General features: G+C 41.3%; 2 pseudogenes; one reads left to right on the top strand and one right to left on the bottom strand.

The window, feature by feature from the left end:
* The first annotated feature begins 233 nt into the window (after window positions 1-233).
* Window positions 234-73,985, top strand: LOC124076240 (E3 ubiquitin-protein ligase RNF213-like; annotated as a pseudogene).
* Window positions 73,986-89,051: 15,066 nt separating this feature from the next.
* LOC124076213 (mediator of RNA polymerase II transcription subunit 13-like) lies at window positions 89,052-114,148 on the bottom strand (annotated as a pseudogene).
* Between the last annotated feature and the right edge of the window lie 30,031 nt (window positions 114,149-144,179).

Below are 144,179 nucleotides of genomic sequence, written 5' to 3' on the forward strand. Positions count from 1 at the left end.
AAATGACTCTAGTGGGTGTCTGTTGGCATTTGTGGTATCCTGGTGCACTGGGTTGGGGGCCAGGAACTTGTCCCCCTTGCCACCTTGTGCCTCCTGGTCTGGGACTCAGTCCAGGTGTGTATTATGCTCCTTCTGCTGGGTGCAAGTGGCTGTCCCTTCCCTCCTGGGACATCAGACCAAAGTGCAGTTTGGACACAGCAATCCACAGCTCACAGTAGGCGATTCCCTTCCAGATGGCAAGTGTACTTGTCAAACTGTGCCAAAGATGCATTGCTGCAAGGGTCTTCGACAGGCTTGGCATTCTCCTGTCCTGAACTACTATATGCAGCTGGCCCCTCCAAGAAAGGATTCTGTGAGCCATTCTGAGGACATCTGAGCTGCCCTCAAGGGAACCTCCTTCTCTCAGTTTCAAGAAGAATTGCTAAATGAGTAAGTTGTAAAGCTGCATTAATATAAGTGCATATTGGAATGATATGTCAGCACTTTGCCACGGAGCTACATCCCCAGTTCTTTATATTTTTAATTTTTGAAGCTGGGCATGGTTTCACATGCCTGTAATCCCAGGTATTCAGAAGTTGAGGCCAGAGTTCAAAGCCAGCCTCGCAAAAATAAGGCACTAGGAAACTCAGTGAGACCTTGTCTATAATATAATAAAAAAAGGGCTGGGGATGTGGCTCAGTAGATGAGTGCCCCTGAGTTCAATCCCCAGAATCACTCCCCACCAAGAAAAAATATTTAATTTTTGAGATGGGTCTTGCTAAGTTGCCTGGCCTGGGCTGAACTCATGATCTTCCAGTCTCTGAAACAACTGGGATCACTGGCATGGCAAATGTGCTATGCAGTCTTCCTCTTATGACTCTACTAATGTGTGTTTACTCATTTGTGTGACAGACACTTAGCAACTCTGTATATCCCAGGACTCAGCCCTGAGTATCACAAATCTCAGTTTCTGATCTCTGAACCTTGCCTTTTAGCTGAAGTGGTGGGTGATGAGTGCATTTGGTAGGGCTGGAGCAAGCTTCTCCTTCTGCTAGCCATAAAGCTCAGGCCATAGAACTGGCCAGGAAAAGCAGAGGACTTCCACATTCTCTGCTTTCTGATTGTGAAGGCATTACAGTGTCCCATGGGTGGGAAGCTCAGGCCTCCTGGAATGGATGTCTTTGATGGGCAAGGGTACAGAGATAATGTCTTGCCCCCACCCCAGGGCTTAAAGGCACAAGTGTATCCAGGTATTGCCAGGGCCCCTGGGTGGGATGGGGGTGGGCTTGAACACCACTGCTCCCACTGAGAACTGTGCTTCAGCAGGAGAAATGGGACTCCCAGTTGCAAAACTCCAAACTAAATACTAAGCAATATGCATTCCACCAATTTAAAAAGCCAGAATAAGGCCAGGGCTGGGGCTGGGGCTTAGTGATAGAGCACTTATCTAGCTTGGCTGAGGCAATGGGTTCCATCCCCAGCACCACCAAAAAGAAAACAAAAAGTCAAAGCAAGAGTCACAGAGGACTAGAGAACAAAGGGACCAAGTAGGACTAAACTCCAGGGTGGAGAATCCAATCCAATCCTACACAAGAGCCTGAGAGGAGGAGCCAGCAGATCCAGATCTATAGCTCTGTGGAGCTGTGTGCCTCCTCTTCAGTGACTGGTAAAACAATTGGCAGGAGAATGAATATGGTACAGATGTTGGGGAGAAAGCTGGAGGCCCAGATGGCACCCAGGGGCTCTGGCACCCTGCATGGCAGGACACATACCCTTCTCAGGTGTGCCCGTGAGCACATGCAACAAGACAGGCTGCATTCTGAGCTGAACCACTCTCAGTACCCTGAAGGTGCTGCTGTCCAAGAGTGCAGGTTCCTAACCACAGCTGAGTAGAAGGCTCTCTGAAAAATCCTTACATGCCTGGATGTGTTAACAGCATGCTTCTAAATAAGGTCATCTTGGAGTGAGAAAAGATTATTCAGAGAAGACTTGGAAAGCACAACTACATAAGAAAAATTGAAGGGAGCTGGGCTGTGCTCAGTGACAGAGGTCTGCCTGGCATGGGCGAGGCCCTGGGTTGTCTCCCCAACACCATAAAAAAGTTTTTAAATCCAATTTAAGTACAAAACTTAAAATAAACCTGAATTAAACATGAAAAAATCACTGTATTCACACACAGATAACTTCCATGTGTGGAATAACCTGTCCCATTGCCCACCCCATCCACTGGGAGTCAGTGCCATCAATTGTGAACTCAATTGTTCCCATCTCTCATCTAGTTTTGGAACCTTTTGAAATGAAAGCCAAATGGAAATTTTTTTTTAAATTTATGTTTTTTAGTGTCAGGCATTGAAACCAGGGGTGCTCAAACATGGAGCCATATCCTTAGTCCATTTTTAATTTTCTTTTTTTTTTTTTAAGACAGGGCCTCACTAAATTGCTGAGGGTGGCCTCAAACTTTTGATCCCCCCTGTCTCAGCCTTCTGAGTTGCTGGGATCACAGGTGTGACATGCATTTGGCTATTTTGTTCAGTTTTCATTTGATTCACTCTGTATGTCTGGTTCCAGGATGCATTGATATTTACTTTAAAATCTGAGCATTCTGGACCTTCCCAGCCTTGCTTTTCCTTGTCTTGAGTCTGTTCAGTGCTCTCAATGCTGCCCTGGTCTCTGTCCCAATTTCTTCCTTCAGGAACCAGTTTCTTTACTTCATGGAGAGCAGGAAGCAGTTGCTGTGTGTGGATGATTATCTCTTTCGATCCTGGTTCAGTTTGCTGCCTCTGGGAAGCCTCTTTCCCTATATGGAAAACTCCACAGAATATTTGAGTCTCATGCCTGCTCGGGTCCTGGACTGTTTTCTAGGGGCTCACAACAGGCTGCAACGGCTTAAGAAGATCTCTAAGATCTCAGAAGATGTCTTGGAGGTTTGTGGTTGGAAGTAGATTGTCAGGTCCTTGCTTAGTAAAAGCAGGTCACACACTGAACATTGAATGCTTGTGGGTCTTCTGTCCTGAAGGGCAGGTTGGGGGAAGTGCTCAGAATTGCTGAAATAAGAAGTCATTATTTCTTAGGGTTAAAGTTTGACTTCCCAGAGTTGATTCTTTTTTAGTATATAGAGCACAAAGGAACATTGGGCTTATGAATTATGACTGTTAGAAGGCTCTGTGAGCATCACATGTGTCATAGTTGCTGTCTTTCCCTTTATGCTTTTGGGGGTAAAGAAAATGGTATAAGGGCTGGGATGCAGCTCAGTGGCAAAGCCCTGGGATTGATCCCCAGCTCCAAAAAAACAAAAGACAATAAAAAGAATGCCAACCAAAAAAAAAAAAATGAAAATGGTACAAATTTACAGCCTGCATCTTACCAGTGGAAAATGAAGATTGGCCCTTGAGCCCTTGAAGTCTCATGTGCAGGGAGAACAAGACAAGTCCCCGTGCCCTTCTCTCTTCTCAGCATGAACACCTGTTTCCTGGTTGATACTTTCATATTTCCTTTTCTCTTCCCTGCCTTAGCATGTCGGGAATGTTTTCAAAATGCTCATGTACCTCGTGAACATCTATAAGGACATGTAAATAGAGCAGCCAATTGCTACAAGGCTCCTATGTTGTGTGAGACACCTCCTGTCAAAGGGGGAAGGTGGAACACCAGCAAGTGCCCCCGTGTACTCTGCAGTTGTGAATCCAGCCATCCAGGTTTTAATTTCTTCTTTTTCTTAAAGGAAATGAATCGGGCTTTGGATGTAGCTCAGGGGTTGAGCACTTGCCTAGCATGTGCAAGGCCTGGGTGCAGTCTCCAGGACTAAAAACAAACACAAAAGCTCTTGGGTGCTGAGATTTTGCTTAATTCCCACCCAACCTTTTGGCCTTTGTGTTTTCGTTTATTTTTAAATGATAATTTTCAGAGTGAAAATGTATGTGTCCTGCAAATGTTTGCTTCTATGGTTTTTGTAAGTTGGGTGAGTTTAAAACAAAAATCAAAGGTTGCCTTGCAGAATCATTTACTCCTGCACCTGTGCATGACCTTTGCCACCTGGAGGAACAGCACAGGAAACACAGAACAGGAATGTGCACCAGGGGCCCAGGTGTTCATGGAGCCTCTCAGCACTGTTGGTCTCCCTCCTCTGAGCCACTGGGATGTCTGGACGTGGGGCACAGCACAGGGTCTCCCTGCATGACAAGTCTTTGTGACTTTGCAGGGTTCTTTCTTGTATCACCAGGCTGTCAGTTAGTAAATGTAATACCTGTTCACACCAGGTGGAAGGAATTCCATACACAGTGCTCACTCTTCTTCTAGCACCCTCCCTCCTTCCCTCCTATATCTCTCTGATTTTTTTTCTTAAGTTATGTTTAAATTATTAGAAAGAGTCACTCTTTGCTATTGTTTTGAATAAGGGAATGTATTTGAAAATATTTTAACTTGGTTTTTATAGAGTTCCAACTGCTGAGCTAAGTCAAAAGGACTGTGTTCCCTTCTTATCACAGTTACAGCTTTAAGGCTTATTGTAATGATAGCCTGGAGGAGATAAAATAAATGCCTTACTTGTGCTCATTTATTTTATTTTAAATAATTAATTTATTTGCAGTACTGGGGATTGAACCCAGAGGCTCTCTATCACTGAGCCACACTCCAGCCCTTTTTGTTTCTTATTTTGAGATAAGGTCTTGCTAATTTGCTGAGGCTAACCTTGAATTGGGCCATTCTCCTGCCTCAGCATCCTCAGCATGTGAGTACAGGTATATTTGTACATCTTACAAAGGAGAAGGGACTGGTAATTGGTAATTGGTGTTGTTTTCTCATTTCCCAATGACTTCAATGATCTCTTTGGACTCCTGATGGCAGTAAGATTCTTGAGAAGACCTCATGAGAATCCTCTTGACTGTGGGCTTGAAGCTCCATGAAGCTGTCTGCAGGATCACCAAACACCTGAGACTTTATGAGATCCCTGCCTCATCTGCTGAGGTCATTTGCAGAATCATTGGACTTAGACCTCCAGTGGTGAATGGGATTTATGGACCAAATGTTATACTCAGGAGAGGTCTGAGATTCCAAGCAGCCTGATTTGGAAGGGATCTTTGGGTATTTGGGGAAGCCTGGATGAGACAGAGTGGTCAAGTCAGCTGTCATATATTTATTTGGCACCTCCTAGATGCTGGGTTCTGTTTTGTGCCGACTACACACTTAGCTCTTAGCCTCATGAAAAATACGACCCATTCCTTGCCCTTAATTCTATTGTTCACAGAAAACTAGGGCCTGTTTCCCCCTAAAAAAGCACATATCTATGCCTCATCTTCCCAACAGAACCTTTCTCTTCATGTTGCAACACAACATGGCAGCAAAGCCCGCGTCCTGCCGCCCTGCTCAGGCCCCTGTGCTCCTCAGCCTGCAGTCATCCTCGCTCTCGTGCCCCAGAGGGAACCTGACTTGATTTCTGCCTCTGAAGATGCATTGCCCTTGGCCTTCACACTCATTTCTCTCAGCTGTGTCTAGGGCAGCTTTCCTGCTGCTGAGTGGGGAGCTCCATGTTGCTCTGCAGCTTCTCCACTGTGGGTAATGAGTTTCTGCTGTGGGTGATGCAGAGTAGCATCTTGGGGCAACTCTTTTTTTAAACTTTTTCCACTTCAGAACTGTGACATCAGGAATAGAGATGGTTAAGTCTATGTTTTCACCTTATTCCTTTCAGCCTTTATTCTTTAAAATACCACCCATAAACTCTATTTTTTATGCCAGGGTTGAACCCTGGGGTGCTTAATGACTGGCCACATTCCCAGCTTTTTTTTTTTTGTATTTGATTTAGAGACAAGGTCTTACTGAGTTGCTTAGAGCTGTACTAAGTTTCTGAGGCTGGCTTTGAACTTAGGATCCTCCTGCCTTGGCTTTCTGAGCCACTGGGATTATAGGCACTAAGAATGATTGTTGATAAGGCGTCTGCTTTCTCCAGGTGGTACTATTTTATCCATCCCAGGTTGGTGCCAGTTTCCAATAGATGGTGCTTTGGAAGTTTGTCAATTATTTAAGATTTACTTTTCTGCAGAAAGAAATGTCCTCATTCATTGTTTGGCGTCCCAGATCTGTGGTCTCAAATGCTCTCCTTGGGCTATAAAAACAAAATTTGCAGTACTAAAATTGACCAAAACAGAAACATGCTGGGGCAAGTGGGAGCCTCTTGTTGGGTGGTTATCTGGGCGGCTGCCATGAGGATCAGAGCACAGTTCAGGGCCCTGCTGCTTGTTCAGCCTCAGGGTTGTTCCTGCAGTTCGTTTATTGACCACCTCTGTACAGCCCTGGATGACACCAGGATGGGTCAGTATGGGACTGGGGCCACTTTGGGAGTTGGTGGAATGCCTGAGGCCTAGCACAAGGGGAATGCATGCCCCACGGAGGCATCCAGATTGTCCTGGAAGGTGCTGTGCTGTTCAAGGACATTGTGCAAGGGCCCTTGTTTCAGTTTCCCTTGAGACCCCTCAGTGCTCTCCTGCCCTGCTCTCACCTGTGCCCTGTGCTCTGGTTTCCCTGCCTGGAGCCTTGTTTTTGGTATGTCTCCCCAGCTCCTTGTGTTTCTCCATCTTGGCACTTACTGTGGCTGAGGACCATGCTCTTCCTGCTGTTTGAATGGGTCATCTCCTCCACTCTGGTTGGTTCCTTACTGCAGGAATGGCATCTGCTTGGTCACCTCATCACTTTGTCCAGAGGGATGCCCCAGGGTGGTTCTGTGAGCCTTGAGGGGGGCAGGAATTGGCAGACCCAGGTTTTGTGGGTTCTGTAAAAGCACAAGTTGTGCAGCCCTCAGACGCTCAGGAGAGGCCTCTCTAAAGAGGGGCCTGAACTGGAGTTACATGTGCTCCCTGGCAGATACCTCTGGAGTGCAAAGAGGGGCTGAGAGATGGTCAGGTCACCAGAGGCCTTGAGCCCCCAAAGGGGGTGGTTCGTTGGTGTGGTGGTGGAGGGGAGGAGGAGAGAAAGTGGCTGTCTGCACAGAGTTGCCAAGGGAAGAGGACTGGATGGCCTTCAGGCCACATCCCTAAGGAGAGGGTGCCAGGAGTTTGCATGGCACCCTGGCTCAGGGTTCTCTGGAAGGTCTCTGCTCATGGGTCCATTCTTCTCAACTGTGCTTGACTGTTGATCTGTTTTCCATCTCCAGGACTGGGCACTGGCAGATCTTTGTCAGCTGGAGATCTAGTCTTAGAGCTCTAGGGAGTTCTCATGAATTGGATTATTGTGGTTTCCTTCTTGCTGGATTCACATCAGCAGCTGCTGGGCCTCCTGGAATGTTTGTCTGATTCTCATGACATCTCTCCTGTTTAGGCTCTGCTTTCTGAGCCTTCTCTTCAAACTTCTTGTGCAGCCTGGGCATTGAACTCTTCATTTCAGCTCTCACATATATTTAATTTGAAGTCACTCCTTTTTTATTTTTTTCCTTCTCCTTCTCCTTCTTTTTTGTAACAGGTATTGATACCAAAACCCTCTGAACTCTGAACTCAAGTGCAGTTAAACACCGAGCCACATCCCCAGCCCTATTTTATATTTTATTTATTTAGAAATAAAGAAATAAAAAATAAAAGAAATAAAATATTTCTTTTTTATTGGTTCTTTTTAGTTATACATAGAAATAGAATATGCTGGCATAATTATAAAAGCATGGAATATAATTTGTTCTAATTCAGTCCCCAGTATTTTTCTTTTTTTTTTTTTCAAATTTCTTGACATATCATATTCCACACTTTGATTCAAGTGGGTTATGAACTCCCACCTTCACCCCATACACAGATTGCAGAATCACATCAGTTACACATCCATTGATTTACATATTGCCATACTAGTGTCTGTTGTGCTCCGCTGCCTTTCCCATCCTCCACCCTCCCCCCTCCCCACCGCTCCCCTCCCCTCCCCTCCTCTCTCTCTACCCCCTCCACTGTATAACCCTGAGGGTCTCCTTCCCAGTATTTTTCTTTACCTTAATTTCCTCCCACTCCCTGTTTCTTTCCCTCTACTCTACTGATCATTTTGGTATTTACTTAAGAGTTTTTAAAAATTAGTATCTTGTGGATATACAGAATGGTGAGAGTCAGTGTGGTACATTCATGGTATATTCACACAGGTATATAGGAAAGTTAAGTTGCATTCATTACACTGACTTTTCCTATCCCTTCCCTCCCCCGCTTATATTCATTCACTTTCATCTACTCTTCTGATCTTACTTTAATTATTTTTAATGCCCCCCTTATTTTGAATTAGTTTCCACATGTCAGACATAATATTCAACCTTTAACTTTTGGGCTGTGGCTTATTTAACTTATGATAGTCTCCATTTCCATCCATTAACCAAAAAAACATAAAATAATTTTTCATTATAACTGAGTAATTGTAACAGTGACTTGTGTACATTTACACATTTTCTTTATTCCTTTGTCCAAGGGCACTGAGGTTGGCTCCATTGCTTATCTATTGTGAATTGAGCTGCTATAAACAATGATGTGGTTGAATCACTAGGATGCTGAATTTTTTGAGATTGCATTTTGTTGGTTCTTTTTAGTTACAAATGATGGTAGAATTCACTTTGATGTAATTGTATAAGCATGGATTATATCTTTTTTTGGTGGACTGAGTAATTTCTTTTTATTATTATATTTATTTTTTATTTGTTCTTAGTAGTACATGATAGCAGAATGCATTTCAAATTATGATACACAACTGGAGCACAACATTTCAATTCTCTGGTTGTACATTGTGTATAGATGCATCATTTGTGCAATCATATATGTACCAGGGTAATGATGTCCATCTCATTCCACCATCTTTTCCACCCTCATAACCCCTACCCAACCTCCCCTTTGCCCAATCCAAAGATCCTTCATTCTTCCCATCCTCCCCCCATCATAGATCAGAATCCATTAAAGGGAGAAAACATTCCACCTTTAGTTTTTTGGGATTGGCTTACTTTGCTTAGCATTATATTCTTAAACTCTATCCATTTACCTACAAATGTTACAATTTTATTCTCTTTTAATGCTGAGTAATATTCCATTGTGTGTGTGTGTGTGTTTGTGTGTGTGTGTTTGTGTATACATGTATACCACAGCTTCTTTATTCACTCATCTTTGATGGACCTCTAGGTTGGTTCCACAGTTTAGCTATTGTGACTTCAGCTGCTATAAACATTTGTGTGGCTATGTCACTATACTATGCTTATTCTAAGTCCTTTGGGTATAGACTGAGGAATAGAATAGCTGGGTCAAATGGTGGTTACATTCCAAATTTTCAAAGAAATCTCCTTACTGCTTTCCAAGTGGACACACCAATTTGCAGTCCCACCAGCAATGTATGAGTGTACCTTTTTCCCCACATCCTCGCCAATACTCATTATTGCTTGTATTCTTGATAACTGTCATTCTGATTGGGGTAAGATGAAATCTTAGAGTAGTTTCAATTTGCATTTTTCTAATTACTAAAGATGTTGAACATATATATATATATATATATATATATATATATATATATATATATATATATTGTATATCTTCTTCTGAGAAGTGTCTGTTCAGTTCCTTATCCCATTTGTTGACTGGGTTGTTTAGGTGTTTTTTTCTTTTTTTGGTATTGGGTTTTTTTTTAAATTCTTTCAATATCCTGGAAATTAGCACTCTATCTGACGTGTGATGGTAAAATTTTGCTCCCATACCTCACTGATTGTTTCTTTTGCTGAGAACAAGCTTTTGAGTTTGAATCCATTTCATTCATTGATTCTTGATTTTATTTCTCATACCTTAAGGGTCTTGTTAAGAAAGTCCGGGCCTAATCTGACATGATGAAGATTTGGACCTACGTTTTTATTCTGTTAGGTACAGTGTCTCTGGTATAATTTCTAGGTCCTTTATCCACTATGAGTTGAGTTTTGTGCATGGTAAGAAATAGAAGTTTAATTTCATTTTGCTACAGAGGATTTCCAGCTTTCCCAACACCATTTGTTGAAGAGGCTATCCTTTCTCCAGTGTATGTTTTTGGCAACTTTGTCTAGTATGAAAAACCTGTATTTATGTGGGTTGGTCTCTGTATCTTCTATTCTATACCATTGGTCTACATGTCTATTTTGGTGCCAATACTAAACTGTTTTTGTTATTATTGTTCTGCAGTATAGTTTAAGGTCTGGTATAGTGATGCCCCCTGCTTTACTTTTCTTGCTAAGGATTACTTTGGCTATTCTGGGTCTCTTGTTTTTTTCAAATGAATTTTATGATTTTTTTTTAGTTCTATGAAGAATTTTATTGGGATTTTAATAGAAAGTGCATTAAAACTGTGTAACAATTTGAGTAGCATGCCATTTTGATAATATTAACTCTGCCTATCCAAGAGCATGGGAGATCTATTCATCTTCTAAGGTCTTTTCCAATTTCCTTCTTTAGTGTTCTGTAGTTTTCAGGTCTTTCACCTCTTTTGTTAGGTCAATTCCCAAGTATTTTATATTTTTGAGGCTATTTTGAATGGGGTAGTTTTTCAAATTTATCTTTAAGTGGATTAATCACTTATGTATAGAAATGCATTTGATTTATGGGTATTGATTTTATATCCTGATATTTTGCTGAATTAATTTATTAGCTCTAGAAGTTTTCTGGTGGAATTTTTTGGATATTCTATATATAGAATCATGTTGTCAGCAAATAGTGATAGTTTACATTCTTCTTTTGTTGTGCATATCCCTTTAATTTCCTCTGTTTTTATGATTGTTCTGGCTAGAATTTCCAGGACTATGTTGAATAGAAGTGGTAAAAGTGGGCATCCCTGTCCTGTTCCAGTTTTTAGAGGTAATGATTTGATTTTTTTTCATTTAAAATGATACTGGCCTTGGAATTAACATACATAGCTTTTACAATGTTGAGGTCTGATCCTAATATTCCCAGTTTTTTCTAGTGTTTTGAACATGAAGGTATGCTGTATTTTGTCAAATGCTTTTTCTGCATCTATTGAGATGATCATATGATTCTTGTCTTTAAGTCTATTGATGTGATGTATTACATTTACTGATTCCATAATGTTGAACCAACCTTACATCCCTGGGGTGAACCCCATTTGATTGTGGTGTACTCTTTTTAATATATTTTTGTATGTGATTGGCCAGGATTTTATTGAGAATTTTTGTGTCTGTTCATTAGGGATATTGGTCTGAAGTTTTCTTTCCTTGATGTGTCTTTGTCTGGTTTTGGTATTAGGGTGATGTTAGCCTCATATAATGAGTTTGGAAGGGTTTCCTCCCTTTCTGTTTCATGGAATAATTTGAGGAGTACTAATATTAGTTCTTCTTAGACAGTATTGTAGAACTCGACTGAAAATTCATCTGGTCCTGGGCTTTTCTTTGTTGGTAGGCTTTTGATGGTGTCTTCTATTTCCTTGATTGAAATTGATTTAAATTGTGTAAGTCCTCCTGATTCAGAGAGAATAGATCATATGTTTCTAGAAATTTGTTGATGTCATCGAGATCTTCTATTTTATTGGAGTATACATTTCAAAACACTTTCTAATAATCTTCTGTATTTTAGTAATGTCCATCATGATATTTCCTTTTTCATCATGAATTTTAGTAATTTGAATTTTCTCTCTCCTTCTCTCTGTTAGCCTGGCTAAGGGTTTATTAATTTTATTTATATTTTCAAAAAAATAACATTTTATTTCGTCAACTATCTGAATTGTCTCTTTTGTTTTAATTTTATTGTTTTCAGCTCTGATTTTAATTATGTCATGTATTCTACTACTTTTGGTGCTAATTTGTTCTTCTTTTTTAATGGCTTGAGATGTAATGTGAGGTCATTTATTTGTTGACTTTTTATTCTTTAAATGAATGAGCTTACTGCAATCAACTTTCCTCTTAGCACTGCCTTCATAGTGTCCCAGAGATTTTTATATGATGTGTTGATATTCTCATTTACCTCTAAGAATTCTTTTAAATGCTCCTTGATGTCTTCTGCTGCCCATTTCTCTTCTAATATCATATTATTTAGTCTCCAGCTATTGGAGAAGCTTTTTTTAAATTTTATCATCGATTTCTACTTTCATTTCATTATGCTATGATAGAATACAGGGTAGTATCTCTATGTTTTTGTATTTGCTGAGAGTTGCTTTGTGGCCTAATATATGGTATATTTTAGAGAAGGATCCATGTGTTCCTGAGAAGAAGATGTATTTACTCAATGATCGATGAAATACTCTATATATGTCTGTTAAGTATAAATCATTAATTATATTATTGAGTTCTGTAGTTTGTTTGTTTAGTTTTTGTTGGTGAGACAGGTGTGCTAAAGTCATGCAGTATGATTGTGCTGTGATCAATTTATTCTTTAAATTGAGAAGTTTTTTTTGATATACATAGGACCTCCATTGTTTGGGGCATAGATATTTATGATTGTTGTGTTTTGTTGATGTATGGTTCCCTTAAGCTGTATCAAATGTCCTTCTTTACCTCTTCTTAGTAACTTTGGTTTGATGTCCATTTTATCCATTAGTAGATGGAAACTCCTGCTTGTTTACCTGGCCTATGTGATTTTTCCCCCATCCTTTCACTTTCACCTTCAGTATGTGAATGTCTTTTCCCATGAGATGAGTCTCTTGAGAGCAGCCTGTTTTTGGATTTTTTTAAAATCCAATCTGTAAATCTATATGTTTTGAATGATGAGTTTAGACCATTCACACTCAGGATAATTATTGAGACATTGTTTGTATTCCCGGTCATTTTCGTTTATTTTTGGTTTTTAACTTGACTTGGTTTCTCCTTTGAGTGGATTTTCCTTTAGTGTAGTTCCTCCTTTTACTGATTTTCATTGTTATTTTTTATTTCCTCCTCATGGAACATTTTGTCAAGAACATTCTGTAGTGCAGGCTTTTTCATTGTAAATTCTTTTAATTTTTATCATGGAAGATTTTTATTCTGTCATCAAATCTGAGGCTTAATTTTGCTGGGTACAAGATTCTTGGTTGGCATCCATTTTCTTTCAGAGCTTGATATATGTTGTTCCAGGATCTCCTAGCTTTGAAGGTCTCAGCTGAGAAATCTTCTAAGATCTGAATTGGTCTCTCCCTATATGTAATCTGAAAATTTAATCTTGCAGTTTTAAAAATTCTATCCTTTTTCTATATGCTAGGCTTTTTCATTATAATGTGCCTTGTTGTGGATTTGTTGTAATTTTGTATATTTGCTTTCCTAAAAGCCTTTTGTTTTTAATTTTCCAATTCATTCTTCATACTTGGGAGATTTCCTATTATTACTTCATTGAAGAGATTGTGCATTCATTTGGTTTGTATCTCAGTGCTTTCCCCTATCCCAGTAATTCTTATATTTGGTCTTTTCATGTTTTCCCATAATACTTGAAAGTTCTGTTTACAGTTTCTCACCATCTTCACTTTGTGGTCAACTTTATTTTCAAGTCTACTGTTGGTGCTTTCTATTATTATTTTTTTTTAATTTGGTTTATTGTTTCCTTCATTTCAAGGATTTCTGTTTGTTTGTTTTTTTTTTCCCACAGTCTCTATGTTTTTCTTGAAGCAACCTTTTGTTACCTGTATTTCCTCTCATATCTCTTTGGTGGAACAGTCAATTGTTGTCTGTATTTGCTCTTTTAATTCATTCTTTGCTCTGCAGATCATTTTAATTAGGTACGTTTGAAATGGAATGTCAATGGAATCTATTATTGTATCAGCTTGGTGTGTCTCAAGCACTTTCCTCCCTTGTTCCTTCATGTCATCCATGTGTCTTCCTCTCTGGCAGTGTGGATTTGAGGTATTATAATTTCTAACTTATAATCATGTAGTGACCCTACATATTACCAATGCCTTGCCTGTAGGAACCTGGAAGATGGTCTTGTTGGTCCTTCCTGTTGTCACTAAATGGAAGCCAGGGGAAAGCCACCCCATGCATTGGTAGATGGGGCCATAGCATGGTCACTCTCCTCCTACCGTGGAGTGGGCTGGGATCGCTGTTGTCTGCTCCACCTCCTTCTGTGTGGCAGGAAGGCTGAAGTCACTGTCATCTTTTCCTTGTATTTTATTTAGAGACAGTCTCACTGAGTTGCTTAGCATCTCGCTTTTGTTGAAGCTGAGTTTGAACTTGTGATCCTCCTGCCTCAGCCTCTCAAGCTACTGGAATTACAGGCATATGCCACCACACCAGCACCTTTTTTTTCTATTTTTTTTAGTTGTAAATGAACACAATACCTTTATTTATTTATCTTTATGTATTTCTGAGCTTCAAATCAAGTGCCTCACATGCTAGGTGAGCTTTCCACCACTGAGCCACAACTGCAACCCCTCCCTTTTTTCTTTAAAAATCCATTTATATACTATGTTGTTGTCATGGATCATGGTTGAAGTATCTTATATTTTGGAGATTATTGTTTTTTTTTTTAAAGATTTTTCTTTTCCTTGCATAGTTTTCCACTTCATCCAATTTGCTTCTCTCCATTGGCTTTTCCTCCTTTCTTTTCTTTATTGCATGCTGAGGATGAAATCTAGGCTTTTCCTTTTTTTATGAGGCACTGAGCATCAAACCCCATGACTTACACATGGTAGGCAAACATTCTACCACTGAGCTACATAAGCCCTATTTGGGGTTTTTGTATGTTCCCCATGCAAAAGATTTTTCTATTCTGGTTGGAGATTTTTGTTTGTGTCTATAAAGACAGTCACCACAAGTGGATTGATAGGCTAAGGGCTTCTGGGCCATGGGCCCTGAAGCTCTGTGGCTGCCTTTGAATTGACCTGGTCCTTGAGGGCTTCTCTTTCGGGCTGGTCACTTTTGCAGCCCCCTGCCTGCTGCCAGGTTTCTGGATCTAAGAGGGAGAGTAGGAGGGTGAGCTCCTCTACTCCAGTTTCCTGCCCTGGTGGCTGTGTGGTCCTCTTCATCCTTAAATTGAATACACCCTGTCCTTTGTAACTACTCAAGACAGGTATATGTCTAGAAGTGGCCTCCAGGCCTGAGAGCCCTTCATGTGGTCCTTCCTGTCCCTTGCCAGGCAGAGGGCAGCCTCCATGGTGGGGTGAACTCTCAACAACTGCTTCTTTAACAGACTTTGAACACACTTCCTGTTCCCTCTCTGCCTCCCCCAGTCTAGGGTGACCTTAGAAACTAGTGTCCTTTATTACCAGGCACTTGTGCTTGGCGTGGCTGAGCTTATGTGTACTGTGGCCTCAGGGTCTGTGTTTTCAGGCCCCTGGAGTATCATTTGCCACTGGCGTGGTCATCTTTCTACTTCCCAGTGTGTGTTGCTATTGGGCTCCTTTTCTAGTCTCCTCATTCCTGCTAGTTATGATCTTTGAAAAAGCAATTTCTAATATGTCACTGGAGTTGGGTTTGGGAGGAAAGGAGATGGATATGTGTTTCCAACTGTCCTTTTCACACAAGAGATTACAGTCTGTTATTTATAATGAAAGCTGATGAATGGGCCCACAGTAGGGTGGAGGGGAGAAGGGATGAATTCTTCCTGTGATAAAAATCCCAGCAATGGTGTTCACTTAGTTTTCTTAAGGCAGTGATTAGAAGTATTGGGAAAGTAAAATAAGAAGCTATCATGACTAGCAGTTTAAATTCCATGCTTCCTTGTGGTTTCCAAAGTGGATTTTGGAGAGATTTAAGCAAGACACCTGGAAGACCTGAATTGCAAAAGACTGAGTGAAACCATGAGTGTGAGCCAGCTGGAGTCCTTGGCCTGTAAACAAATGACACACTACAACCTAGGCCCTGAGGTCCAGGAAATGGCTGAAAGGATAGACTCATTGACAGCCACATCTTCCAGATCTTCCAGGAAGAAGCTGCAGAGTCATTGAATGACCCCATAGGGGAATATGAAAGGTGACCTCTTGCACTTACAGAGGCCTATGAGTACTTATACTCACCTTGTTATATCAAAGGTTCATGAAACTATATCAGTATCTGAAGTTAAGAGATGTCACCTTGGCAGAAATTGATGTCATCTTCAAAGACTTTGTAGATGAATACAATGACCTGACTTCGGATCTCCAGATCATGTGTGAAGTACACCCTCAGGCCCCGAGGGGCTGGATATCAGAGCATGTTGAGCAGATCAAGGAGTACCATAGCCTTCACCAGGCAATCAGCTCGGCCAAGGTTATCTGCAAGGTCAAAAAGGATTTTGGTTTGACTGGTGACTTCAGTGTTCTTTACACTTTAATAAACTTTATTAGTTATTTGCTGAGGACTCCTCTGAGGTGGGGGACTACCTCAGATTCCTTGGAAGCCCCAGGGATTCTGGGATCGGCAGTGTGGCAACCCCTTTAAAGGCTCTGTTTGGGCTGCACTGAGGCTGGAACATTCCATGGCCTGCATTTTTACCTTTGCTTGAGATAGTGTGACTGTTCCTTAACTAGTGAGTTTTCTTGGGTCGATATGAGAACCAAAAATTCAGGAGAGAGAAACCATCCTCTTTCCAGAGGAATCTTATTTCATTAGGTTATAAAAGCACAAAAGGAAATATTTTGTCAATTGTCCAGGTACCTTTCCTAGTTCCAACAGGAAGTACCAAATGGTACATTGCTCCCTTCGTAGGTCAGGCCTGAGTTTCTCCCTCCTGTTTCTTAGCCTCACATTTTTAAGGTGTGTGTGGCCTATGTTTAATAGACACAGGCATGATAGTGCTTAAAATTTAGCAGAGTGTGGGATTGGCCATACCTAATCTTGAAGCTTTCAGCAAGTCTGTAACTCTCACAAACAGAGAAGCCCAGATCTGGCAGAGCTGCTGTGCAGAACAGGTTTCAAAGTCCTTGAAGGCTTTGTCATGGCACCTAGGTACTGTGGACAGTAGCTTCTGCAGCATAGCAAAGAGGGCCATAGAGGTCATACTATTTTTGGTGCAAGAGTGTGTCACACTCTTGCTGTAGCATCTTCTTGTCCAGGCATGTGGGAAGGCAGGCATGGGTGGTCTCTGGTATAGCCCTCAGCAGAGCTTCATCTTGCAAGCTGATGACTTTGAGGCCACCTGCCATGAGAGACTGGATCAGATCAGCTTGCCACTCATCCAGGCCAAGAAGCTGCTACAAGACATCGGTGAGCCCCACTGCCAGTGTCTGGAGAAGCTGGCCCTGCAGAAGGAGCTGGTCAGCTGGCTGCACGAGGTTCTGGGAGGCACGGGGTAGCTCAGCTTCAGGTGTTTGCCAAGTTTTGTTCCTGAACTTGAGTACATCCCACCTCAATCACGTGTGTGTGTTAGGTGGAGGGCAGTGTCTGCTTCCAGTAGTTTGCATCAGGACAGCTTTTCAGAGTTCTGGTTAAAACTCTTTTTTTGCTGCTCTCTCCATCTTTGGATGCTGGCATCATTTTCTTCAGTATCTTGACTCCTTTTGTGCCTTCCAACTCATTCTTCTAGAGGACTAGGCAAGCTCTTGCATACAGGGGAATGTTGCTGCAGCAAGCTTGCAGAAGCTATGCATTTCTCTCCCAGTCTTGGGCTGGGCAGCCTATGTGGTTGTGTAGATTACATAGAGGGTGGGGGAGGGGAGGTAAGAAAGGCCAAACAGATGGAGCAGGAGCAGCACTGATGCACCACAGAGGCCTGGCAGGACACCTCCTGCTAGAACTGGGGATGAGCTGGCTCTAGCTGTTATCCAGATCTGTACTGCTTGTACTCCTGAGTCTGCTTTGATATATAATCTTTGTTTGGTAATTAACTCCGAAGAGTTATCTCAACTTTTAAAAAAAATAATTAATTATACACATATTATTTACTAACTGAACCTGTTTTTGTTTAAGTGATGATGTTTGTGAATTAAAGGAAATAAGGTGCACACAAGCCTAGTACAGTGCCTGGAAATTATTTGGTAAAGGTTAGATGTTGGTCAGTGGTGTCATCATATCCTGCAAAAAAAGGTATCCTGGAGTCCTAAGTGAAGGCAGGAAGTGGGAGTAGGCCCTAGATGTTTACTTAGTGTCTATTGATGGCCTCAGTAAGGATCATGCCCCAAGTATGAGTTGTGCAACATCGTGGAGTGGTCCTCTGCAAATCCCCTTTCTGTCCCAGGCATCATTGAGCTCCAGGTGTTTGTGGACCTTGCCTTCATCTTGACTGAAGAAAATGACATTGATGTGGACCGGGTGGCCTGCTTCCATGATGCTGTGCAGGGCTATGCGTCCCTGCTGTATAAGCTGGACAAGAAGGCAAGCTTCAGCGAGTTCATGGAACTACTGAAAGAACTCTGGAAGGCTTTGCAAAATGACCCTCACCTTCCCAGTAAGCTGGTGAGCCTTGTTCCTTGTTCCAAGAAATGGTGATCGTGCAACCCTGGGGAATTTCTGTGCTTTGAGGCCACCCAGGCAGCCATTTAAACTGATGTTGAAAACCAGCTTTTCTTCATGAATGGAAATGCTTTCTTTGTCTTGGTTTGGAAGAGACCTATGGAACTGCATATCAAGAGCAGTCTCCACCCTACAAGACAAGTGTGAAAAGAGCACAATAGGAAGTTTAAAAGAGGGTGTACAGTAGTTTTCTCTGAATGGTAGTAATTGTCTTTTATTTTATTAATTTGGGTATTTTTAACAATTGATATTGATTAATTTTTTATGAGAAAAAATAATCATTTAAGTAAATTGTCTGTACCAGAGTCTGAGTTAACCTTCATTACATAACTCACCCAATGAGCAGAGATGTCCAGAGGCCTTGGGACAGCTGGTCCTGCATTTGGTTGAAGGGTAGGGAGATGGACAGAGAGAACAGTTTGCAGTTTGTCTGCTAGAAGCTCACATTCTCTTAAAATTTTTCTAAGTTTTTCTGGTCATACTCAGGGTCCATGGCAGGACATTAAGAACTTAGGGCTCCTGTTCAGTCAGGCATCTCTCTTCAGAGGGCCTTTTTTCTGGGAACCCACCAGAGGGCACAGCCTGTAGTTATCTAACCAATCATCCATAAGTGCAGGCCATGTGCACTCTAAGTGTCAGCTAGGAACCTGGAACCATTGCAGCCACAATGAGTGGTCAGTGTCCGGGGTACCAGGAAGGGGTACCTGTGGCAACCTCAGGAAATGGGCAATAAGTTATGCCTGGAGCCCTGGAGGAGGGTGGCTGGAGTTTGCCCAGCAAGAGCAGAGGCATAAGGAGGACAGGAAGGAAGGAAGATAGTCATTCAAACTTTGGTCCATGTTCTCTGCTTTTGTCCCAACAGTGAGATTCTGCCAGAAACTTGGATTGGCTGAAGACAGTGAAGGAAAGCCATGGGTCCATCAAGCTCTCTTCCCTGTCCCTGGCCACAGCAATCAACAGCAGAGGCATCTATGAGATCAGGGCATCCACAGGCAACCATAAGGTGAGCCCTTCCAGATTCTAGGTATGGTGTTGGTGGCACGCACTGGCCTGCTGCAGAGTCATGGTTTCAGCCACCAGAAAATTGCTTCTAAACATGTTCTGCATCCTAGATCTCCCCAGATGCCATCCTGCACCTGATCCTCCCTGGGGGTCACAGTGGCCTGGTGCCAGATTGCTCCTATACATTGGAAGAGCTGAAGGATTTTTTAAACAAGCTGATGCTGATGTCTGTCAAGAAAGACCACAAAAGTATGGAAGTGAAGAGGTTTTCTGAGGTGAGCAGGTGCCCCTGTTGCATCAGGCTTGGCATGCTCACTGCTCTGCTGCCTGCAAAAGGAAACAGGCAGGGGTTGGCCTCTGGTGAACAGAGTGGCTCCAGAGAGTGGAGCTGGTGGGTCTGCAGGATGTACCTTGCGTGGAGCCACATCTGAGGTGGGACAGCCCCTGGAGGCATCAGCTCCTCCTTAACAGCATCAGAAAGATCTGTCACTACTGTTGGTCAATCCACTGCATTTAACAGGAGGTGATCAGGTAGATAGTCCTTAAGAAGAAGTATGAATGGCTTCATTTACTCTGTAAATTGGTAAAATAAAACATCTCAATATTCTAATGGGCACTCTTCATCAAAACTAAAGTAACCAAGCCAGGTGTGGTGGCACATGCCTGTAAGTCCAGCAACTCAGGAGGTTGACACAGGAGGATTGCAAGTTAAAGGCCAGCCTCAGCAACTTAGTGAGATCTTGTCTCAAAATAAAAAGGGCTGGAGACATAGCTCAGTGGTAGACTACCCTGGATTCAATCCCCAGTACTGAAAAAAAAAACTGAAGTTATTGTTGACACAGGTTATTGATTTATATAATAGTCTCTCTCTCATGTAAAGGTTCTTTTCTTACAGTTTATTTGCACTTTACAATTGATATTTTTCCCCTGTGCTAGATAGAAAGCCAGGGCCTAGCACATACTAAGTAAGTGCTCTAGCACTGAGCACAGCCCAGCCCACAGTCTACATTCTTATCTGCCACCTGATCTCTTCCTGAAGGTGGCTGCCCTCTCCCTAGGCTGATCATGTTTCCCAGTGACCCTATGGGAGGAGTGAACCCCAGCCACTTGAATTAGAACTCATGTGTGTCTAGATTGGTATGTCCCCCTGCAGTAGCTCACTGTGACATCTGCCTCATGCCCCTGTTTCACCCAGTTATTCTGCCATGTGCAGTGGCTTGTGCAAGCCTTCCTGAACCTATATTCTGTGAGAAACATGCTGTTCCAAACCTGGACTGCCAAGGTCTACTGCTGCCCAAGGAATGGCGTCTCCATCTGCATGAACTTCCACTTGGAGTTGGTAAGCCAGCTGACAGAGAGTGGGGATGTCACCCAGCTGCTGGAAGCCCTCTGTAGGCAGATGGAGCACTTCCTAGATGACTGGAAGGATCTGGTGAGCAGGAATTACAGGGAGCAATTCTACCTCAACTTCTACATGGCTGAGCAGCTGATCCACCTAAGCACTGAGCTCAGGAAGCAGAGTCCCAGCAAAGCTGCCCTCATGATGCTGTCCTTCATCAAATACAACTGCACCCAGCTGACATCATAAGGGCCATTGAGGGATTCAAAGAGGCCACCAGACACTGTGTGAGGACAGTGATGGAAGAATTACCACCATTGCAATCCTCTAAGATCAGCCTGGTGACCAAGCTGAGGTCTATCATGGAACAGTCCCTGGAAAGCATGAGTGTCTTTCTGCATGGCTACATGGACCTGGAGGCCCTGGGCCATTGCTTGGCTCACCTGGCCAGGATGGGTGGGCCTCCTGTGGAGTGGTCTCTCCCCCTGGGCCTGCAGGCTGGCCAGCACAACCTGGTCATGTGTGGCCACTCTGAGGTGCTGTTGGCTGCCCTGGCTATCTACATGCAGGCCCCAGGCCATCCCCTGCCCACCTTAAATGAGGTGCTACTCTGTACCCCAGGGACCATGTTTGAGGAGGTGGCCTTGCTCTTGCACCATGGCCTGGCCCCAGTTTCCCAGTGGCAAAAGGTCTACAGCCTGCTGTTCACAGACTAGTTGAGCTAATAGGTGGCCCGCCAGGCAAAGGCCCTCTTCCATAACCTGTGCACACAGTGTCCCTGGGAGGACTACCAGCTGATGATGGTATGTGGCATCACAGGAGTGCTGTTCCCTGCCCTCAGCTTTCAGCCAGCACAAAGTCCACATCATCCCCCAAGCATCCCTCCATGCCATCCAGGCCTACTTGGCACATCACTACCAGGTCCCAGTAAAGACCTTGTCAGCAGCAGCTGTGTTCAGAGGCCAGATGTGTGTGGCAATCATGGCCTTGGAGAGAGCAGGAGTTGGTAATGAGAGCCCTGGGGTGGGCAGGCAGTTTCTCAGGGCTTCCCAGTGACCCCTGCTTCTGTAGCAGTGGGCACCTCAGATGACACCCCTCTTCAGGTGGGAAAGTGAGTCTCAGGAGGGTCTGACTCCCTGCAATCAGTGCATCCCTAGATTTTTTTTTCCACCCAGGTAGCAATTCCTGGGAGACCTGCTCCTCTCCTTGTGTGGACTTCTCTACATTTTTTCCTGCATAACCTCCTTTGACCTCTTCCAGGTTGTGTTGAAAAACCAGCCTCTATCTCAGAGCAAAGCCTGTCCAAGGAAGGGACATGACCTTTGTCCTTGGAAAGACCCACAGAGCGCTCCTAGGCACATTCCCACACTGCTAAGTGGTTTATTTACAAATAACAGGAGAGATCTGCTGTGCCAGGTGTCCCTGACTCAGTCAGGCTAGGTGGAGACCCATAGTAACCTCCTAGCAGCCACCAATCAGCATGAGACAGGGAAATACCTGGGGTGCCAGATGACCCTCCCAGTAGTTTATGGTGTTGGGAAACCATGTAATTCAGCATGAACACCCCTTTTGGCTTAAACCAATCAGTTCAAATGAATCCCCCTTTTGTAGTAACCAATCACCCCTACCCAAATTGTTCCTGCCAGTGAATGTGCTAATTATGTTTTAGAGTTGTTATTTGTTTTTCCTGCAGTGTGTGATGATTTGCTAAGAGATGCTATGATGTATGTGGGGGTCCCTGCCTTCTCCAAAGAATGTATAAAACTGCTGCAAACCCTGGGCTCAGGGCCTCTCAGTGTCACCAGTTGCTGTGTGCGTGCGGAGGACCGAGCTAGCTCGCAATAAACACCTCTTTGCTGTTTACATCGATTTTGGTCTCTGGTGGTCTTTTGGGGGTCCTGAATTCAAGCACAACAGTGTTGGTGTGAGCAGAAGAGGCACAGCTTCTCTAGTCCAGGAGAAGAGTATCTTTGTACCTTCCCTTTAGTCATTGTTATGTTTCTTTGGAAAGAGGTGGTGACTTCCATTCTGTTGACTTCAACCTGTGAGCATCACTGTGCCCTTTCCAGACACAACCTGCTCTCTCCTCCCCCAAGGAACATGCCTCTGCTTTTACTTTATTACACTTCCATTGCTGTCATCATGTAGAATGTGAGGATGCTGGGTGGGTGACAGCTCGGAACTCTGGCTTCATGGTGGAGTTGTTCTCTAATATGATGTTCTGTTGCATCAGTTTTGAATTTTATACAGAGAAGTAAATTTTTAATTTTTTTAACTGGGAATTTACCCCAGGGGTGCCCTACCCCAGCCTTTTTCATTTTATATTTTGAGATATGGTCTCACTAAGTTGTTTGGGGCCTTACTAGGTTACTGAGGCTGGCCTTGAACTTATAATCATCCTATCTTGGCTTCCCAAGCTCCTGGGATTATAGGCATATGCCACTGCTCTTGACAGAGAAGTAACTTCTAATCTATCTGAATCTGTTCTTCTTGGGTCCAGAGGCTTAGGATCTAATTCCTTGTTTTAACATTATAGGGAAATCTCTCTATGTGAAGAGACTGCATGAAAAACTGAAAAAAGAAAAGATGCCTTTAAAGATTGTTCAGTTGACTGACTCTCAGGTGGATGAGGGCCAGGTCCTGGGCTCCCTCCTGTTTTTCTGGGATGCTCAGTTTTGGAAAATGCCCATGATATTCCACTTTGATGTGACTGCTTCAGTAAGTGCCCACATGGCAACTGAATGGCTACATCAGAAGTCTCACATTCCAAGGGCCCCATCTCCTTCTCCTTTTATGAAGAGTCCCTTCCTTATTCACTTGCCTGTTGTCAGTATCCTTCTCTCAAGGAGGAAGACAGGAGGGTGCTGGGGTTTGGGAGGAATGGTTGGAAATTGTGTATTTTCAAACCCATGCTTCTGTGTCTTTAGGAACAGACTGGAACTTGGGTCTTTCTTTTCAAAATCCTCATTTTGCAATACCTAATGGATATAAGTGGGAAAATTTGGATTCAGAACCCATGACATTTATATATCATTGAAATTCCAGAAGGAAACTCAGTACTGCCAAAAATGTCTACAAAGCTGGTATTTACACAGGGCATTTGCAGGTAGTCATGGCACACCTTTGATTCTGTGGCCTGTAGCCTGTGTTGACACACCTTGATTGTTTTCCACTTTCACCTTAGGGGATCTATGAGTACATGTAAGGGAAAATGCATGCTTGGACTTAAATCTTAATGATATATATAATGATGATACTCTCCTGTAGATTGGTAGCATCTTGGATTTGTCTGGATATGTCAGATTGGTCCTATGTCTGGGTTGAATCCCAGGCGTTCTGAATGTGGGAAATTCCTCGGTTGATGGCCACTGTCTCCCTTACTGCTAGTGAAGATGGCATTGAGACTTCATTCATAGAAACCTGTTAGCTGAGACTGCATGAAAACCTGAAAAAAAAATGTTTAACAGTGAAAAGGTGCCTTTTGTTGCACATGTGTTCATGCATGGTGGAGAGATCAAGCCACAGGATTGGAAATAGCTTTCTGGTTCATAATGCGGCTGCCATAGTTGAGCTTCTGTAATGCTCTAACATGCAGATGCCAGTCTCTGTGAACAAGAGGCTTCAGAAAGCCACATGTATTCAAGTGACAGTTTTCATACAGGCCTATGCACAGGAGACCACATGGAGGGTTAACACATATGGGCGTCTTTCAGGAAAACAAATTCTAACTTCTATTTATGTCTCTTCTTTGCAGAATCACATGTCCCTCAGTTCAGTTTTTTTGACATCAGAGTCACCTGCAAACCTCCCAAAGAAGTGACAGCTATGGAGCTGATCCCTGAGGGGAGCTTCATAGAACCTGGAATAGATGAGAGAGAGTTCTGCAGTGCTACTTTCCAAAGACCTTTCCAATATTTAAAAAGATTCCATCAAAACAAAACCTAGACACATTTCAATATCAAGAAGACTCAGGAGAGTGCATCCAGCACCTTCTAATATATTGTGGAGTCATAAACCCCTCCTGGTCTGAGCTCCAGAACTTTGTTTGGTTCCTCAACTCTCAGCTCAAGGACTGTGAGGCCTCTGTGTTCTGCAATGCAGACTTTACTGGAGATATACTACAGGGCTTCAAGAACTTTTTGCTTACCTTTATGATTTTCATGGCAAGAGACTTTGCTACACCAACACTTCATACTTCTGACCAAAGCCAAGGGAAGCACGCAGTCACCATGGATGGGGTTGATGAAGAAGAACTTGCCCCATTCACTCTCTGGAGGAGGTGGGAGTCAGAGCCTCACCCATATGTGTTCTTCAATGGTGACCGTGAGACCATGACATTCATAGGTACCATCTTGGGCCCAATGAGAATGGCAGCATTGATGCCATCAACCATCTCAATGGGGAGATAATCAGGAAAGATGTCATGACAGAAGAACTGTACAGGGGGTTGTTGCTTCAGGGGGTTTCCTTCAATGTTGACTTTGATAACCTGCTCAGACATGAGAAACTCTTGAGACTCCTGCCAGCTACTAGGAATTCCTCAGGCCCTTGTCCCTGATGAAGCATATGATCTTACAATGGACAAGATGCTCAAGATTCTGGCCATTTAAATGCAGTTCTGGTGTGGGACCCCAGTTATCATCATGGGAGAAACAGGCTGTGGGAAAACCAGGTTCATTCAACTCCGTAATGATCTGCAGCACACTGATGCCTGGGATAAGACCATAAAACAGGTCAAGGTCCATGGAGGAACAACTGCAGCCATGATCCACTCCAAAGTCTTGGAGGCTGAGAAAACTGCCTTCTCCAATAAGGACCAACACCAGTTAGACACCATCTTGTTTTTTGACAAAGCCAACACAACAGAAGCCATAAGCTGTATTAATGAAGTCTTATGTGACCGGACTGTGGATGGCCAGTCCCTGGAGGAGGACTCAGGCTTGCACATACATCATAACTGCCTGAAATTCTTACAGGAAGCACTCTCAGTAGACCATCTGCAATTTGGAGTCAGGTGGTTTGGGGTACAGGGTCAGTGCAGAGGAGACAGCAGACAGGCGGGGCTCTATTCCCCTCAGACATGGTGTACCATGTCCACGCCCTGCCCCTGAGGCTGATTCCTCTAGTGTGGAATTTCAGGCAGCTGAATAACACTGCTGAAAAGCTCTACATCCAGCAGATGGTGCAGAGACTACTGGGCTACATCAGGATCAGTGAGGATGAGACTCATGTGATCACAGAAGTGTTCTCTGCCTCTCAGAGGTTCATCAGCAACACTGAAAGTAAGTGCAGTTTTGTCAGCCTCTGGGATGTGGAGTGTTGTGTGAAGGTGTTCACTTGGTTTAATGGCCACAGCAAAGTACTATTGGTGAAGCTGAACACCTTTCTCTGTGAGATCAGTGTCAGCAAAAATAACTTCAGGAGAGACCCCATCTTCTGGTCTCTGGTGCTGAATGTGGGGGTCTGTTACCATGAATCCCTAAAGGAGCCATTTGCAGGTATTTTCCAGAACCATATGATGACAGCAGGGTCATCCTGGATGATATCACACATGCACAGGAACTGTTCCTAAGTGAGATGCCTCTGAGAGAAACCATAGTCAGGAACATGGCTCTGAAGGAGAACTTCTTCAGGATGATCAACTGCAGTGAGCTAAAGATAACCCTCTTCCTGGTGGGAAAGCCTGACAGCTCCAAATCTCTTGCCAAGACCATCATGGCAGATGCCATACAGGGCCAGGCCTCACATTCCACTCTATTCCACAGCCTGAAGCAGGTCCACCTGGGGTTATTCCAGTGTAGCCCCCACTGCACCCCACATGGCATCATGAACACCTTCAAGCAGTGCGCTCGCTTCCAGCAGGGGAAGGACCTGCAGCAGTACGTGTCTGTGGTGGTGTTGGATGAGGTTGGCTTGGCAGAAGATTCCCCAAAAATGTCCCTGAAGGCTCTGCACCCACTGCTGGAATATGGGTGCATTGAAGGTGATCCTGCCCCCCACCAAAAAGTTGGCTTCATAGGTATTTCCAACTGGGCCCTCGACCCTGCCAAGATGAACCAGGGTAGTTTGTGTCCCATGGCAGCCCCAGTGAGAAGGAGCTCATAGAGAGTGCCAGAGGGATCTGTTCTTCAGACAGCCTGGTGCAGGACAGGGTCCGAGGGTACTTCGCTCCTTTTGCCAAGGCCTATGAAACAGTGTGCAGCAGGCAGAACAAGGAATTCTTCGGGCTTCACAACTACTATAGCCTCATCAAGATGGTCTTTGCCACCGCCAGAGCATCTAACAAGAAGCCTTCTCCACAGGATATTGCACAGGCAGTCCTTCAGAACTTCGGAGGTAAAGATGACATCCCTGCTTTGGACATCTTCATGGCCAGTTTACCTGAGGCCGGGTGTGTGGGAGAGGTCAGACAGCACCCTGGAACTCATCAAGCAGAGTTGGGGAACTGAAAGAAGCTGAATCCCGCTACTTGCTCATACTGACCAAAAACTACATGGCCCTGCAGATCCTGCAGTAGTCACTCTTCAGTGAGGACCAGTAGCCTGAGATCATCTTTGGTTCCAGTTTTCCCTGGGACCAGGAGTACACCCAGATCTGAAGAAACATTAACCAGGTGAAGATCTGCAGGAAGACAGGAAAGATGGTGGTGCTGCTGAACCTGCAGCACCTCTATGACAGCCTGTATGATGCGCTCAACTAGTACTACATCTACCTTGGGGATCAGATGTATGTGGACCTCGGGCTTGGCACCCATCATGTCAAGTGTCGGGTCCACCTTGACTTCTACCTACTTGTCATCGAGGAGAAAAATGTGGTGTACGATCAGTTCCCCATGCCCCTCATTAACCGGCTAGAGAAGCACTACCTGGACCTCAGCTCAGTGCTGCAGGGGTGGCAGAAGAACGTCATGTAGGAGCTCATGCAGTAGGCAGAGCAATTTGCTGATGTGAAGGCCCATCAATTCCTTGCTGGGCACAAGTACAGAACTGCTGATGTCTTTATCAGCTTCCACTCCGATGCCTGTGCCTCCGTGGTGCTGCAGGCTGTGAAGAGGCAGGGCCCTGGGGACCTGATGGAGGAGATGTACCACAGGGTGTCTGAGGAGGCCAAGCTGATCCTACTGTACTGTGCCACACCAGATGCTGTGGTGCAGCTGAGCACCTCCATTCTGGGCTCATTTGTGGCACAGGTGCTGTCACACAAATACTGGAACAAGCAGCAGCACCACTCCTTTGCAGATTTCCTCCAGGCCCATCTTTACAATGTGGACCTGGAGCGCCATGCCATCTTCACAGAGGTGACTGCCCCCACAGCCTTTCCTTTTTCTCTTTCATCCATGAGCCCTCTATCTCCAGTGCCAGAAGGTCTCAACTCTGTTTAAGGCACTGTTCAGTCTGGGAAACCCGTATGTCCCTCCATGTTAGGCACAATGAGGATAAGTCCATTTTGGCCTCTCTCACATGTTTGTGAGCAGAGCTCTATTCTGAGAGCAGCACTGAGCACAATGTTCAGTTCCCAGAATACTGGGAACACCTGGGATATAAGTGATTGGCCTGTTTCTCATTTTTGGACAGACTAAGAGTAATGGACGAGGATGCCTCCCAATCAGATGCCCTTAGTGTCATAGGTGAAAGTTGTGCAGCCAGGTGGGGGAATGAATCATAGTTGCTTCTCCTTAAAAGACATCTCCTGGGCTGGTCATGAGGGCTGGCTGGGTAGATGTCAGAGGCAGAGGCCTCCTTGAGGCACAGGTGTTGAGTCTGAATCTGCATCTGTGCAGGAGTCTAGGAAGGGACCGCTGACAGAGCTTGAAATTCAGGCTGTGAGTGCCGGGTTGTGGAGATGGGATACGTGGAGAGACATGTGGAGGGGCTTGTGGACAGCCTTGGGCTTGGTCTTGACTGCACAGAGAGGAGCTATGAAGGAAAGTGTATGTAGACATGCCCTAATGGCTGGGTGATGGAAAGGCAGTGGAGTAAGAGAGTGACATTGAGAGGAGGGATCTGTCAGGAAGCTTCTGGCATGGTGCAAACTGCAAATGGTTAGCAGGCAGTGTGGCTGGGCTAATCATCAATTCCATGGAGGGGTGGCAGGAGGTGGAGGACAGCCTTCCTGAGCTCATTGCAGCTTTGTTCAATCATCATGGAGACCCCAAGAAGGATCAATGGGTTTGGGAGCCAGTGGTAACATCTGTTTTGGATAGGTTTGGATGTCTGCTGTGTGGTTGGATGTAGGAATATGAAGCTTGTCAGTAAGGACAGGTCTAGAGAAGGGGTCTGGAGCCAGGTGGAGTGGCACATACCTGTAATCCCAGTGGCTTGGGAGGTTGATGCAAGAGGATTGAGAGTTCAAATCCATCCTCAGAACTTATGGAGGCCCTAAGTAACTTAGCAAGACCCTGTCTCAAAATAAAAATTAAAAGGAAGGGCTGGGTTATTGCTCAGTGGTTAAACCCCTGTATTGTTTCCTGGTACCAAAAAAATGGGGTCTGGATAGCTGAGGTCCTATATGCCTGGGAATGTCTGGGTTTTCACCACGGGATATGGTCCATGGCAAAGAATGGAAAACTACTGAGGGGAAGGAGAGTTGCCAGTGGCTAACTCCATTTGATAGCATGAAGTCAGATTACAAAATGTAATGGCATTGTGCTGAGCCCTAAAGGGTCAGAAGGCTCTCAGGTAGGATCCAAAGCTGGAAGAGAGACATTGGAATCTCAGAAGGAGATAAAGGCTTCTTTTAGTCAGGGCAAGTCTTCTTTCTGCCATCTGTTGACCCTGGAGGTCCTGCTTGCCTCAGCCACTCCTTGTATATAAAAACTGCTCTGGGTTGGGCTTCTTTCTGTCTGAGAGCCCACTGGCCCTTGGTTCTGACCCGGTGCTCTGTGCCCTTGCTTGAATTCCAGCTGATGACTTGTGTGCCCGTGTTGCATGCCCGTGTCCAGATGCCCTTAGTGTCATAGGTGAAAGCTGCGCAGCCAGGTTGGGGCATGGATCATAGTTGGTTCTCCTTAAAAGACACATCCTGGGCTGGCCTTCTCCAGACTGCTGATGAGCCATGACTGTGAGGTCCTATGGGTAGAAGTGAAGGGCTTGTCCCTGAAACTTGTGATCTTGTCCCTGCAGCATTTTGACACTGAGTACTCATTCCTCAAGGAAGTTTGGTGAGGTGTCATACTTGCCCATTACCCTTGGCCCCTACCCTGGGAATGTGGTGTTGCATGCCAGAGTGTGGTAACCACCAGTAAGGAACTCTGAGTACTATGAGAGGGCCATTGCTCAGCCTCCTGGTATGCCCCTCTGGCCCCAGTTGTAAGACAGTCATGTCCATCTGTCTCCTGAGCATTGTGTGGCCCTTTCCTTCTCCAGTGAATTGCATCCTCACCTTGTGGAGGGAGACCCCACCTGAATGCTGGGTTCTGCATGGCCTGTGATTCCCTTCATTTTGTAGAGTGTTGTGATCCATGTTTTTGTTTTGTTTGTTTTGTTTTGTTTCACTTGTGCTGGGGATTGAACCCAGGGCTGCCCTACCACTGAGCCACATCCCCAGCCCTAATTTTTATTATTATTAATTTTGAGATAGGGTCTTTCTGAGTTGCCGATGCTGGCCTGGAACTTGTGACCCTCCTACTTTAGCTTCCTGAGCTGTGGCTGCCCATGTTTTAGGACAGAGGACTCACTTGGGTGATTCCCTTTTTCTTTCAGAAGCAGCTTAATGAAGACAGTCAGATGTAAAATCCTCATTGTCCAGATGGATTTTGATAATGGCACTTATAGTGCTCAGCTCATTGTGTCAGCTAGTAGTTTTCTTGGAAAAACATAGGAAGCCAAAATGTCCCCAGGACATCCTGAAGAATTTTTTCCATGAAAACCGTGTGGAAATATGAATGACTCTCCCTCCCAGCTCTTGACATGGGCTAGAAAACCTAGAGAGAAAAGGATGAAGAAAAAGTCCATTAATAGCACAGAATTTGTGGAATGGAAGATGCATCAATAATGAAATATTTGTAGTGTGTAGGAGAATGTGTTAAAGCTGCGTTTTCAGTCATTTGCAGTCTTTTTTTGGATCATTTTTATTTTGAATCATATAATTCAAATTAAAGTTCAGTCTGAGATGTAGCTTGTTGGTACAGCACTTGTCTTATATGTCTGAGGCCCTAGATTTGATCCCCAGCACTGCATAAAAAGAAAGAAAAGAACTTATCATAAGTTTAAGGGCAGTAAGACTATATAAATAAATTAATATTTATTGGATATTTTTATGATATCCATAAATCTGTTGCTTTCATAATTGCTGTGTTCTGTTACCTCACATGATGTAAGAGTGATTTCTGCCCCTTTAAATCATGGTGAACCTGTTATAAGTTATGGCCCAGCCAGATACTTTAGGGAGGTGGTCTGTGCCTCTGGGTGTTCTATCTCAAAACGTACTATCTCAAAATGGGAAGACCAGTAAACCCCATCCTCTGGCATATGGGTGCCCTGAGACATTCAGGGTGAATGGGGGTTCTGATCAGCAGTGAGAAGAAGTAATCCTATGAATTGGAAGACACCCACCTCTCATGAGAGATGTGGTGGCCCCTGGCATTGTGTGGAATGTGGTAAAGTCCCAACAGCTCCTGGGACACCCATCAGCCATCAACACCTTAGATTTTGCTCCATTGCTTGCTTTGTTTTGATTTTTGTTTTCTCAATAGGTATTCTATTATTAATGAAATCAACAAAATACAAGGAACTCAGGGCTGTGTCTTTGTCTATTTCATCACAAAATGTTGAGAGCCACAGCTGGTCAGAATGACACCTGGTATTTGCCAGAGGGAATGTTTGAAAGGTGATGCCAGTGAACCATTGAGATGATGATTTGAGTTAAGCTATATATAATTGCTGTGATGCTGGATTGATTGTATTGTATATTTGACCTTTACTGTTGGGCAATGGGGCAGCTCTTGCTGCCTCTGATGCCTGCTACTTTGGAGTTCTCATGCTACTTTGGAGTTCTTGCAGGGATTCCCAGAGAGTTTCCATTGGTTGGGGAAGTGCCAGAGGAGGGATTTCTAGAAGCACCTCTTGGGTGGCATTGGCGGAAAAGCGCACATGCAGTGCCTGGGAGTGTTGAAATAAAGTAATTGCTGTTTGATCCTACAAGGCTTTGTGGCAGCTCAGTTATACGTGCCCAGCAAGACTGAGGCATTTGGTGGTCTGTGTGGGGAACACCTGAAGCTCGGAGGTAAATGAAATTTCTCGCCCCTAAGGGATGGTGAGAGAATGGGTGACCATGTCAAAAAACAATGTGTTCTTGTTTTGATTTGTTTTGTTTTTGTTTCAAGCTGCCTATCCCTAGAAATTTCTCAGGCAAACTGGGAAAAATGGTTGGCTCAAGGTTTGAAGTTGTTCGGCCCTGAGGAAGAGAAAGAGATAGACCACGAATATACATTTCAAAAAAAAATTGGAAAATTGATACAACAATTTTTTGTTCAGTTTTTGTTTTGTTTTGCTTCGGATTTGTTCTGAGCTATCTGTTTAAGTTGTGTTATCCTTGTAGCAGAAATATGGGGTTAGAAATTAGCAAAAAACAAACTGAAATAATGGTAAGTAAATTTTTAGAGGAAGGAGGCACCCCAGTAAAACCAAAAACAGTCAGGGCATATGTTGATACAATACAAAAATGTAGCCCATGGCTTTTTAAGGAGGAGCTGTTGAATATATCACAATGGGACCATCATGTTGAAGATTTAAGGTACAGGGAAAAGAAAAACCCAGGAACTCTGCCAGTTGCCACATTGCCATTGTGGATAATGATACGATTTTGCTTTCCTAGTCCAAAGATTTCAGTTCAGATTATGGTAGAAGACATGTTAGATCAGGAAAAAGAGGAGGCTTCTCGAGATAGTCTGAAAGGGAAAGAAAGTTTAGAGCAGAAAAAGCTATCAGGGGAAAAGTTACAACAGGAGGCTGCTACTAGCACCTTTCTTTCACCAGAGGGCGTAAGTGTCCAACCAATAGCTCCGCCTATGGAGACAACATATGTTAAGAGGCCCTCAACCCCCATAGTTGATAGATGGGATCCTGAGACAGGACCTCAAAGATTAGCATGCCCTGTATTTGAGGCGGCAGGAGGACAGCGAAATCACCATGTTTCAAATTTCAAAACAGTGAAGCAGCTAAAAGAGGCTGTAACAACCTATGGTACTCAAGCACCCTTCACTATTAGCTTGGTCGAATCCATTACCAACTCGAAGATGACACCAGCAGATTGGACTAGTATGTGTAAAGCTGTGCTAAATGGAGGACAATACCTGTTATGGAAGGTTGCCAATGAGGAATTTTGCATGGTGACGGCTAGGTGAAATGAAGCACCTGGTTATCCTCAGAGAAATCTAGATATGTTGTTAGGAAAAGGACCTTATGTGGGTCAGCTGCAACAAATTGCATATGATCCTGCTATATACTCACAAATTGCTACAGATACAGTTATGGCATGGAAGACTTTACAAGGACATGGAAATTTACAAGGTGAATTATCTAAGATAATACAAGGAGCTAATGAACCTTATGCTGAATTTGTAGATAGGCTTATTTATTTATTTATTTATTTTTAATTTTTTTTATTTTTTTATTGTTGGTTGTTCAAAACATTACATAGTTCTTGATATATCATCTTTCACACTTTGCTTCAAGTGGGTTATGAACTCCCATTTTTAGCCCATATACAGATTGCAGAATCACATCAATTACACATCCATTGATTTACATATTGCCATACTAGTGACTGTCGTGTTCTGCTACCTTTCCTATCCTCTACTATCTCCCCTCCCCTCCCCTCCCCTTCCCTCTTCTCTCTCTACCCCCTCTACTGTCCTTCATTTCTCCCCCTTGTATTATTTTTCCCTTTCCCCTCATTTCCTCTTGTATGTTCTTTTGTATAACCCTGAGGGTCTCCTTCCATTTCCATGCAATTTCACTTCTCTCTCCCTTTCCCTCCCACCTCTCATCTCTGTTTAATGTTAATCTTCTTCTCATGCTCTTCGTCCCTACTCTGTTCTTAGTTACTCTCCTTATATCAAAGAAGACATTTGGCATTTGTTTTTTAGGGATTGGCTAGCTTCACTTAGCATAATCTGCTCTAGTGCCATCCATTTCCCTGCAAATTCTATGATTTTGTCATTTTTTAATGCAGAGTAATACTCCATTGTGTATAAATGCCACATTTTTTTAATCCATTCGTCTATTGAAGGGCATCTGGGTTGGTTCCACAGTCTTGCTATTGTGAATTGAGCTGCTATGAACATCGATGTAGCAGTGTCCCTGTAGCATGCTCTTTTTAGGTCTTTAGGGAATAGACCAAGAAGGGGAATAGCTGGGTCAAATGGTGGCTCCATTCCCAGCTTTCCAAGAAATCTCCATACTGCTTTCCAAATTGGCTGCACCAATTTGCAGTCCCACCAGCAATGTACAAGTGTACCCTTTTCCCCACATCCTCACCAGCACTTGTTGTTGTTTGACTTCATAATGGCTGCCAATCTTACTGGAGTGAGATGGTATCTTAGGATGGTTTTGATTTGCATTTCTCTGACTGCTAGAGATGGTGAGCATTTTTTCATGTACTTGTTGATTGATTGTATGTCCTCCTCTGAGAAGTGTCTGTTCAGGTCTTTGGCCCATTTGTTGATTGGGTTATTTGTTTTCTTATTGTTTAATTTTTTGAGTTCTTTGTATACTCTGGATATTAGGGCTCTATCTGAAGTGTGAGGAGTAAAAATTTGTTCCCATAATGTAGGCTCCCTGTTTACCTCTCTTATTGTTTCTCTTGCTGAGAAAAAACTTTTTAGTTTGAGTAAGTCCCATTTGTTGATTCTTGTTATTAACTCTTGTGCTATGGGTGTCCTATTAAGGAATTTGGAGCCCGACCCCACAATATGTAGATCGGAGCCAACCTTTTCTTCTATCAGAAGCATAGTCTCTGATTTGATATCAAGGTCCTTGATCCATTTTGAGTTGACTTTTGTGCATGGCGAGAGGAGGGGATTCAGTTTCATTTTGTTGCATATGGATTTCCAGTTTTCCCAGCACCATTTGTTGAAGATGCTATCCTTCCTCCATTGCATGCTTTTAGCCCCTTTATCAAATATAAGATAGTTGTAGTTTTGTGGATTGGTTTCTGTGTCCTCTATTCTGTACCATTGGTCCACCCGCCTGTTTTGGTACCAGTACCATGCTGTTTTTGTTACTATTGCTCTGTAGTATAGTTTGAAGTCTGGTATCACTATACCGCCTGATTCACACTTCCTGCTTAGCATTGTTTTTGCTATTCTGGGTCTTTTATTTTTCCATATGAATTTCATGATTGCTTTCTCTTTTTCTACAAGAAATGCCATTGGGATTTTGATTGGCATTGCATTAAACCTATAGAGAACTTTTGGTAATATCGCCATTTTGATGATATTAGTTCTGCTTATCCATGAACAGGGTATATTTTTCCATCTTCTAAGATCCTTTTTTCAGGATAATGTAAATTGTTTAGAAAATTGCTTTATTTTAGTGCCTGCTGGAATGTTACATAATTTATTTTTAGCCATCATTGTCAGATCCCAGTGCCGGTGAAGGCAAACATAAAACCAAAATACAGCTTCTGCAATAGCTATCACAACAAACTCTATATACTGATGCATCAATGAATAATAACTCAACAAGTAATGCTCAATCAAGGAGTTCAATTTACTTTGGGAGGAAATGTACATATTGATGGATTCCTCTGCTTTGAACTGCTTGCAGAACTTGACTGGACTATGTATCACTTGTATGCATTGTGAACTATCTGTTGGTGCAGCAAATTGTGGTAGTGCTGGGGCATCTTTGCTGATGGTGTCATCGGTGGTACAATTTTTCCAAAAACAGAGGTGAGGCAAAGAACCTCAACCCCCACTGGTACAAAGGCCAAATTTGGGGGCCAACAGAGGTGAGGCAAAGAACCTCACCCCCCCACTGGTGCAAAGGCCTATCCACAACTATGGCTGTATGCTGGACCGGTAGTCAGTGACAGATAAGATCCAATTGCAGTGGTACCAACCTAAGACAGGAGACTGAGGCCTTGAAGTCAGCTCATCCAATTACAGGTAAGGACCATATATAGTATTGGACAACCTAACAGGCATGGTCCCTAAGCCACATTGTTTGTTGTTTAATTAAAGAGAAGGGGGTAGAAGTTGAGAGCCACAGCCAGTCAGAATGACACCTGGCATTTGCCAGAGGGAATGTTTGAAAGGTGACACCAAGCAAACCATAGAGAAGATGATTTGAGTTAAGCTATATATCATTGCTGTGATGCTGGATTGATTGTATTGTATATTTGACCTTTACTGTTGGGCAATGGGGTGCTTTTGCTGCCTTGGGTGCCTGCTATTTGGAGTTCACGTGTGCTACTTTGGAGTTCTCATGAGGATTCCCAGAGAGTTTCCATTGTTTGGGGAAGTGCCAGAGGAGGAATTTCAGGTGTGGGGTTTTTCTGGAAATGCTGCATTGGGTGGCATTGTCGGAAAAGCACGCGTGCAGTGCCGGTGAGAATTGAAATAAAGTAGTTTCTCTTTGAACCTACAAGGCTTTGTGGCAGCTCGGTTATTCGTGCCCAGCCAGACTGCGGCAACAAAACTTTCCTGGATGAGGAGCAGAGCATCCAATGTGGGATTCCATGGAGGTAGGGCCAAAAGATGAGTGACTGTCTTTAAGTAGCTGCACACGCAACATGAAACAAGAAGAGAACAAGCTCTGCAGTCTGAAGGTTTGGGTGGGGAGAGAAGCTGCAAACCAGGATGTGCTCCAGGAGGCTGGCACCTTCAGGTACTATGAGCAGTGGGCAGTGCAGGGACCTCCTATACCGTCTCAGGGGAAGGAGCACACCAGGTGTATTTTTCTCCACCTGAGGAGGGCAGAGCTATGTTTTTGCTCCAAGATCCCAAAACAGACCTGGATGGTGGTCATGTGTGGTTGTTGGCCATGCAGGTTGTGGTCCTGGGGTGTTTATTGACCACCTGGAGTTGGTCATGGAAGATTGTTGGCCACCTGAATGGTGGTCATGGGGATCGTTGGCTTCCTTTCTCTGCTTTTGTGTGCTTTACTTTGTTTCATTATAGAGAACTTAAAAAAATATTGTTCTCATAGGATGTTGGCCAGCATGTCATAAATAGCAGCCAGGGTTGCCATTCATGGTTATTAAAATTGAGATGGTGATGTGCAGATAAGTAACAGAAATTATCTTCTCAGGCCTACTGCTTGAAGTAACAGAAAGTACAAAAATAGGACCCAGGAGTGTCATTTATTATCCGTGATCCTTTTTCTACAAAACCGTAACCTTTTTCTTCAGACTTGAGACAACCTTTAAAGAGCCTTGCTATGGGGACAGGAGGTTTGCTCAAGGTCTCAGATGGAGAGTCTAAGGGTCTGAAACTACCTGTTGGCAGGGTGATATTAGGCCAATGAGGTCCTCCAAGGTCCCTCCAGTTCAGCTCTTCTGACCCCATGGCTCCAGGTCTGCTGCCTCACGTGGTTCACAGGGGGAATGTGGGTGATGGCAGAGTCCTGGGTGGCCAGGGCCCATGGGTGCTTGCTTCCTCAACACAGGAGCTTTACCATTTTGAGTTCTCTCTGCAGTGCTCCTTGACTTCTTTCTTAGTTACACCTTCTGAAGGAAGTTTGTGAGCCCAGAAACTGAATATGTTTTTGTCTTCCTGGATGGTCTCCCTTTCCTAGCACATGTCCAAGCCATGTTCCCATTGCCCCTTTGCCACTGTTGCTCTGGCCTTACTGGGTTTGCCAGCCTCCCTTTTCACTGCCCCATGGTCCACAGCACCTAGGACCAGTTTCTTCTCCGTGGTCACCAGCAACACCCAAGAACAACTGGACCTGTTTGCACTGTACCCTCAATGCCCATATCTGGGGCTGGCAGGCCCTTGGGAAACTGCTGCTCTGTCACAGGATGTTGTGACACTTCACCGGCACTGTGTGTCTCAGACTTAATGTCACATACCCTTGGGGCTAGATAGCTGGCCTCCTTGGAATCCTTTCTGACAGAAGTCTTCTGGTTTTTAGTTCATCATGTTATATAGCCTGTTGCCTTCATTTGTTTTTTTTAATTCTCAAATTGTTTCAAATTTGGTCTCCTGGAGACCCTCTGTGGTGACTGCATTACTCTGGAGCACTTTTTATGGCTCTCAGCCGCTCCAACCCAGGGCCTTTTCACTGCCTCCCCTACATCTTCTGTGCATGTTCTAGCCTGGGGTCTTAAGACAAGGGATGTCCTTGACTAATGGGATGTTCATTTTCTCAGTAGATATTTTTAAATTCACTGTAGAATCATTTGTATTGTATACTCAGAAAAAAATTTCCCTACAAAGGGCTTCACTTTCTTTTTCAACATAAATATTTATTAATTCTATCCTTTACCACAAGAAATTGTGGCATTTTTCATTATGTAAAAATATATCATTTTAGCATGAACGTGAGATGTAGTTAATTCAATCAATTAAGGACTGTCAGTCTAAAGTACTCAGGGTTAGTTACAGAAACACCGTTAAGAAAAGCCGAATTCTAGATAAACATATTTTCTTATTTTTATTTTTTATTGTTGGTTGTTCAAAACATTACATAGTTCTTGATATATCATATTTCACACTTTGATTCAAGTGGGTTATGAGCTCCCATTTTTACCCCATATACAGATTGCAGAATCACATCAGTTACACATCCATTGATTTACATATTGCCATACTAGTGTCTGTTGTGTTCTGCTGCCTTTCCTATCCTCTACTATCCCCCCTCCCCTCCCCTCCCCTCCCCTCTTCTCTCTCTGCCCCCTCTACTGACATTCATTTGTCCCCCTTGTATTATTTTTTCCCTTTCTCCTCACTTCCTTTTGTATGTACTTTTGTATAACCCTGAGGGTCTCCTTCCATTTCCATGCAATTTCCCTTCTCTCTCCCTTTCCCTCCCACCTCTCATCCCTGTTTAATGTTAACCTTCTTCTCATGCTCTTCGTCCCTACTCTGTTCTTAGTTACTCTCCTTATATCAAAGAAGATATTTGGCATTTGTTTTTTAGGGATTGGCTGGCTTCACTTAGCATAATCTGCTCTAATGCCATCCATTTCCCTGTAAATTCTATGATTTTGTCATTTTTTAATGCAGAGTAATACTCCATTGTGTATAAATGCCACATTTTTTTTATCCATTCATCTATTGAAGGGCATCTAGGTTGGTTCCACAGTCTTGCTATTGTGAATTGTGCTGCTATGAACATCAATGTAGCGGTGTCCCTGTAGCATGCTCTTTTTAGGTCTTTAGGGAATAGACCAAGAAGGGGAATAGCTGGGTCAAATGGTGGTTCCATTCCCAGCTTTCCAAGAAATCTCCATACTGCTTTCCAAATTGGCTGCACCAATTTGCAGTCCCACCAGCAATGTACAAGTGTACCCTTTTCCCCACATCCTCACCAGCACTTGTTGTTGTTTCACTTCATAATGGCTGCCAATCTAACTGGAGTGAGATGGTATCTTAGGGTGGTTTTGATTTGCATTTCTCTGACTGCTAGAGATGGTGAGCATTTTTTCATGTACTTGTTGATTGATTGTATGTCCTCCTCTGAGAAGTGTCTGTTCAGGTCCTTGGCCCATTTGTTAATTGGGTTGTTTGTTCTCTTCTTGTCTAATTTTTTGAGTTCTTTGTATACTCTGGATATTTCTTATTTAACTTTGTATCAAATTTAGTTTGGTCTCTTCATCTTCATTATATTTTATCTATAGCTACATTTTTTTCTTAAAATATTTATTTATTTTTTTAGTGAAGTTGGTCCTTATTCGATTTGTTTTTAGAACCTAATAGGCTTGTTCTGAAAAAAAATATATATGAAATGCAGCAAATATTTCTTCACCTTTTCAAGGCACTAGTTACTATTACTAGATGTAAAATTAAGTTCCATCCATCCTGCTTATGATGTTAAGACAATTGCATTTGTGAGTCTCTTATACTTAAAAGTGATGGAAACTTCAATTTGTAGCCCTGGCTTGTAGGCTAGAAAGCTTGTTGTCACAGAGGAAGAAGGTGTCAAGAACAGCACTAGCTGTGACACTGAGCCACTGTCCCCTGTCCCCTGTCCCACCCCTGCTGCATACATACCCTTTGGAAGTGGGTCCAAAGCCCAGTCACCCCTCTGCTGGCCAGCATGATCTCTCTTGTTGACAGAGATGGCAACCTGGAGCTTCTGATCGGACCAGACTCACCAGCCTTGGCAGCTGTGGATGTATATTTTTAGTAACAATAAATTGTTGAACATTCTGCTTGTGATGAATAATATAAGGTGAATGAAAATCCACACAGCACCCTCAGTTACTCTCCTGGGCTTGAGAATGTAGACGCTGCTTTCCAAGGAACATTTCACCAGCTCCTTCTGCAGCCTAGAGGTTGTGGCATCCTGACAGGTCTTTGTCCTGTCTCCTCTCTCCTCATTTTCTCCTCTCTGGGCACCTGTGATAGTTCAGAAAGTCAGGTTGGATTCTGTGTGCAGTGGGAACACTGCCCTTTGGAAAGAATATGTCCTCGATCATGCTCATATTCCATTATACTGTTCCCTATTTTGTGTGGGGCCTCCCCAAGCTTTCTGTTCAGATTGCAAGGACTTCAATTCTAGAAGGTAGGCCAATAAGATGCAGGAGAGAGAAAGGTGCAGGCCCTAGAGACCTGGTTCTGCCTGAGGATTTGGCCCCTTTTAGGCCCTGCATAGATGGCCTGCTTTCATTCTGTCTGTAAACAGGGGTTATGAGGTAGCCCTCCAGTTCTTTTTTCAGCAGGAGCCCTGGCCATAAAAGGAGACAGCAACTGTCTGTGCAGTCTTGTTTTATTTTTATGTGTTGCAGGGGATGGAACCCAGGCCTTGCACATGCCAAGAAAGCACTCTACCATGGAGCCAGCCCTGGCCCACAGCACCTTCACCTCTTGTTCACTTCACCTAACTGCAGATCCAAGAGTGAGATGTTTACCATCATGGTGCAGAACCATATGAGCCTTCCTGAGGGTGCTTGTAACAGTGTCCCCTTCAGTGTCCCCTTCTGGAAGAGCTCTGGGTCAAGGCCCAGTATATCACAGATGTAAAAAGTGAGCATTGCTCAAGATTGGCCTGATGCAGACTTTACCCACAAAGACACTGCCTGACCATTAGTGGGCAGACAGCAGCTAGCACATAGTAAATTCTGGGACTTGTAGTTTTTACACTTTGCATGTGGAATAGGCTCAAGTTCATGTCCTGCCTTCATTCAGAAATTTCTGCTGAAGGAGTGAAAGTCTCCAGGAGGTCAGAAGCCTTTAAGTCACACCATGAAGGGAGCCTGTGAGGTGATTTAATGGTGCACTGACCAGCAGTATGGTCAACTGGAGCATGTTCCATCAGGGACAGGGCTTGCTACCTGCTGCAAGTTGAGCATTCCAATCCTGAGGCTCAGACCCAGGAAAAGTCCCCTTTAAGCTTTCTCAGCAAATACTAACAATGAAAAGAGTGTGTCCCCTTCTTCCATGCTAAGCCATTGGTCTCTCCTGAGTCACACAAGCTAGTGAGTGTGTGCTCTGCTCTCACATGCTGGGGGCTGAGTTTGACCATGTTCATTCCAGAAAAGCCAGTGACAGTGCTGTGTTTTTGGCAGTCATCTTTCACATACATGTGAAAGCATCTTTTCAAAATTTACTTAGAGAACCATATATTCAATGTGAACTTGCTTTCTTGGGTCTGTATTCTGCTGCTTGTCCTAAACCAATGTGTAGCAATCTGTTTCCTGTTGAGAGGGTGTTTCTTCACCTGGAACAATGCCTTACAGAACCCTGCTGGTCCAGCAGAGTGTGCAGCTGGGAGCAAACTCCCCATCTGCTGGAAAGCAAATCTCTGTGATTGGTACAGTCTTTGACCCCAGCCCTGATGAGCAGCCAACTTGGTCCAGATTTCCTGGGAACCCAGGGTTATTGGGGCCCCATTACAGCAAACAGACATACAGCACAAAACTCAGACTCCCTCAGATGATTTTTCCTGTTGGGGATAGTGTGGCCTAAATTGAATGTTGATCCTGCTTTCCTTTCTGTGTCCCCTAGTTTATACATCCACCACTCTCTAGTCCCATAAAGCAGCCAATATCACTTTGTCTCTGAGTCACCCCAGGTGCTACACTAGCTTGTGGCTCCTTCCTAGGGAGCAAGCTTTTCTTAGCTTGTGGCTTTAATTGTCTCAATCGATTCTGACTTTCTCCCTGAAGGACAGTCAGATAAGTCAGTAGAAATCTTCCTGCAGACTACCCTGGGCATGTTTCTTGCACAGCTCCCTAGGGATCTACAGCAGGAGCTGGTTCAGTGCTATTTGAGGGACTTCCTGCTCTTGACTATGAGAGTGTCTACCTGGGAGGAGCTAAAGGCAGGTACCTACTCAAGATCATGTGTGGAAATTGCATGGTATGAACTGGGGGCAAACATGGGAACTCAGCTTCTGAGAGCTAATGCTGCTGTGTGGGAGAACAGCATGCAGGATGCTAGGCTCAGAATGTCCCCTGAGCAGCTCAGAACACATGACCAGTCCTTGTCTCTCCCAAAGGCCTTCAGAAATGGGGCATACTAGTACATTAAGAAGCTCTCCAGGTTCCTTATAACACTCTCTTGAAATTGTTGAGTTTCTCTTGACAAAATTAAGATACATATGTAGCTAACCTCTTAAGGTAAAAATAATAAGTGAAACTCAGTGGAATGGTTGACACTTTTTGTTTCTGGAGCTGGGGAGGAAACCAAAAGCCTCAGACATGCTAGACAAGGCTGACTGAAGAGCTGCAGCCAAGCCTGAGGTGGAAACTCAGCTGCCTGGCAGTCATATGCAGCACAGAAAAAGAAGGTAAAGAATGTGAGAGAACATACTCTAGCCAGCATAATGAAATGTTAGCAAGGTGTTTCAGGGACTGAGCAGAATATATCTTATTTTGAAAATGGGTAGAAGTTACTAGTCAGCTGTACAGGGCATAGTTGTGCAGGCTTCTAGAAGGCTTTGCTCACATGCTCAGCCCCACCAGTCAGTTAAGAGAAGATAAACAGTCTTCAGATGCCAGTTGTGCCTGCTCATCTGGCAAAACTGAGTTTTCCAAAAGAAGGGCAGGCTTACAGTCTTCCTGGGCAGGTACTGAGCAGTGGTCACATGGCATGGTGGTTGGAAAGCCTGCTTCCTGCAGCTGCTCACCACACTGTGAGTATCAGCCAAGTCCAGGCAGGTGCTCACAGCAAGGCTTTCCAGCTTTGTTTCTGATCAAGAAGAATTAGAAACAATTTAAGTGTCCAAATAAATGAAGGAGGGACATATTAAAGTAGGACAATTTTAAAATAGTTGTTTGCAACCATTGAAAACAATATTTTCACAGAAAATGAGTGATAGAGGTATTCTCATAATCTAATCCTGAGTGGAAAAAAATCAGGAACAGAGTGATTCTGATTTGAGGATATTTCTGAGGAAAGACACAGCTAGGAAAATGGCTAGAGGCTGTACTGAAAAGCAAGTCAGGAGATAGGAAGTCTGGCTTGTAATTTTCTTTCTCATGATTTTTGAATACTTCTGATTTCCCATAGGAAAACATATTTTTATGATTTAAAAATACGTATTGAAAAATTTTCAAAACCCAAATTTCTGCAGATGGTCCTGTGGTCCTTTGTCTGTGAGCTATGAGCAGCCTCAGGGAGGCCTGAGGATGGGTTCTGCTTGCTGTGGATGCACCTTGCCTATCAGCATTTCAGGACCTGGCTGCACAAATTCTCCAGAATTGTGACCATCCACCTGCAGGTTCTGCAGAGCCTCACTGAAGATGCACAAAAGCATAACATGGTTGGCAGTGAGTTGGGAGGGAGGCCCAGGCCCTGGTCTGTCTGCAGGAGCACAAGAAAAGACCCTTCAGGGGCATGTGAGTCAGCATAGCTGAGAGATTTTGGGAACAACTGGCTAGTGCTTCCTGTATCCCAAGACCCAAAGGAGCAGGTTAAGAACCTAGAATGCAAGGACACACTGCCCCTGCCAGTAGCTCTGGCCTAAGGGCAGCACAGCCAATGAAGCAGGTGGGTGGAGAAGCAGGGGCCCTGTGGGGTCACATGATTGCTCTGCTCTTCTCAGACACTAGATGTGTTTGCTGCAATGACTTGTGCTGAAATTCTGACAAGAGACAAGAGACACCCTAAAGCCAAGTCCCCAGGCCTGGATGCAGCTGGGAAAGAAGCTGTTCATACCACTGGAGCTTGTCTGCTCAGATTGGTACTTTCAAGACAGCAGGAGCACAGCCAGAGCAGTCACAGAAAAGGTCAGGTGAGACCCAGAGCCCGGCTCACCCTGGCATGCTTGGCCTGTGCTCATCAGTGGAATCCAGGTCCTGGTACAGTTGGCAGGAGGGTAAGCAGGTGCTCCTGCCATGGGAGGGGCTTTTTGTGCACTCACTCTGCCCTTGATGAACCATGTCAAGTGCCAGGCATCTTGTTAAGTGCTGGAGAAACAGAAAAACCACATGCAGGGAGGCCATGGTGCCCCAGGGCCACAGAAAGACAGGTAGATTATTAAGCTGCACTTTGAGAATCACTTTGGTGGCAGGGAGCCATGATAACAGACAGGGGCAGGAGGACAAGCAGAGGGGCAGGCCTTCAGGGTTGGGGAGGGTCCCAATCTGTGCTGGGCCATGAGGATCAAGAGGAACTCACCGTGTGCAGGATTATGAGAGAGTTGGCACAGTGGCAGTACCTCACATGCTGAGGTAGCAAAGTGAGACTCCAAGTCCTTCCTGCATGGAGAGCTGGGGGAGTGCTGAGGACAGGGCTGGTGGATAACCTTTCCTGTCAGCTTATCCTCCTGTGCTGCCTCACACCCGCCTTCTCATCCCCTCCTCCTGCCTCAGAGTCCTCTGTTGGAGCTGAGTGTATAACACCCTCTTTTGACAGAATCCAGTGGAATCAGGTTTTCTCCATTTCACTCTTTGTGGAGCACATGCTTCTGGGGACCTAGAGCCAGATTCCTGAGCTGTGCCAGCTGGTGACCAAGTACGTCTTTCACTAGACAATGTGAGCACTGGGCACTTCTCTTGGTGGAATGCAGAGTTTGGGAGCCTACTCTGTCCTCACCTGCAGGTCAGTGCTGGGCCCTCATCCAGTCCCATGGGGGAATGTGGCTCATCAGCTGGCCATTGCATAGATAAGCTCAGTTCAAGAATTTGCCCTCCCTGATAGCTGAGTCAGGACATATTACTTAGGGATAGAAATGACTGTACAGAAAGGGACTTCTTCAGGAACTTGCTTGCAGATGCTTTGCAAGAGCTGAAGGATTAGGCTCCACCCACCTCCAGGATGACCTAGAGCAAGCCAGTAGCCTAGCCCTTGGGGGCAAAGTCACCACCATACTCGGCAGGATGACAGTGGTGCAAGAGAGTGCCACTGGAGCTGGGACATCAAAATACATGCTATCCATGGGACCATGGAAACAGAAAACCACTGAGCCTCTGCTCCCAACACCAGATAAAGCCAGTGATAGCACAACCTGTGCCCCTCAGAGAAAGCCACCATCTCTGTAGCCAGGCTAACCAGTAACAATGGTCACTCAGCACAACAAGATTCCCACCTCTTTCACCCCATGACCTGGGCTAGTGTAATTGTTTCATGATCTCATCCCATGGGTGGAATGCCATTGCCCTCCAAAATGCCCACTATCCGGGTGTCTGAGAAAGGCAATTATAGTATGTAGCCTTTGAAATGCAGACAGGTACACAGAAAGAGATGGGCATAAAACTTGACCAAAATGTCAGAGGCCTTGTGCAGGACGGCCTGTGCAGGCCAGGGCTTGCTCACAGCTCCAAGGAGCCAGGTGCCCATATTGCTTCCCACTTGCCCCTCTGTCCTGCTTGACATCCACCTTCCAGCTGCTGGTCTTTGAAGACTGTTCTTGCTATCATAGACTGGAGAGAAAAAGAAGGGAGTGGCAATGCCAGGGATGGAACCAAGGGCCTGATGTGTGCTAGGCTGGCTTCCTGCCACTGAGCCCTACCTCAGCTCCTGCACACAATGCCTTTTAAACACTGCCCAGCGAGCACACTTTTGTGCACACACACATGACACACACACACACACACAGACCAGCTCATATTTCATGGCTCGAAGTCCCTTGGCCTCATCTAGTTGAAAGGCAGCGAGAAACTGTTTGCAGAGTGTGCTTATGTACCATGAATCATAGAGGGTTTTATTTTTCCCTTGAGAAAAAGGAAAAACAAGTTTTATTACTCTGCTAGCAAAGGAGAAACACAAGAGACTCCTGTCCCAGAGGCATCCTTGACCACCTTCCCACATGGCCTGGACACAATTCTCTCCAAGTTTTACTGTCCCATGCAGCACCCTCAGACCTCTGGGGATGTACTGGCCACTCATCCAGGTCCAGTGTGGTCTCCGGTGGTCACGTAGCCTGCTAGCTGACAGATGGCTCTTCTGGTCCTGAGAGCCAGCATGTGGATGTTTATAGATGGTGTGAGACTTTTTCCCCAATGAAATGACTTCAAAAACTTCATGGGTTTCTGGATCACTTTCTTCTAGTCAGATCCCTGTGCAAATAATCAGAGCCACAGATGGTACCCAGTTAGTTTACAAACTTAAAGTCTGTGCTGTACACTGGCCTCTGCTCTGTGTGTCCCTTCCAGCTACAGAGAAGCCCCAGGGCCATTCATTGGCTACCTGATGCCTGGGAAGGGTGCTGTCGTGCATTGATCTTTGCTACAAGTTTCTCTTCTCTGGCTGGAAGCTGAGGGATGCCTGGGAATGCCAGTCAAACCTCCTGCAGGCGGCCACTTCACAGCTGCCTCCTACAGTTAGCCTATACACCTTGGGTATTGGTAAAAGCTGAAAATATCCAGCATGTGATGGGTATCCGAGTCTTCTTGTCAGCTCTGACAGGAGGGTTAGACATTGCACACAGAGGTAGCTGTTAGGCAGGTAGGCCAGCTGCAGAGAACGATGCTAGGGAGACCAATTCTTGTGGCTCATTCATATTTTCTACAAGTCACAGGGAACTGGCTTTCCCTTCTCTCCTATCCCTAATGTTCCCAACTACCACCCCACCACTGGGCCACTGCTGCTTTTTAAAAAAATGTGCTAAAATACACATTACACCAAATGCACCATGTAACCACTTTTAAATGTATGGTCAGTGGCTTCGAGCATAGTGGTGTTACACAGCCACCAGATCCTGCTCCAGAGTGTCCTCACCTTCCCACCCAACAAGGACTCCCCAGCTCCACCCCAGCCCCTGGAGATCCCTGCTCTACTTTCTGTCACTCTGACTGCCTCAGGTACCTCACATGAGTGGAATAGCTCAGCATTTATCTGGCTTGTGTCACCTAGCATGATGTTTTCAAGGTTCATCTATATGGTGACACGTGTCAGCATTCAACTTTCCTATAGCTAAATAATGAATGCTACTATATGGGTGGATACTGAGTCTGTCCACTCATCTGTTAATGGACACTCAGGCTGCTTCCACCTTCTGCATCTTCTGGCTGTTATGATTGCTGTGAACTTTGGTGTTCATCAACATTTGAGATCTGCTTTAATTCTTTTGGATATATACCTAGAAGGTGACTCACTGTATCAATTTATTAAATTTCTCTCTCTCTCTCTTTTTGCTGGAGATTGAATCCAGGGGTGCTCCACCACTGAGCTATATTTCGGACCCTTTTTAAATTTTGAGTCAGGATTTGGCTAAGTTGCTGAGACTGGCCTTGAACATGTGATTCTCCTGCCTCAGCCTTCTTTGTTGCTGGGTATGTGCCACCTTGCCTGATTCAGAATTTTGTTTTGTTTTGTTTTTTTAAATAATGAACATTTAGCTTTTTTAGAATACTTTTATTTATTTCTTAATTTTAATGTGGTATTGAGGATAGAACCCAGTACTTCACACATGCTAGGCAAGTGATCTACCACTGAGCTACTAACCTGGTCCTCAGAGTGTGCATTGCCATAATAGCTAGTTATGTTGAGCACCTTTTCTTGTGCTTTTTGGGTATTTATGTATCTTTGAAGAAATGGCTAAGTCTTTTGCCCATTGCTGAGTTTGTTTGTTAATTAGCAAATCAAATTTATCAGGATAATTAACACACATCATTTCTAAGTATGATAAATTCTGGGAATTCAAGGATAGCTCAAAAATATCTATAAATATCATCAGTTATATAAGCTAAACAATAAGCTCTAAATGAGAATTTCAATAGGTATAGAGAACATTTGACAAAATGTATGATTTAGAAAAAATATAACCTCAGCAAAGTAGAAATAGGGAACAGTCTTTACTTATATAATGCCCAGTGGACTACTTCCTATAGGAACATCTGTACTAACATTGATATCACAGGTTACCAGTGACAAGTTCTGTTTCCTCAAATGTTGAAGTTTGAACATTAGAGAAACATGCAGAGGCAAGTGTACAAAGCAGGGTTTATTTAAAAAGGGATAACATAGACTTCTCCCAGGAGGGACAAAGGGGGCCATAGCCAGTATCCTGGTATCCCAAGAAGTGAGGGTGTTCTGCCTTTTTATATGTCCTAGGCTTCCTTCCTCCAGCTCTCTTCTCCCTTATCTCTCTCCTTCCTGTGTAAGTGACAAGGCTCAGGAGATGGATGGCCAAAAGGTGAGATGCAGATGGGCTGGAGGAGCCAAAGCAGAGTGATTTAGGCAGGAAGAGGGCTTAATTAAAACTCCCTATAGGGAGGGATCATCCCTAGGACTGATTATCTTAGCAACAGGTGGTACAGGGAAGGTTATGTTGATAAGGGTGGAGGAAGTGTTCTGAAGGAATTAACATTTCAATACCTCCATTCTCTGGATTGACCCTTGCCTATCTGAGTGTCTAATTCTGGCTTCAATATTATACCTGACCACAAACTCTCAGAAACAGCCATTAAATCATTAAATTCACTATCCTGCATTGCTGGAGATGTGCATTTCTAAATAAATGTCCTGGAGACACTTTGATTTATTTTGTGGTGCTTAGGTGGAACTCAGAGCTTCATTCATGCCAGCATTCCCCAGCCCAACTTCCTGTTTTTACTGAAGCAAACATATGCTAGAATATTAGTACAGCACTGAAAATCACTTTCAGAATTGTGAAAACCCAAATACACATTAAATACCCACTATTGGAAACAGTTATCTGAGTTTTCATGTGTGCTGCCATACAGTGGTTAATGCCAGTGATCTGCAGGGTGTTTACACAGGCACAGAAAACCTCAGAGAAGCTTAGGAATGTGATTACCTGGGAGCCAAGGGGGAACTTGACCAGAAAGGGCAGCCTGTGTTGCCACAGCTGGATTTATATGTGCTGTTGCTTTAAAATATGATCTAACCAGGGGTGGCAGTACACACCTACAGTCCCAGCTCCTCAGGAGACTGAGGCAGGAAGATGGCTTGAGTCCAGGAGTGTGAGAGCAGCTTAGAAAACACAGCAGTAAATAAGTAAATAAATAAAATAAGACCTAAAGCCAATATTAAAAAAATGTGGAGGTTTCTCAGAGCTTAATGGTATATAGATTTATTTGTTTCCTTTTCTCCTTTTTGGTACTGGGGTCCGAACTCAGGACCTGGCATATTGCCAGGCAAGTACTCTACTACTAAGCCACATTTGCAGCTCACCTTTCATAGAATTTCATTAACAGGTTAGAAGTGTTTGAAAGGGGAAAAAATGAAAAGATAAAAGATTAAGGGAATTCTGTGACTGTTAATGACCAACTCATGGTCTTTACCTCCAAGTATGGTTGTCAGCTTTGGGTGCTCACCTCAGTGCCAGGCAGCACACACTCAGACCTGCCCAAGCTGCAAATCTCAGTCCCTTCTTGAATTCCTCCCTTCCCCTCACATCTTGTCTGATGTCATCTTCATATTCTCAGCTTCTTAAATCTTGCTGGAATCTGCCCTCCTGTCTGCCTCCCCTTACCCCCTTCCCTGTCTGTTCTGCCATCTCTGCCTCTGTAGGTTACTAAGGCAAATGGCCATGGGCTCCCACCCCAAATCTTACTCCTTGATACCCAAGGCTAGGAGTGATTTCCTTAAAAAAAAAAAAAAAAGTGGGATCATGTCACCATCAGTCCTCTTAACTGGACTTCAGTGTCCTTCCTGTAACCTCAAGGTAAATCAAGTAAACACTTATTGACAGTGGCTTGAAGCCCTTTGTGATCTGTCCCCTGTTTGATATGACCCTGTAGGCTGGGCTCCCACCACTACTATCCTTCCCACACCCTATTCCCCACACCCATAGCCCTCTCAGGTTGACTTTGCCTCCCTCACACACAGTGCTGTGCTTGGCCACCTGGCCTTTTCAGGCACATTTCCACTCCTGGACTAGTCTTCACCTGGCTAGCTCCCAATTCTCTCTTAAGACGTAGTGTAGATTTGCTTCTTTCAGTGAGCCCCCTCACCCCACAAGTCCAGGAGTGGCCCCCTGCACCCTTGTCTTGGTCCATTTGAGCTGCTATAGCAGAAATTCTCAGACCAAGTGCCTTATAAACAACAAAAAATTATTTTTCTCAGTTCTGGAGGCTGGAAGTCCAAGAGTCCTGCTACATACACATTCTCTAGAACCATCCACCTCCAACACCCCCATTTTTATTATTGAATACTCCAGATCTCTTGGTGATCGCTCCTAAATCACAATTTCTACTACCCTTTGGAGGCTGGATTGTCAACTGAACACACCTAGGAGAACTGATTCCTCTGTTAGCCTGGAGGGCTTACTTGTCTCTTGGCCTTTTCATCAGTAAATTGGTAAGAAACTTAGCTGTAAATTATCCAAAGTGGGGAGGGCCCACTCTAATGGTAGACAAGAGAAACTGATTCTTAGTGAAGCCAAGCAGGCTGGACTGCTGAAGCATACAGATGACTTTCCACAGGGACCCAAGGGGCCTCCTGTGTCCCCATAGGATGATGGTTGCTGCTTAATTAGAATTTCTTCACACAAGCTCCAAAAACCAGAGAGCAAGAAAGGAAAGCCCCCTCTCATTTGCCATGCCCATGACATAAGATAAGCCTATTACAGATGTCACTGTGCCCCCTGGGGGAAATGAACAGACCAGGCTGCAAAGTAGCTCAGGCCAGGGAGACGAATTAAAAGAGAGTTAATAGCCCCGCACTCATGTGCTGTAGGCAGAGGTTTACCTATATGCTCTAGAGCAGAGGTTGACCTATATGTTCTACCAGGTTATAACCAGCCACCCTCTTCCACTGTGGGGTAGGGTCTTTTGGGTTTGAAACAGTCTCTTTGCCAGAGAAGCCTAAGAAAAGGAGCTGAACTTTAAAAGCTCTCTGGGTTGTTCCCAGTCATTCCAGAAAGCCCGGTCCATCTGAGCCCTCTGTCCTCCACACCCACACCTCCTATCATCATGTGAAAAGTCTTCAGAGTCAGTCCATCTTCTGTCCTTGCAGCTGCACACCAGGGTGCACTCCCCTCCTCCCTCTGTGTCTCTAAGTTATCCTGTCCCTGCAAACCCCTATTCTCTCAGATTTCCTAGCTCTGAGGGCATGCCCAACTTATTAGATGATTAGAGGTCTTTTCATAAAGTCAGTGTGGTAACCTCATTGTCACAGCCTCCAGGAGACCCAGCTTTCCTCATCTCTCCCAATGTCCACATGATGCTGCCTTCATGCTAGTGCCTTCCAGTGCCTTGTCTTTGAGCCTCCAGCAGCCCATGCAAGTGGTGGAGAAGTCAGCATTGACTTACAAGAAGGCCAGGAGGGAAGGGGCAAGCAGGGGTGAGGCTAACCACCACCCTTAGAACAGCTCCTGGGCAAAGGAGTTGGAGATCCTCACACATACCAGGTCCCAGGTGGGCACCTTTGAACTGAGAACTCACCTTTGAACTCAATCCCTACCACCATTTTTGGGGAAGGTTATCTTGTCACTTCTTTCAAACCTTTTACCTTGCATGTCCTACCCATGGGTGAGGCAGAGAAGGAGGCCATGGGTGGGGTAGAGATGGGAGGTTTGTTTTTGGCAGTGAGCAACAGGGTGGAGAAAATGGAGGCAGGAAGCAGGTGGCCTCAGGTGCCTGCTGGCCTGCATGCTTGGTGGCAGGTGGTGTATTAAGAGAGATGAATGGTTAGCCTCATGGCCTTCCAAGAGTTGCCCTTCCTGTTGGATTTGGTGCAATGGCTATAGAAGCCAGGCCTCAGGCCCCAGGCAGATGCCTCATCTCAGGGCAGTAAAGTGGTCCCTCTGTTCAGCCTGGTCAAAGGGGGAGGCTCCTGTGAGCCACCAATACCCAGAGCCAATACCAAGATCAGTACCAATAGCCAATACCAATACCCAAGAAGATAATTTTCTAAAAACCTGGACCCCTGTGGCAGTTCCTCTTTGTGCTGCCCCAAGGACAGCCCATACTGAGGAGTGAGGATCAGCTTAGCTGACTGTGACTCCCCATGTGGCTCTGTAGGTCCTCCTTGTGTGTGGAAATTTGATGCTCTACCATCAAGGTAATCTTGCTCCCAAAAGAGGTCAGGGTGGGTGCTGGGAAGGACCAGAGAGGGCACTTCCAACCCCATGGCAAGAGCATCTGCTGCCAGCAGGACGTTGATGGCTCCATTCTGGACTCATTTTCACCATCAGGCCATGAGACACAGGACAGATCCCCCACCCAGAGAAGAGCACCCCTTTTTACCCCACCTTCACTGCCTACCCTCCTCTTCTCCACAACACCCTACACTGGCCCATCTCCAGGACCATGGTCCAGTACCAACCTGGCCACTGTGAAAAGTCACAGGGCCTGAACTCAGAGAGCCCTACCCTCACTACCATCCATGAAGTGGACAGAATGGCCTCTTTCCATAATCAGGACTGTGGATGAATAGACCTAGGTCCAGGAGGGTGCTGAGGTTGATGGTCATCATGGCCACTGCCCTTGGACCCCATGGCCCCAAAGCCAAAGGGTAAACTCATGTTGACCTGGATGCTAGTCTTGAGAGCAGCAGGCTGCTCCTGGGCATGGAAACCCAGGCCATGGGGACATATACATAGGCCTGAGGGCAGCAGCAAAGGGGAGAGGAAAAAGAAAATTGTCAGAAAATGAAAGGAAGAAGAGGGTGAAGTGTTGTGAACATGCTAATTAGGCTACTGGGCCTGTAAAGGAAGAAGGCTTCCTCTGCACCAACCTCACCAATGAAGTCAGGGCACAGAGGGTCTTGGAGTCTGGGCCCTGAGTGCTCTGAAGGTCTGCAGATGGTGAGATTCTGTTAATCCCTCATATTGTGCCCATCTGCAGGCTGCATGGCTTACTGCTGGCCAACCCCACTTCACCAGTTCACCCTCCTCTGCCAACTGCCAAGCTTTGGGGTGGCCCTGCGGATGGGAAGGATTGGTCAGCTACCTTCTGCATACCTCTGTGGGCCTAGATCCTGGCCTGGAGTAAAGCACACCTGGTGTTCTCTGGGTGCCTCCCTCCATGAGGCCCTGGGTAGTGCATCCCAGCCTGTAGCTTACAACCCCTTGGGCTCCTGGACTCCTCCCTCTGCTATGATTAGCTCTTCCATCTCCATCTCTGTGTTGCTGTCACACTCACATAGGTTACTGTAGATTTTGTTCTCCAGTCACCCCCATGCCATCCCAGCTGCCTATCCCCCTTGTGCACTCGCCTAGCTCAGCCTCCAGACCCTACTCATGGTGCTGCCTGTGCTTTGGACTGCTGCTCCTGCCTATGTGACTACATCCACATGCTTTCTCACCCCTGCATCTCCCTCCTCTGGCCCTGCAAACTGAACTGGGAAGATGACATTAACACTTTGGCTCTTCCATTGGACACCAAATTCCAAGAGCCGAGGCCCCATCTGTCCTTTCCTCCAGCTCAGGAGCCTGTGTGGAGCACTCACTCCATTAACATCAGTGGAGGGTGCAGAGGTCCAGACTCTACCCAGGCCAATGTGATACACTCTGGGCTCACCTTCTCCCTTCCAAAGGAAAGTATGGAGGTGACCCACACATGCCCGATTTCCTAGTAGGAGAGGAAGCAGAAGGAAGGTAAAAGCTCAGTGCTGGCCATAGCCTGTTGCCAGGGTGGCCCCGTGTGCCCTAGCCCACTCCTCTACTTACCAGTGCTGTGTTCCCAGATGAGCTGCTGCCCATCTCAAATCCCGTTTTAAGGTCAGGCCTTAGACACACTCAAGGCTGTCTCAGCAGATGGCTTTGCTTGGGTACAGTATCCATCCAAGATATAGCCCTTCCCTTTCCTGGCTTGTAACTAGGTTTTTAAGAGAAAGAGGCTCACATCAGCCCTTCACCAAGGAAAGAAGTTTTTTTAAAGTTTTCTACCCATTTTCTAGATTCAGCTTCTGTGGACTGAAGGAGATGCTTTCTTTCTCTCAGGAGGCTCCAGCACTATCTTGGGAATGGTGACTGGCCTGGACCTTCACCCTACTCTGCGAGGTCAGAGGCAGTGCATGCACTCGTACACATGCACTTCAGACCCTCTGATGTCAGCACATGCCCACTGTGCCTGGGGACAGGCACTGGGAAGGAGCCTAAGGGCCAGGAGTCCAAGAGTTTCCTCTTACACTCAGGACCTCATCAGAGCCTTTAGCCCCTGTGGCTGGCCTGGACCCAAGGCCATGTGTCCCATATTTCTCTGACCTACCTTTCATGCTAAAGGCCCTGAAGAGACACAGCCTTAGCACCAAGCTTCTTTACATCTCTGTGGGCACATTCTCCTAAACTTCTCACCATTCGTCAGCTCAGTTGGGGTCACAGAGCAGTGGTTTGAGGACGAGATGGCCCTGGGCTGAGGACAAGCCCATGGGCCCCTTGCTGGGGAACCTGGTGTGTACATATTGGTCCCTAGAGGCAGGAGGGTAGACAGGAGGATGCAGAGTTCTCAGGAATTCTATACTGAGAATTCCTTCCTTGTACTTCAGAAGCCACTGTGCCCGACACTCAGCTTCTCCTTTACTTCAACCTCCTGCACCGGGTACCAGGTTTTCCGGAGGATCATTTGATGTTATCTCTGATGGCAGGGTGCTCCACCAGTCCCCAATCAGGAGCTCAGAAGGAGCATGTCTTAGCTGAGGACCCATGCAGGAACACTGGGGGAGAGCACTGAGGAAGACTTATGGCATCAGGAACTCCAGGGTGTGGCTATACAAGGTACTCAGCACCTAAACTGGTGCTCAGAGGTCACTCTAATGAGCCAGTTGGCTTAGCTGAGAGGAACTCAGCCTGCAGCTGAGCACATGATGCCCACAGCTCACTTTCACATTCAGTTATGATGAGGGGATGCCAGTCACATGCCAGTATGTTTTCCACAGAAGCCATAAGGTGAAAATCTAAGGGAAGCCATGATCAAGAAGTTATCTGGCTCAGGAACAGCATTTGCAAAAGCCCTGGCTCAGGTAGGAGTTTGATCAGGCAGCTCAGCCAGATGATGGGGGGTGGGGGGTGTATAAAGCAAACAGGAGCCAGTTTGTATCTTAAGCTTTCATATTGCAGACCTCACTGCAGGGACTCAGAAGCCAGTGTTCAGGGCTTTCAGATCTGTCTTTTTGGGCAGCAGCTCCCTGTGTACTACCAGGCCCTTGGGCCTTTGGCAGGAGTTGGGGATATGGTCTGTACCTGCCTTCCTCAGCACAGCCTTGGAGACTGCTGAGAGGTGGGGCAGAGGGACCAGAAGCCTCCCCTCTCTTTCTGCTAATTCTGATCTCACAACTTCTGGGCTTGTTGCCTGTACTGAGTGGATGGAGGCAACCACCAAGCACATTCTTTTGAAAGTGGTGCTGAAGCCCTGCCTGGGCCTGATTGCAGGTGTGCAGAATGACCTCTAGGTGGCAACAGCAGCCTGAATACCACAATGGCTGTGTTCCTGGGCAGCTTTGCAAAGAGGTGGTGGATGAGTGGGCTTGTGAGTGTCCACCAGCAAAAGCCTCGCTCTCTCCCATCCAGGATGTTGCTGAAGTCTTAGGCTCATGGGCTGTCTAACCTGAGTACGTCCCCATCCCCAATAGACCTTTTCTCTTCCATTCTTTTGCAGTGGCCTAATGAGAAAAAATCCAGGAGATTCTCTCAGAGGCCCTCAGCCCCAGAACTCTGGATTTTGCTATCCCAGACTCAGCTTACCAATGAGTGGCCCCTGTTCTTGCAGCTGAGGTGTCAGCCACATGAAAAGTACTTTGTCCACCTAGAAATAGACAGGGTCATGTGCCTTGAGCTGAAGAAGAGCCCACCAAGTCCTGAACTCACAAATCAGAGAAAAGCGCCTTGCATCCAGAAGCCCATGTCCCTGTACTTGCTGGGATGGGTATGGGTCCTGCAGGCCTGGCATTTTCTTTCTGGGCCCATTGGCCTCTCAGCCCTCCTAGATAATGTGAGAGATGGTCTTGAAGTTGAGTCTCCCTCCTACTGCTTAGTGGACACCTGGTCATAGATAATGCTTCATTGCCAGTGCCAGGTGCAAGTATTCCTCTCACCCTGGGCTGCCACCTGTCAGACATTCACTGCCCACCTCACCTACTTCCCCAGTGAAGCAGAATCCATTTGAGGATTAGCTGTTGCTGTCCATGAGTCATGTGGCCCCAAAGCTAAGCTAAACCCATTAGAGCCAGGATCATGGGGGCTTCTTGAGGCCAGGGTCCCAGTTGGGACTGTGCCCTGTTCCATATCCCTTCTCACCAGGGTCTTTCCCCATCTCCACTTGTGACACACAAGTACTCTTTCACTCTTATATCCTTGCTGAACTTTCTATAAATGGCAGGAGTCACAGTTTGAATGACAGACTAGCTCTACTGGGAGTCCCCAAAAGAGACTTGAGTGAAGTCTGAAGAAGTCTAGGGGGAGCTGCTCATATAGGGAGAACCCTAGGACCCTCTTCATCTGTTTCAGAGCCTCAACACTGAGGTTCTTGGCATCCGTGTCACCCACACATCAGTGGCTGCTGTTTCTAATATCTGGAAAGCTGGGCCTGAGGTGTAAGTGTATTGCAGACTGTTGGTCAGGAAAGGTGTGTCCAGAGTCTGGCTCAGAATCACCATCACATCTTACCAAGCTCTGTCTCCTTCAGGGTGACATCTGCTCTTGAGAACACATTTGCAGGACTCTGGGTCACTTCAGGCCATCTGCACAAGTGCAGGAGAGGTGAGCACTAGGGGAGGCTCAGGCTGCTCACAGGTGGCTGCTTTCAGTGGCCAGCCTATTTCTGCTGCAGTGTTGTGGCTATGAACTGGCCAGGAACACAGGAGAGGTCTCTAAAGGGGGAGGAGAGTGAGACAGACTCCTGGCTTTTTGGGAACTCTCTTGAAATAACTGATCCAAAGCTTGTCTCCTTGCAGGGTTATCCCAGCTTCTCATGGTCCACTTTACGTTCAAGGGACTCTGCCTTGGGTTTCACAGAAATGACATGGCCTCTGGTAGCTCTTAACAACTAGCTATATCACATGCAGCTTGGCCCTCTTTTCCTCATCCGTGAGGCAGCACAGTAGTTCTGGTCCCAGGTGTCACAACACAGTCCTGTTGTAAGGACTGTAGATGGGCTAGCAAAGCCCAATGGCAGCCTCACCACGAGGCAGGTACTGGATTGTATAGTTAAAGAAATTCAGGCCCAGTATGTTAATAAGCAGCAGTGCAGGCTGCAGTGGCAGCCTGGCTTCCAGGCCCTGTTTCTGGCACTTCTTACTCCCTGAAAGAAGCTGTGTGAACACCACAGCTCTCCTGCCCATTCCACCCTTTTGAATGTAAACCTGCCTCCACCTGCTCTGTCTTTTCTTTCAGGGTTCATTTTTAACTTGTGCCCCACCAGCCATAGTGGGCCACAGTGGGGGTCCATGCTGGTGTGGTACTTAGGCCTGGACAGCACAAGTCATTCAAGAGCTGTGCATCCTCTGTGATTATTTCCCTTCTGTCTTCATTTCCTGGTGACTGTCCCTAAGCCTTATTAAGCTGCTTTAAGAACTGAGAGACAGGCCACTGGGACTGCCCAGCTTCACAGTTGGAGCTGCCAAACTAAGTGCAGGGTGGCCCTGTCAAGCTCTGGCCAGGCACATCCTCAGGCCTTCCAAGGACCACACAGTGTCTTCTGGGCTGGCTCTGGCATTTTATGGTAGCCCTTTCTCCATGTCATTACCAGGAACCAGAAGGCACAGAGTCCTAAGGCATGACCCAAAAGAGGCCTGGGAGAGCCTGTACACCACTAAGGACCACAGCAGAGGCCCCAGGACAGGCTTGGAGGTTCACAGGAAAAGCACAGCCAAGCAGTTTGGAGAGAACAGAGTACTGTGAGCACTTGGTCTCCTGACTTCCCACTCCACCCTCAGGAAAGTAGCTATGAAGACCTCACCCACCAAACCACAGGTAGAGGCCCATCAGAACATGGAGGAGGATCCTGGACATGCCCATTGGAACACCTAGTATGGCCAGTGGCAGCCTATTCTATCCAGCACTGACTGTGGATGTGGCCACAGTGCCCCAATAGGACAGACCTTCCCAGGGCCAGTTCCAGACCAGAAAGTGTCTGCAATTGCCCTCCTAGAGAATGTGAAGAGAATTTATGTTCATGTGTACAATGGACCCGAAGCTGTGTGAATATCACAGCTCTCCTGCTTAGTCCATTCTTTGAATATAAACCTGCCTCCACCTGCTCTGTCTTTTCTTTGAGGATTCATTTTTAACTGGTGCCCCACCAGCCACAGTGAGCCACAGAGGGGGTTCACACTGGTGTGGCCATGCTTCAGTACTCATGAGTCTGTCCTCAGCCTGGAATGAGGCCAAGGCATGGGCTGCCAGGGGTTCAGAGGATGCCAAACAGGAAGCCAAGTGAGACCCCGTGCCCACTGCCAGAGAGCTAGGGACACTCCTGCCACCCTCACCCAGAGTAACAGCCTCAAGCCCCATCTCCACTGTGGGAAGGCAACTTGTTCCCTGCCTAGCTGGCCACTTCCTCTCATTGCCTGAGCTTGAAGTGGAAACTGAGAAGAAGGGCACAATGGATGGCCCACCTGTGACCTGCCTCATTCCCAGTCCTTAATGTAGCAGTTTGCCCCCCAGACTCCAGGCTCCCAGAGTGGAGTTGGCAGAGAGTAGGTGGCTGCAGATCCTCTGGGACCCATTTTCTCAGTTCCAGATCAAGATGGAAGAAGGTAGCCAACAATGGAGAGAGGAGGGAGGTGTTTCATCTTTAAAGAAATGGAGGACAGTGAAAAACCATGTCCCTGAAGTACCCCAGTCTATTCCCAAGTCACATTAATCCCAGACAAGAATGTCCAGGTAAATGCCATCCTGAGGGACACTGACTCTCACACAGGGTATATAGGGCAGACCAGAATTATCAGAAGGAGATGCTTTTTTTTTTGCACACAACCTAGGACAGCTGCTTTTTTGGATGCTGGTCATGAAAGAATCAAAGCAGATGAAGGACTCTAATGATGTCACTGCTGTGGCCTGACAAGTAAACCCCTCTCCCTGGATGACTGGCCTGTGTTGGGGGCACCATGGAGATGAAAATTTCCTCTTGTTTTCCAGCTGCCATTGGAAAGCTTTGCAGGAGGTATACTGGGGCAGGGGGAGGGGGCACTGCCTGTCCAACTTGCTACCCTGGGCTTTCTCCATGAACAGTTTTCAATACACCAATGTCACTGGGTATGGTGGCTCACACCTGTGATCCCAGCAGCTCAGGGGGCTGAAGCAGGAGAATTGTGAGTTTAAAGCCTGCCTCAGCAACTTAGCGAGGCCCTATCTCTAAATAAAATATATGAAATGTCTGGGGATCTGGTTCAGTGGTGAAAAACTCCTGTGTCCAATCCCTGGTACCAAAATAAAAAGTACACCAATATCTTACATGCCATCTGTGCATAATTCCTTGGGTCTCTCAGCAATCTGTCACATTACCCTAGTGCAGCTGGGCTGTGGACCAAACAAACAGGCAGCAGGGAAAGAGACTCTGCCACATGCTGGGCATGATGGCTTCCTGCTGAGCCCAAGGGACAGCCCAACATATCCTGACTAGATGCAGCCCAGCTGCCAGGCCCCTCATGCAAGGCAGTGTTCATTGAGTGTTTAGGACCCCCTTGGGGTGGGTCTACAGTAGCCTCTGAGAAAGCTGACCACCAGCTCTCACTTAGAACCTGTTTTCCTCATCAGGCTTGGCAGACATTAGTGCATCCTCAGTGCAAATACATATGAAGTTTCTTGGACATGCAGAAAATCCCCAGTAAGTGAAGTGCGGATGAGCAGGAGTGTAGTCCCAGGCTGGGCCCAGGAAAAAGAAGGTGGGCAGAGGGCTTGCACCTGTGCACTGAGCACCTGTTCATGGGCCAGCCTTTTAGCCAAGCCACCCAGTGGAATGCTGTCAAGGGTGTGAAGGGAACAGGACCATAGTGGAAGCACCCAGAACTGTCCTTCTAAAATGTCACTTCCCCAGGCAGACCTGAGCAAGGATCTCCAGGGGACACATTACTGCCACAGGCTTGGGTAGGCACTGAACACACAGAGAGCCAGAAAAAGGTGGAACTCTCACCCAAGTCCAGGGGTAGACACACCTTTGAGGACCCCTTTCCACTGAGGATGGGAAACATTTGCCTGTCCGTTAAGGAAAGAGGGAACCTAAGTTGACAGCAGAGGGGGCAGAGCCAGGTGGGGAGGTATAGGGGCTCCAGGGGACCTGAACAGAGGGCAACTAGTTGCAAAAGACACTAGCAGTGTCCAGATTCCTGTCTGTCTCCCCCCAGGTACTCATGGGAAAGCTGCCACCTCATTCCACTCACCTGCTGAGGTGGGCCTGAGCTTTTGCCCAAGACCACTGCCAGAGTGCCCCAGCCCTGGCCAGCTGCCCACTACACCCCACACAAACTTTACACACACACGCACTATACTCCCTGGCACTCCCGTGGAAGCCCAGACTGGAAAGCTTTCAGCTGGCTCCAACAGCTGTCCTCCTAACTTCTTCCAAATTTGGACAGACCTTTATCAGGAGCATGGGTCAGGGAAGTTAGAAGCACAGGGTTGAAGCTGAGAATAGTGGCTGAGATGTGACCACTTCTCTCTAATAAACTGGGCACAACTCAGACATCAGATGGGAACAATTCCTGTCCCACCTTCCCTGGGACTGAAAAGACTCCAGAAGGGGAGGAATCTAAGGGTTGTCTCATGTCTGATACATGGTGACCAACAGTGTGGAAGATTGTTTGGAGAAGCAGGGCCCATGGAGGCCAAAGGTGTTGGCTGTCTAGCTATCAGACCACAGGTGGGGACTGTAGGGCAGACCCTTCCCCTGGGACTGTGGAAGCAGCACTCAAGGGTCTCAACTTTTTCCTACAAAGAGCCTTATAGGCCACCATGAGCTAAGTGGACCAGAGTTGTAGGGGCTAGGAATATTATTGAACCTCTTATTAATTCAAGTCAGATCCAAACAGACTTTCCAGTTCACCTGCTGGCCTCTGTGCTTCTTCAGAGCCCCCAACCTGCCTAGGAACTGGGAGGGAGTGGCTTCCAGCAATTGATTGGCTGGCTCCTGGATTTCACCTAGAACCCCTCAGGGCTCTCCTATGACCTCAGGAACTCCAGCCAGGGCTGGAATGACCTGCATGTTCTGTCCAAGGCCAGCTTCAGTCCAACCCCCCACCCCCAGACACTGGGAGGCTTGAGGGGGTCAAGCTGGGCCACTTGGCCTCTTCCTCAACATCTCACTAGAGCCATGGGCCTCCTGGAGCCAACCCTTCAGGGCCTCAGAGCCAGCTCAGGCTGCAGGGGAGCCAATCTGCCTCTTAGATCCCTAGCACAGGTCCCCAGGGAGTTGCTCTCCTGCCTCCTCAGAAGAGGGTCTGGGGGGCTTTGCCTGGAGCTCTGTGTCCTGATGGGAACAGCTGTGTGCAGGTTCTAATTCAGATTTTTGCTCTGTGTGCTGGGATAAGTTACTTCACCTCTGTGTGCCTCTTTCCCCATCAGAGGGATGCTAGGATCAGTGTCTCCAAAATAAGCTGTGTGTTTGGGGGCCAAGAAGGGGTGTCTGCACTTTCCCCTCCAGGCACAGTGCCCCAGCTGCAGACACACCTCTCTTGCCCAAGAAAGCTGTCTCTAATCCCTCATGAAGGTCTTGGGGCACCACCAGGGGCCTGTGTGGGATGGGAGCTCAGTGACCTGGCCCACCTGCCCCAGCAGCAACCCAAGCAGCCCAGTGGTTCCCACTGCACTCCACTGGCCAGGCACCTGGTGGTGTTTTGTTAATTACTAATGACAGCAGAGGTGGCTGCACTCGCATGTGGGTGAGTGGCAGGTGGGTGGTGGGTGAGGAGTGTGGAAGGATGGCACAGCCTGCTCCCTGCCTCCCAGCCAGGGGACCAAGCCCCTCAGCTTATGAAACCAGAGGCCAGTGTGGGCTGGTAATGACATCCTGCTTGCCTAGCTGGCTCCCTCCCTTTCTTAGACTCCTGCACACCTTGAAGAGGGAAGCCTTGTTAGTGGCAGGCCAGGGGAAGAATCTGAGGGACAGGAAAGAGCATAAAGACCAAGGACACCTGCAGGAAGGGAAAGAGGACATTGGGGGGCCTAGACCCAGGAAGAGACCTAACTGTCTGGGCTCCTACCCAGGCTGCAGGGAGCTGGGCATGGAAGGCAGTTGGGTGCTTTGGGTTTTGTTTTTGGTGATTAAAATTTCATTTGTATTTTGTTCTAAACAAAGTGATAAATGTGCACAGTTTGGATGATCAGATAGTTCTGTAGGGCTTGGGATGGAACCCATCTCCTCTTCTGTAGCTCCCTACATTCTCCATCCTCCTCCTGGTATTTAGACTGGTTCTTTTAATATTTACTTCTCAATAGCAATGTTGCTTCTGCTTTTCCCTTTTATTTTCAGATTTAGAAATTACCCATTAACATCCCACTGTGAAGAGTCAAAATTTGTTCTCTCACAGAGGCCAGATGCACACACATGTGTGCACACACACAGCACAGTCTTCTTGATTCCTCCCCTCCTCATGAATCAGGATTCAGTGTGTAGGGCATGTTTCTTTGCATACATTGGTCACTGCTGAGTAATATGTTGTAATTAATCTCTGTACAACTTCTTGGGTTTTTTTACTTAATAATTGCCTCAGTTTGGGGAGATATTCTCTATGTTTTCTTTACTTATTTATCCCCAAACCCTGCCATGGATTATGAATCTTCTTGTACTGAAAATATCAGGCCACCTATGCACTTATTTTTTCCTGGAGCCTCCAAGATGGCCCAGTGATTTGCCCTCCAGGAACTTCTGCCCCTGTCCTGCTGCATGGCACAGGGTGGATCTGTATGACCAACAGAGGATGGCAGAAGCCATGGCTCTCTCCCTGGTGCCAGGTTTAGGTTACACAGCACACTGTATCTCTTGTCTTGGTGGTGATCATATTCTCTCTCTCTCTCTCTCTCTCTCTCTCTCTCTCTCTCTCTCTCTCTTTCTCTTTCTCTCTCTCTTCCTATCTCTCTCCATCTTTTTCTCTTCCTGTATCTCTCCTCTCTATCTCTCTCTCCCATTTTCTCTCTGTCTCCATTTCTCCCTCTCTCTTTCTCTCTCTCCACCTTTCCTCTTCCTCTCTGCTTTGCTCTCCCTCTCTTCTTTTACTTTATTCCTTTCTTTCTCTCCCTCTTTCTCTCTCTTTCTCCCTGTCTTTAGCTACCTCTCCCTTTTTCTGTCTCTCCTCTCTTCCTCTCTGACTTCTTCTCTTCCTCTTGTCATTTGCTTTGAGGGAGGTCCCTGCCCCATCATGAGCCACTCTGTGAATGGGTTCACTTGGCTAGAATTGTAAGCATCTTGCCATTAGCCATGCTAGGATACTGTTTTGGAAGTGGTCTTTCAGCCCCCATCAAGACTTGGGAGGACTGTGCCCCGGCCATCCTCTTAGCTGCAAGAATCCCCATGACATGCAGAGAAAGAGTTCTCCACCATTCTGCTTCCAGATTTCTGTCCCCCCCAAAACTGTTCAATAGTAAACCTTTGTTCTGGGATAACTCTTTACACAGCAAAAGATAAGTAACAACAGAGCCATTTGTCTTTAGGCACTCACATGTCTTGGTCACCTTCACACCTGCTGCACCAGCAAGAACTTCCTTCTGCTCCAGCCTGGTAAGTTCTCCCATCAGCTTCTGGGTGGAATCCCCTCCTTTCCACATCCCACACAGCCCTATATTTTGGACAGCTCTCTGGTTTTATCCTGAGTGGCAGGAGTACCAGCCCACCCTGCCCTGCCTCAGCCAGCATCCCAGCCCTGATCTTCCAGAAGAAAGGCCTGAAAGTGGAGCTGTTTTTGTTAATTTAATGAGTTCCTAAAGCACATGGACACATTAATTCAGATTTCTGTCAACAGCCTTGATATGAACTGCATGGTTGCATGTTGAAAACCCAGCTGCCTAGAGCACCTGCTGGCTCCTCCTCTGGGCCCACAGTTTTAGGTGGTTTGAGACCACCTGAGCTACCAAGATTTCTGTTACTGTGGTAAAATAAGTGAGACAATTACCTTAAAAAGAGGGCATTCATGTTTCCAGAGGTTTTAGTTCATGGTCACCTGGTCCTGTTACTTTTGGGCCTGTGGCAGGGCAGCACATCATGGCAGGAATGAAGCTGCTCACCTCACGGCAGCCAGGAAGAAAACAGGAAGAGACCAGGGGCCCACTCTTCCCTGGAGAGCACACTCCTATCAACCTAGGACTCCTACTAGGCTCACTCTCTACAGGTTCCACTACCTCTGGATAGGGCCATGGGCTGGGGACCAAGCCTAACACATGGGCCTCTCAGTGACACTCAAAGTCCAAACAATGGCACCACTGGGCTGGGCTGTCTGCCTGGACTGCAAGGTGCTGGTCAACCTCCTCCACCTTCACTGCTTATCAGCTTCTGTTAGCTTCCCCTGTCCATGTCTCCCAGCATGAGCAGCAGACCCCTGAGCACAGAGTGGAGCCATCCTCAAGCACACTTGCTCCAGGCCTATCTTTTGACCAGGTTGTCATCCTCCCTGGAGATTCCTCACAGTCTCTCATGTGGGTGAATCCTGGAGCAAGAATGTGCAGGTGTACAAGCCAAGTCATCTTGTGTATGATCAGAACTCCAGGTCACGTGTGACAGAAACTACCTGAAGCAAAAGTGAGTTCTGTGTGGTGACTCCAGGGTGTGTCACTCCAGGGCTTACCGGCCTCCTGGCTCTTCACCATCCCTGACCCATGGGGGTTCAGCAGAAACTCCAGATTTCCTCCTTCCTGCATCTAGTGACCCCATGCATGGGGATTCTCTAGCTGAATGGCTCCAGCTGAAGCCACAGGTAGTGAGCCTTGACTGGCCCAGCCTGTCACAGGCCTTTCCCTGAGCATGTCACTGTGGCTTGGGGTGTCCCGAGCAAGGGTCAGAGCCAGCCTCCACCCACCCATGGAGATGGGGTTTCTCAGTGTAAAATCAAAGCTCTGTTGCAAGAGAAAAAAACACCAGGTGGGGAAATTGAGGCTGAGGCTTTTTACAGAAGTGTAGAAGCTCCAGGGACTCATGAAGCTTTGTTCCGAAGGCCTAGTAAGGCACTGTCTCCTCCCACTAGCACCCTGTCCCATCTCCTGGTAATTCTTTTCCAATGCCAGCAGGGAAAAGTGTGTTTAGGGCCACATTATTAACTTGCCAATCTCATTTCTGGGACACAAATGCTAAAAGCTTAGACGACCCACTTGGCATATAATGAGATCTCCAGGACAAGTTACTTGGGAAAATGCCAGGCAGGATCCATCATGCTCATAGGGAGAGAGAGCCAATCAACTAGAGCAACAATTGGATTCAGCCTCCAGCAGGGCCAAGAAGGAGGGCAGAGCCTCACTGCTCACTCTACTCGAGCCAGTCTTCCAACTCATTCATTTCTTTGTCACCTGCCCAAATGAGTCGTGGCTGAAAAAGGGGAATAATAAGGGACAGAGCAGTGCTGAGGAGGGACAGATGTTCAGGCAGGTGGGCAGAGATCAAGTGCCAGACTCAGCTCTTGCCTCTCTGGCCAGCAACACTCATGTGCTCTGGGTGCCTGGGACATGTCCCCCAGATGAGGACCAGTGACCACCCTCACATACCCTATCCATGGCTTTGCCCATGGTGGAGCTCCAGCACCCCCTCTGGTGCAGTAGATAACCCCACCCTTGTCTATTCAGCAAGTGATTGAGAGCTACCAATTCCCAGCCCCCCAGCCTTATGTCTATTCATAACACTGACATATGGTACCTCCACATGGATCCACTGGTCCAAGGAAGCTGCTAATTGAGAGAGTGAGGCATGTCCTCATTAGATCCCTGCTGAAGCAGAACAAATGTAAGATGCTAGGGAGCAGAGGGCAGCCTGAGGGTACTGTGTGGGTCTGCATGCAGCATTGCAGGGGTAAGGGAGGAAGGAAGGGGAACATGGGCAGGCTGCAGGCTTGGCAGTGGGTTCTGGGTCTCAGAAGACTCCTGGGCCTCAGTTGATGAAGTCCTAAGGAACTGGGCTGGCCATCCTGGCCCAGGCAAGAGCTCAGCTGACAGCAGGCCCCATCATCTCCCTTCATTTCACACCAAAGAAATGCTGAGCCAGTGACCATATATGCACCAGAGGCTCAGCAGCCCAGAAAATAAGGCCCTAAAATGTTCTAGTTCTTTCTGCAACAAAGATGTTCTATGTCATATTGAACCAAAGTCCTGAGAGTTCTAGACCAGAGTCTTCTGTTTTTATTGGGGGTGGCCTGGCCCCATATCAGTGATTATGGTATTGCTACTCACCAGTGCTTTCCCCACCAGGCCCCCACTCCATTCTGTGGTCCCTCCCCAGTGCCCAGCTGAGGATTAACCACCAAAAAGCCCTACTCCTGGGAATGGAGAAGGCAGAGCTGAGACAAAAGTCAGGGTCTCAGGGTCCTAAGCAGCCTTTCCTCCCCATGCAGCTCTGGAGCTTGCTGCCTGGAAAGCAGCTTCTTCACCAACTGGCCACGTACATCCTAGGTGACCAGTGGGTTTGAGATTTATGGCCACCACCTCCCAGGAGGTGTAGGATCATGGTCCCCTGACCTAGTATGACCATCTGCCCCTGCAGTGATAGGAAGTCAGAGGAGATGGAAATGGGATCCAGGACATGAAAGGCTAGGATGCTTAGGATGCTCAGGCTGTCTAGGGGAAGTGCTGGGGGTGGGGCTTGCCCTTGGCTCCAGCTGAGCTTCTGAACCTCTGGGAAACTAGAAAGCTCAGGATGCCCTTCCATTGGCCTGAGCTTGCTCTCTGTGAAGTGGCAGTCTCATGGGGTATGACTAAGGCGTTCACCTGCTCCTTCTTGGCAGGGGTAGATCTGGGGCCTGGAACTAGCACCCCAACAGTGTGGGCTTTTCCCAGGGAGTCAAGCAGGGGCAGAGTCTTATCCCTCAAGGGCACAGCCTGCTAGAGAGGGGCCCCCATCAACTCCCTCCAGGCAGCTGGAGTGAAGGGCTACTGCCAAGACAGCTCTGACTCCAGGTCCACCAGCACCATTATTCCAGCCCTGTTGGGCCATCTGGGTGTTCTGACTTTTCCAGCCTCACCCTGGACAAGGTGCTTCTGTCCCAACAGAATGTTTTGGGGGGCTCTGCCCCTGGCCCTTGTCCTGGCTTACAGTGTTCACATCTACTGCAGATGCTGGGCCAACCGCATGTCAGGCACTGCTGTACAACGAGGCATCTGCTGCTACCGTCTTGGGGCAGATGACTGCCAGTGAGCTAAGTGTGTAAGAGGGAAGGGATGCCATAGGAACCCCTTCTTGCAGGGAGAATGGGGTTGAAGAGGCAGACACCTGTTAGCTGGGGGAGCAGGGACCACATCTGAGGGAGAGTGCTGGGATCACATGGGCTCCAAGGTTGGGGTGGGGCCCAGAAGCCAGATCCTAGACACAGGTAGCTTGGGCCCAGCCTCAGAGAGGGTGCAGGACCCTGCAGGACAGGATTGGCATGCCCCTGTCATGCCTGGTCCAGTGGTCTTAGGCATGTCCCTTCCCTCTCAGTTCTTCAGGACCTGAAAGAAAGTGTTGGTGTCTTCAGGTGCTTTCATTTCCTGATCCCTGAGCTCAGAAAGATAGGGGCTTCATCAGCACACACATGCTTGCCATCTGCAGGGTCCTCTGACCAGGAAGTGACAGGACCCCAGCAACCCTACTAGACTCCCCTCAGGGTGTGCAGGAAGAGCCTCCACCCTGCACCCAGAGGCTGAGGCTCCTACAGAGCTTGAAGTGGTGGTCATTGAGGTCCCCATGCAGAGAAAGACCCTTTGTCAGCTTTCCTCAGTCTCCTAGGTTGCAGCAAGAACCACATGGTAAAAGGTATGGCCAGGATGCTGGGCAGGAAGCTGACTGAAATATGAGATCCTGCCTGCTTTGCCTGCCTGCAAAGCCAGTCCACTGGACCCAGAACCCCTCAGAGATATTGGGCCCCAAGGAAAGAGAGGTGTAGAGTGTCATTAAGGAAACAGCCCAGTCACCAAAGCCTTGTTTTGGTTGGGAGGGTCTGAGGCTGGAAAGAAGGCCCCATGGGCACCCCCAGAGTCCCTGCTCTAGAGTAATACTCACTCAGACCATGAGGGATTCTCCTTGGTGACAGAGAACATGGCAGGATAGCGTGTACTCAGTCCTAATGTGCTGGACTTGGAGTCCTGGGCTCTCAGCCTTCTGTAACCAGCACACCACAGTAGGACCAGCCCCTGTTGCCTTAAACAGACAGCAAACTGGGGCTAAGAAATCCTGAGGCACTTGCCCAGGTCACTCAGGGCTACTTATTGCCAAGCTGCACTATGAATCTAGGTTCTGATCAGCTTCCATGCAGCCCAAGGTATGTAGACCTGTAACACCAGACCAGAAGAGCCTACATTCTCTGGATGGTCTGCCAGCTGCATCCAGAAGTCCAAGGGAGCATGGCAGGTGGACCCATTTCCCCTTTTCCCACCTTTCGGTAACCTATACCCAGCCACTGACCATGTGCCAGAGGCCTCTGCCTGCCGTGACTCAGCCCAGCTGTTACTCAGCCTCCTGTTTGCTGGTTCTTGCCTTTTTTTTAACTTTTCAAAGTATGACTTCACCATTGAGTCCTGGCAGGGTGACTTATGCAGCACTGGCAGGGCCTCCTCTCAAGCCTCAGTCCATGCATGCCCAGGAGTGTCCTTGGCTTCCTCTCACCAAGTGGCTGAGAATTAGATGCTGGGATGAGGCATCCTTGGACTCTGGTCCTGGACAGACTGTCACCCCCAGGGCCAGCAGTCTGTTCATAGTCACCCTCCCTAGGTACCTCCAAATCCAAGGACCCAATGTCCATGACATTGTAGATTGGAGACCAAAGGCCAGAAACCCTCCAAGAGATGAGCACCCAGAGTCCCCTTCCAAAGAAAGAGGCAAGAAATGGGGTTTGTCATGGGAAGGCTCAAGAGGTGGGTCATTGCCATGAGAGGCTGGGGCATCATGTGGATAAGGGCTGTCCCTGGGGGAAGGCAGCTTCCCTGAAACTCAGCACGGGCAGTAGAGGCTGCTGTTTTGTTAGGCACTGAGTCCCCTGTCCTTAGGAACCAAGCAGGGAAGGACAGCTGCCAGCAGACAGCCCTGATGCAGATGGGATCCTTCTCAGGACTGAGCCCAGCACGGTACAATTGGTGGAGTGTTAAAAGTGGAGATTTGCCATGTTGAAGTTGAGGCCTGGGTTTAGTCTATGTGGACTTATTTAGGATTCCTGTCTCTACTCATTCTGAAATGGACTTATTGTCCCCCTTGAGGGCAGTGCTCTGGTGCCAATGAGACAATGTGGGAGCCATCAAGTGTAGAACCCAGTTCTTATCCCTGTATCTTGAAGGTTCTCCACCTCTGGGAATGTTTGCTGCCCACAGGGGCCTGCTGAAAAGCAGTTCGCCTACACTCCACAGGGGATCTGGGAGGAGAAAAAGAACTGCTTTGGTGACAGGTAGTGAAGGATTCACTATGTTTTAAATGCAAAATCACAATAAACTGCAAACAATTCATAGGAAATAAAGTTGTACATGACCAAAAAATGAGCTATTTGTTTTACAAATATCTACTCACAGTCTGTGGTTTGTTTCTTCATTATCTTTTTTTCTTTTTCAGACCATAAGTTATTGATTCATTGATTGATTCATGCATTATTTATGATGGGATCTCATTTTGTTGCCAGGCTTTTCTTAAACTCCTGGACTCATGCATTCCTACTACCTGAGTCTCATGGGTTCTTAAAAGTTTTAAATTTTATCAAAGTCTCAATTTACCAGTATTTTCTTACACGGATTATAAGTTGATATTGAATTAAAAAGCTACTGTAAAATGCAAGGCTACCTAGATATTTTCTCATGTTATTTTATAAATGTCTTAGAGTTTCATTTTTAATTTTAGATTTACAAATTTAACTCAAAGAAGTAAAGAGCAAAATGATTGGTATCAGATACTGAGCTCAAAACAGACACTGAGATAAATCCACACATGTAGAATCATCTAATCCTTGACAAGATGTCAAAAACATACATTGGAGAAAAGACAGCCATTTTTAACAAATGGTGTTGAGAAAATGGATAGCATATGCAGAAGAATAAAATGAGACCCCTTATTATATCTTTAAAATTAACTAAATGTAAGTTTAAAATGTTTCACCACAAAAACATAATAGATGAGCAATGAAATAGATAGATAATATTAATAAGCTTGACTTTTGAATCAACCTACATTTTGTGTGTGTATGTGTGTGTGTATAAAAGCACATGGCACCCCATAAATATATATAAGTTCTCTTCTCAAAACAATGTTAATAATGTAATAAAAATTAGATCTAAGACACAAGTTCAGTTAATATTCATTGAAAGGAGAAAGGATTGTATTAGTGTTATGGTTGGAATGTGGAATGTTCCCCACAGGGCTCATGTGCTGAGAGCATGGTCCCCTGTGCATCAAGGTTCAGAGGTGGAGTTTTTAGGCAGTAACTGGATCATGAGTGCTCTGACCTCATCAAGGGATTAATCCATTGATAGCTGAATGGACTTCTAGAAGGTGAGACCTAATGGGAGGTCACTTGAAACTTGGCCTGAAATTTATCTTCTCCACAGCCCATACTCTCCCACTCTTTCTTTGCTTCCTGGATGCCCTGAATTGAACAGCCCTTCTTCACTAAGCCCTCTACCATGCTATTCTGCCTCACCTCAGATCCAAGAAATGGAGCCAGCCAACAAAGGATGTAGAGAAAGCAATACTTAGAAGAAAGATTTTAGCACAGGATGAATATATTCAAAGAAGAAAGCTGTAACATCAATAATTTAAGGATCCATTTTAGGAAAATAGAGAAAGAGCCTAAATAAATCAGGAAAAGATAAAATTAGAACAAAAATCAATGAAGTTTTTTTTTAAATCAATATCAAAAAAGTCAACAAAATCCAAAGCTAATTTTTAAATAACATCAACAGAACATGAGCTTCTAGCAGAAAACTACAAACTGATTTCTCTGACAGCAGTGAAAGCGTAATAAAGTAAAACCAGAGGTGTGTCCTGGGGGGAGGGGAGAGCAGGTTTTGTCCTGACAGGGCAGAGTGCTGCTCATGAAATGAAGTCAGCAAAATGGAAGTCACCACCTCTTTCAAATGAAACAATACAGTGACTGAAGGGGGGGTGCAAAGGCACTCTTCTCCTGGAGCAGAGCAGCTGTGCCTCCTCTACTCACACCAATTCAACCCAGAAGTGGACGTGGAGCATCCCGCTTCATTTCTCATGGCACCTTCTGGCCTGAGATCCATTGCACCTGCCTTAGCCAGTGAGTGGGCCCGGTACCATGGGAGCTGCTGGGCCCTGGGTCTTCACCCTCCAGCACAACCACAACTGGCCCAAATAGCCTCCATCATCTTCCCAATGAATGCCCACCAGTGGCTACATGGAGTGTCTAGGGAGGGTGGACTGCTCACCTTCCAGGCTTCATCCCTATCAGATCATTTTAGCAGACCTCAGAGTATTTGTGAGAACTTCCAGAACTAGCAGCATTTCAAAATCCTAGTTCACCGGCAACTTTCTGAGACTTTGGATGTGTGAACACATTCCTGCTTCCTTGGGGGAGTATTCAACACAAAGACCCAGAACTCTTCTTGGAGCTCTGAAAAGAGGAAAACTGTGGGATGAAAAAGGAGGCTAGAATGTAAGGAAACTTAGAAAGTTTCTGAAGGATGTGGGACAAGCTGAGAGAGCTACATTCAATGCCATATTATCTCACACCCATGCATAAAATGTGCCTAATGACAGTTGCCATCACTGCCTTGTATGTGCAGCAATCTTTATTTTTAATCATCATCACCATTACACAGAGGACCCAAGGTCAGAGCAGGTTCATGGGTTAATGTGGGTCAGGATTTGGAGTTGGCTGTCTTGCTCCACATGTTGGTTCCTACTCTAGACATTTCATCTTAAAACATAGGTCTGATTGATAATGGCGCAGTGGATAACTGAAGCCCACTACAACCATGGAAGAGGCCATGTGGAAGAGTTTGCAGGAATGGCAGTACAAAAGCAACTTTGATCAGATGATCTTCTACAAGACTGCAGAAGTGGGTCAGGTTTCAGGGCCCAGACCCAAGTGTTGGTTTGCACAGCAGGGTTTGGTACAGTCTATCACACACCTATGTGTTGGCTTCAAGGCATCTAGCTCTCTAAATAGCGGTTCCCTCCAGCTGGTTGACAGGGCATTCTCTTTGCAATAATCCCAGCACTACAGCCTCCGTACTCCTGATTCCAACTCTGCCTTGAGGTTCAGGGTCAGGATAGAGAGGAGTAACCAGCCCAGTAACAAGGTCTCCCTCTGCTTTCTTGGCTCTGCAGAAAGGAAAAGTTGCATTAGCCTCATTCAGGCCACCTGCCTGGGAACTGGCACCTCTTTACAGAAAAGAGTGGTCATAAATCAAGAAAATAGCCACTACTTCAACATGATATTCCAGAAGAGGGTGGCAGTGGGGAGTGCTTGGTCAGGGGAATCTAGCTCCTCAGATGCCCCAAGGACATGTGTCTGGTCTTTACTGTATTTACTGAAAAAAATTTTCTCTATGTAATCTCTGCAATTCTAACAAGAATATAAAGAACCAGCCCTCATTGGAAGCAACCCAATGTTCTCAGATTAGCTTACTCTTTCACATGACCCGTCTTGTGCCTTTGTCTCCCACATTATCCTTCCAAAGCTCATGGTCCTAGCCTCAGTATCCTTGAATTGGGTCAGGACCCCTGGTTTTCCCTGATATAAATAACATCTCTTACCAGGTTCTGGCACTTACCTAATCTATGTGGTTCTTGGAAGGGACAGGAGAGACTTGGAATAAGCTTGAGCTAGGGGCCCTGCCTGGGTCCCTCAGATCTGATTCCCTTAAGATGTTAGGTGATATACTGTGTCCCCAGAATTGTGGTTTGCCCTTGGGAGCAGCTCTTTCTTGGGACTGACCCAGCTCACTCCAGGACACAGGTCCACATCACTGTCACCATATCCTGCCTGATATGGGACTAGCACCAGCCTGGTATACCTGACCTGCTTCTCAGCTTGGCCTGTGCCTTTCTTACCCAAACCCCACCTAGGTATGTGGAGTTTAAGACTGCAGAGGAGATGAAGGATTCAAGGATGCAGATGTCAGAAGTTTTCCAGTGCTTGCATCCTCCTGTACCTTCAAGGCTGGTTCTTCCAAGGCCCCCGGTCCCTGAGGCTGTCCAACACTCAGGCAGAATTTTCTCATTCCCACAGGAACTCATGATGGTAGCAAAGGGGGTCAAAAAAGGTTTTTGTCCCAAATAAAAACTTTTCCTTTAGTATTGGGGATTTTGTCTTGCAAGCACAACTGCCCCCTAGCATCTGAGGTCCCAGCCACCCTGTGTTTTGAACTCTGTAATAAATGGACCTTGTACACAGCTCTTTTCTCTCATTGCTTGGCTGAATACTAATGCACCATCTGCCAGTAATTTAAGTCCTGGGCAGAGAGATGGATTATCAGTTGCTCCAAATATCCTCCCATGTGACTATCCTAGATGTTCCATCTGGTGCACTGTCACCTCCCTTGGTTCCTCAGATCAGGTTGTCTTGGTGCATTGCAGAATAGGTTAGATCCTTTGAACTCTGCCTTCTTCCAAGTGTTTAAGATGAAGCTGGATCCCCCATCCATGCACTTTTCTGGTTCTCCTTGTCTTAGTGTTCCTCTCCAGAAAGATCTGCCCAAGGGTCCTGGTTTATTAGCAACCAAACTCAAGGTGCCCAAGACGATGGTGTCCAAGGAAATCCCACCTAAAGACATACAGGAATACATGGACATCATTAATAAGATATTCAGGTGTAGTAATTTTGCCATGTTGAAGCTCTCCCACCTGTCCCAGGAGAGCCTGCTAGAAACTTGAGAGAGGAAGAACTGGAGCAACAGGCAGAAGGGGATGATTTATACACAGATCCAATCTCCTGAGTTACATTGATGAGGAATTTGTTTCTAAGATATGCTGGGCCTAGAATCTTGGTGTCTTCAAGTTTTCAGGACCTGCGGAAATAAGCTTCATACTTTATATTCTCAATATTGTGTGTGTGTGTGTTTTGTGTGTGTACATGTATGTGTATGTGTGTATAGCTGTTGATAATATTTAAAAACCCTACTTTGTGGACAAAGCTTCCTGTTCTCCTAGAAGACTTGCTGACTTGGGATCTTTTCCACCCAAGGTCACTCACACTCTCTTCTTTGTCTTCCCAGGTGGAGACCACGATTCACTCCCAATTCCTAGAAGAATTACTTTCCTCCAAACTATACATGAATATCTTGGACCTAACAAAAGTGCTAAAGCAGGAGAAAGGACTCACTCCTGACCAAGTAGAGATGAGAAAGGGGGTCTCCCAGTACACCATGGTCTAGAGGTACACCAGTCATTTAAAAGATGAAGAGACACCTGATAAACAAGTGCAGAGACACCAGGAACACCAGGGGAAAAAGAAAAGATAGAGAAGGGAGAGATGGTCACCAACTAGAACTACAGAGGTAGAAGCACCAGTTTTACTAGGATTTGGGGAAGGAGATCAAGTAGATAAGGCAGAGAGGAGTATCTGATAGAGTAGGAGAAAAAGGGACACAAGTAGACAGGAAAGTGAGTGGCCATGGGTGAACAAAGGGGCAAGAGATCATAAGTAGATGAGGAAAGGGTCATTATCTATCCCTATTCTGCCTGTGATACTTGGCTTCTTGAGTGAGACTGCTCCAGGATAGAAGATGTAGGTGATGACAAAAAGGAAGGGGACAAGAGAGTCAGGGATGAGCTCAGGTTATCAAGCTGAATAGAAGGCCAGGAGAGTGGCCAACATAGCCTCAGTCTGTCTCTCTGAGACCAAGATGGGTGACACCTCTAGTTCCCAAATCCTATTCAAATATACATTTCCTGAGTCCCTGTGGCCCTTGTCATGCATAACGAAGAGTGAGCCAGTGCTCATCTCCTCTTGCAGCTGGTAGAGAAACACTTCCTGCCCTGGAGGGAAGTAAGAGGGGTGCATATACCTCAAGGTTATGGTATGTCACATCAGAACTCAAGAGCTTTCAAGGCAGCTGCCTGCCAAGGTAAACACAAACATAACCATTGCACTGATCAGGTGATCAGCATGGAGATCTGGCCCAAAGAGGTGACTTACCAGGCTTCTTGGGACTTGAAGCAGGGCAGGGCTACAGAGTTGCTGGGACCAAAGGATACTAGTATCCTTCTGAATTGTCATGGATCTCTCTCATTGGGAGCCATCCAGTCTACCTATCCTCCCCAGAACATCAGATCCTCCTCTGTAAATCTGGGGAACTAATGTGTAGTGGGAGCCAAAACACCTACTCCTACTGGGGGGTCATGTGAGACATCCAGTGCATGCACTGGAGACAATGACCTCCAAAGCCTTGACTTGCTCCTAGCATCCCAGCACTGCCTCCTTCCCTGTGCACTGTCCCATGGCCAGAAACCTCACACAGAAACTCTCTTCTCAGGACATCAAGCACACCAGGCCCCTACTGTGTAGAGGAGGCTTTAGTCCCCATCTCACTCCAGCACCATCTACCACCCTGGGACTATCCCAAAGCCATGGAATTTGCATGGAACTCCTCAAATTCCACCCCCCTCCAGTTGCCAATCCAAAGAGTGAGCTGGATATTTAGTCATGTGGAAAACATGCCCCATTCTGTATCTACCCTCCAGATCTATGGAGTGCAAGATCTGGCTCTGGAGCTGTTTGGGACCCCACAGCCTCAGAAAAGGAAGTGCAAGTCATCAGACAACAAGAAGAAGCAGAAGACACTGAGGACACTAGGGTTGGTGGGTTGTGTGTCCTCTGGGTTGGCTTCCCTTCGTATGGGGTCTTGGTGAAATTGCACCCTAAGGGCCAAAGGGTCCTTCTCACTCAGAATAGTTCTTGCTGTTCCTCAGAAAAAGGAAGGAAAGGGGAGGGTTTGGGGTGTGTGGAAAGAGTAAAATTCCATGTGTATATATGCCACATTTTTTTATCCATTCACCCACTGAAGGGCATCTAGCTCTAAGTTTAGCTATTGTGAATTGTGCTGCTATAAATATTGATGTGGCTGTGTCCCTGTGGTATGCTGTTTTTAAGTCCTTTGGGTATAGTCCAAGGAGAGAGATAGCTAGGTCAAATGGTGGTTCCATTCCCAGATTTCCAATGAATCTCCGTACTGCTTTCTATATTGGCTGTAACAATTTGCAATCCCACCAGCAATGTATGAGTGTAACTTTTTTCCCACATGCTCTCCAACACTTATTGTTGTTTGTCTTCATTATAACTGCCATTCTGACTGGAGTAAGATGAGATCTTAGAGTAGTAGTTTTGATTTGCATTTCTCTGATATCTAGAGATGATGATCATTTTTTACTATATTTGTTGAATGATTGCATATCCTTTTCTGAGAAGTGTCTGTTCAGGTCCTTGGCCCATTTGTTGATTGGGTTATTTGTTGTTTTTTTTTTGTTTGTTTTTTGTTTTTTTTTTTTTTTTGGTGCTTAGCTTTTCAAGTCCTTTATATATTCCAGAGATTAGTGCTCTAGACCTGATGTGTGAGGTGTAAAAATTTGCTCCTAGTTTGTAGGCTCTCTGTTCACCTCACAGATTGTTTCTTTTGCTGAGAAGAAACTTTTTTAGTTTGATTCCATCCCATTTATTGATTCTTGGTTTTAATTATTTTGCTATAGGAGTCTTACCAAGGAAGTTGGGACCTAATCCCACATGATAAAGATTAGGGCCTACTTTTTATTCTATTAGATGCAGAGTCTCTAATTCCAAGGTCCTTGATCCATTTTGAGTTAAGTTAAATGGACGGCATTGAAGAAGATAATGCTAAGTGAAGTTAGTCAATTTGAAAAAAACAAATGCCAAATGTTTTCTCTGATATAAGGCGGCTGACTCATTGTGGGGTAGGGAAGGGGAGCATGGGAGGATTAGATAAATTCTAGACAGGGAAGAGGGGTGGAAGGGAAAGGGAGGGGACAGGGTATTAGCAAGGGCACTGGAATATGATGGACATCATTATCCAAAGTATATGTATGAAGACTCAAATTGGGTGTAAACATACTTTATATATAAATAGAGATATGAAAAATTGTGGTATATAGGTGTAATAAGAATTGCAATGCAAACAAAATAAAACAAAAGTACATTTATAAAGGCATGAATTGGCATGAACATACTCTATATACAAAAATATGAAAAATTGTACTCTATATGTGTAATAAGAATTGTAATGCATTCTGCTGTCATGTATTATAAAAAATAAAATCAATAGAACTAATAAAAAGTAAAGAAAATTTTAAAAAAGAATTTGGGGAAGTAAGTTTATTTGAATTCAAAAAGTAGGCTCAAGCATGCACAGTGTCCTTCCATATACCCAGAGAATTTTTGCTTAGGCACAGGCAGGGGAGGGGCTCCTCACACATTAGATTGAGAATTACTGAAGGTCCTTTAAGCATAGAGTCATCCAGAGGGACTGCAGGGTGGAGTCATCCTGGATAGACCTGCTGTGGAAACCAAAGTCTCCAAGTGACTGTGAGGTCTTTATGGCAGCCATGGCCATTGAAGACAGGGGCACAATTTTTAATGAAGTAACCCTTAAGATCATTGGACCTTTCTTTTTCATTTTGAAGGAGAGCTATTTTTGAGTCTTTCACCCTCTGTACCATTAACCTGTTTTGTAGAAGTAAGCCTGGGGATGGTATTTTTCTTAAATCTTCTTTCTGATTCTGTGAAAGATGCTAAATGTTGAGAGTGGACAGGTTTCCAAATGGCCAAGACCTTCCCGAGTAGGCAGCTTGATGAAAGGACAAGGCTAGTCATTCAGGGAAAGAAACTTCATCTGACACCACAGCAAGATCCACTCCACTCATTAATGAAATACTGTGATTTCTGATGGTGACCCCAGGAATTGGCTTCTTGTGCATGCCATTCAGTAGCTGGACCTTTATTGAAAATCAGAATTGCAATATCCTCTGGTCTGTGTGCACTGGGCAGGATTGCTCAGAGTTTCCTGTTTCCTGGGATCTTGGTCAGGCTGTGCCAAGCAGGTGAGGTGTGGCCTGCTAACATCTTACTATTTTGGCTTCAGGTAATTACCAAAAAAATTTAGAAAGACATTCTCATTCACCCCTCAAATATAAGAAGTCTAAAGTTTTTATTTACTTTGCAGTCTATGCAGTAAATTCATGGACATTTTCTTCATCTCAATAAAATTTAGAACACTTTCATCAGATCAAAAAGCTATCATTTAGGGCTGGGGATGTGGCTCAAGCGGTAGCACGCTCGCCTGGCATGCGTGCGGCCCGGGTTCGATCCTCAGCACCACATACAAAGATGTTGTGTCTGCCAAAAACTAAAAAATAAATATTAAAAATTCTCTCTCCCTCTCTCTCTCCCTGTCTCTTAAAAAAAAGCTATCATTTACCATTTAGCTATCAATGTCATTCCCCAATCTGCATTCCTACCACATTTGAAATTTCTCATGTTAAAAATTTAAGGACATTTATCATCTCTACTGCTTCATCTAGAACATTTATTAACTGAACAGTAATTTTTCATTGAGCTAGGTGGTTATGACAAATATAATCTCTATTAGTGTGGTTTGGGCCCACTGCCTTGATTCATGTCAAGGGGACAATATTTCTGACACCATGGATTTTGTACCTCCAGCATATCTGTCAATAGGGTTGTTCCAGAAAAATTTGTGACATTCTGATTAGGCAACTAGTACTTGACTAAGGGGTAACATACATTTCTCCCAGGAGGAAGAAGGGGGCCATAGCTGGTATTCTGCTATTGCAAAAAGCAAGGAGTCTGACCTTTTTATGTGTCCTTGGCTTCCTTTGTTCTTCTGTCCTCTTCCCCTTATCTTTCTCCTTCCTGCATAAGTGCCTAGGCCCAGGAATGCTCAGTGGGATGGCCCAAATGTGGGAAAAAGGTGGGCAGAAGGGGGAAGGGCAGTATGGTACAGCCTGGGACACATTAACAACTTTATAGCACCCTGTAGGGAGCAGCAATTCCTGGAACAGTTTGCCTTAGCAACAGGTTGGAGCAGGGACAGGTTCTTGATAAGGGTGGAGGAAAGGCTCTGAAGAAATTAACATTTCAATCCCTCAGGGGCCACTCTCCATCTTACTGGACTCAAAATTGGCTTCCTTGATCCAACCTGACTTGATTTACCTATCTATACTGACTGCCTATCTAATTCTGGCTTCATTATTACCAGTTCATTTAAGGAAAAATGCTTTCCTTCCAGACAACTTTAATTTCTGTAGGTATAGATTTTCTAGGTCCCTGGAGTAGGTATGCTTTCATTAGAAGACTCTCAAACCTCAATGTTCTGACTAAAATATAATTACTTGAGATCTTCCTGTCAACAGACCAGCCAGCAAAGGAAAGAGTTATATTGGCAGGACATTTTAAGGTGATACAGACGCTGCTACATAATGGAGAAAGAAATAAATCATTTGGCACTGAGGTAATTTATTAAGGCACATCTTTTTACAGACTTGGGTAAGTCTAGAAACCATAGCCTGATAAGGCACAGTTTCTAGAGTTTCATACCTTCCAAAGATAGAATGACCACACTTCCAAAACTCTCCATGAGTGGCCATGATTGGAAAACAAAATCACAGTGCTTTCTGGCCATCATTCAGTTACAATTGTGGTATCCATGTATTTTCTAATAATTAAAATTCTTAGGTTTTTATAAGCAGTGTTATCCAACAGTGCTTCTTAAAAATATCTTGAAAGAATTCCATAGCCATACACACTCAAGGTCTCATGTATGTAACCTACATGATGACAGGGGCAGTTTTAAACTATGAAAAGATGTTGCTGTATTTGACATTTCCCTGTGCTGATTTTAGAACAAGAGGGTAAAATGTTTATTATGTCAAATAGAATGTAAAACATAAAATATGATGCCAATTAATGAGAGTTTCCCATCTAAATGTTTGCCTACTAAATGACAAATATCTGTCAAAAGTATAGTCAGGGAAAAGGAAGTAAATGTTGGTTGATCTCCAAACTAAGAAAGTAGTTACCATTAGCATGCATTGCAATATTATAAATCCTCATTTACATATATCAGTACATGATTTTATATTAGCCAGAGAAGATGACAGGAAAAGAGGTTGTTATAATTTGCCTGTAAGGTCTCCCCCAAAAGCTTATGTGTGAGACAATGCAAGGAGGTTCAGAGGAGAAATAATTGGGTTACAAGAGTCTTAACCAAATTAGTGAATTAAACCCCTTATAGGAATTAGCTGAGTGGTAACTGAAGTGGTAAGGTGTGGTTGGAGGAGCCTGAAATTGGGGTGTAGGTTTAGAGAATATATTTTTATCTGGCAAGTAGAGACCTCTCTCTGCTTCCTGATTATGTGAGCTGCTTCTCTCTACCATACTCTTCTGCCATGATGTTTTGCCTCACCTTGAGCCTGGAGGAATAGAGGCAGGCTTCTATGTACTGAGACCTCTGAAACTGTGAGCCCTTAAATAAATTTTTCCTCCAGTTGTTCTGGATGAGTCTTTAAGTCAGCAGCAAAAAACCTGACTAAAACAGGGGTAATACTTGTGCAATAAAAATGATCTTTCCTCACTTGAGGCAGGTTTATTCTTTGATTTTCAATTTGATTAAATGCCCAACCTAATGAAAATGCTAGAGGAATTAAAATGCATTTCCACAATCATTTACAACTTTGTTTAGAATAGCTATGAGTAAATTCAGCTACTGAACACTTGTTGTATCACTAACAAGAGAAGATAAACATTTAATTTAAAACAGTATATAAAAAAAGATACTTGGCAAGGGAAAATCCAAGGTTTATGCAAAATAAGAAAATTTGGTACAAATGTCAAGGAGCAAAATACACTAATTGAAAACCAGGCAGGATGTTTTTCCATTTCCTTATTTTTAGTGTGCTGATTTTAAAAAATAGTTAATTAGGGCACATCACCAGACCTATTCCTCACTGGGAGTTTACCCTTGTAACTTTGTGATTTTTCTAAAAAGCATGGTGTTTAATGAAACAGCATTAAATTATAATGTAAATTGATGTGTATTATTGATAAATGAGAGACTATTCAAAATATTCTTGTGTAATTTTGCATGTTTCTAACACTTATCTACTATTTCCTGTTTATTAAGTGCTTTATTGTTCAAACATATCTATTTTTCAAACTCATGAAGATAAATATTTGTTCAAAAGCTAGTAGAATACAAAATAAATTTTTCTAAACACTTTTTATCATTTATATTATTTAACCACAATGACTCTCAACTATGTAGAAAAGCTACTCTTACTTATATAGAAAAGTGCTAGGAATACAAAACACCCATTACTATTTCCTGATTCAACAACTATTTATTGTTGGGGGCTTAGCAAAGTGGTAGAGCAAGACCTTAACATGTATGAGGACCTGGGTCCAATGCTCAGCACTACAAAAACAAACAAAAATTCCAAATTGTGTATCATTTTACTATGTTAAAAAAATGTAGATAAGTTTCATTTAATATGCAAAATGTTTGTATATTCACCACCAAATTTCTAATTGATTGTGTCCACCAAAACAATGTTATGGGAAATCAGATGCAGATATCCATATGTTATAGGGTTTTTTTATTAGGTGTGCCCTCTGGCATGCATACCACATTCAAAATGTCCTCATTACTTTATTACCCAGGGAAGGAATAACTACATATATATGAGTTAAAATAATAAAAGGCAGTACTAATTAAACTAAATGTATATTCTGCACCAGCCACTAAGTGTGCTTATAAATGATTTATGCATAAATAATAATTATAATTACCCCCTATTTTCAGAGTGAAATACTGAGATTTATAGAGTAAAAACAGTTTGTTAAACATTATATAAATAATTGATTTGGAGTTAGGATTCATGTTACTCACTTTCACCCAGTAAAATGCACTTTCTGCTCATCACATTAGGGAATTGGGATGCCTTAGTCACTACTTGGACAAGCCTTGTTTTATTTGAATTGCCTTCCTACTATGATAATTTTAATAAAGTTGGCAAGTAGAGTCACCAGTTTTCCATTAGGTGAAAATAACAACTTCCCATAGATTCCTGTCCATATGTAGTAATCCCTCCCACACCCTTTGGCTCATGAGGCACCTAAGCCAAGGACAAAAAAATAAATAAAATAAAATAATCCAAGCTGAACCATTTAAGCTTTGTCCAGCTTCTATATATAGTCAGGAGGGCAGCTGTTTCTGTAATGGCCACATTCTCTAGGAGGGCCTTGACTATCATCATCTATATGGTTACAATTGCATATTTCAGTTTGGCAGAGAGAAAACATGTTCTGGCCAGGGCAAGTGAAGAGAGAGTCATGAATTCAGATTATTGAATAATCATAATATTTCAGCATGAGTAGTTCCCTGAAAGTTCCCTATCCTCTATGCCACTAGTGTCTGACCCAATGCAAGAAAATCATTAAGTGCACCATCTCACTCTAAATAAGGGGAAAAATTTGTTAAGTAAGTTGGTCAGAATATTCTATTAATTATCTTAACTGTAATGTCTAGTTGTCATTTGTGCTCTAATTTTTTATGTGTTGCAAAAGGTGAGAGTAAAGTTGTGCTATGTTGCAGAGAAAGGTATAGATAGTCTGGTGTTAGCACTGACACATACATAAATTCCAATTTGTGTTGAGAGTAGCTTTGTTTTTATTGAAATGTTGATACATTCATCATTAAGAATGAGTTGAATCTAGGGCCTTTGCCAAACTTAAAAAATCTGCAGCATTATTTTGAGGTCTAAAGCAGTATATGAAGTTTGTTTTTTTTTCCCCCAATCATATTGTTGGTGTACACAGATTCCCACAAGTAAACAAAATTTAGGTTTCCCACCTTGCGAAATTTTATTTTCTTTTCAGCCATTCATCCAGAGAAGCTTCATTCAGCCTTTCACTTGGGGCTTCCGCCTGGGTTTCCTTAGTCTTTATGAGTTTTTCTAGCTTAAATTTGAGCCTTCCTTCATGGTATTTGATGATCACACAACAAGATGATTTCTCCTAAAAGATGAATTTTAGTTTTTTCATGCCCAATTTATTTTATTTATAGAGAACTTGGTTCAGATGGCTCATCACAACACATCATGACTCTCAATCTTCATTGACCATAATCATTCCTTCAATCACATCACATTTTCCACATTTGAGCACTTACAGGATGAACCAGACCAAATTGGCCAAGAGATCCCCTTCACACAAGTTTAATGGTCAAACATTTTGAGGCCCTCTATGATGGAAGCCACTTCCTGAAGATGCAACCCTATGTTCTTTCCCCTAGTCATCAGTTTGACTTCAGCATGTTTTTATTGCCATTCTTCCAAATTGATAGGAGGCAGTTGCTTATTATGCTTCTTTACTATGAAGAGCTTGTTTTTGAAATCTTCCTGGATACACAAGGATGACTCAACTCCAGGAAATATCCAATAAAACATGTCAAACAGAGGTACAATACCCATAAAAATTACGAGAGGAATAACTCATTTCCAAAAATATATCTAATATTTTGGAGTAATCTTTTGTCTTAAGGAAAACCCTTAATCTCATTATCTAATAGATGGTAATAGATGGATTTTAAGCTTCTGATATTATACAGAACATACTCTATTTAGGAAAAAGAGTGTCAATAGGAAAGAAGTTGAAGAGGCTTTGCTGGACTTTCAATAATTCATTCATCTTTGTACACTTAAAAAATGAATTTTCCTTATACAGTGTAAAGGCTTTTAGAGGCATTCTGATAAAACAGGTCCTTTCAGTTATTTGATATATTAAATGTATTTCTGCTCCAGTAGTTTCATGTTAAATGATACCTTTCTCCTAGAATATTTTTATTCTAGTTATTACTTGTAACTAGATTTGAACTTATGGGATTTAAAATAATTTTTCATTAATTGTACTATATATACTCTGTTCTGAAACTTCCTTCGCTACCTTTGACTCTACCCCCTTCTGTTTATTCTTCCAGGTGGCACTTAGATCCTCCCCACTTACTTATTTTATTATGGTCTACTTATTCAGATTATTAGTTCAGATATTTATTCATATAATTGCCTTTAATAGTTAATATTTAAGGATAAACCCTAGTCTTATGTGTCCCTGTAACAGATGAGAGACCCAAGAGCCAAGGAGTGCCCAGAATTCCACCACACAGAATCCAACCTTGTGTCTTGTCCCTTCCTGACCTTCTTTATTACTGGGCTGGACTGGCTTCTCATGATTCTAGCCTCCAGGACTCCAGATCCTCAGCTTTGAACCCACACAGTACTGCATGAAGCTGTCATGCCAATAGTAAAGTAAAGACCTCCACCAAGAATCATCACAAGTCTGCACTCTGCACAAAGACATAGATATACTGAAGATGGTGGTGCTTCTTCAGATGTTTTCTGGGCACTCCTGCTTGGCCCTTAGTGACATAAGTTTTGAGGTACTAGGTCAACCAATGGGGCTATCACATATACTTGGAGGTGTCTTGTTCAGAAGAGATCTACTCTGGAGGAGCTTCAAATTCTCTTCAGCATCAGAGCACACTAGCTCCCCACCTCTCTCCTGCTCAGAACCAGCCTGAGACACTCTCCACCCAACTCTAATGTCCCTTTTGGCCTTTGCCCATGCTATTCCTTTGGCCTGAAACTTCCTTCTCTACCTTTGACTCTACCACCTTCTCTTTATTCTTCCAGGTGGCACTTAGATCCTCCCCACTTGCTATCATATAACCATGATGATGTTGAACTTCCTTCTCACCTGGTTTATAAGTGGGGAGGGGCTCAGTGTGTTTTATGTGAGATTTATGAGGCAATAATAAGGGCTCTGGTGTCTTATCAGGATCTCTCTGTCCCAGGTAAGGGTTGAGATGGCAGATAAAATGGGAGCATGAAAAAGAAGAAGTTGGAGTCATAGGACCATGAATAATTCCATGACACTGCAAAGGGATGAAAGTGACCCTGGAATAGTCAGTGCTGAATGAATGTGGTATCTTTCTCCAAGAGAACATGTGCACCATCCTGTGAATGCCAACAACTAAAACACTATCATGGCCCTTATTTTTTGCCATTGTAACTCAAGGCATTGCTAAGCCATCTGCTGTTGTGCCCAGAAAAACATTGTTCTCATTTTTTATCTTCACTTTGACTGATGTAGGCACTAATTCTTCCTAGGGGGTGAGGTATGACTGTTCACAGTACCAGGATCTCAAGCTGGGGAGTGCTAAGCAGTGAGGTGAAGGCATTTCCAAATAAAAGTGATCATGTTCCTGTAGTCCTTTAGGTACAATTAAAGCCTTACTTGAACAACAAAAATAAAGAGCAGTTAAAAAACTTGTACATGGATATATCGATGAGAACACTGAGTCCCAAAGATCTTGCAGTTGAGAGAGTCAGGTATCAAAGCCAACTCTCAAATCAGAGGTCATAGGGTTAGATTCTGTTTTATCTTGTCTTAGTTGAAGTTCAAAGGATCTGAGTAAATTATTAAGGTCACCTAAATAGTGTTGGATTATATCTGCAATTTCAATCCAAGTCTTCTAACATCTTTTCCAGCACAGTATCTCATTAATGACAGTAAAATTATTCATAATCAAGTGCTTATCAGAAATTACATCACAAACTATGGGACCCCTGGCATGGCAGAGTATTAGTATTTTTAAATACTTTTGCATAAAAGGATCTTAATATACCTTTTCCAGCACTTTCCCCACTGCCCATGCCTGTAGATATCCTCAATAGAGAGATTCAATGGTAAATGTATTCTTAATATGGAAACTTTGTAAAAAGAGAAACAAGTCAATGGGACAGAAGGGAAAACATTTTAGTTTTCTTTTTAGGTGATATATTATGGTTTGATCTTTCCTAGCTAGTAGATAATGTAGGTACTTGAGTTAGACTGGCAGATGAACTAGGTTTGAGCAAAAGGTGTTTCTGCAAAAAAAATAGTGTTACTTCTTATTTATTTTCAAGGCACATTGTGACTCTTTAGTAATAAAAGCAAAATCCAGAATCCATGTTCTATGCAGTCACAATATAATATTCTTATACTTAAAACTTCTAGACTGTGTTAGGAATTATGGTGAGCACAGAGTTGGAAAATGAAAAAAAAATGGGACACAGATTTTTCTCTGTTTTCATTAGTATGATTTCTAGAGGTGGAACTGTTATTTTGGTGTGAGGCCTTGCCATTCTGGTAGAGGACATGATGAATCTGAATCCTCACTCATGGTCCCTTGGTCTACTGGCTGCACTAATTGTTCTTTATCTATTTTTCTGTTTCCTTTGCTTTCCCACAACCTCTCATTGTAGAATTTATTTCTTTAGAATTAATTCTTGCCAAGTGTGGTGGCTTATGCCTGTAATCCCAGTGGCTCAAGACACTAAGGCAGGAGAATTGTGAGTTCAAAGCCAGCATCAGCAATGGCAAAGCCATAAGCAACTTAGTGCCTTTAGATAAATTACAATTCAGTGCCTCTAAATAAAATACAAAATAGGGCTGGTTATATGGCTCAGTGGTTGAGTCTGCTGAGTTCAATCCCTGGTACCAAAAATATAAAAGAATTAATTGTATATCTCCACATTCTATTTTTGTCTCTACTATAGCACTTTCCTCTGTATTCCCCTTCATAGCACAATTTTCAAAATTTTGTCTCTAACATAAAACTTCCTCTGTAGTTGCCTTCTTACCACCAAATAGACCAAAATTTGCAATCTTGATCTTACCCCATTTCCAAATTTTTCTCTCAGAGTCATCCCTATTTTAACTATAAAAAGCTCAATTTTTCCATTTGCTTATTTAAAATTAGTCAGTCACTATATCTCCCTAATAACTCTACCTAGTTTTGCACCTTAATTTCTCTGTTATGCTTATGATACTCCAATATAATTTGCATGTCTATCTCTGACCTAGCCATGTATTTATCTCCTAAATCTTTTTTTAGTAATTCAAAAATTTATTCCTCTAAAAAAGTGTGTAAAATTATATAGCTCTAATCTACAAGTTATATATGAATGGCATTTAAAATGAAGGCCTTATATTATTGTTTCTTTTTTATCAAAGTCTTTTAGTGCACTGTACCAGCTCTATACTATAGTTTTTTTTTAAATGAATTCACATATTTTTGTATTCTTTCAAATTGTTTGCTATATATGAAAGAAGCTCATGACAAAATGCTTCAAGGAAAAAAGAAAACAAAAGAAATTCTGAACTTCCCATAAATGTACAGCTTTTACATTTTAGAAAGTTTCTGAAATATATATATATATATATATATATATATATATATATGTGCATGCTGGACAATCCCACTCTTCTCCCTTTCCCACTGCCCCTTTCTAGTTCAAAACATGGTTAAGAGTTCTGATTTCTACAGAATTTCCAAAATTAAAAAATAAAATAACTTTTCACTCTGTAGCAAATCCAGGGCTTATACATTTCATATTAATTCAGTAAAAAGAACTCAAAAGTAAAATAGTGCATATTTAAGAGAAATATTATACAGACTTTTTCACACAGAAGTAAATAATAAGATTTTTTAAAAAAATCTATTGCCATTCATTTTTTTTGCACAAAAATGTATAAATATGTCACCAGTTTTTTTAACTTAAAAAACTTACATAATTTAAAAAAAACAGATGAAAACTACCCTTTGCTGTCTTTTAAAATTTTTTGTCATTTTTTTTTTCTGCTTAGAATTGGGTTTCTAGGGAAGGTGAGCCCCTGCATGAAAAACAGCCCATTAAAAAAATTCAAAGTTCTGATTAATTCTGGGAAAAAAGCAACCACAAAGTGGTAAAAGATTACAAATATCTACTTTAAAATGTGTCATCTCACCAAGATAATTTTATACAAGTTTAAAATCTTCATCATCTTATGCTCTTCACAAGGCATTGAGAATTTTCCTTTCTTATTAAGAAAAAACAGCACTGCAATATTTTTAGTCAATTTTACACTATACACATTAGATACAAATGGTTATATATATTAGATTTTTTTAACCTATGAAGGTCTATCCCTCCCCACTTCAATTGGTGGCACAGAGAACAAAATTATCCATTTACAAATTATTTCTCTGGTTTCACATTCCCATCACACAACTTTTTTTTATATAATGTTTTAAATGTTAAATTATTTCAAGAAAAATACTTTTATAAAATCATATCAATTATTACATTTTTTCCTTTTTTGTTAATAACTGGGACATGGAAGTCTCCTGGAAGAAATTTTAAAATCTGCATGATTCTCTCCACAGATGAAAAGAGCTCAAGCCCTTATCAAAGTGGCTCCAGGAGGCTGGTCCATGCCCGCTACTACCCTCAGACAGAAACACACAGCAACACAAGGGTTAGAAACAAGGTCTCAAATACAACCCTCTGGACCTGGAAAGAGGAGTCATAAAATACTTCTATTAGCCATTAATGCTTTAAAAAGGCATTTTAAAAAAAAGTCCCATCATGAAGGTTCAACTTCAAGTACTAATTTAATGGTTAAGTTGTAATAGTTCTTTGAAATAATATTCCTATGGTCCAGAAAATATTCACCATATTTATAACTGATTTTATGAGAAAACACTTTCCATTGTGATATGTACATGAGTCCCTTCTGCTCTAATGAGAGGAGAGAACTGGTTTTTGATAAGAATTCACTAGAAAATATATTTCCATTATGACTATACAAAACTAGTTAAGATACTTGCCTCCATGGCTTTGGACAGAGCTCAACTGCCTTGGTATGAAACTGTCATCCTTCACACAATGTGGGTTGCACTGAGCATCGCAGAACTCCTAAAACCCAGTGTGTTCTTGACAGGATCTACTGGTCTGAGGAAAAGGATGTGAGCTATTTGCAAAGTATAGCAGGTTCCTCACACAGAAGCTGTGGGAGAAGGAACTGAGCCAGAGAGAACAAGTGCTTTCCAATTAAAGTATATTTATGATGGCATTCTACAACTGAGTGAGCACCACAAGTGGACGGGAAGACAGGAATCCTGGGTGGCTGTATTGCACATGAGTCAGAACAGTGCATTGCACTGCTCCAAAACAAACCTTAAAACATCAGATGTCTTGGATTCCAGAGGGTGTGGAACCCGTTGAGAATTCCTGGCAGGGAGAAGTTCATCCAACTGTGCTACAGAGATGTGGTGTTGAAGTGAAGCCTTTAGGAAGAGAGGGCACTGATTCTGAGTCTGGGGACATGATGACCAAAAACCACTGGGAGAGATTCTCAGCTTTGGCAGTTGACACAAAATACTCAAGGGCCAAGGGCTTCTGCTTGAGCTCCTCTGTTGCCTCTCTTGAGAGAAGACGCTCGACCTGGCTCAGAATGTGCTGGAAGTGAGAGCCCACACCAATTCCAGAGGAGAGCCTGGGGAGGAGTTGGGAGAGGAATGGAGGTTCCCAGTCATTAATATGCCAATGTCATTGTCCATATCATCTGGAAATGGAAGATCAACAAACTTATCATCATTGTTAGGGCTGAAACCATCCTCATTGGGATAGTTTGCTGAGCCACTTGGATGGTTGATGATGTTGGGAATACCAGAATGTACAAGATGTGTCTTGAGGGGTGTACAGCTGATAAGACTACAGGTTCAGTGCAGTACTTTGGCAAAATACAGAGCCCATTGTGACAGCATCTGGCATCACTACAAAGGACCCTTGGGGTTCCATGGGGGGCTCCACATGTTCAGCACACATCCTTGAGCTGTTTGCTGATTGTCTGTAGTGAACATTCTCCAAGGAGGATACTCCAATCTTTAAGCTCCCCTGGCCAAGATGCCAAGTCTTCCAATCACAACTCTCCAGGGCAGTGATGTCATTTGCACAATACCTATGCACCATTCCCACAGTTTCTGAAGTCCAATCTTGCATGCAGATACTTTACTCTTCCATGACCTGTTTGTAAAGCAATATTCACAATGCAGGTCTTTAATAACTCCCCATGAAGGTCAGTGCAGGAAGCCAAGAGCCAATGCTGGTCATGGGATCAACAATAGCCCACCAAGAGCATGTTGTACTTCTGGCTGGCCTCACCAAAGTTCTCTCCAAGCTCTGTCTGCTTTGATTTGTCCTTGGTTGGGGCCAATATAAAGGGAGGGGAGTAAAGCTAAATTGGGCTGGGCTGCTCAGGGTTCTTGAGAGTCATCTTAATGCTGGCTGCAGGCCCAAATCCTGTGAGGGATTCAATATGGATCTGTGTGGGCAGAGTCACCTGCACTGGCAGTACACTGAAAATCCCATTGATTCCATGTATTAAATGTAGAAAAATTGTTCATCCTTCACTGTCTGCTGCATGTACTGGCAAGGCACAATATGGAGAATGAAAGAATTTCTCATATGCTCAGGTAAATTATCCAGCATTTGTGTGTAGCAGTGCATCAAGCTCAAGAGCATGAAGTTTCCAGAAGTGGAGTCTTCCTCGGTAGTGAGGTGAATGTGTCTACCATGTAAATGACAACAGTGGGAGGGTAGGCTTGGCTGTCTGCATAGTCAGGCTCTGTGGGAATTCCTATTCTCTCCCTTTCTGTAACACTTTCTTGTCCATCCTGCATGGGCTGGGAGGAATTCTGCCCAACTCATTGTCTCTACCACAGCCCATATACCCTTGGGTTCTGTCCATGGCACTGTCCCCAAAACACTGTCCCCAAAACTGGGGTTCTGCCCTCTAACACTACCACTGAGTCCTGAGGAAGAAGTAGTGCTCATATTGTTAATACCTGGAGCAGTATCAGATGACAAGACTGGGGGGCATGGAGGAACCAGATGTGGAACTGCTTGTTGGGGGGTTTGCAGAACCACAATTAGAGATAGGATTGAATGCCCTGCCAGCTGAGGGAGCTGCTGATCCTGAATTTGAAGCTAAAGGCCCAGCATTCCCAGGTGGAGCTTGTCCCTGTGTTGCTGTTGGTGGGGTCTGATATTTAGGTGGTATCAACAGGCTGCTGTCTAGCTGCAGAGTGGGTAAATAAGGTGCTAGGTGATGGCAGCAAACTTGCACATAAAGTCTGAGTTTGGAATGATGAGTTGGATATTTTGGGGAATAATTCTGATATTGGTCAGGCTGCAGAGAGGTGCTTGATGATGTGTCAGACCAAGTTTGTTCCTCAGATGGAGGGAGCCAGAAAATCCCAGGCTCCAAGGCTGGTTCAACCATTTACTCACAAGCTCATCTGTCAGTTTCTGTGCCAAGGTATTTCCCACACACATGAGACCATCACATAGTGCCGTAGTCTGTCTGGGCACAAATCACGAGCCACTCAAGCAGGAACAAACTTTATTTCCAAAACTCCTGTGAATGCCATGCATGCGGCCTTCTCCCGGGACACACTATACCAACAGGAAATTCCTCCTCCGGAATTCCCTCCTACCACACTTCCCCAACCAGTGGGAACTTTCCGGGAGTCCCGCAAGAGCAGGCCGAGGTGGACAACAGGGGTATAATATCCAACTAAATACACATCTTAACATAATCATTATCATCTTAATGGCTTGCTGGGGTCACCTTTCAACCAAAAATGCCATGCGTCATTCCTACTTGGCTATGGCTCTCAGCAACATAGCACTTTGCAGATGGTCTTGTGCTGCCCAAGCCTACACATTTCATATACAGCACTCAAGTTCCTGAAGAAAGTTTTGGCTCCTTCGAGCAAATCCTAATTTTGTGGACACACCACAATATAGCCAACATCATGGTGGCCCCCACATGGGTCCAATAACAGCCTTTCCCAAAAGGGCAATGAGAATGGTGAGATGGTCAGGAGGTCCTTGTCATAGCCTACCAGGGTAGGGATAGGTAACAGCTCAGGAGATTCTTCTGAAACTGTACCTTTCACGTCCCGCCATTTTATGTAACTGCTGCCAGGTGAGTGGTCCCTGCACATGCTGGATGTTCTCCCAGATTCTGCCCATGTGCTTCTTTCGGATGGCATCTTGGAGAAAGGGTTTCAGAGACAACAGCAGGTGGACCACATCCTGAGAGGAGAGCATGCTGATGTCTAGCATGTTGGTATAAGGCCAAGAGTGCACAGTGGCACTTCTCATCAGAGCTTCATCCGTTTTCCCACCAGTGGGATTATCCACATACTGCCATCTCTGCTCCAGCACATTAAAGCACTCTGTCCAGTAATCATTGTTGTCTGCCTGTACCCGGCCATAACTCCAGCTGATACAGGGAAGAGTTTGGTGACTGTTAAAGGAAATACAGTCCAGGAAACTCAGAGAAGCAAACGATTGTGTATGTTGATTCTGAAGGAGGAGAAGAAGGCTTATGGGTGTCTCCTGGGATTTTCTGGCTCCCTCAATCTGAGGAACAAACTTGGTCTGACACATCATCAAGCACCTCTCTGCAGCCTGACCAATATCAGAATTATTCCCCAAAATATCCAACTCATCTTCAAGAAAGAGTCCTGAATTGTAGCCAAGTTTGCAGCTCATAATAGCACTAAACCCACAGGTGCAGTGGTACTGGTCCTCATTGGAAGAATCGGGGATGTAGAGCCCAATATCTGCCCCTTAGATGTTCATGTTGCAGGCACAGATGCAACAGCTGCCAAAGTTTCTGTCTTTAAAGATATTCATCACAGAATCAGAAAGAATCAGGGTGACATAAAGACTGTGGGTCTCAGGAATTGGCTGCATGGTGGCAGGCTCCACAGAGTTAAGAGGCTGTCTGGTAGAAGGGGCAGAGGTTGGTGACCCCTGATCAGTGCTGTCATATTTAACAGAACCTTGACCACTGGCAGTGACCCCACCTCTGGGAGTTCTTGGGGTTCTGGGGGTTCATGGTGTGGGGAGAGAAAACAAGGGGTCGCTGGAGATGGGAACACTCCTGCCCCACTGTTACTGGCTGGGGCAGTGCTGTTCAGCATCATCTGCGTGTTCATCTGTTGTGAGTTCAGATAGTCTGGATCTGCTAGGCTCCCAACATCAGGCATGTTATTGTAGCCATCCCTAATGAAAGTGGCTGCAGGGGCCATGGGCAGTTGTTCAATTTTAGGAGGAATTGCCTATGAAGGCTGAAACAGAAGGCATCAGGTATCTTCAGGGGGTAGCAGGCAATGGCTTGGCAACATCTTCAGTGGAGCAAACATGGAAGATCCCACAAAAGGCTGAATAGGTTGAACTCTGTGCACATATGAAAAGTCCTTTATATCTTCTGGTTTGGGATTTCCTAATCCATCTTCTACTTCCATTTTGAATTCTGTGAGGTGTGTTGAAATTATACTGTCAATAGGACTCTCCATTTTGCCTAATTCTGACACTGTCTCTGAACTGATCACATCTTTATAATTCATCAGAGAAGAAAATGCCAGATGCTGTTACAAAGATGGAGGGGTGGAGAACATCCTTTGCAAGTCTGCAATTGTTGGTGGGTATGGAACAGCAGCTCTTCCATATTTCCCAAAAGGTTGATCTTCCATTCCAACTATAGGCATTTTTGAAGAGCGCAGTGCAGGTGATACAGCCCCAAGTTCGTCATCATCAGAATTATCAAAGATGTTGTCTAAGTCATGCAGGGAAGGTGCCAAATCTGTCACCTGCATAAGGCTATTAGAGCCAGCTCTGCCAGCTGCATTACCCTGCTGGACATCTGTTTTAGTAGGAGAACTGAAAATAGACACGGCATTTTTCCCATCAGGCACCAGTGTGGAATGACCTGGTGTAGTGACATCCTTGGAACCAAATCCATCCTCTGACTTTTTTTTTTCAGGGAATCCTCATCTGTCCCTTGTTTGAATTTCTTATTTTCTGTGAAGATGTATTTTATGTTGCCATCTTCAGAGGTATATGGGTCACTGACTTCTCTGAAACTGTCTCCAGGTTGCTGTGACAGAGGCAACGGGTCAAGGAAGTGGAGTGACTGCATCTGGGGCTGCTTGTCTTGCCAGATTTTAAACCATTTGTTAGGTTGTGCAAAGAGTCTTTGCAATGCAGTGCTCTCTGAGTTCACCTCCATTGGCATCACATCTCTCACCCTGGAGCTCTGGAGGCCTAAACTCAGCATCATCGCTGGCTAGGAGATGAAAACTCTGCCACGATTTATCTGATGACTATGGGTTTGAGGGCTTAACCCCACAATATAAGGCTATCTTGCTGATCTCTGCCATTAGAGACAGTCTTTGGCCTATGAGGACAGTTCTGTCATTCAAAGTAGATAACTGCTGAAGTTCTAGCCCATTTCCATAGAGGGCTGGGTTCACAGGGACATAAGGTGGGTCCAAACTTTCTGTTTCCTGACCTCATGGCTCAGGGCTGAGTGTTGGTGGCAGAGGGGAAATAGGGGAATGAGGTGAATCCATAGAATTCAGATTCAATTTGCTTGCTTGTATTCCTGGAAGGCACGAACATTTGCTTATCATACTTCCAACTGCTAGACACCTCTAAGGAGGAGTCCATCCATGCCAACCTTATCTTCTGTCCTGGTGTATCCTGTTTCATGCATAACTCTTCAGCCACAGAGGGCCTATGATGGAATGGTATCCAGGATCTCTTTTGCAACTTATCTACTTTTACTTGTCTTTATGTTATTTTGTGCTTAGAAGAAGCAGGAGGTGGTAAAGATGAAGATGATGATGGTCCTGCACTGAACCCTGATTGATACATTGTGGGAGGTCAACTGGGTCTTCCTGCACACGGTTTTAAAAGTTTATGCCTGGAACAAGAATAGCTGACTCTTTGGGTTGGATCCACAAAATCCTAGGTAGCGGGATTGTTAGCAGGCTCTTCTTCAAGATCTGGAGTTGACATTTGGTTCCTCTTGGACTGGGTTCTGTTGAGAATGCATTTCTTCCAGATTCGATGAACCATATGATTGTGGAGTTTTGAAGGAATCTTCCCCGATCTCTTTGACTGTGCATAGTTACCATTCCCTGGTCTTGGGAACCCAGATGACTGGTAGCAGTCTGCATATCTCCACTCCTGTGATAGCCTGCTCTGGAGAGGTGGGAGGGATCAGAGGCATCCCCTAGTTACTTGGGTCCTTCACCCTACCAAGTCCCAGCTGCCCAACTGTAATGTGGCCTCTAGCAGTGGCAAAACTCTGAGGAACTGGGATGTCATTCTGAGAGATCAATACAAAACCTGAAGGGTAGACCATCTGAACACCACCAACAATTACTTTGATTGCCACAGGGAAATCATCATCATATCCAAACTCTTCTTCCTCTTTCAACTCCTCTTTCTTTTTTAGCACCGTCAGGTAGAAATATTGCCATTTCTCAATCAACTTGCAGGTGGTTGGGTCTGACATTTTATATGCTTGGCCTGTTAGCATGCCTTTTAAGCCATATGGACTCACCAGTACTTGAAATGATGCAGGTGGAGACTGAGCCATGTGTATATGTTCTTCACTGATCAAATAAATTGGCTGATGTTGGGCAATCTCCACACTTGTGCATACATTACTTTCTCCGTGAGGAAAAAATGGAAACACACAACAAATGTTCACTTTGCTGACTGGCTTTTTGTCCTTCTCATAGGGTCGAACAAACCACTTCCCAATCCTAACGAAGTTCTTATCCATTAGGCACCTTTCTAAGAGATTGTGGATCGTTTTAAAGAGCAGCGTCCTACATTCATAGGAAAGGCCATTTCCCAGAGTCCTTCTTCCACAAACTGCAGTTCATGATGTATTACACCCACAAGGTTGGGTTCACCCTCACCAGAATATCCATAATTCTTTGCAATCTGGTTTGACATCATGACGCCATACAGACAACAGGTATGGCAGGCCAACGCAGCTGCCATGGAAGGGCGGGAGGGCCGGTGGGAGGCGCCACAGGGGCGCAGCGCCAGGGCCCGCGTGCTGGGCGTGGGGGGATGGGTGTCGGTCCACAGCGCCACGGGGCTCCTTCCTGATAGGGCGGCTGCGGGGGGCGCTGTCCGCATTGCGAGGCGCCCTCCTGGCGTCTCAGGGACGCCCCTGCCTCCCCGGCCAGCGCTGCGTGCTGGCCGCCTCAGCCTTCCCTGTTCCTGAGCCGCCGCTGCCTCGGCCTTGTTTATCTGCAGCCACTGACTCCCCCTTGGCCCCCGCAGACGCGTGAGGGGAGGCGAGTCCTGAATCCGTCGCCTGGGAGCGAAGGGAGGGGGGTGCAGACAGAGCCAGAGGGCGACCCAGGATTGTCCACCCCCTTCCTCTTCCTCCCCCACCCCTGCTCCTCCCCAGTCAGCCGTCCTAAAATCTTCTATGAAGGCTTATTAAATGAGAGTTGTATTACTAAAACGCTTAGAATGGGTGGAAATTAACATATTAGGCTGATACTTAAGTGGGGGGAAAATGCCTAAGCCTTTTACGGCTGTAACTTTTTCAAAGTCAATCCTAAATAACTCATCTCTGTCAGATTAATGTGCAATGAACAGAGTGACAAATAAGCTTTAAGTAATACCTTATTGGAAATCAGTTGAGGTCTTTAAGATGGAGATTTATTTTCATTCCCTATAAATTGGAGAAACATAATTTGAGAGTACTCAATGTGAAATGAGTAATATTTTGGAAACTTTTAGCAATTTATATGTGATAACTAATCAGCAAAATATGGTAAAATCTGACCTGCCATCTCTAAGGATTATTGTAAAGTTCAGAGGGTAAAAGAATGTAAAAACCATAATATTGTAGTAAATATTAATACTTGATGAAGATAATTTGTGACTTCTTTCTCAGGCAATCCATACCCTTTAGAAATTTTTATTGCAGACTTCTAACCATATATTTGTATGTTTGCACAATATGTACATATGTGTATGTACATGTAAATGTATATTTGTTTATATTAATATAGGTTCTCATTCATAGTGGTTGGCAAAATAAAAACACCTCCAAAGTTTATATATATATATATATATATATATATATAATCAACAAAACCCGTAAATAGTCTGTGACAAGGCAAGCAGACATATTGTTAGAAATAAAGTTGCTCTTCAGCATATTTTTATATTTTGAGGTAGATGTGCTAATTATCTGAGTGGCATAAATATAATCACAAGGATTCAGTAAATGTGGAAGAGGAACACAGAAGAGTAAATTTCACAGTGATACAATATGTGAAAGAGTCTACTGGCCATTGCAGACTTCACTCTTAGAGATCCAGAGGGAACACAAGCCTGTAACACCTCAATTTCTCCCCAATAAGACCCATTTAAAAGGTCTCACCTTTAAAGCTTTCAATACAAAATAATGCACCAATAGATAAATTTAATTCTGTTATAATGTATGCAAGTATATACTTGGAGAAAATAAAATTGTGAATGTGATATATATATACACATACACACATATATTTGATCACTTTCAGCTGCATGAAACAAAAAAGAAGTTTAACATCTGCATTGGGCTGAAGATGTGGCTCAAGCGATAACGCATTTGCCTGGCATGCATGGGGCACTGGGTTGGATCCTCAGCACACATAAAAATAAAATAAACATGTTGTGTCCACCGAAATCTAAAATAAATATTAAAAAACTCTCTCTCTCTCTCAAAAAAAAAATCTGCAAAGGGAATAGGGAGACTGCACTAAATCTTGAATGAGTGAGGTACATTGGGCAAAATATATCAAGCTCTTAATAAAAGTTTTTGAATATTTTCTTATTATTCTCTTTGGAGAGAATTATAGAAAACCAAACTGTGGTGAATATTGATGTGGTTAAAATAATGCTTAAAAAGAATTAGCATTTCCAAGCACTATGATTTTATCATAAATGAGGGAGTGGAAAGAGGAGTGGGGTAAAAGAAGTCCATAAAAACTGAAAAAGACAGTGGGCTCTAAAACAATCTGTCAGAACACAGATACTTGCTTCTATGGCAGCAGCAGATTTAAGTCAAGGGAATCAGGCATTTGGATGATTCACTGTTGCATCAGATCCTGTCATTTGCATTTTACTTTTGCTCATTATTTTTATTAGGCAAAGGCACTGAAAATCATGTGATTTATGCAAAGCAATTTTTGAGGGAAAATTACAAAATCTGCACATAATATTTTAGAGACCAGTAAATGACAAAGAAAAATATATGCAAACATAACAAATTTTAATTTTGGCATATTTTGGAATTAAAATTTTAGAAATAATGAAAAGTGAATATAAGAATTGAAAGATAGAATTGGATTGCTTTAATAACTTTCTTTACAATAACATAATATGAAATGTGCTTTAAAAATGATCACACTTTATGTTAATCATCAGCTCAATTTTCCACTATATTCATTATTCTTCATTATACTTTCATAAGTTGATCTTTATGGATGGGTAGGATAAGCCAGTAAATATTTCTTGTTGGGCATCTTTCTGTACCTATTCGATAAGTCCATCTCTAGAATCGTCATGATTTCAAAGCTAGGATTTCTATAGAAAGAGCCTATATAAAAATTACTGCCTCTATAAAATCATATTACTGTGAAAGATCAGTAAGTGTTAAGTAAAGATAGGTAGAAGAAAGGAAAAGATGGCTAGAAAATGAGATGTGCAGTCATTGATTACAGAAGTAAAAATTGAGTGGCCAACAGACAAATACCATATGATATATGGTATTCCCAAGATTAAAAATATAGTCAAATGAATTAGGGGAAAATATGCATCCTTCAACAATCTACAACTTCCTTATCTATAAAATGATCCATAGTGTTGTTTTTCTTTAATAGTATTAAAGTTGGTTTTTCTTTAATAGTATGTAGTTGTTACGCATTTGAAAATATATTCTCAATTATCTCATTTAATCTACATATCGATTTAAGCAACATTTCTTATCTTTTAACTTCTGTTTCAATTTTTGTTTCATACAGACTACTTCTGCACTTTTTCTTTCTTGGGTTCCAAAACATAGATGTGTGCCAATACTTTTGATGGCAAGGGCTGGTCTGAATTGCAAGCATCTTATCAATATGGGATATAGTATATATGTATATGTATGTATAGTATATGCTATATCCCATATTAATACCCATACATATTACTCATAACATAAATTGAAATACAGAGAATGCCACCTCTATGGCCATCAGACCTGATATTAAAAAGTCTAGTAAATGGCATATTACCAGAAAATGTCAGATATGCACAGTTTTATGGAGGGTAACAAAATATATCTATGTATGCTTCATTTTTTGGTATATGTAGTTTTGATATGAACTTATTTATACTAAAGAAACTGGTATCTTTCCAGACTTAAAACAAAAAAATGCATTTATAAAATTAAAAATGTAAGTGCTATGTTATATAGAATGAGTGTTCTTAATGCAAAATCTAAAATCCAAAATGAATTTAGATCATTTTGGATTTCGTATTTTTAGATTAGGAATGCTCAACTAGTAAATTCTCGAAATATTCCAACTTTTGAAATACTTTGGTACCAGCATGCCCAATAAAGGATACTCTGTTTGTGCATCCTTCAGAAAACTGTTTATGCATCCTTAAATATTCATAGCAATCCAGTTTATAATGCCTTCTTGAAGTAGCTACCCAGAAGAGATAACAAGGTGAGCTAATTCATTTTGATGTATTTTCTAGTCAGTCCTAAATACATTCAGAAAAAAATATAAAATAATTTATGGGCAAAATAGTTACTTAACTGTATGATCAAATCAGCTACACAGATTTGCCAACATTTCTTTTTATATTATAAGGTAAAATGGGGGCCTACTCATCCAAAATATTCTGACAGTCTTATAACTGGAGAAGTCTGACTCTAAGGCAATAAAAAATAAGCCAAAGTAGCTGATACTTTTATTTGCATTTAAAAATTATAACATTCCCATGTAATCATTTATATATATACATAGAAGCAAATATGTATACACACTTAGATGTTTATATGTGTATGCAAATGCCTGCATATACAAATGCATATATAAATATGCTATATTCATACACATATATTATCCACATATTGTATGCACACAAAATGAATATGAATAACAAAGTCTTCAAATTTGTAATTGCTACATCCATTCACTGTAAGAGAAATAGCAATTAGCCTCCCAGAAGCATAATATAGATGCTTAATGAATGTAATTGCCCAATTTGTATGACATTCTACTGTGACATTTTAAATTCTTTTACTTTGCATTTTTGTGATGCTATATACCATTTCTTTTAGAATGACACCGTTATCTCCTACAAGCAAATAGTATGCTATCCAAAAACCAAAATGTAAATCCTTAAATTTGTAAAGATACAGTCAAGAAAATATATAGTTCTTCAAAATAGGGAAAATAACTTGTTGGCCTCATGGAAAATGATAAATCAATGTAAATTATTCCATTGCAGTAACATTGTACTTTATGCACCCTGTGTTTTCTAAGAATGAAAAATTTCTTGAACTCCAATATATAAGCAATGTTCTACCTGGACAATGAGCTTTTCCAATCGTATCCCTGAGTGAAGTTCTTCAGTCTACCTCAAAATATCCATTTCCTTTCCACTGAACTGGCGTAGGGGGGGAGAGAACAGTAATATTCCTGAAATTTTACTTTAGAATTTACCAAAATAACATGATTTCATTTCAACATGATTTACTGTCTGAGCTAAGCTGAATCTATATTATTATTTAAAGAGGGTTCACTGTATCATAAACCCATTAAGTCTATTTTCTCATTTCTTTCTGCCACCAAATTGCCAAGTGGCTATAAATTCTATGGTAAAGATTTTTAGAAAAGGTCATTAAAATATTAGTTAACTACTTAAGTTCTTTTTTTCATTGTTGTTTCTCATAAATCCCAAATTTAGGATTAAAATCTAAATCAGTGTTTTCTGTTTGTTTGTTTAAATCAAGCAAGAAATGTGCACCATGGGGCTTCTTCCTACTTTCAGCAATTTTGAAGCAGTTTCTTTAAAGGATTACTCGTTTTGGGACCTGAAACATATCAGAAGCAGAAATATTATGTCTAAACACTAGTGCAATCTCTTTCCTTTAGGGTGATTTTGAATACCCTCCTCCAACTCAAACCAACTTGAAGTTGACCAGATATCCAAAGAACCCTGAGTCTCAGACCAGTAGATTAGAATTCTAGATTATGTCCTGAAAAGCAGATAGCGCCTATTATCTTGTATGTTATACATTTCATAGGATGACTTGAAATTGTAACAATGAAATAGTGATAATACTATGATATGGGGCTATATCAGTCATTTCAGACATGGGTAAGAACCATTTTCTGATTTAGAGTCCAAAAATCAACTGGGATTAACAGTTCCTACCTCTTGCCCTTCTTTGTTTTTAAATTCCAGTCTACAGGGATTCTAACAGACTTTATTATGACAGTATCATTGTTATTATGGGTCCCCACTAATGGTATGCATGATAGTCAATTTACCAGTTTTTGAGGTTCCCTGCCATAAGTCAAGTATTCCTCTTCATATCACAGCAATATTTGCACTTGCACACTTTACCACTACAGCCAAGTAAGGACATTTGGGAGAGTCATTGCAAGCCAGGAGTTTTGGTGACTTAATGCATCATGATGCATCATGATATTAGTAATGACATATAACCACCCAAATATGTTCTTACATAAGTAAGAAAATCTTTTTTGCTTCAATACAAACTAGTTTAAAAGAACAGTTTTTGTGATTAATAACAGTGCTGCAATCATAACTCTGATAAGAGAGAGAGATGATATTAGGCAGGTATTATAAAATCAACACATGAATTTGTGATTAACAATAGTGCTGACATTCTTTCTTATAATGAGAGGTGTAGAATTAGCTAGGAATTGTGAATGCAACTACAACCAAAAGAAGGAATGGTTTTCTGTGTCCAAGATCAGGAAAAATTGTTGTTTTGGCAATTTAACTGATCAGACTAAAACAAATATCTCTTATCTACCTATTATTCTAAATTTCATTAAAATTCTCATATTTTTACTGAAATTGCTTATATCAGCTGAGGACCCATGAAAAAATATTTTCCAAAGGTGATGCAGGCCTTACTGGAAGCCTTGTCCAAAGATATTTATTAGTTCTATAGCTTCCTCTGTCTTCTGGCTCACATATTGTCTCTTCAATGAATACTACGTCTAACTTGTAGCTATTCACTCTTCTGAACACAAATCAGTTTCACTTAAATGGAAAAATAGTTGCAAAGTTCATTTATGTTATACTTTATGGGTTGAAAACCATTCAGACATATTTTTTATCACTAGTATTTTGAAGACAATTTAATGTATAAGCTTCCATATCGGAATACTACCTCTCCTGCCAAGGACTCTGTTTTGTATCTGGTACCTTGGCCAGAAAAAAACTAAGCAGCACATATATTGTTTTGCAGTTTCTTGGGACATATTATAATATGAAACTTTCAAGATATAAAGTCACATATTCTCTACCTGAATTCTGAATCAATAGAGTGTTAAAATGACAGATGAAAACAAACATATCATAGGTATTACTAGTGATTCCCAGTTTAAAGTTACTAATTTTTACCTCAGAAGTAGAAAAAAAATATTGATCCAGTCTCTGGTAAATGAATGCAGACAATCTTCCAAAATGGCAGAATATCTTGTACAGCAGGACAAGCTGTGTCTGTTTCCTGAAGGCAAGCTGTCTTCCAAGCATAAAAAGCATAAGGATGAATTGCACATACTTAGCATCATAACACACTTCATCTCTCAGGCACTTCATGCTTTCCCTTGAGGAAGACCAGTGAGTGTCAGGAGGGGTTTGGCAGTATTACTATTTGATATCCCTCTGAGGGATCTCATAATTTCCATTCAGAGAATATCAAAATATTCTGATAGAAGCACCAATAACTAAGGTAATGTGTACTCAAAAGTGATAAAAGCATATACATCTTTCTTTTTCCACAGAAACATGATAAAGTAATTAAATAATTATTTGAAGTTTCCCTTTAGGGCAACTTTTATCTGGGATAGCTTCATCATATACATAAGTGACATTGTAAAATGAGAGAATATATGTGGAAAAACTTTCTAAAACTAAGGCACAAATAATTTCACTGTGATAAAAAAGGTCTCAATCAGAAAGTTTTGAGGAATAAGAAAATGTGAAATATTACTTCAAATTTCACACTGAAAATAAAGATGTGATCATAAAGTATGCAGTAATATGTCAGGAAAGAAATAAAGAAATGTGATTGTGGAAGGGAAAAGAAGAAGAAAAAAAGTTAAATTATAGGTACTTTTATTCAAAAAGTACTTCTATTGACTAATTTATCTTGCATAAGCCTATTCATGTTACATCAAAGTTCATGTCTGCATTTTGTAGAGCTACATGAAAAACTAATCAATAGGTTATACAAAATCTTACAAGAGAAAACTTGAAAATATATCAGTGGCCAGTCCCGTATAATTGAATCTCCAAGTAACCCTAAATACAGGTAAAATTTTGTCAACTATGATCAAATCTGCAAAGAGGTAAAAAAGAACTTAGTCAAAATGATGCGGGCTGGGGATGTGGGTCAAGTGGTAGTGCGCTCGCCTGGCATGCGCAGGGCGCTGGGTTCGATCCTCAGCACCAAATAAAAATAAAGATGTTGTGTCCACCAAAAAATAAAAAAAAAATATTAAAAAAATAATGGATTTTTTCTGAATGTCTGTTTACTTGTATCAAAACTTCTAGTGAGAATAATCATCAACATTGTAATTGTGGCTCAACCACGAATAATACGTTAAATAATTTTGTTCTCTTGAAAATTCTTTTCTTTTCAAGACAAGCTATTTTTTCATAATGTATTGAGGATTTTACTGAATATCTTTGTAAGTTTGCAATCCTAATAGTATCATTGAAATAAGTCACTGTACACCTGAGTAGGATCTGTTGATTCCTTTACAAGAATCCCAAGTCTCATATTGTAACTTTTATGGTTGTATTACAAGATATAATTCTACAAGAATACAAAGTGCAATGCTGTCATCAAATGCAACACAACATGATTGAACATGAAATATTGGTATTGGTAATGAAGTCATACTTCCTTTTCTACTTTTCTACATAGAATTTTGAAAAGACAATATCATATATAGGAGAAGATACACAACAGCTGGGAATTCCTACATTGGAAATTTATATCATCAGATAAAAATATATGCTATCTGCATTATCATAATAACACCATAATGAAGAGTTTACCTAGATAGGGTTTTAAAGGTATTTGCAAGCACATTATGATTATGACTTCCTTTCCTAAAGAAGCCATAAAAAGAAAGGAAGATTAATACAGTTTCATTGTGGTATAAATTGCTTATGTTTCTCATTCTTGGTCACTTAATTGATATTTTAAACATATCCTGAATGCTAGTCATTATGTAATTATTTTAATTAAATATAAATTAAAGATGATTGATATTGCCATACCAAGATATTGCATGTGTAACCTCCAACTGCATTTAAAAAATTCTTCTAGTATATTCATATAAGTGAGATTTCTTTGATAGAATAAACATCAAATAAAATATTAAGGTTTGCTAAATACAGAGAATTTAGATGTAAAACATAATAACAGGTGTACTTGCTTGAAAAATAAATTTAGAAAATTCTCAGGAGAACTAGCTAATCTTTTGTATTTTTATAGTACTAATTACAAGAAATATTAATATTTTTAAAATACAAGTAAAACCTATTTAGGCATGCAGTTACACTGTTTTATAAAATTCTTTCAGTAAATTGAAAAATATATATTGATGAATTTTCCTATTTCTGGTTATTTTGTTATTTTATATTAAATAACAAATTCTATTTTATTACAAAGAACAATTGAAAGTTGATTCGTAAAAAGAACTGTATCACTACTCCATCTTTGGTGGCACCAAGTTACCTATGAAAATTTGTTCTAACGTGAAACTCTTTTGACTTAACTCCTTTCATTTCACATCTTCAAATGTCTACTCCTACTTATGAGCAGAAGTTATAGCTTTAAAAAAATGGGTGGAGGGGAAAAGATCATAAGATACCCAAACTATTCTCTCGTCCATTTTTATCCTTATGAAAAAAGGGCCAATTTTTTCAAACTCTTACAAGTCATCTAAATCCCCTCCAAGTTGAATAGGGAAGGTAGATCATAAGAATTGGACCACCTACCTCAAACCCCATCTCTCTAATATTCTCCTATTTCTATCCCTTGATCTTCTGCCACTTTATATAAAGCATCTTACCAAAATTTCCTTCCACAAATGCTGTATGGGTTTTTTCTGTTTTGTTTGTGGTTCTGTAATTGACATACAATATAATATTCAGTTTTTTTCTCTTTGTCTTTAACATTTATTTCATTTCATTAGACTAGTTAAGAAGTTAAGGAAGACTTTGCTGAACACTATTATAATAGGAAAGGGTGTATGTACTCAACTCTATTGAACCAAAAAAAAAAAAAAGGGAGAGTTTTAAGTGTCAAGGTAACCCAGCACCTAAAGTATTAGAAAGCACTCAAGGTGAGAAATTAGTCAATGGGATTAGACCATTTGTACTTCCTAGTTGCTTTTCTGAGTTAGAATTCTCTACCATAGTCACTAGAAGACAAGACCATTACTTTTCTTAATGGTCACATTTCAAAGGATTTGCTTCTAGGTCTTTGAGAAAGGTATATCTATCTATCTATCTATATCTATATCTATATCTATATCTATTTCTGAACTGGAAAAAGGGCACAAATCTGGTAGCAGATTTGTGTCTGAAAAGGGCAAAAACTCATTTAAATTGCAAATTTTTCCAAGTAAGTGTTCTAAGTAAAATGCTATCAGGGCCCCAACATTTGTGGAAAATATCTAATTTTTAGTCAAGCTGCAAGGGGAAGTAAAATTAGAAGTTACTTCAGCCATCTTGGACCATGAAATGAAGAACAATTCTAAAGAGAGATGAATATGGAAGAGAGAAACTAGACTCTCAAACATTTCTTTGAATATTTGTCTAACATTATTTTATGACATTCTTCTCCAGAATTCTAAATAACATGAAGCTTCACTTTGCTTTTGAATATTAACTTTTATTTTTCCTCCTATCACAGGAAAACAAAGAATACCTAAATGATAGCCAGCGTACACAGACACAGTCTCATGTCTGATACTATCTTATGCCTCTACCAAACTGCAACCTAATTGCCTCTGAGAAAAGAAAAAAAAAAATGAAAAGAGACAATTGAAAAATGTTTGCCCAATTTCTTATCTCCCAAACATATCTGAAATTAACTATGATAAATAAAATCCTAGGTTATTTCAAGCATGGTGGTGCATGCCTGTAATGCAGGAACTTGGAAGATGAGTCAAGAGCATCACAAGTCCAAGACCAGCCTCAGCAAGTTAGTGAGGCCCTAAAAAATTTAGTGAGACTCTGTCTTCAAAATTACAAATAAACAAGCTGAAAGCTTTTAACCTTTTGTAGAAAAGTAGTAATGTACTTTTGTGTTTTGCAATAAAACCTTCACACAGATTAGGCTCTCATTAACTTAAAAATACATTTAAATTGTATCTCAGTGTAAAAAGTAACATAGAACTTTACATATCTTAAGGAAAAGGACATCTGTAACCCTAAAAGTTAAATGTTGTGTTTACATTCCTGACAATTCTGGCAATGTGACAAATATCCTTAAAGATTTACATGCTCAGATAGAAGCCATGTCCTCAGCAACTTTGTCATGGAAACAATATCTTAGCTCCTGGTTCTTGGTACTTCCTGGTGGAAAACATTGTTAGTCTTTGTCTTTGCCATCATACTCATTGGCATATTCCTGTGCTATGGCATTTATTGCTGCATCAATATGGTTCCAGTACTAATGAATTCTTGTTTCTCTTATAGACCATCCATCACTCAAATGGCCCTCCAGCCTATTACTTCTCAATCAGACTTCTATCATGGACCACTGGATAGACCCGATTTTTAAAGGGGGACTCCAAACTGCTTGCCCCACACCGTCCCTTTTCAGCCTGAAGAAGCCAGAAAGATCTTCTTCGCCCCCCTTCCTTACAGCAGTAAGGAGTTCCCAACTTAGAGGGGGGAATGAAGCCAGATTTAAAGTTAGGTAGTCAGTGTAGTTAGATAAATCGGGTCTAATATCGAGTGAAATCTAAAATGGAGACCATGTGGAGAATGACTCAGGGAAAACACAGGACAACTCATGGAATGTTAATGAAGTCCCGAAAAGGCCCTAGGCCAAAGTCCACCTCAAAGAAATGTTAATGAACAGCCCCCAGCAAAAAGGTGCTGACTCAAGTCCTTCCTGACCAGATTACTTCTTTGGCCCACCTGTGTCCCACCCCTCGGTCCTTCCCACCTACATTCCATCACTGAAAGAACTATAAAAAGGGGAGACAACATCCCTTCCACGGATTCCACCTCTTGGGTCCCCTTCTTCCTCCAGGAGAAGTCTTTTCTGCTGTCCTTTAATAAACTTCTAATTTCTACTCTGAAAAAAAAAAAAAAATTACAAATAAAAAGGGGTGGGTATGTGGTTAAGTGGTTAAGGCCCCCTGTTTAATCTCAATCTCAATCTCTGTTACAACAACAACAACAATAAAAAAAATCTAAGTTAGATTTAAAAATATGAAGAGAAACGTTGCTTCTCCCTTTTTTACCATTGATGTCATCTTAGCATATGCATCCTGGATGTAATAAGAGTGATGTTGGGCATGTTTTACCCAGACTTTCGGTTCCCATTCAGGATTTAGTATCACCCTCTGAGGCTTACTGAAGGATAAGAAACCAGCACATTAAAATGCATTTCTAAACTATAAGTCCAACTACCCTTCAAAAACAAAAAAAATTATAAAAGGAAAAAAATGATTATATCAAATCAAACAAGAATTTTTACTATATTGACATCTTTCATAAGTGAAACCACTATTAGCTTTTATTAACCTTTGTCCAAAATTAACTTCTGCATCTGGATTGGAAAGGGAAAAAATTTTGCTAGTTAAAATGTAAAACATTTAAATAATACATCACATATTTAGTGAATATAACATCATACTTAAAATGTATGATTTAAATTACTCTGTAATCAGGAGAAATATTATTTCATTGATAATGCAAAATAAAATGCAAAATAAATGCTGGCAAGCACAGCAGAATTACCAATGGCACTCAGTGGAGACAATTCTTACATCACAGATAAGTGACAGAGGCTGAAGAAAAACATTTTTAGTTTGGGAAATGTGGAAAGGTAAATTAGGAAAGTGAGATTCAGTAGAGGGAAATAAGAATCCTTTAGGAGAAAGAGGAATAATTGTTAATCATGTAAATCTGCTTCTACAGGGAAGAGGCTATTTTAGGTATTGGATTTAATTGCTGAGTAGCTATTATCATTTCTTTCCAGTATTGGGCATTTAATCCAGGAACACTTTATTACTAATCTATATCCTTTGTCCTTTTTATTTTTATTTTTTGTTTAATTTTGAGACACTGTCTTGCTAAGTTGCTGAAGCTCATGTTGACATAATAAGACTGGCTATGAATTTGCAATCCTCCTGCCTCAGCCCCTTAAATTATTGAGATTACAGCACATTGAACTTGGCAGTTATTATCATTTTTATTATTGTACGAACAATTGTTTTCATTTGATTATGTATTAGTGATTGCTGTATGCTTTTTTCTTACCATGAGAGTATATTGAAATCTCTCTGTGTCCTCACATAACCATATCCTAGTGGAAGTACAAAGAAAACAAATAAATGTGTCAGGTAATGATAAGTGATGTTTCAGAAAACAAAACTATACAAAAGGATAGAGAATGAGGTAGAGTAATGCTTTATTTTGAATTAGGTACTCAGCAATGATATCATGGAAACACAATGTGAATAGAAATCTAAATGTATAAGTCAGTGGAATATATAAATATCCCTATGAAATCCTAGCTGAAGGAGAAGCAAGTGCTGAAAATGTGAGAGATGTTTGCATAACAAGAAGATTGATATGACCATAGAAGACTGATCAAAGGAGAATAAGATAGTTTGAAAATTAAGTTGCAGTGGAAGGGTATTGCTTTTGCTAGCAAAGGGAAATATAAAGAAAAAATATGTAAAAGTCAGTTTTAAAACATGTCACAATTGCAGACCAGCAAGGGTTATGTTGAAAACATGAAATTAACTGTTACAGATACAAACTATACCAAGTGACTGACAGGAAATGTAAAGTCAGTTAATAGCCCCATCTGATAGCAGACAGAACAATTAGATTCTAACTTGTCTTCCCCATAATCCAAAATGTTAGTGTTAAAGGGTGATTTTCTTGTGTTTTTTTTTTCAGTCTTGCTCTGGGCAGTCATTTTTCCTCAGCTTCTCCAGCCTGTAGTTTCTTTAAGTTAGTCTTCAGGTAAGAAATTTCAATATAAAAATAGCCATTGGATTTCTGGTAGGTAAGACTGTATTGCCTTCCTATCCTTCCTGCAAAACAGTGAAGATCTGTGTCAAAATATCTAAGATGAGCAGAGTTAGAATAGGGAAAGAATTCTGATATGTGCAGAAGCTCAGGCAGGGAACTGAAAAACAGGACACCATCAGTATCATAATAGCATTTTAATGATTTACATAGAATTTCTGAAAGAATACAATGAAAAATGCCTAATGAAAATTATCCCTAGTTAGTATTTCAGAGGCAAACATATATACCTTTATGTCCATTTACTTCAGTTTTAAAATCATTACTATATATGAATTTTATAACAATAGCAAAAGCTGTTCAAAATTTTAAAATGCAAATTAAATGTAATACATAATTTCCCCAATGAAATAAAATTAATCTAAAGAGTTAGTGGTAAGGGCAACAGATTTGAATTTTAAGGCGTATTGTAATGTGTTAATACATTTATAAATATAAAGGGAAATAGGTTAAGGTGTTAGTTCTCAGTAGTTTAAATATAAAATGTTAACAGAAAGAACAGATGTTGCTAATATTTCATAGATATTTTAAACAAGTTTGAAATTCACATAAAATAAAATTAGTCAACACAGACAACATTTTAACATTTTTATAAGAAATATTTTAACAATTTTTATAACAACATAACAACTCTATTTAACTCTCTACTTTTCTTTATAACGTTTATATAACAAAAGCTATTATATCTCCTGGGTTTTGTAATATTTGAAGTATTACTAGCACTAAGAGTTTTCTATAAAAATAACAATAACAAAATAAGCCACCCAAGGAGGCAAAGTTAGAAAGAGCTCTCAAAGTGGCCTGTAATCTTATATAGCAATGAATCCATGATGTACACATATTGACATAATTTCAGCATAACCTTCTTTGTTTGAAATTCCATCTACTCTCACATCTTACAGGCATGATTTCTCTATTTCTCTCTTTTTATCTTCATCTGTTTTCTTTTGAGCCCCCCAATTAGCATTCCTCTACCATTTACTTCACTATTTTAAATATCTTTACTTCAATATTTAAAACACAATGCTTATATACATAAAGACTTAGGATGAGAGTACTCCATGTCTTCCTTGATCACGGATATATAGAATTGTTTGATTGGAGCCTCAAGCAGCCATTTGGTTAGTGTCATCTCTAGTTTACAAATTATTGAGCTGAGGTTTAAAGAGCTAAAGCCACATGGCCAAGATCAGCTAACCAGTTAATGGTAATTCTCAAGTTTGTGTATCTTGTTACAAAGTTAAGCTTCCTGTTTATACAACCTGAAAAGTATATGTGTACTACTTGGGAGAGATAGTTACAAATATCCCTACTTAACAAAATATTTATAGTTACAAAGAAGTGATGCTAACATCTAAAAGTCTTCCAGAATAAACTATCCTAAAATGAGTTCATTAATGATACAAATATAAAACCTGCTATAAAAGAAAGAAGACCAATTTATAAACCATTTTTCAAGGTAAAATCATCCTTAATATAGAGTATTAAATTTTAAAATTCTCATAAAGCAATTAAAAGTTATAAAGTGAAAAGAATTCTTTCTCAGCAAATTGAAGAAGTATGTCATAGATAACTTTCAGAATCAAATAAAATGAGAAATTATAAAGGATTAACTAATCCACTAACAGAAAACCGTTTATAAAAATTTTACATTTAGTAATGCTTACCTTAAATGAAGCATGTGTACTTCTGAAGCATGTAAAATTCATATAACATGCTTTAATGTATAACATATAAATATAAAAATTATACCACCTTATGAGAAAAACTTATATGAAATGCACATATGTCAGGTAAATTAATCTCTTCATTTTGAAATGGAATTATACTGGAATAAGATTATTTCACAAATCTCATCAGTTATACTCAAAAGAAAAAGATGATGCAATCACCATGAGAAATTGATTATAATGCTTTTTAAAATAATCCAATTGTATAATGAATGAACAGCTGTTAAATTTGCAAAAACAGATATTTGTTGAGAAATCCAGTGAACATTTTCAGTTATCAGTTTATTCCAGATAGCAAGATATGAATATTAATTTCTTATGGATGCCATTGGCAAATGTTATTTAATTTAAAAATTGTTTCATGGTGTCAAGTCACTGTTCTTCTTTTATACAAAACCAAATTGCATTTATATAAAAAAGTGCTGAAGTCATGCCTAATAAATGATGTAGCAAGCCTACATAAACCAGCAGACTCTTATCTGATAATTTTCTCCACCACTTTTTATGAAGACTACCTCAAGCAGGTTGCCTCCCATCTCTGTGCCTCAGTTTGCTCATTAATTGAATAGATTTCAGTAATTCTTAAGAGGATGCCATGAACATGTAATGATATAAGGAGTAGAATAGAAATCTTCTAGTGCAGGCTCCAGAGCACTGTATTGGTGTAATAAATATGAGCTATGATACTCATAAAAATATAATATTTATGTAATCTTGTACTAGACACTTAATTAAAATAAAAATAATAGTAACTATATTTAAACTTCTTCAAACATTTACAGTTATATATGTTTCCAACATAGAAAATAATTCTTGGTGACTTTTTTATCTTAGAAAAATAAATTTCCATTTCTGAGGTTGTCACTGAGAACAGTGATTTATGAGTTAACTGTGTAGCTCTTCCTTTCATAATTATCTAAATATTTTAGTCATATTATAGACAAAGTACTTAGATAACAACTCTGCTATATTACTCAAACACACTTGATGCTTATAGAAATCAAAACCTGAAAATTTAGACAAGACAAACAAGCCATGGTAGTTTTACTTTCTTTTTAATTGTTTAAAACAAATATAATATCAGTAGATGATTATACTGTAATAAATATGTTATCTAACAAGGCAGAAAAAAGAATTCAATCCTATCCTCTTAGCCATAGTCACATTTTGTAGGGCCAGTGGAATTGTAGAGTGATGGCCTCAATTACCATGAAAAAAGTAAAGCTTAAAGATTCAGGACAGTCAATTTCCTGGACCTTCTGTTCACACCTTGAGATCTACTTATGTAAACTTTTCAAATCAGGTAAGGTAATGAAATTGATTAAGGCCATTGGCTTTTTTTTTCTTTTGGACTTCATGCCTATACCATTTCCTTTGTATCATATGGAAGAAAATAATTTTGAGGATTTCTCTTTAAGGATAATTTCACTGAGTTAAATTTAGTTGTGGTTTGAAGGAAGGTAGCCATGTGGTTTGCAATCAATTGCACTGTGACTCCTTTATTGCTAGCCTTGCAATATAGAAATGCTTTTCTCTCTGTCTTCACTCTCTCAAACTCTGCCAACTCACAGAATTTTATTGCTAAAATAGTTTGAATACTGATACTTCTGCATCATATAACTCATGTAGAAAAAAAATGATAAAAACTTTCCAATTTGACAGTAAGCATATTTATGGCAAAAACACAATTGTAAATTATTGCTAATTGGAATAAAAATCTTTCATTTATATATGTAGCATTTAAAAATGTCACTCAAAGCAAAAATAAAAGATTATGTAGTCCCAAAATACAGAAAAGGACCTTGGAAGAAAAAATAATTTTTTATTAGTATTATAGCATATGTGATTTAAGTAATGTGAATAGTTATTTTTTTCTGCTTTGGAGATATGTTATATGTTAGTTTTGTAAAATTATGATTTTTGTCTACTTATGAGAAATATATATTATTTTGAAACCTAATTTTGAATATATTATTATCAATTATTTTGTCTTGTTAAAGGAGTTTACATTATAGTACACAAACCCCATCATAATGGGCATGCCTGGATATAATCTCTCCATCTCCCTGAATTTGTTTCCTCATTCATAAAATAATAACAATCTCTGTTTTAGAGTAAAAAAATTTGAAATAGTGTATTAAAATGTGTTTAATAAAGGTCCTGAGAATCAGTAAATGTTGACAAATGTCAATGGTTATTTTGCCTTTAAATGCATGTGCAATTACTCTTTTTATTTTAATTCTTAACAAATGTCTTATTACTCTGTCTAGCCCAACCTTTGGCCAGGAAGAAAACCATCACAAAATATCTATTCCATACATCCTCCATTGGAAAGCTGTATACGGATCCCCATTTTATATATACCTGTTACAGCTCAGCTCACACCCACTTGTGTCACCACCTCTTGAAATCTTCACTTGTGCCATCTTCGGATACAATGCACTTTGACATGGAGGAGCAAGCCAAACCCTTTTGCTTCTTCCTTCTTCTTCTTTCATCCCTTGTAATTCATTTGCCATAACACTGTCAGCTGTGAGTTTCCAAGACACCCCCCTTTGTAACTTTTTGTGCTATATAAACTTTTTCTTCCCTGAGAGCTGGGCTGGTGTCTAGCCCAGTTTTGAGAGACAGTCACTGGCCAGCCTTCTTTGTGTACACAATAAGCTTGCTTTAATTTGATTTAAATTTGGAGTTGGTGGTCTTTTCTTTGCATCATGATTTGCCGCAGTCTGGCTGGGCACAAAATAACCGAGCTGCAAAACAGCCTTATAGGTTCAAAACAGGAACTCCTTTATTCTCTGCACTCCCACAAACACCACGCACATGGCCTTCTCCCAGGCCACACCACACACTAACCGGAAATCCCTCCTCCTGAACTTCCCCAACCAAGGTGAATCCTCCAGGAATCCCTGTGAGAACTCCAAAGCAGCTGGAGAACTCCAAAACAGCAGGCGCCCGAGGCAGCAAGAGCCGCCCCATTGCCCAACAGTAAAGGTCAAATATACAATACAATCAATCCAGCATCACAGCAATTATATATAGCTTAACTCAAATCATCATCTCAATGGTTCACTGGCATCACCTTTCAAACATTCCCTCTGGCAAATGCCAGGCATCATTCTGACTGGCAGTGGCTCTCAACATCTCCCCCCTTCTCTTTAATTAAACAACAAGCAATGTGGCTTAGGGACCATGACTCAACATCTCCCCTCTTCTGTTTAATTAAACAACAAGCAATGTGGATTAGGGACTATGCCTGTTAGGTTGTCCAATACTACATATGGCCCTTAACTGTCATCGGATGAGCTGACCTCAAGGTGTCAGCCTCCTGTCTTAGGTTGGTACCACTGCAATTGGATCTTACCCATCACTGACTACTGGTCCAGCATACAGCCATACTTGTGGATAGACCTTTGCACCAGTGGGGGGATGTGGTTCTTTGCCTTACCTCTGTTGGCCCCCTAATTTGGCCTTGGTGCCAGTGGGGGGGTGAGGTGCTTTGCCTCACCTCTGTTGGCCCCCAAATTTTAGACCATCACTAGCAGAAGGGAGGAGGATACAGAAATGCCACCACACCAAGTCAATTGATGGCTCCTTTGGAAAAATTGTACCACCAGTGACAAACTCAGCAAAGATACTCCAGCACTACCACAATTCGCTGCACTAACAGATAGTTCACAATGTATACAAGTAATACATAGTCCAGACAAGTTCTACAAGCAGTTCAAAGCAGAGGAATCTATCAATATGTCCATTTACTCCCAAAGTAAATGGACTCCTTTATTGAGCATTACTTGTTGAGATATAATTCATTGATGCATCAGTTTATACAGTTTACTATGATAGCTATCGAAGAAGCTGTAGTTTGGATTTATCTTTGTCTTCACTGGCACTGGGATGAAGATAGAAATTCTGGCAATGATGGATAAAAAAAAAATTTGCAACATTCCAACAGGTACTAAGAAAATAATTTTCTGAACACTTTACATTATCCTGAACATAATTATTAAATATAATGAAAAGGAAAGGTGAAAGTAAACAAACAGATCTGTTAACCTCCTTATTTGTTCACATTAAAACAATCCTCAACAGCTGTTTACCCAATTTAAATTAAACCATTTAAATCATGTGAATAAAAAAAAATATATTTGGATCCATGTTTTCATGAGCACTCCTCATATATGATATATGGACATATGCACATACAGACAAACAGCACAAAACACAAGTGTGCACACATAACATACAACACATAAGACAACACAAAACACAAGTGTGCACACATAACCTACAACACATAAGACAATAGTAAAGGCCTTGTAGCTTTACACAGGTGAAATCTACATTGCAATGTTTAAAAACTCCACAGTCAAAAAATAAAACTGATCAGAAAACATTAACCTAGGTCTGTATGAGCTCAAAAAGTAAAATAGAACTTTATGATATGGGAAAGGGAAATAATAAAATAGATATTGAAAAAAGACATCCTGGTTACCACATGGGTTTGAATCTTTTTTGGATATCCCATCCTTTTTCCTGTAACTTGCATAATGGGTCTGAAGGTATTCCCACAAGCAAGCCGGAAGGTTTTTTACATTTGAAATAGGCTTTAATGGTGTTCATTATTCATTAGCCTCCAGGTGTGGGAGAAGCACTGTTGCAGATGTAAGAATAGCCAAGCTGGAGCTCTGGATATCAGCTGTTATGGATTTGAGTCAAATCATCTTCTTTTTGATCTGTAGAAATTGTTTTGGTTAGTCTCTCTGGAATCCATATCAGCTGCTGTTCTCCCTGTGGAAACACACAAACAGAACCCTGACTCCAGACAATCACTTGGTCAGGAATTTCCATTGTCCTGTTAGAATATCCTTCCAAAGTACCTTAGGCTTATGTACATTTTTTGGATACATATGTCTTTCCACAGCACTAAGCCCTGATGAATCCAAATTTAAAAAGTTTAGAGTAAAAAGGGTTATTTTAAGTTTAGCCTTGGGGGATATATACCCCTTCCCAATTTCCTCTTTTTGCTTTAATAAGTACATTTTAATAGTTTGATGAGCTCTTTCAACTATGCCTTGTCCCTATGGATTGTATGGCACTCCTGTTATATGAGTAATGTCAAATGATGAGCAAAATTGTTTAAAACAGGTAGAAGTATAACCAGGACCATTATCTGTTTCTAACTGTTTTGGAATGCCCACAGTGGCAAAATTTTGTAAGCAATGAGCTATAATATCTTTAGTTTTTTCTCCGGCATGAAGGGAGCCCATCAAAAATCCGGAAGAAGTATTAACTGTAGCATGCAAATATTTTAATTTTCCAAATTCTGGCAAGTGTGTGACGTCCATCTGCCAAATATGATTAGGTATCAGTCCTCTAGGATTGACTCCAAGATTAACTTGTGGTAAAATGGTCACACAATTTTGACATTGTTTTATTATTTGTATGCTTTGCCTCACTATATGTCAACTCTATACATCCTCTTTTGTCAAATTAGGTTTAGGAAATGGAGTAAGGTTAGGGTCAAAATTACATTTTGATTTTGATTAGGAATAATTTTAGTGGAAGAATACTGGCTTTGGGAAAACATGTATATTCATAAGAATACATATGTGAAGAATATGTATAAAAACATAAAAATAAGTAAGATACCAAACATAGAAGGGCATTAGGTGCAAAATTGGGTTACATACTTTCTATTTATGAGACACACAAATGTATCATGTAAATCAATATAAGATGACATATGCCAGTATACTTTGGTAATTGAATGTACAATTCAACATCCACTTACATATTCTCACAATATGTAAGTTTTCAATGTAGGTTTTAGGAAGAAGAATGAGTTTAGGATTAGTAATGAATTTTCTTTAGCAATAAAGTTTGTGATAGGTAGTGAATGTGAATGTAAGCCCACATGACTATTCCTATGAATGTACATGAGAAAATACATATGAAAACAAATTATATATATATATATATATATATATATATATATATATTCTGGAAAGTATAATGTGAGTTATATGATTATGAATATTTTTAACTTGGAATTGGTGGGATATATAATATGATGTATATCCAAAACACATATGCAACAATACCACTGAATTTTGAAAGTATGATTGAATATATATATTTATATTCACAGTAATACATTCTTTTATTTAAAATTAGGTTCTGGTATAAACATAAGTTCAGGGTAAGTATTGAATTTTGATTCAACTAGGTTACTGTTATGAAATGAAGATATATATCAGATAATTTGAGTTTTTATACTATCCTATATGCAAAATGTTTGGAAAACCTATAAATCAGGGTTTTGGATAGCAAAATTTGTACTGTGAGTTCTACAAATAAAAAATTTTAACTAGATGATGCTTGAATAGATCATATAATGAATATATATTTTATGCAAATTTAACATGGAAGTTTGAAATTATATTATCAACTACACATGGAATCTCATATCCATATACATGCATTATATCAAACTAGGTATAGGTATATGGATAAATAGTGTTAGTATTATGTATTGAGATTGCTTGGATTTTGTTTAGAGAATGAATATGTATATAAAAAACTATGTATATAGAAAAAGATGCATAATTATAAGATATGAATATACATGCATTTATATTAAATTGAGTACAGTTATAGAGGTAATATTAGGGTTAGTATTAAATATTGAATGGGGTTAGTGTTAGTTTGAGGAAAAGAATATGAATACTGGAAAATATAAATATTCCTGAGAAAGAACTTTTGAAAATTTTCATTAAAATCCATATAAATGAACATGTAAGAACTCAGGTTACAGCATGACTCATTCATTAAATATTATATATATATATATATATATATATATACATGAGTTGATAGGAATATGCATACAAATGTGCCATTCATAATTGAATATATATAATTGAAGATATACATACTCATTTTTTTGTACATGATTTTATGTAAAAATTAATTCCATTATGGAGGTAATGTAAGGTTTATTTTTCAGTTCATGCAAATTTTAGGGTTAGCATTCTGGTTTGGGAATTTGTATCTTCTAAAATAGAGTACTCATAAGAATGAATGTGATGATATGTATGGCAATATATATGTATATAAAAATACATGTTCTCACCCAGGGTACATTATGATGAAAGTAATGATAGTATGCATTTTTTAAATTTGAGTATTCATGGATAAGTAATATAGTGAATATGTGACTAGTTGTGAAACAAATCCATTGATAAAAGAAAAGGAAATAGAATATATAAAATCTCATAGTATCTGCTTTTTTTGTTGATATTACATTTAGTTTTACCAATAATGTTTGAATAAGTAGTCAGTATTTAATTGGGTTAGGGTTAGGGTTAGAGATTGAATAAGTAGACTGTAAAACATGAAAACTCAAAGAATGTGTGTTTGAACATGTGACAGGCAAAAATACGTATATGCCATCCTAAACAGTGAGATAAAATTACTGTTGCCCAAAATAAGAGACAATGATAGGGAGAAGAAGAAGGATGTATGTGATTGCATATCTGAAATGGGAAATGCTGAGGAGCTCACAATTTTGGAGGTATTAGAGAAAAGTATAAAAGTAGGGTAAAGGTAAACAAGCCACAAATATGAAAGTGTGCAGGCCTAATGATTTCTTGACAACTCACCTCTACAATTTTGGTACTTTAAATTTATGTTACTGTTGAGTGTTGGCTCCCTTTGCAGTGAGAAAATCACAACTGGATCTCCACCTAAGTGAACTAGAAGACATAACTTTCTGTTTTCCAATGTGCATGAGGTAGGAGAGCTGAATCCTCTTCCTGGAGATAAACTGTGACCACTGGGGGCTGAATGTCTCTGTGTGCAGTGTGAAGCCATTGGGAAACCGTCTAGGTTTCACAGTAGTTCTAATGCCATTACAGGGAGTTTGGTATTTGCTTAAAGAAGGATATCAAGCTCAACTGGGACAAAGTGCTGGAGGAAGTTACATCACGGTGGTGTAACTCCAGCATTTTTATGAGTTGCTGTCAATGAAGTCCCTCTGTCATTCAGTCATGATGAGCAATAAGGAGCTATTTTAAAGTGCTTCAGTGGTTCCAGGTCATGGGAATTTTCAATGTTTCAGGCTATTAGTATAGCCATATTTGAAGAATGAAGTAAGAGGTTATGTGGAATTTGGATTTAGACAAGGGCTAATAATTGGTAAAGAATCTCCTTTAGCTGGAACATCTGTAGAACTCATGACAAGTGGGCTTTGCAGATCTTGGTCAACAGGCTGCATGCAGCCATTCAAATGGGTCTAAATTTTGAGGAACATGTGTGTTTCAGGCTTTCAACTTTTGCTTATAAGGCTCTGCAGAGAATAATGTGTGAATTCATCACTGAGATTCCTGATGTTGTGGAAAATCCACATTGGGCCTTGCTTTCACTTCCCAAAGACATCTCTGGTGCTGGGGTACCTAAAATCCTAAACAATTTACTGAAACACATGTATTGGGTAAGTCCCAGAATTCAGGTCTCTGCTGAGATTCACACCAGTGTTACATTGAGGTTTACACAACGATCTCTTACAACCACCTCACCAATAACCACCATTCAAACAAGAACTCTCCCTCATGGAACTAAGCCCACTCATCTTCTTCCTTATAAACACTCATCCTAAATATCCGACTGAAGGTTTCAAGAACTACACAAGTCCAGGATGGTTAAGTGGAAGTGTCCATGCCCTTGATTTGTCTAAAGTCATGGTAGGCTTGACACCCTTTCTAAGAAAGAGGGAAGATGAAATGGGCCAAGAGTACATACTGCTATTCAATCTAAATTAGATGCCAAGTGTCTGCAAATGGTGGGATTTTTATGTCTATTTGAGCCAGAAGAAACTCAAACACCTTTGGACTAGCTACCTTAGTGTGAGGACAAATTCATTTGACAAATAGGGTCCCTGTTCTCATTTCATGAATGTTTGCAACCTTACATGAAGCAGTAGATATTATCCACCCAGAATTGTGTTTTCTTTAATAATATTGGTTTTGGATGGACACACATCTCTTTACTTATTTTTATGTGGTGCTGGGGATCTAATTCATTGCCTCACACAGGAGGGGCAAAGGGTTTAGCACTGAAGAACAGATGCAGCCCATTCATGCAAATTTCCAAAGTGCTTTTCCTGAGGCTTCACAAGAGTACCCTGAGGCAAATACCTTTCTCACAGTCAGGGGATCAGAACAATAGGGAAAAAAACAAATCTCTGGACACACTTTTCCACAGGACCAAGGCAATGGCAATGAATGAATTCTGCCGCTCATTCTGCTTTGAGATCTACCTATCCAGCAGAATTCTCCTCTGAAAACTTTACCTTTCACAATGATTTCCCAGTTTCACAATGATGCTAACCCTTCTCTTGAGTAAGCCAATAGATGGCCATTAAAAGGGCTTGGAGTTGGTGAACTTCCTTTAACATATCCACCAGCAACTTTTGTGCAGTGGCCAAATTTCAGGAGGAATACAGGAAGAAATAAACATAGTAGGTGTTCCCCATCCACCAGGAAATCAGAAGTCCATTCATTTACTTGTCAGGGTGAGTGCTGGGAATGTTCTAACTAGACAGGACATATCCACTCATGCATTGTTTTTCTTCTCACTAGGATGACACATGAACAGGGACGAGTCACTACTATATAGTCAAATAAAAACACAACATATTATTTTCCCTTCATATTCTCAGAAAATATGAGACAAAACCACATATCCAAATACACACACACACACACACACACATGCATACACACCCCTGGAGTAGTTCTGCCTCCATCCACAGTGTTGTGTGAGTGGTGGGTTAAATTATGTTCACCCAAAATCACCTTTTTTGTCTCAGCTGTAGTTTTCTCAGACAAACTCACCAGAGTTGTCACGACCCAGTAAGGATCCTGTACCTTCATACTCAGGAAAGGCCCCTCCTGAGTGCCTTTGTAGAAATTGGAAAAGCAAGACTCTGTATTTGGTCAGTCAAAGTAAGTGAGCAGACTGGGGCTGTGAGTGGCTCTGGGTGCCTAGCTACCTGAATTCCAAGTCGAGGGAGTTCCATCTCCAAGGAAGTGAGGTGAGATCTCTGAATTGAAGCAAGTGACATCAGGTCACTTCCCTGGCAAACATATTCTCCTACCAGGTTTTGCCAAGGGTCCCCTGAAAAGGAGGCTGAAGCCATCTTCCCTAGCATTTTCAAAAGTTGACAAACTTATACCAATGCACCCAGAATCAGGTATACAGACAGGCCCGGTTTTGTCCATCTTCCCTGATGGACAAGATAGAGCTTGATTCAAATGCATCCCCTCATTCTGACCATGTTCTTTGTCCTTGAAGTTGACATTATGCTTCTCAGGGCTGATGAGCTGCCTTTATGTATCCCAGGGTACATTCTGACATCTACCTTTAAGGTTCTCAGCAGGTCTATATTCCTCTACATATCTGTACTGCAACCCCAACTCTATACATGCTCTTCTTTGAAATTTGATTAAGGAAATGGAGTAAGGTTAGAGTTAACAGGACATTTGGATTTTGGTGAGGAGTCATTGTAGAGGAAGAATATCATATTGGGAAGCATGTATATTCATAAGAATGTATAGGTGAAAAATTGATATGAAAACAAAAGTATGTATGTGATGAAACATAGAAGGACACTAGGTGGGCAATTTAGATACGTATTTTTTTTTAATTCACGGACACCCCAATATATCCTAAGAATCAATATATGACGATCTAAGAAGTGTACCATTGTTAAGTGAATGTATAAGTCAACATCCACTGAAATATGCACAGTAGGCACATTTACAATGTAGATTTAGGAAGAAGAATGAGTTGAGGATTTGTACTAAATTTTCTTTGGCAACAGGGGTTTTGTTAGATATTGAATGTGCATGTTAGCACACATGAATAATCATTAGAAGGAACATGGGAAAATATGTATGAAAACAGATAAAAATATGTAAGTCCTGAGATACAGAAATGTATCAGGTGAGTTAAATGATTATTAGTATTTTTAAATTGTGAATGGCAGAATATATAATATCATGAAAACACAAAATCTGTAGGCAAGAATATCAATGAATATTTAATGGATTGCTCAACATACACATGTACGTTCATAGGAATACAGGATTTCTTTTAAAGTTCAGGTTTGGTACAAACAGAAGTTCCGGATTAATATTGAATTTTGTGTCAGTAAGGTTTCTTTTATGAAATGAAGATGTATGTCAGATAACATGAGTCTTTTCTTTCACCATACTTGGGCAAATATTGGAAAATGTATACATTAGAGTTTTTCGATAGGGGAAGATATATGGAGTGTTTTATATATCACAATTTTTATCTAGTTGATGCATGAATGTATGCTAAGATAAATACATAATATTTTTCATGCAAACGTAAAAGGGAAATTTGAAACTGGGATTTAAATATGCACACAATGGGCTGGGGATGTGGTTCAAGAGGTAGTGTGCTCGCCTGGAATGCACAGGCCGCTGGGTTCGATCCTCAGCACCACATAAAAATAAAATAAAGATGTTGGGTCCACCAAAAACTAAAAAATAAATACTAAAATATTCTCTGTCTCTCTCTCTCCCCCTCTCTTTTAAAAAATACTATAAAAATATGCACACAATCTGATATTCATGAGTATGCATAAATTCAAAGTAGATCTCAGTATTGTGGTTACATTAAGAATCATTACACGTAGTGAGTTTATTTGGATTTTGCTTAGAAAATGAATAGGTTTAATAAACATGATGTATGATCAGAAGAATGTTGATGAGAAAATAAGTAAGAACACATGTATGAATATATGTGTTCTAAAACAGGAAATTATTTAAAGTCAATCACATGTATACACAATTTTAAATATGGGGTTGAATGTATATATCATAGGTTGAATATGAACTAAATTAAGGGCTATGTACCAATGATAAGGAATGCATAAATCAATATCCATATCATTAGGTATAGTTACTGTGGCAAAATTAGGGTAACTATTCAATATTGAATGAGGTTAGAGTGAGTATAAGAAAATGACTATGTATAGCAGGAAATATGAATATTCCTGGGAATGAGCTTGTGAAAGTATGCACAAGAGTCCACATAAATACACACTATCAACTCAGGTCAGAGTACAGAGTTATTCACTTATTCAATATTGCATAATTTGTGCCCTGTATCTCCATTATATACATAAGTCTATACTAATAGACTTATTAGTCTATTAGATATGAATTGATATGAATACATGCCATTTATAATAGAATATACAACATTCAAAGTACACATACATATTTATTTCACTTCATTGCTTTCATTTCAATAATTGTCCTGTGATGGAGGTCATGTTATGTTGAATTTTTATTTCCAGCCCAACTTGATGCTGCATGTTGTGCTTAGAGAATTGGTATCTTCCAACATCAGGGAACCCATAAGAATGTATATGTGGAATCATGTATGAAAATATGTATGTATATGAAAATATGTCTTCTGTCCCAGGCTAAATTGTAGTGAGAGTCAGATTATTCTACCTTTTTTTCAATTTGAGGACTTATGGATAAGTATTTTAATGAATATGAGACTAGTTTGGTAACACCTAACAATCAAAATGGAAAAAGCAATTCCAAATATATGTAAGGCCTCATCTGGTCTAGCTGTATTTCTTTTCTATTAGGTTTAGTTTTACCAATAATATTAGGAAATTTAGTCAATATTTAGTAGGGTTAGGTTTAGGGTAAGAAATTGAATATGTGGATGATAAATAAAATAAGAAAATTCCTACAAAAGCATGCAAGCTTGTGTTATGCAAATGTATTTCCAAAATTCCATCATAAGCAATGACATAAAATTTCCATGGATCCAAATAAAACACAAGTAGAGAGGGAGAATAATGATATCTGAGATGGGTTATCTGGAATGGGATATGCTGAGAAGCTCACAATGAAGGAGTTCACAGAAAAGCATATAAAATTAAGGTACAGGTAAACCTTCCACAAACATGGAAGTGTGCTGGCCTAATAGTTTCTTGACAGCCTGTCTCTAAGTTTTCGTACTTGAAATTTATATTGTTGTCAGGAGCCTTGCCTCCCTTGGCAGTAAGATGATCATAGCTGGACCTCCATCTGTGTGAACTGGAGAAAGACATAGTTTTCTGTTTTCCAATGTGCATGAGGCAGGAGAGCTGAATCCTCTTCCTGGAGGTGAACTGTGGCCACTTGGGGCTTAATGTCTCTGTGTGTGCAGTGTGAAGCCATTGGGCCATCCTCGAGCTTTCACAATGGTTCTAATGCCATCACAGGGAGTTTGATATTTGCTTGAAGATGAATGTGAAGGTCAACTGGGACATAGTGATGAAGGGCGTTACATCACTGGTGGTGAATCAATATCTGCAGGAGAAAACATTAGCCTGACTGTAATTCCATACATGTTTCCCAACTCAGACTAGAACCCTGAGTCTGAACATAGTTCCAATCCAATTTCGACAACAGGATGCTTTGACTTAGGAGGGTCTGCTGACTGCATGATTTGAAAAACATGCTGTTTGGAAGCCAATACCACATCTTCATGGTTTGGTCACAGATTTCTTGACACATACCTCCTCTCCTCTGCCCCAGGCCCCATCATCAGCATGCTAAAACTCACTGGTTCTGTGATCTCCAGCATTTTCATGAGTTGCTGTCAATAAATTCTCCCTTTCATTCAGTCATGATGAAAAGTAAGGAGCTTCTAAGGTGCTCCAGTGGTTCTAGGTTATGAGAATTTCCAATTTTTCAGGGTATAGGTATAGCCATATTTCAAGAATGAAGTAAGAGGTAGTGAGGAATGGGCATTTTTTTGTATTTTCCAATGGGCATACGGCAGCAGAGATGAATCCTCTTCCTAGAGGTGAACTGTTGCTACTAGGGGCTGAATGTCTCCCCATATGGATTGTGAAGCCATTGGGACATTCTCTAGTTTTTATGGCGGTTCTTGAGGCACCACAGGGAATTTGGTATTTGCTTCAAGAAAATAGAAATTGTTCAACTGGGACGTAGTGCTGCAGGGAGTTATAGCAAATGATGGTGAATCATGGCCTCCAGGAGAAAATACCATCTTTGCTGTCTCATACACCTTTCGCAATTCAGAGTAGAAACATGATTCTGAGCATAGCCCTGAACCACAACAGGATACCTTGACATATGAGGGTGTGCTTGTTGCATAACATCAGTAATATGCTGTTTGGAAGCAAATTCCAGATCTTCATGGCAATGGCACAGATTTCTTTGCACACACCTACACTCATCTGCCATAGGCCCCATTATCAGAGGGCTAAAACTCACTGATGTCTTTATTCTCCAGCATTTTAATGACTTCCTCACAATGAAGTTCTTCTTTTATTCCATCATGATGAGCAATAGAAGTTCCTAAGGTGCTCTAGTGGTTCCTGGTCATGGGAATTTCAAAACTGTTTGAGTAAAGGTATAGCCATATTTCAAGAATGAAGTAGGTGGTGCTGTGGGGTTTGGATTGAGACAGGGGCCAAAAAGTAGTGAGGACTCTTAGTTGGAACCTCTGGAGAACACACAGAGGGAGAGATTCCCAAATACTAGCCAAGAGGTCAGAAGCAATCGAGCCAATGGATATAAAATGTGAGGAACCTGTATGTATCAGGCTCTCAACTTTGGCTGATAAGGCTCTCCAGGGAAAATTGTGTGAAATCATGGCTGAGATTCCTAATGCTGTGGAGAAATTCACACCGGACCTAGCTGTAAGTTCTTAAGGATACTTCTGCGACTTGGATACCTAAAACACCAAACATCTCGCTCTAATCCCTCTATTGGGTAAGCCCCAGAACTGAGGTCTCTGCTAAGATTCACACTAGAGTGTAAACTGAGGTTTACCCTACCATCATTTACAACAAACACACAAATACCCACACTTAAAACAAGAACCCTCCCTCATGTCCCAAAGTCTACTCATCTTCTTCCATGTAGACATGCCTCATCAACATCTAGCTGGAGGTTTTCTCACCTAGAGAATTCCAGGACTTTGTCAATGTAATATCCAGTGCCCTTCATTTGCCTAAAGGCATGGTGGGCTTCACATACTTTCTGAGAACAAGGAAAGCTAAAATGTGCTTCCACATTTTGAAACAGCTTTTTCTGAGGCTTCACAAAAGAGAGTCCTGAGGCAAAGAAATTCTTCACATTCATGTTAACATAACAATAGGGAACAACAGAGCTCTCCATAGACTTTTCCACAGGACTAAGACTATAGCAATTACTCCTATTGCTCACCTACTTGGATATCTATATATGCAGGCTGGGCTCTCCTCTGAAAACCTTACCTTTCATAGTGATTTCTGAGTTTTACAGTGATGCTCAGCATTCCCTTCATCAAGTCAATATATGGACACTTCAGAGAGCTTTGAAGTGGTACATATATTTTACAGAAACCCATGTGCACCTTCTGGGTAGTAGCCAAATATGAGGAGGAATAGAGAAAATTATGGACATAGTAGATGTTCTCCATCCCATTCATTAATTTGCCAGAATGAGTGCTTGGAAGGTTTTCACTAGACAGGACACATCCACTGATGCATGATTTTCCCTTCTCCCTAGAATGACAGATTAAAAGGGATATATCAACCTACAAACAGTAGCCATCAGCAAAATGACTCACGACTATACAGTCAATGAAAACCCAAAACAAATGGTTTTCCTTCCATATTCTCAGGGAATATGAGATAAAAACAGAAACACACAAACACAAGTGGAGAGGGTCTGCTTCTATCCAAAGCATCATCTGACTGGTAGGTTAAACTGTGTTCATCTGCAATTGTCTGTCCTGTTTCAGCTCTGGTAACACTGGGAAAACTCACGGGAATTGTCCTGGCCCAGAGATGATTCAGTACCTTCATTCTCAGACGAGAACTCTACCACTGAGCCACAAATCCAGCCTCTATAGACTAATTTAAATGCTAATGTGCATTGATATTTGAAAATATAAGTCAAAATTCACATCATATCTCATATAAATATATATGCTTCTATGTTAAATTAGGTAGAGTTACTCTTAAGGTTAATATTAGGGTTAGTATTCAATATTGAATGGGGTTAGTGTTAGTATGAGGAAAAGAATATGTATACTGGGAAATATGAATAGTCCTGACAATGAACGTTTGAAAATCTGCATGAAAACACATATAAATGTACATGTAAGAACTCAGGTTCAAGTATGACTCATATAGTAAATATTTAGTAATTGGTGAACATATACATATATTATATACATGATATATAGGAATGTGTATGTACATGAGAAAATATGTATGAAAACAAAAATATATCTTTGTTCCCCAGCATTTTAATGAGTTCCCCACAATGAAGTTCTCCTCTTATTCCATCATGATGAGCAACAGAAGTTCCTAAGGTGCTCCAGTGGTTCCTGGTCATGGGAATTTCAAAACTGTTTGGATAAATGTATAGCCCTATTTCAAGAATGAAGTAGGTGGTGCTGCAGGGTTTGGATTGAGACAGGGGCAAAAAGTAGTGAATACTCTTAGTTGGAACCTCTGGAGAACACACACACAGGGAGAGCTTCCCAAATACTAGTCAAAAGGTCACATACAGTCGGGCCAATGGGTTATAAAATGGGAGGTACATGTGTGTATCCGGCTCCCTACCTTGGCTGACAATGCTCTACCAATAAATGTGTGTGAAATCTTGCCTAACATTCCCTCTGTTGTGAAGAAATCTACACTGGGCATAGCTCCAATTTCCAATAAAACATCTGATGCTTATGTACCTTGAGTCCCACCTCAACTCATTATAATAGTAATATAGTGTAAGCCCCAGAACTCAGGTATATGCTGAGATTCACACCAGCATGGAACCTCAGGTTTACTCAGTCATCTCTTACAAGTATGACACATATATCCAAATTTAAAAGAAGAACCCTCCCTCGTGGCCCAAATTTTACTCATCATCGTCCACGTAGCCACTCCTTACCAACATCTGGCTGGAGATTTCCATACCTAGAGAAGTTCAGGATTGTGTCAGTCATAATGTCCAGTGCTCCTCTTTTGCCTAAAGATATGGTGGGCTTGACACAATTCCGGAGAACAAGGGAAGCTAAAATGGGCCGGGAGTTAGTACTGCACTTCTTCCCAAATTAGAGGTCTAGTGTCTGCCAATGGTAGGTTCTTTGTGTGTATTTGAGGAAAGAAAGAACTCAACCATCTATGTCCTAGGTACCTCAGGGTGAGGACAAACTTATTCCCCCTAGAGGGTCCTTATTGTTACTTCTTGAATGTCAGGTGCCTTAGTAGATGCAGTTGAGAGACTCCATCCACATTTTTTTAAAAAAATAATTTTAATTGTAGGTGGACAAACAATATCCTTTGTGCTGGGGATCTAAGTCAGTGTCTCACACATGAAAGGCAAGCACATTACTACTGAGCAACAGCTGCAGCCACTCCATTCAAATTTTGAAACTGCTATACTTGAGGCTTCACAATACAGAGGGCTGAGGCAAAGAACTTCTTCACATTCTTGGAAACAGAAACATAGGGAAGACCAATGCCCTTGATAGATTTTTCCACATGACAAAAACTATGGCAATTACTCGTACTGCTCATCCTATTTGTATTTCTTTCTATCCAAGCAGGGTCCTCCACTGCAAAACATACATTTCAGAGTGATTTCTAAGTTTCACAGTGATGCTCAGCATTCCTTTCACCAAGCCAACAAATGGCCATTTCACAGGGCTTGGAGGATATATATATATATTGCTCAAAACCATGAGGTCCTTCAGGGTACTGACCAAATTTCAGGAGGAATATACAAAGTCATGGACATTATATGTGTTATCCATTCACAGGGCAAGGAGTAGTCTATTCATAAATTTGTCAGGATGAGTTCTGGGAATGTTTCCACTAGACAGCACACATCCACTGATGCATTTTTTCTCTTCTCCCTAGTATGAGATATTAAGAATGATAATCAACTTAAAAAACAATAGCCAGCAGGAAAGTGACTCACTATTATACCATCAATGAAAATGTAACAAATGACTTTCCCTTCATATTCCCAGGGAATATGAGACACAAACAGAAATACAAAAACAAATATAAACTCACATGCACAAAAATGTACACACACACACACACATACACACACACACCTGGAGATATTCTGTGTTTATCCAAGTGTCATCTGACTGGTGGGTTAAACTATGTTCACTTGCAAGTGCCTGTCTTGTCTCAGCTCTGGTCTCTTTGGGCATACTCATCAGAGTTGTCATGACACAGGAGAATTCACCAACTCCATTCTCAGGAAAGGCCCCCTACTCTGTTATTTCCTTGCTTTGCAAATCCCACAGATTAGTATTTGCCATGAATGCATGACTGTACTTGCTGACTCAAAACAAGTGAACAGATTAAGATTGTGTCTGGCTCTGGTTGCCTAGCAACCTAGATTTCAAGTTATGCATGTTCCATTGCCAAGAAATTGAGGTAAGGTCACTTGCTTGGCAACCCATTAGCTGAGTCCCATTCTCCTACTAAGTGTTTAATATGGCCCCAAGACATGGAGGCTGCATTCATCTTTCTGTGACATTTTCATGAGTTGAAATAACTATACCAACACTCCTTTGATCAGGTGCCCAGACAAGTCTGATTATATCCATTTTCCATAGATTTTTGAGACAGAGGATGCTGTAATTCTTGCCATGTTTTCGGCCCTCGAATTTGACACCATGCCTCTCAGCCCTACATAGCTGCCTTAATATTGTCTAGAAATCATTCTAGTGTCTACTTTTGAGGTTGTCAGCAGGTGTGTCATCCCCTACATACTTGTATTCCCACAAAAACCCTAACAATACTCTTATATATCACATTTTATTTGGATGTTGGAGGAAGAAACAAGTCAACATTAAATTATTTTTAAACTTTTAATTTTTTTTAAAATTCTAATTTGTTATATATGACAGCAGAATGCATCACAATTCATATTATACATACAGAGCACAATTTTTCATATCTCTGGTTGTATGCATACTATATTCATACCATTCATGTCTTCATACATATATTTAGGTTAATAATGTCTATCTCATTCCACCATCTTTTCTACCCCCATGCCTCTTCCCTTTCCCTCCCACCCCTTTGCCCTGTTCTAGAGTTTGTTGAATCCTCCCATGCTCCCCCTTCCAACCTCACTATGAACCATCCTCCTTATATCGGAGAAAACATTTGGCATTGCTTCAGGGGCATTGGCTAACTTAATTTAGCATTATATTCTCCAGTTTCTTCCATATACCTGCAAATGCCATTATTTAATTTTCTCTTTTTTTTGCTGAGTAATATTGTATTATGTATATATACCACATTTTCTTTATCCATTCATCTACTGAAGGGAATATAGATTGGTTCCATAGTTTAGCTATTGTGAATTATGCTGCTATAAACATTGATGTGGCTGTTGTCCTGTAGTATGCTGTTTTTATGTCTTTTGGGTATAGTGCAAGGAGTAGGATAGCTGGGTCAAATGGTGGTTCCATTCCAAGCTTTCCAAGAAATTTCCATACTGCTTTCAATATTGGCTGCACCAATTTGCAATCCCACCAGCTATGTATGAGTGAGCCTTTTCCCTCACATTCTCACCAACCCTTATTGTTGTTTGTATTCTCTTTTTAAATATTTATTTTTTAGTTGTAGTTGGGCACCATATTTCATTTATTTATTTTTATGTGGTGCTAAGGTTTGAACCCAGGGCCTCACATGTGCTAGGCAAGCACTCTACCACTGAGCTACAACCCCAGCCCTGTTGTTTGTATTATTAATAGCTACCATTCTGACTGGAGTGAGATGAAACTTTAGAGTAGATTTTTTTTTCATTTCTCTAATTGTTAGAGATGTTGAGCATTTTTTCATGTATTTGTTGATTGATTGCATATCATCTTCTGAGAAGTGTCTGCTAAGTTCCTTGGCCCATTTATCAAATTTGACATTGTCCATTTTCAGGTTCCCTCTTATCTCATCTTGCTGTTCACTTGGAAAAGAGAAACAAGCTACAAGGCCAAGGAAATTTTTATGTGTAGGGAATAGTGAATTCAATAAGCCAATTTAAAACAATAATAAGAACTCAGTGAGCATATTTTTAACCAAATATCATTCTGTAGTCCAGGATTTCAAACATGGTACAAAAAAAATGACTGAGGAAGTTGTGACTTACAGGAGTGTTCAAGTTATGTCCCAAGTTCCTGCAAATAAAAGTGCCTGGTCTCCCTGGGAATTATGTTGCCTTATAAATGGGCCACATTATGGTAAATATAATATTTTCTGCAATGGGATTTAAGTAATTTTAAGAAAATATGTATAATACTTAATAAATTTAACTGAAATTGAATACACATCAAAAGTATTGTAAAAACAAGATATATAAAAAGAAGAAAAGGGCACCATACTCTTTGAAGAGCTAGATATGTAGTAATATGTTTCAAATTCCATCCCTAATCTATTGTGAATATTTGGGGAAGAATCACTTTGCTTTTAGTCAAAACTCAAGTATTGACTCTTAAGACATTGGGAGATTCTAAATGTATCCTTTTAATCATTTATTTCTGGACCATTCCTTCTTAGCAGTTTAAAAATGATAATACAAGCCTTATTTAATTTATTTTTCATTTATTTCTAGATTCATAGGGAGGAAAAATGAGTTACTAATGGAGATATAAAGCACCAATTTTTTGTTAAGAAGAAAAAGAAAAAAAAAATATACACAATTAAGGCAGTCATTAATTGGTCTGACCAAACCTTGCAGAACAGTAATTTGGATATAATGAATTAAAAAATATAAAATAATATCTGACCCTAGAAGTTATTCTACATTTTCTAACTTTTGAAAAATAATTGAACTCAAAATATATACATAAGTCCCATTTGTGGAACTACTTTTATTCTAGTTCTTTTGTCAAAATCACTATAAATATGCATGTGCTTGAAGGTGAGTTCCAGCCAGAGGTCAAGTAGGTGGGTATTTTCTAAAAAATAGAAGAAGATGGAAAAAAACTTTCAAGAAAACATTATTAATCATGTTGGTTGAAGATGTGTCAACTCCACACCTTATTCATAGGCTCATTAAGACCAAAGAGTAATTCCCAATTGAGAATGTATATAAAGCAGAATGTCACTGTGCAGGAAGAGCTAACAATCAATTATTCTCCCCCTCAACCACATGATCAAGCAATGAGAAAGCATATTTAACAATTAGTTGTAATAAACTTGATAAAAATATGGGGTTAGAAGAAGGATGTGGGAAGATTTTAATGCTTATTTTTGAGAAATGTTTCTGAAAATCTAAAGCTGTTTGCTGAACTGATTATAATTTTCTTGAAATTCTTATACACAAATGATCTGCTTTCAGATTAATTAACTTTACTTCCAAAGAACTAGGATTCCAAATTTTGACTGTCTGATTACTTCACTTCCATGGAAAATATTCCTTCAATTTCTGCCATTGGGCACATGATGTTAGAGATGTTGTCATCGGGTACAGGAGAAAGGCAGAAATACATCTCATACTTAGCAGACCTTAATTCAAGATGGTGAAATGTAATCCTTGCCATTCAAAACTGAAGAGTCAAAAGAATCAAGTCCCAACAACTATCTAAGTACTATAATCTTTAGTTTGCTAATGACCCAGGGTAGTGGTGTGGTGTTTTATAAAGATATTTCTCTTGTCTTGAAAAGCCCATGTAATGTCTCTACTAAACAAACTAAATGTGAACCCTGAAATCAGAAGTTCAGTTTACTGGCTGATATATACAAAGTCTGTATCCATTTAGCTCCTTCAATAATCAAGATATAAAAGCTACTTTTTATAAGCTCTGCTGTGAGGGGCATATCAGTTGTCACTGATTAGGGAAAAAAATAGAGTTGAGACTCTCTTTTGAGAACAGGTACAGAAGATGCAAAACAGCCTGTGAATTTTTGTATCTTATCTTTCCAGTACCCTATTTGGGTGTACAAAAACTTCACAGTTGTTGGATTTAATTTCAGCTGCTCAGAGAGGAACACCATGCTCATCCTTGGTGATGACTGAAGTTTTCCCCATAGAGTTGGAGAACAAAAGACTAAAACTGGCCAATTGTATCCACTTTGGGCATGGTTGTGAAAATGGTATGAGCAGGGAGTCAGCCTTTGACTGACTCTTTTTTTTTTTTTCTACAGAGGAGAGAAGTTCTAGCTGATTTTCAAGAGGGAATCAAAACACACAATTAACTGCACAGGAATGACTTAGGGCACATGGCAACAGCAACTACTATCTAGAGTAAAGATAAAGTAAAAATAAAAATAAAATAGGAAGCATACTACTATCTAAAGTAAAGATTCCTGATGGGCAGTACTAATTCTCCTAATTAGAAAAGATTGAGGGAGTTTTTTCCAGACTACATGAGTTTAAACTGCATGAATTTGTCAACAACACAACAACAAATCCTAAAAAAACACATACACACACAAACAGGTATGCACTGAAACAAACCATAAAGTACAATTAAAATTTTGGCAGCAGGAAGAAAATGTTATTTCTGATATTATTACTAATAGTACATATTGTTAATAATATATATCATTTTTAAGAATTTAGAATGGGTCAGATATTATGATGAATTCTTTAAGCATTATATTATTTCTTTTTTCTAACATCTCTAAGGCACATACTACTACTGCTGCCTTTTAAAAAATAAGAAAATGAATCATAAATAAGTTGTAGAGTGTACCAAATATTATACTATAAGTTTCCACATAAGATATTTGAACATGAATATATAGACAAATCAATGGAAGATAATTAGAAGTCCCAAAATCACATAATGTAATGAAAAAATATAATATAATATAATATATATATATATTATATAATAATAAATATAAATATAATAATAATTATAATATAATATATATATATTATATTTGTGAAAAAATTGTCATTTCCAGGACACCATCAATTTGGCTCTTTGTCTTTCTCAGCTTCAATGCAGGTCTAAGACCTGCCTTCCTATGATCTCACAATTTATACACTTCCGGCATCCAAATATACATATGTAAAATGTAACTTTCCATAAGAAACCTGCTCTTTGTAGCAGGTAAAAAAGGTAAGAAAAAAATTGAGAGAGAGGGAGAGAGAGAATTTTTTTTTTTTTTTAGATTTTTGTGGACACAACATCTTTCTTTTATTTTTTTATGTGGTGCTGAGAATTGAACCCAGCACCCTGCACATGCCAGGCAAGCGTGCTACCACTTGTGCCACATCCCCATCCCTCTTCATACATTTTTAAAGCTAAATCAATCTTGAATTTTTTGATGAATAATTACAATAATCTTTTTAACCATTTACATAGACCTAGAACAAATAGTCATGTTAGCAGTTAATTTGGCTATTATTTGGTCTGTTTTGTATTATATTTGTGTTTTGGAAACCAATAGGATTATTTTTCAAAATCTAGAAAAAGAAGTCATGTGAACTTACTTTGTACAGTTCTGAGTACATACACAAAAGAGAAGACTCACAACACACCTCATCTCTCTGGGATCCCTTCTTAGGCTTTATTTTCCATATGGTGAAAGCTCTAAAATTTACTTCTCCAGGTCTGGCCTTATGCAACAATTGTGATACATATGTATCTGATTACATTCTTTACATCCCTACTTGGACATCTAAACAGTACTTCAAATCTAACCAAGTTGAAAAGAGAATGCTTGATTTCTCCCAATGTACATCTCCTAGGAAATTTCTCCAAATTTCCATCTCAGTTCATGGAACTATAAAGTCAGATAAATGCTCACACCGGATATCTAGGAATCAAAGTCAATTTTCCCATTCATTCCCTGTGTTAGGTGTCATATCCCTAGAAGGAAAGCATGGATTATTTATGTAATTCACTCGGGAAGTGTTCTATTATAGAGGATACATCAGAATTACTTGAGGATACATCAGAATTACTGTGCTGACTAAAACCCCCCTTTTAAGGAAGTTTTCTAAATTCATCCCCAAGAATATGTCTGTATTCTCACCCATATAAAGCAAATCATGTCATTTCCTACAAAAAGAAATATTAATTGTCAAAAATATAGGCTGAGGATGTGGCTCAAGTGGTAGCACGCTCGCCTGGCATGCGTGTGGCCCAGGTTCGATCCTCAGCACTACATACAAACAAAGATGTTGTGTCTGCCAAAAACTAAAAAATAAATATTAAGAAAATGAAAAAATGTTCAAAATCTCTAGCAATTAGAGAAATTCAAATTAAAACTACACTGAAATACCATACCTCTCATCAGAATTATAAATGATGGTGTAATGTGATGATCATTATTATCCAAAGTACATGTATAAAGACATGAATTGGTGTGAATATACTGTGTATACAACCAGATATATAAAACATTGTGCTCTATATGTGTAATAGGAATTGTAATGCATTCCTCAGTCATAAATAAATAAATGAATAAATAAGCATAAAAGCAACAAGAAATGTTGGTGAGGATGTGGGGAAAAAGGTACTCTCCTACATTGTTGGCAGGACTGCAAACTGGTGCAACCATTCTGGAAATCAGTATGGAGATTTCGTAGAATACTTGGAATGGAACCACCAATTGATTCAGTTATCCCACTGCTTGGTCTATACCCAAAGGACTTAAAAATATCATACCACATTGACACAGCCACATCAATGTTTATAGCAGCTCAACTCATAATAGCCAAATTATGGAAACAACCTAGGTGTATACTTCAATGGATGAATGGATAAAGAAAATATGATATGGATATATATATATATATATATATATATATATATATATATATATATATATCCATTCATTCAATGTGCTATTATGCAGCCATGAAGAAGAATGAAATTATGGAATTTAGCAGTAAATGGTTGGAACTGAAAAATATCATTCTAAGTGAAATAAGTGAATCTCCAAAAAACCAAAGACTGAATTTTCTATCTAATTTTTGAGGAAGATAATAACAGAAATTCATCAGATTAGAAAGGGAAAGGAAGGGAAGAGTAGTGGGGAGGGAAATAGAGAAGACAGTAGAATTAATCTATCATAACTTTCCTAGTCTTGTATTTGTATACACAACCAGCACAACTCCACATTATGTACAACCACAAGAGTGGGATCCTAAATAGAATAAGTTATTCTCTATGTATGTATAATCTGCAAAAATTCTTTCTACTGTTATGTATAATTAAAAAAAATAGAAAGCATTAAAGCAGATCATGTCACCTCCCCAAGATTCTCGAGTGTATTCAGAATAAAATCAATCTCCTTTCTGTGGTCAACAGGTTCCCAAGTATTTACAGTTCAAAATGTTTACAGTTGCCTATTTTCTCTTTCTGAAAGCTTATCTTCTACTATCCTGCAAATCTTGACCTGACCTTTAGCACTGAGATAGAGATGGATGACTGCTTCTCATTGATGAGGTCTCAATCAAAATGCCACTTCCCCCAAGAGATCTGCACATATTATTCTACCTAAGTTAGAATGGTGACACAAAGTTACACCATATTGTGTCTTCCTGCTTTACTTCCTTCAGAGGACCCAAGCACAACAAAGTTACCTGGTTTGCTCCTCTGCTTTCCTGTTTATCATGTTTTCCCCCATACAAATATGAACTCCACAGATGTACACTTTGCATCTACTTCACCTCTGCGAGGGTTTGGCACAGAGTGGATCTTAAACAAATACTTTTGAATACTTATAGGTGAATAATATCCATGGTTTAGATGAGAATAATATTTTACATTTTAGTCTTTAGTTTTTCTACCTGGTAGAGGACAGTTTTTTAGTAATTTTCTTTTGGAATGTTCAAGGGCAATTTGGATTATAATAAATATCTCAGGAGTCAACTCGATGATGAATTTGGTCAAAATAACTATAATTTCATTAGAATAATTAATGTATCTCCATTTTGACAGTGGTTCTCTCTCTCTCTCTCTCTCTCTCTCTCTCTCTCTCTCTCTCTCCCTCCCTCCCTCCCTCCTATCCTCTGTTAAAAAAAAGATCAAGCTGATTCATTGATTAAAGTTACAATTAGAATTGTTCTATAAATACTGCCAGCAAGAACTTAGGCAAGGTGTGATTGCATCAGTGACTGGATACTGCACAATCATACAACTAACTGAAGAAAATGACATTGGAAGCATCATTTAGGGAGAGCAATTGCTGTTTGAATTCAGAAATTGACCATGAGGCCTTGACTAGAAAAATCAAAGCAACAAATGAGAAAATTTTAAGGTACAATTATGCAGAATTTGGGTCTAGGGGAGCTTCTGGGGAAATATCCAGGACATGGATATCTGGGAAACAAAACATGGCCAATTAAATGTTACTCTTTTGGATAGGATTTGGAGGTTCTTGGTCTCCTGAGCAGCAGTTTCACTTCAATATCAACATCACCTGGGAATTTTGAGAAATGCAAATGAAGGAGATATCCTGGAAGTAGGACCCAGGACTCTATTTTTTTCACAAGCCTTCAGATGATTCTACCCGGCTGGAGTTTGAGAACTTCTGTTCCCAGGCTAGAGACAATTCACTGACATGTAAAAGGAATAGATGAACTACAATTTGTTTAAAGATACTTGTGATTTGAAGTACAAAATTTGGAATAAAGTTAGAGTACAACATTAAGATTTTAACTAAGTAGGCTCTCTTCAGCAAAATACTTGTCCATTTATTGTATTTTCCATGCATAATCAAAATGTAACACTTGATTCTCAACATGACAAGCACTGTTGCACGAATTGAAGTTGGCAAAGTACTCCCAAAACAGCACAGCTTTCAGGAAGGATAATGATACAATTCAAAGACATAGACTGGATTTTCTTCTCAGCATAAATTTCTAAGCATTCATTACTTGTTTTGCCAAGTAAAGATGTTTTACCTGAATTATACTAAATACATATTTGATAATATCAGCAATACTTTCAGAAGAGAATTGGCTAGGAAGAGCTCAGTTTCTAAGAAAACACCAATCCACTAATCAATCTCCTTGGTTGTGCAATCACATCAACTAATAAACGGTCTGTAATTGTCACTCACAGTGATGTGACATGTCACCACTGATTAGTACAGAAGAAAAAATTATCTCCAGAGCAAAGTGAGACAAAGCTCACTGTATCCAATCTTTGCTTGCCTCATGCCTAATTAGGTGCATAGTTGCATATTTTATTGTGATAAATGAGGACTCCATCCCTCACATGCAAACACACATGCTTGGAAAAACATGCAAAAATATGCACATACTTTATCAACCTATTTAATAGAGAACTTTTGCATCAATTAAAAACAAAGACATGTTAATATCACATAGTATCAAACATGTAGATTCACTTTTATAATTTTTTCTGACTCCACAAAAATGTTTTGTAAAAACTGAAATATAGTTAACAGGACTTCTATGTTCTTCAATCTTTTACCTCTACAACAAGACCTATCTCTACATAGCCAATGTAATTTTTCCTGTACTTCCTCCAAATGTCCTCTGATATAGCCACAGTAACTTTCTCATTTCCTACTAAATAAGTATACTTAATTCCATCCTAAGCTGTTTCCCCATCTCCTTAAAGATGACAGGTCATCAAACTCAAATTTGAGTTTCCCACAGTGTTGAAGAACTATTTTAGATCATGTTTCTATTTTCCAAACTCCTGAGTCATTTACTGTTTTCCTAGATTATTTATAAATAATGAAACACATGGATTTTTTAAATTTATTTTTTAGGTTTTGGTGGACACAATATCTTTATTTTACTTCATGCGGTGCTGAGGATCAAACCCAGTGCCATATGCATGCTAGACGAGCACTCTACCACTGAGTGACAACCCCATCCCAAGGCTTTGATTTTTTTATGCACTGTTACCTTACGATCAACTCTCTAAGTATTAGTATCCTTTAAAACCATTTTATATGCCACATTCCATGATCCAAATAACATAATTGTCACTGTAAAAATTCTTGTAAAATTAGTTTCTTGTAGAGTTTAAAACAAGCAGTTGATATAATTAAAATAATCCATTTATTATCATAAAAGTTAAGAGTTCACCTCCCCTCTTTTTCTGGAATCTTATTTTTAAAAAAAAAAAACACAGCTAGTGAAATCACTAACAATGTGTACAACTAGAAAAATGTATTCGTTTATTTATTTATTTTGCTAATACATCTAAGTATTAGGTTGGATTCTGACCAACTTCAAACTATCAGTAACCAGAAAGGGATTCACATAGGCTCAGCATATCACACTTTCTTAGGCAAGAAAGAATCATCTCTTTTTTATTGATTTTTTTAAATAAATGATAGCAGAATGCATTGCAATACTTATTACACATATACAGCACAATTTTTCATATCTCTGGTTGTATATAAAGTATGTTGACACCAATTCATGTCTTTATACATGTATTTTGGATAATGATATCTAACACATTCCATCATCCTTATAAATCTCCTGCCCCCTCCCTTACCCTCCCACCCTTCTGTTCTATGTAGAATTTATCTATTCCTCCCATGTTCCACCTCCCTACCCCACTATGAGTCAGCCTCCTTATATCAGAGAAAACGTTTGATTTTTTTTGGGGGGACTGACTAATTTCACTTAGGATTATCTTCTGTAATGTCATCCACTTATCTGCAAATGCCATGATTTTGTTTTCTTTTATTGCTGAGTAAAATTCCATTGTGTTTGTATATCTATATCTATATGTACATATCACATTTTTTAATCTGTTCATCCACTGAAAGACTTCTTAGTTGGCTCCACAATTTAGCTCTTGTGAATTGTGCTGCTATAAGCATTGATGTGGCTCTGTCCCTGTAGTATGCTTTTTTTTTTTAAGTCCTTTGAGTATAGACCAAGGAGAGGAATAGCTGGGTCAAACGGTGGTTCCATTCCCAGTTTTCCAATGATTCTCCATACTGCTTTCCATATTAGCTGCACCAATTTGCAGTCCCACCAGCAATGTATGAGTGTGCCTTTTTCTCCACATCCTTGCCAACATATATTGTTGTTTGTATTCTTAATAGCTGCCATGCTGACTAGAATGAGATGAAATATTAGAGTAATTTTGATTTGCATTTCTCTAAATGTTGGAGATGTTGAAAACAAAATTTTTTATATTTGTTGATTGATTGTGTATCCTCTTCTGAGAAGTGTCTGTTTAGTTCCTTGGCCCATTGATTGTGTTATTTATTTTTATTTTCTTATCATTTCTTTTCTTTTTTTTTTTTTTGGTGTTTAGTTTTTTGAGTTTTTTATATACCCTAAAGATTAGTGCTCTATCTGATGTGCAATTGGTAAAAATTTTCTCCCAAGCTATAGGCTGTCAAATTATCCTTACTGATTGTTTCTTTTGCTGAGAAGAAGCTTTTTAGTTTGAATTCATCCTATTTATTGTCTTTTTTTAAATTCTTGTGTTATAGGAATCTTAAAGTTCTTGAAACACTGTTGAAGCAATGAAATTAAAGAAATTAAAGATATACATATGGGAAAAAGAAGAACTCAAATTAGAAGTATTTGCCAACAATAGGATTCTATACATAGAAGACCCATAAAATTTCACCATAAAACTTCTAGAACTAGTAAATGAATTCATCAAGGTAGCAGGATACAAAATCAACACCCCAAAATCAAAGGCATTTCTGTATATCAGTGACAAATCATCTAAAAGGGAAACAAGGAATATTATCCCATTTACAGTATTAAAAATACGCTTCAGAATTTTTAAAAAAAGAGGTGAAAGACCTCTACAATGAAAACTACAGAATGCTAAAGAAAGACATTACAAAGAAGACTTCAGAAGATGAAAATATCAAATCTGTTCTTGGATAGGCAAAATTAATATTGTCAAAATGACCACACTGCCAAAAGAATTATACATATTAAATGCAATTCCAATCAAAATCCCAATGACATTCCTCATAGAAATAGAAAAGGCAGTCGTGAAATTCATCTGGAAAAATAAGAGTCTCAGAATAGCTAAAGCAATTCTTAGCAGGAAGAATAAAGCATTTGGTATCACTATACCAGACCTTAAACTACACTACAGATCTATAATAACAAAAACAGTATGGTGATGGCACCAAAATATACTTTTAGACTAATGGTACAGAATAGAGAACCCAAAGACTAACCAACATAATTACAGTTATCTTATATTTGACAAAATCACCAAAAACATACACTGGAATAAAGACAGTCTCTTCAACAAATAGTGTTGGGAAAACTGGAAATCCATATGTAACAAAATGAAATTAAACCCCTATCTCTCATCATGCAAAAACTCAACACAATGTTGGTCAGAGACCTTGGAATTAAACCAGAGACCCTGCATCTAATAGAAGTATTTTTCTTACTATACCTGAAAATGTCTTTCCTGAGGCTTTATCCTTTGTTACAATTGTTTTATAAACTATTCTTGCCAGGTGGTAGACACTTTAGATGTTCGAGGTTAAATGGCAAAAAAAAAGAACATGTTCTGACTGAATGGTCTCTCCTCCACTGCAGGGAAGAAAGAAATTAACATATCAAGAAAAGAAAAGTTATGAGGAGGACTTTTATTCAACTTTTTGTTGTTGTTGTTGTTATTGTTGAGATCAAAAGAACTAATATGAATAATTTTAGAGATGGAAAAGTTTATTTGGTGCTCATGGTTTCAGAGGTGTCAGTCCATAGATTGCCACTCCATTACTCTTAAAACCAAATATGCAAAACATCATCTCAGCAGGGTGTGGAAGAGGAAATTAGCTCAAGACAAGGCCATCAGGATGCAGAGACAGCTCCACTTGACAGCAACAAAATATAAACCCCAAAGGCACACCCCCAATGACCCTACTGTTACCCTTACAGTTACCACCTAGTTAATCCATACCAGTAGATTAATTCACTGATTAGATTAAGGATATCATGACTCAATCATTTCATCTCTAAACGTTTTTATATTGTCGCCCACTTGAGCTTTTTAAGGACAACTCAGAGAACCAAGGAATAAGAGGAGAAGAGTCCTCCTGAGGCCAGAGCAACTTTCAAGTTTTGTGTTAGGAAATTGTCCCTTCAAAGTCATAATTTGATTACATGATAATATAGAGCAATTCATGCCTAAGGGCAGTGTTGAAAACTAAAGAACAGTAAGCCAGCAATGAGAAATCTTTAACAGCTTGGTATTATCAAGGAAAGACAGAAAAGTGTCCTATAAAACTAACATCATTGGTCCATTTTGAGTTGAGTTTTGTTCATGGTGAGAGATAGGGGTTTAATTTCATTTTGCTACATATGGATTTCCAGTTTTTTTCAGTACCATTTGTTGAAGAGACTATCTTTTCTCCAATGTATGTTTTGGGTGCCTTTATCTAGTATGAGATAACTGTATTGCACGAATTGTGTGACCCTACTTTGTGTATAACCAGAGAAGTGAACAAGTGTGATCCATTTGTGTACAGTGAATCGAAGATTCTGCTGTCATATATAACTGATTAGAACAATAAAGACACCAACAAAAACAAAACACTATCTTATTAGGATGACTGTAGACAAGCCCAAATCTGTGTCTCACAGAGGAACAAGATCAGAGGCTTGCCCTTAGTGTGTGTGTGTGTGTGTATGTGTGTTACAAGAATTGGGGAATGCATCACTTTGGTTAGTTTTGTTAGTGACTAAAGGAACAAGAAATTGCTGGGATTACAGGCATTGGTCACTACACCAGTAAGTTATTAAAGTCATATTCAGGAAGCTGTTGCTTTGCTTATGTCTTGAAGGAATTTTCTTATGTTTTCTTTGAGCAATTTCAAAGTTCTGGGACTTAACATTTAGGTCTTTGATACATTTTGAGTTGTTTTTGAGAGGGATCTAGTTTCAATCCCCTATATTCAGGCTGATTTTTTACCAGTGTATGTTTTTGGTACTTCTGTTAAGAATAAGATGGCTATAGTTGTGTAGCTTTTTTTTTCCTATGCTCTCTATTCCATTGATCTACACTTCTGTTTTATGCCATTACCATACTGCTTTAAGTACTGTTTGAAATCAGGTATTATGATGTCTCTAGCCTCACTCCTTTTGATCAGAATTATTTTGGCTGGCTATTCTTGGTCTTCTTTGCTTCCATTTAAATTTTAGATTTATTCTTTTGAGTCTCATCATGGAATTTTCTCAATTTTGATATCCTATGTGCACAGGTCATGCAAACAAGGCATCAGCTGCTGATATGCCTAATTCTGTGTGTGCATTCAAGTAAGGTAATTAAGACTGGAAAAAAATAAAATTTTGAGAAATTATACAGAGAAAAAATATGGTAAAGTTTTCTAGATGAATATCAGAAACACAACATTTAGCTTCCCAGAGGATAAACTGGACATTTAGAATGTCTCCTCAAACTTCATTTCCAAAGTTCAGTCTTCAAACAATATCTTTTTCATTATACTGTAAAGTACATGATTAGAAGGGTTCAACAAATCTTACTCTGGAAAATTTAAACATTCCAAATACTTCAGTAATACTACGATTGGGCTGGGATTGTGGCTCAGTGGTAGAGTGCTTGCCAAGCATGTGTGAGGCACTAGGTTTAATTCTTAGCACTTCATATGAATAAATGAATAAAATAAAAGTCCATCAACATCTAAAAATATATATTTAAAAAAATAACAGTGTCGTTGATAGTTGGGGCCACATTTCCTGCAAATGACAAGATTTTGTTCTTCTTTATTGATGAATAATATTCCATTGTGTGTGTATACTATATCTACCCACATAGTATTTTATAATTCTGATGAGTATATGGAACTTTTTTCTGTTCATCTATATCTTGTTTGGTTGTAAAGGAAAAAAAAACAACAAATATGTATTTATGCATACTATCTGCAACCTAGTAAAATTCTCAATGATAAAGATGGAAGAAAAAAGGGGAAATTAAACCAAATAATCTTTTATGTGTACTAAAAGTTTTATGT

Source organism: Marmota monax, unplaced genomic scaffold, assembly GCF_021218885.2.
Source record: "Marmota monax isolate L192 unplaced genomic scaffold, Marmota_monax_Labrador192_F-V1.1 WCK01_AAM20220418_F8-fsc00564, whole genome shotgun sequence".
Classification (NCBI taxonomy): Eukaryota; Metazoa; Chordata; class Mammalia; order Rodentia; family Sciuridae; genus Marmota; species Marmota monax.